General features: G+C 55.2%; 5 protein-coding genes across 11 annotated transcripts; 2 read left to right on the top strand and 3 right to left on the bottom strand.

Moving 5' to 3' along the window:
* Window positions 1-1,784: 1,784 nt before the first annotated feature.
* Window positions 1,785-27,216, bottom strand: RAB15 (RAB15, member RAS oncogene family). Its single transcript, XM_067550648.1, has 7 exons — window positions 27,027-27,216; window positions 12,597-12,657; window positions 10,980-11,040; window positions 10,107-10,184; window positions 8,880-8,969; window positions 8,529-8,594; window positions 1,785-5,497 (listed from the first exon to the last, which is right to left on the bottom strand). The coding sequence occupies exons 1-7, from the start codon at window positions 27,148-27,150 to the stop codon at window positions 5,339-5,341; spliced, it is 639 nt and encodes a 212-aa protein (XP_067406749.1). The 5' UTR covers window positions 27,151-27,216; the 3' UTR covers window positions 1,785-5,338.
* A 13,149-nt stretch (window positions 27,217-40,365) lies between these two features.
* FNTB (farnesyltransferase, CAAX box, subunit beta) lies at window positions 40,366-70,644 on the top strand. The gene is made up of 12 exons (XM_067550649.1): window positions 40,366-40,502; window positions 48,641-48,705; window positions 51,600-51,672; window positions 52,555-52,646; window positions 62,418-62,564; window positions 63,382-63,465; window positions 64,853-64,939; window positions 65,192-65,321; window positions 66,209-66,341; window positions 68,372-68,483; window positions 68,708-68,822; window positions 69,749-70,644. Exons 1-12 carry the CDS (start codon window positions 40,410-40,412, stop codon window positions 69,872-69,874), a joined length of 1,257 nt encoding a protein of 418 aa, XP_067406750.1. The 5' UTR covers window positions 40,366-40,409; the 3' UTR covers window positions 69,875-70,644.
* A 2,410-nt stretch (window positions 70,645-73,054) lies between these two features.
* MAX (MYC associated factor X) lies at window positions 73,055-89,775 on the bottom strand. Of its 6 annotated transcripts, none has more exons than XM_067550643.1 (5): window positions 88,212-88,635; window positions 88,042-88,068; window positions 80,850-80,957; window positions 74,882-75,005; window positions 73,055-74,224 (listed from the first exon to the last, which is right to left on the bottom strand). In XM_067550643.1, the coding sequence occupies exons 1-5, from the start codon at window positions 88,245-88,247 to the stop codon at window positions 74,037-74,039; spliced, it is 483 nt and encodes a 160-aa protein (XP_067406744.1). In that variant the 5' UTR covers window positions 88,248-88,635; the 3' UTR covers window positions 73,055-74,036. The 6 variants fall into 6 exon arrangements, with proteins under 6 accessions (XP_067406744.1, XP_067406743.1, XP_067406748.1 ...); XM_067550642.1 differs by having other exon boundaries at window positions 74,882-75,012; window positions 80,851-80,957; window positions 88,212-88,633; XM_067550647.1 differs by lacking the exons at window positions 88,042-88,068; window positions 88,212-88,635 and adding an exon at window positions 89,362-89,775.
* A 16,129-nt stretch (window positions 89,776-105,904) lies between these two features.
* On the bottom strand, window positions 105,905-116,362 carry UNC93B1 (unc-93 homolog B1, TLR signaling regulator). Of its 2 annotated transcripts, none has more exons than XM_067550751.1 (12): window positions 116,301-116,362; window positions 113,378-113,508; window positions 112,894-113,035; window positions 111,343-111,496; window positions 110,336-110,497; window positions 109,983-110,112; window positions 109,429-109,522; window positions 109,033-109,157; window positions 108,148-108,330; window positions 107,457-107,730; window positions 106,666-106,784; window positions 105,905-106,207 (listed from the first exon to the last, which is right to left on the bottom strand). In XM_067550751.1, the coding sequence occupies exons 1-12, from the start codon at window positions 116,350-116,352 to the stop codon at window positions 105,905-105,907; spliced, it is 1,869 nt and encodes a 622-aa protein (XP_067406852.1). In that variant the 5' UTR covers window positions 116,353-116,362. The 2 variants fall into 2 exon arrangements, with proteins under 2 accessions (XP_067406852.1, XP_067406854.1); XM_067550753.1 differs by lacking the exon at window positions 116,301-116,362 and adding an exon at window positions 113,987-114,113.
* Window positions 116,363-124,368: 8,006 nt separating this feature from the next.
* Window positions 124,369-134,287, top strand: LOC137154901 (aldehyde dehydrogenase family 3 member B1-like). The gene is made up of 11 exons (XM_067550750.1): window positions 124,369-124,410; window positions 128,096-128,221; window positions 129,419-129,581; window positions 130,736-130,846; window positions 131,044-131,164; window positions 131,418-131,503; window positions 131,796-131,877; window positions 132,281-132,667; window positions 132,902-133,068; window positions 133,364-133,463; window positions 133,971-134,287. Exons 2-11 carry the CDS (start codon window positions 128,145-128,147, stop codon window positions 134,162-134,164), a joined length of 1,488 nt encoding a protein of 495 aa, XP_067406851.1. The 5' UTR covers window positions 124,369-124,410; window positions 128,096-128,144; the 3' UTR covers window positions 134,165-134,287.
* Window positions 134,288-136,561: the final 2,274 nt, after the last annotated feature.

Below are 136,561 nucleotides of genomic sequence, written 5' to 3'. Positions count from 1 at the left end.
CCTCCTAGGCAGAGTAGGTGGGTCTATGCAAATGTGAAGTCTTATCCCCCCCCCTTCCCCAAAGCTGCTGGCTGTCAGGGGAGAATTCATTCAGACCCAGAGCAATTAACTAGTGAATGGTAGAGACGTGAAATCATCATGGCGCTGGGTGGGTGAAGTTTGCCCCTCCCAGGGGCCAAATGGGGCAGCTCACACCTCTCCAAGCATCACAGCTGAGGCCTGTGCCCGGAGGGAGGTTTCTTTTGCAACCATCTCAGCTGTAGCCTGACTTTAAACAAACCCACTGAGATGCTGGAGCCCGAGACAGCAGCTTGGGAGAGGTGTGGGCTGGGACTGACTGTGCCTGAGCCTGGCCCAGCCCAGGTCCTTCCATCATCCCTGTACCTCACCTGCCCCACTGCTGTCATGCCAGGCTTGCTTCCTGCCTCACTCAGCTGCTGCTGCATGGCTGGCACCCCTCAACCCTTCCCTCTCCCCACCCCCACACACACTGCCTGGAACGGACTCTGCTCCTGCTGCCATGGCAGATGGTCCAGCAAAAGGATTTTCTTTGCCTAACAGCCAGAATAGCCTGGGCCAGAGCTGCGGGCAGGGGAGCAGCGGCTTGCAGGCCATTGGGAAAGGACAGGTGGGTGAGCCAAGGTTCCAGCAGGCTGCCCCAGTTGATGCCCGGGGCTCTCCCCATGTGCCCAAGCAGCTGAATGAGGAGCTGGGATCATTTCCTGCAATCGATGTCTCTTGGCGTGGCCAGTGCCGGGAGTCCCATGGGAAGGGCCAGCTGTTGCGTCCGGTCCCAGGGAGCCACAGTCCTTTCTGCAGCAGCTGCAAGGGGTGCCCAAGCCTGGCTCCCTGGGGCACCCGCGCACACACACCCCTTGCGGGAGACTCTGGTTCAAGGCCCCGGGGCCTCAGCGGTCATTTGAAGCTGGTTGCACTCAAGCAGAAATTCCATCCTGGCCCTGAGTTTCAGCCCAAGTGACAGGGTTGCTCTGGGTGGGTTTCCCATGTGCCAGGCCAATGCCCTGCCCGCTGAACTGGGCCTCACCCGACTCCTCCTTTCTTGTCCCCGCAATCATTAAGGAATCGGTCCAGCCTCCTGGCCCTGCTCTTAACATGCTGCTGTCACTAACCATTTAGGGGTGGCTCAGATCCTAGCCTGTGTCTGATGTGAGGCCGGGGGGGAGAGCTTTACCTTTCAGCCCCTGGGGAACTCCCTCACCTCTGGATTCCCTCTGTCCTCCACCCAGAGGAAGCCATCTCTTCTGCCCAACCTGTGCCAGCCCCAGGCTTCTCATTAGAGCTTGGCAATGGAATTAAAATAAAGCAGACACCTCCCCCACCAGCTGCGAGGAGCCCCCCGCCCCCTCCCAGGCACTCAGTCCCCCGCCCCCTGAGGAAAGGAACACCCATCCATCCTGGGTGTTCTGCCCCTCCGACACCCACCCCCCAAGGAAAGGGAACGTCACCCCCACCAGGCGCCCTTTACCTCCAGCCCCAGGCAGAAGCAGCTGGAATTACGGCCAGTGGGATCTGATTGCTGACCCACTGGGGCCTGCAGGCAGCTTGCTGGAACTAGAACCACCCCTGGGGAAGCAGAGAAACCAGAGCCCCCCGCTGACGAGGGTTTGACGTCCAGCTTTACCTTTTCCTGGCTGCTGCTGCCCCAGGTCAGGCAGAGGGGACACAGACCGGTGCCAGGACTGGGGTCGCCTTCTACAGCATCCAGGCCCGGGATCAGTCCCAGCTTCACACAGGCTAGGGGAGTGTGGGAGGTGGGCGATGGCTCTCAGCCTGCATCCCACAGGGTGTCCCAGCGGGTAGCTGGTCCACAGGTCCAGGAAAGACATGGCTCTACCCTACTTATCGAGGCCTGCATTGCCCAGCCAGCCCCAGAGAGCAGGGCGCTCTGGCCAGAGGCAGCTTTCGCCAGGGCAGCAGCAGCTGACAATCCCTGCAGCCACCTGGGCCAGGTGCTCAAAGTGCAGACCTGTCCCCTCCTCCCAGATCCCTGGCTCCTATCTCCGGCTGCTGAGATTCCCACAGAGCCGCAGCAGGAACAAGGCAGCCCCCTCACCGGTTTGAAATCACCTTTATTTTGTAAACGTGTGTGTAAAATAATGAACTCCAGGAGCAGGTCACACGAGGCCCCCCCTCCGGGCAGGCAGAGGGCACCGCGGGCACAATGGACACACACAGCCGAGGACTCAAAGGGGCGGCTTTATGTTTTCTAACGGGATCTCAGGACAGGATGTGCAGACAGTTGCTGCTGCAGATGAAGAGGCAAGTGGCAAAGATCCATGACTAACAAGACATGGGGCAGGCAGGATGCCCGGCTCAGAGGGGCCTGTTTGTCTCCAGGTAGAGGCTCAAGGCCGAGAGCTGAGATCAAGGAGAACTTCAAGGGGGGCTTGCTCCTTAGTGCTACCTCCCTAGTGCAACGAAGGAAGCCTTGTCCGCTAGCCATGGAGGTGGAGGATCAAGGAGCTGGGAGCATTTCTCTAGGAACCTGACCACCCACAATGCAATCGTACAGCCACGTGGCATCAGGGTAACTTACGCGGCGCTGCACCCAGCCTGTTAAGCAACACAGCAGCTGCAGGGAGGTTTAGACCATCGTCTCTCGCTCCAGTGCCAGCAACAGGACTACCCGTGCAGTGCTTCAGAGAAGCAGCCCCGCTACTCCACAGAGCCAAGGCTCCCTGCGTGGGGCAGTCAGGGCTGCCGCCTTCGCTGACACATGGAGCCCCACAGAAGCCATCCAGTGAGGGGAGAGTTGGAGTCTAATGACCCCCAGCGGCAGCCGTTACTGGCTCGGTTCGGAGCGTGGGAGCTGCGTCCTTGGGGACGAACGCAGAAATACCCGGGTGGATTCCTGCAGTGCCGAGGATAGGACAGCACAAGCAGGAAGAATCTGATGGGCACAGTCTGCCTCCTGCAACAGCACGCTCCGCCCGCATCCGCTGCCCGTTGGCAGGGTGCCAAGACATCCTTTGCCCGCCGCATTCTTGTCTTTGCAACACGCCACGAGTCCCCGCTTCCCCCTTGTTCTGTATGAGGGCTCCTGGGTGTCTCGCCAGCAGCTCTCCAGAGAGCGTTCCAGGGAGAGGTGGGAAAGCTGAGCGGATCCCATCACAGCCCTCTGTTTTCAGCAGCCGGGACCCAAAGTCCTGCTTTCCTGCAGGGTTGCTGAACCTCTGCTGTTGTCCACTGCCCCTGCAGGGGCAGGACATCTGCCCCACGTCCCTGCTGCGTTTTAAGGTGAGTGTCACCTTGCGGTGGGACAACAGGATGGACTCTAACAGGCAGCGTGCTCCCAGACCTGGCAGCCAGGCTTGCCCTGCCCCCCAGATGACCAGGGACAGTGGGGGAGGGCCATCGTCAATTACCCTGATTAGCATAGCAGCCCCCCTCTGGCAGGGGGTGTGGCAGACCCTCCACCCTGCACATGCATCTCACGCCAACTTCAGCACAGTGTGGAACTGCCAGCACCGGCACAGGAAGGGTTAATACTTGCAACATGAGACACTCCCTCCAACCCCATCCCTCCCCAGTCTCCCACAATCCTTGGACAACACCAGAAGGGGAAAGGGGTGGAAAACAAACAGCACGATTTAACACATTCCTGGGTAGGAACAAACCCATTTCCCGGCTGGTTAAGTGGTGTCTGTCAGCTCCAAAGAGTCTCCTAAGAAATCAGCTGCAAGAGGGGCTCAGCGCAAAGCCAGGAGGGTCCCTCTCCCACCCAGGCACTGGCTGGCAAGGAGCCGCTCCAGCAGGGATAGGCCTTACAGATCAGTGCCCAGTGGCATGGACAGGGCAGCCCCACTTTCCGCCCACATTCAGGCTGGGAACCGGACTCAGAGCCATGCAGTGCAGAGAGCCAGCCTGGCATGGTCCAGAGATGCTCTAACAACCCCACGCTGGGCCGGGCCAGGGCGCAGTCCCACAGGGGAAGATGGCAGGTGAGCCCCAAGATCCTGGAACGTACCGAATGCGCCAGGCCTCAGGCCAGCCAAGCAGGAGCCGGGAACAGGATGGGTCAACCCAGCACTGGCTGTAGTTCTCTGCTACGTCCCCCAATGGCCGGTGGGGTGAGTGATAAACAGGTGGGAGAGATCTCCTCCAGGATCCAGCCAAATGGATATGTGGCTTGAGCAACTCCTGATGTGATGTCCTCGGCCAGTCTGGAGCGGAGGAAGGCCTCGGCATACATCCGCCCAAGGGGTTCCCCTTTACCCCAGGCAGTGGGGGGACCCAGCCAAACAAAGTATCCAGAGATCATTCAGCCCCTGGCTAGGCATCACAGGGTCGAGCATCTGGTGCCCGCCAGCCCAGGCCAGACCCGGGCAGCCCCAGACAAGCCAAGAGATGTCTTCCACCAGCTACCAGGGCTCTCGGGGGGGTCTCCAGGCAGTGACACCAGTCAGGTCCAAGACGGCATCAGAGCCCTTGCTGGCACTGAGAAGCTGGGGACAGGCCCATGGGGTTACGTGCCATGCCTCCTCCGCCCGCCTCACTCACCAGCCTTGGGGGCGGCACGGCCCAACTGTGGGAGCCCAGCAGCCAGCCGCAAGGCCCCTGCCCCTAGAGGACTGGCCCCATTCACAGAGGCACTGGCCGGCCACAGCGCTTACCGCGGTCAGCGAGAGCTAGGAGGGATCAGCCTTGCGAGACCAGTCCCTTCCCTGGGGCTCCTGGGTTCCTGCTTGGGCCCCAGACTCCAGGCAGCCGAGTGGGTGGGGGGAGTTTAGCAGAGGTTATTGCTCCCCAGGCAGCCCCAGAACCCACCACCACCCACTGCATGCGCGGGCGTCTGCTGCAGCGCTGCACCCAGCCAGGCACCTGCAGGGCAGGCAGCCCAGAAGACGCTGGGAGGAGGAGGCAGAGTGTTTGAGACAGAGCCATGTATCCAGAAAGCCCCTCTATAAAGCTGCAGCCTGGTGCTGGGAGCCCCATGGCCTCACTCTGCGCGATGAAGAGGAGTCCTTGTTAGCACAAGGAAGCAATCACAGCTGTGCTGGATCGCGCAGGCACAGCCGAAGTCCAAGCGGCGCCTGTGGGTGCCTCCTAAGAAGGCCACAAGGCTTATCCTGCTCCGGCTTGGGGCGAAGGGGGGCACAAATCCACCGGGATGGGCAGAGTGACACTGGGACGTCTGGCGCACACAGCATGTTGGGAGGAACCTATGCAGCATGGCAGACCCGGGGGATGGCAAAGGAGACAGGCCAGGGAGCCCGAGGAGAGTCCAGCAGTGCAGGGAGCAGGCGGAGGCCGGAACGGAGCAGGCCAGCCAGAGCTGGGGATGCACCTGGGGGGGCCCAGGCAGTAGAGAGGCCCTTCAGCACCAGCAGGCTTTGGGAGAGTTCTCCGCCCCCGCTGGTTTGCACTCCTCCTCCTCCAGTTCCGCCAAGTTCAGTTCATCCGCCGTATACGTGCGAAGCCCGTCCAGCTCCTTCCTGTGAGCCTGCAGGACCAGCTCCGTCAGCCGGGTGAAGGACTGTGGGAGAGAGCACGGCATTAGACAGCCTACCAGCGCCTCCTCCAATTCATAAATGCTGTAAGATGCCAGCCAACAAGGCGGGAAATGGGGGGGGTTTCAGATGCTGATCTGCCCCCTTCCACTAGGCTCCCCTCCCTCCCCATTAGTTGTCAGGCCCTCAGCTATCTCTTGGTGCCATCGTGATGCAAACAAAGGAGAGATCCTGATATTCTGCCTTGTGTTCTCCTTTCCTAGTTATACTTTCCTCCCCTGCCGCCCATCCTGGCTCTGACCAGGGAACAGGAACTCGCTCAATGCTATCGACAATGGGATTCATAAAGCAGCGTAGGGGATTGGCAAAACGCTGCCTTATCAACGGATCCCATCAGCCATTGGTGTACGCAGCAGCGAGGTCGCTGACCACCCGGCCAAAGCTGAAAGATCAGAAACTCAGATTGGAATGACAGTTGAGGATATTGACACCCTGTCAAGGTAAATGTTAGCTGAAATCAACGGTCAAAAGATGACAGATCCTCTGAGCGATAGCAAAGCGTCTCGGAAAAATCACATCCACCACCGTGAGATTGTGGATAGGGCATGCAGCAGGACTGAAAATCAATAGAGATGGGACCAAGATATAGCCACTCTGGAGGAGGGATCAGGAGCAGGCTTTAACACCTGCCCATGCTTTTGAACGTTGCATAAACACATGCCTTGCCAGAGTTTAACGGTATAATAAAAAGGAGGCCAAAAAAGAATTTGAAGGGCAATTAGCAAAAGACACAAAAACTAACAGCAAATTAAGTACATCAGAAGCAAGAAGCCTGAAAAAACGGTCAGTGAGGCCACTGGACAATCAAGGTGCTAAAGGAGCACTCAAGGAAGACAAGGCCATTGCGGAGAAGCTCAATGAATTTTTTGCATTGGTCTTCACTGCAGAGGATGAGAGAGAGAGTCCCACACCCGAGCCCTTCTTTTTAGATGACAAATCAGAGAAATTGACCCAGATTGAGGTGTTAATAGTGGAACAAATTGATAAGTTAAATGGTAATGAGTCTTCAGGACCAGATGGTATTCACCCAAGAGTTCTGAAGAAACTCAAATATGAAATTGCAGAACTACTACCTGTGGAATGTAATCTATCACTTAAAGCAGCCTCTGTACCAGGTGACTGGATAATAGCTAATGTAACACTGATTTTTAAAAAAGCCTCCAGAGGTGATCCTGGCAATTACCGATTGGTAAAGCTAACTTCAGTACCAGGCAAATAGGTTGAAACTATAGTAAAGAACAGAATTATCAGACACACACATGAACAAGATTTGTTGGGGAAGAGTCAACATGGCTTTTGTAAAGAAGAATCATGCCTCACCAATCTACTAGAATTATTTCATGGTGTAAATAAGCATGTGGATAAGGGTGATCTAGAGTGCATATATTGTGTACTTGGACTGTCAGAAAGCCTTTGACAAGGTCCTCCACCAAAGGCTCTTAAGCAAAGTAAGCAGCCATGGTATAAGGGGGAAGGTCCTTTGCTGGATCAGTAACTGGTTAAAAGATAAGGAAACAAAGGATAGAAATAAATGGTCATTTTCAGAATAGAGTGAGATCAATAACAGGGTCCCTCAAGGATCCATACCAGGACCAGTGCTGTTCAACGTTCATAAATGATCTAGTGAGGGGGGGTAAACAGGGAGATGGCAAAGTTTGCAGAGGATACAAAATTACTCAAGATAATTAAGTTCAAATCAGATTGCAAAGAGTTACAAAGGGATCTCACAAAACTGCGTGACTGGGCAAAAAAATGGCAGATAAAATACAATGTTGATAAATGCAAAGTAATGCGTATTGGAAAACATAATCCCAACTATACATATAAAATGATGGGGTCTAATTTAGCAGTTACCACTCAAGGAGGACCTTGGAGTCATCATGGACAGTTCTCTGAAAACACCTGCTCAACGTGCAGCGGCAGCCAAAAAAGCTAACAATGCTGGAACCCATTAGGAAAGGGATAGATGATAAAACAGTACATATCATAATGCCACTTTATAAATCCATGGTACGCTCACACCTTGAATACTGCGTGCAGTTCTGGTTGCTCCCATCTCAAAAAAGATATATGAAAAGTGGAAAAGGTACAGAGAAGGGCAACAGAAATTATTAGGGGTATAACAGCTTCCATGCAAGGAAAGATTAAAAAGACTGGAACTGTTCATCTTAGAAAAGAGATGACTAAGGGGGAATATGATAGAAGTCTATACAATCATGAATTTTGTGGAGAAAGTGCATAGGGCAGTGTTATTTACCCTTTCACATGACACAAGAACCAGGGGTCACCCAATGAAATGAATAGGCAGCAGGTTTAAAACAAACAAAAGGAAGTACTTCACACAATGCACAGTCAGCCTGGGGAACTCCTTGCCAGGGGATGTTGTGAAGGCCAGAAGTATAATTGGCTTAAAAAAAGAATGAGATACGCTCATGGGGGTAGGTCCATCAATGGCTATTAGCCAAGATGGTCAGGGATGCAACCCCATGTTCTGGGTGTCCCTAGCCTTTGACTGCCAGACACTGGGAGTGGATAACGGATCAGTAGATAATTGCCCTGGTCTGTTCATTCCCTCTGAAGCACCTGGCACTTGCCACTGTCGCAAGAGAAGATACTGGGCTAGCTAAACCATTGGTCTGACCCAGGATGGCCATTCTGATGTTCTTATTGTAAGGAAAGTGAGGCTTATAAGGTGGGACACCTTGGATCAAGCCTTTGCAAAGGAGCTTGTACACGTTCCCAAATTCAGTCTCAAATTCATGGCCTGAGATAATTATCGTGAGACCAGACAACAACTACTCTGGTAGAACAGCAGGTTTCTGACCCGGGCCAAAGCAGAACTCCTGGTGGGACCCGCTGAGGGATCAGCTCAAAATTCAGTCTGGAGAGAGCTGGGGAAACCACCGGCTCTGGGCTCTTTTCCAAGGTTTGCCCATCCGATGGCCAGGAGAAGAGCCCGCACTGCACCCCCATCTCAGAACATCTCGGGTCGCTCACCTCCTTAATGTTGAAGTTGGTGCAGGCACTTGTTTCGTAGAAGTCCATGCCGTACTCCTTCGCCAGCTGGAAGGCAAGAGAGTCCCTTAGACAGTCACAGCATGCAGAGAGGACACAGAGATCGCCAGCCTCAGCCCCGTGGAGACAAGTCCACCTGCCCCCTCCAGACACACTCTCTCACTCCTCAATGCTGGGAGCATGCGGGCGGCTGGAGGCAGCCTGCCGGGGGTGGGCAGGTAGGGAGGAAGACAGAGTGTGCGGGGTGTGGCCCCCACAAGGAGCAAGGGCCTGGGCACCTGTTGAGGGGGGCAAGACATGCTCCACGGTGCAAGGCCAGACCCCGGCGCTTACCTGCAGGCCTTGTTCCCTGCCCACTTGTCTCTTCTGCTCCTCGTCCGCTTTGTTGCCGATGAGGATCTTCTGGACCCCATCAGGTGCGTACTGGGGGGGAAGGGAAGAATCATTAGCCCATCCCAGCATCCACTGGGGCACCACCCAATACACCCCCTGCTCCGCCGATCGCGGGGGTCCCAGCATGCACTGGGGCACCACCCAACCCAACCTAGCTCCACTGATCTTGGAGGTCCCAGCATGCACTAGGGCACCATCTAGCCCACCCCCAGCTCTGCCGTTCCGCAGGGAACGACCCCGGGGCTGCCAGCAGCAACAAGCCAAGACGCCCCGGAGCAAGGGGAGACCCCAGGGCTCAGCTTAGACCGCACCCAGAGGCAGCGTTCAGCCCCATCTGACCGCCGAGCCCTTTCAAGGAGGTCTCCACTGGGCACCCAGGATCACCAGTCGCTCACCGCAGCCTTGGCCGCAGTGTGTCAACCCCCAGCAGCCTTTGCTAGGAGTGACAGCCACATGGCAGGGGCGCAGGCCAGGCAGCAGGCCTACCCCGAACCCCTCCCACACTGAGGCCCAAGCGACCCCGGACACTGGCCTGCGGCAGAGAGGGCAATTCAAAGGTTCCAGTCTCCAAGCAACGGCCCTGGCTGCTAAGGCCCGTCCTGGATGCACCATGGCATCCAGCCACTCAGTGTGACCCATTGCCACAAGCCCCACAGTTCCCACATGGCTGAGCAGTACCCGGCGCCAATGCCCCCTCTCAGCTCTCCTGACACATGCGGCTGCCTGGTGCCACACGTGCTCTGCTGCTCACTGCTCCCACAAGCCTGCACTGCGCGTTGTCTGCAACCCTCTGCACGGGCCACGGGCCATCACCGATCTGTGCTTGCGTGCAGCCCACTCTCCACCACTGGCGGTGCCCCACACTCCCAGCTGCCCACTCCCTCACACCGCAGGCGTGGTCATTCCCCCAGAGCCGTCCCTTCCAGCACAGCCTGCTTGGCACCCAGACACCAGCTGTTGGTTTCCCAGGGGCTTGTCTGTCACTGACGGGAACCTTGCCACATCTCGCTGCTCGGGGCTCAGCTCCAGCACCAGCTGCCTGCTCAGGCCTCTGCCTTAGGCCGGGGGACACCCCCTTTCCCCCCCCCCCAATCTCCTGCATAAGCTCAAGAGTGAGAGGCCACCGAGCCAGCCAGGGAAGACAAGTGGCCCCACACAGACTCCCACCTCGTCCACGTCGCTGGCCCATTTCATGATGTGCTGGTAGGAGCGCTCGCTGCTGATGTCGTAGACCAAGAATATCCCCTGCAAAGAGACCCAGCGCACAAGGGATGGGGTGGGGGAGCAGTGGACAGTCTGACCCACAATGCACTGGGGCAGAGAAGAGGCCACCCTCCTCCTACTGTTTGCACCAGCTCTCCGGGGAACCCCGGTCATCTGAGCATGCCCACCTAACCTGCAGTCATGCCATCATCCCAGCGACAAACCTCCTAGGCCGGGCCACAATTATCCTTAAGGGACCCAGCATGGCCTAGTGGGTAAGGACTGGGACTCTGGATGCCTGGGTTCCATCCCCAGCTCTGCCAGCCCCCTGCTGGGTGACCTTGGGTGGATCCCCTCCCGATCCCTGTGCCTTGGTGTCTCCTCCCACCCTTAGTCTATCGAGCTCTTTGGGGCGGGGCTGGCTCGGGGTGAGGGGAAGGGGGATCCTGGAGGCAGAAGTTAGCATCACTGCCCTTCAAGGTAAGCCTGCTCTCTGTGGCACCATCAGACCCCCACACCCACAGTGCCATTTGCCCACGCAACTACCCAGCCCCTCTCTCAGTCTCTAGCAGAGCACCTCTTGCCCCTGGCTCCTGGGGCAGTGAACGCCAGGGGGCCCCCAACACTGGTTTGGAACGGTGCCAGAGGGACACCATGAATCTACAGGGGTCGCGTGACCCACTGGCCAGCAGGTTTTATGGGTCCCACTTCATGCCAGGCCCACTGGGGATGGGGGCCGATCCCGCCCCAGCTATGGGGCCTACAGAGATGTGTGCCGCCCTGCCCTGCCGTCACAGCCAGCGCGCTAGTGCCCCCTTCCCAGGGCAGCAGCTTTACCTGGGCTCGTCTGTAGTACTGCTTCGTTATGGTCTGGTACCGCTCCTGGCCCGCCGTGTCCCTGCAGCAGAGCAGAGATCGTGTCAGTTGCGGGCGTTCCCTGGGTGTCCTCACCCCCGCTGGGTACCCAGCTCCTCCTCCTGGCCATAGGCGGGAGCAAGAGCCACAGAACAAACAGTGCCACGGGGCGGGGGGGCAGCTGCAGACCCAGGGTGGCCACAAACCATGGGGCAAATGACTCATGGGGCATCAGTGGGGGCTGGTAATTGGTGCCAAGGGAGCCACGCCCCACACACTAAGGGCACGTGGACGCTTGCAGCCGGAGATGTGAATTCCAGCTCAAGGAGACAGACCCACGTTAGCTCTGATCTCACAAGCCTGCCAACAACAGCGCGCGGCCGTGGCGGCACGAGGGGCTAGCTGGCTGAACACGTGCCCGGCTGAAGCCCTAGCGCCAGACTTGGTGGTGGCCAGCGGAGGGGAAGCAGCCCCAAGTACGTACCAGGGTCTCAGATGGGCACACACATCCCTGCCATCAAGAATGACAACGACACCCCCCCCCACACACACACACACACACATACTACCTTCGATCTGAGAGGATGTCCCTATCTGATCTCTGTGTCCTGGGGTCGTTAGCTGCTGCGTCACCTGGCTACCAGGCGGGCGAGTAGGCAGTGCCACGATGGACAAGGGACAGCTGTGCCCATTGCCCCCTCTGCCGGGGAGCGCAGCAGCCAGCAGCTCCCCTCTCGGGCTCTGCTCTTCCCCAGCCCCTCTCCGTGAGCTGGCAGGCGGTAGCTGGGCGCATCAGCAGGAGGGTGGGCAGGCCTGCCACCCCCAGGGCCCTACAAAGATAGCACAGAGAGCACCGGGACCAAATCTCTGCTTTCCTCCAGCTGCTTTGAGCCAGGCCCTTTAAGCCAGCCACATGGGCACTGCAGGCTGAGGCCAGCAGCCCATCCAGTCCTGTAGCCTGTCTCCAGCCCCAGCCAGCAGCGAGGGAAGGGAGGGAGCCCTGCATCCCATGGGCAAGCATGCAGCAGCCAGCCTGTGGTGGCGGAGTTTACCTAGCCCCAGCTGCAGTGATCCGTCTACGGCACACACTTGCCCACAGCCCCAAATGAGAGATTTCTGTCTACGGCGGCCCCTCCAGTCCCAGAGCTGTTCACACGCTACATACACAACATCCATCACCACTGAAAGGCAGCCACCTCTGCAGAGGGACATGGCAGCTGAAGAACTAAGCACAGCAACACCACAGGACAAGCTAGGGCAGGAAGCGAACGGGCACGCTGCTTCTGATGGAGACTGAGCAGGTGGATTCAGGGAAACACACCTGAGATGGAATTTGGCCAGGAAATGCAGACCAACGCTTCTGCTCTCGCAGAGGCTGCCATGGTATCTTGAACAACCACAGAAGCACTGGGAGAGAAGAGTGCCTCCTACTGACTGCCACAGTGCCACCACTCCCTGCAGAGGCCACATGGTCTGTAGAGGTCTTTACACCAAGTACTGGCCCAGCTGGGTCTCAGCCGGTGATCTTCAGCAGCATCCCTGCACTGGACCACGGCACCCTTGGCCAACACCCCTCCCACCTCCAACTGTGGCACTCACCAGATCTGTATTCGCACTTTGATACCATCCACTTCTATGGTCTTCATCTTGAAGTCGACCCCTAGGCGGGCGAGAAGAGAGGCGTTATGGGAAGCAGTACTGGAGAGCTCAACTCAGATGCCAGGCTGCTACCTAGCATGTTGCAGTGTTGGCCCAATCCTGTGTTTATGAAATACATGAAAGAACAGAGCCACAAACACTCTCCCCCTCTTCCTACCAAGAGGCACTTCAGCCTGATACACTGTACCTTTAATCAAAAGCTAAAACCTCAACTGACTCTTATTGTTCTACCCTTTGAAATGTTCACTTCAGTCCTTTAAAATATTCATTTACTGCATATCATTGGAACAAGAGAGCCCAGATTTTTGTCTAAGCTATTCTCTGTCAGTCCTACATTCCAGTTTGACATGGTTCCAAATCATATTATTTAGTAATAATTCAAGGCTGTCTTTACTTTGAATAATTCTATGTTTTAAGATTATTAGTAAAACCGCTCCAATTTTATCTGTTGATTTTACCCACTTTCCAAATATTTGTAAAAACCCTCTTAAGTAAAAGAAGCCACACTGTGAAATGTAATATACCTGGCAAAAATGAAATAATGTTTGCTTTAAAAAAATATGTAAGTTCTTCAGCTAGGAGTTGGCACTGAGTGATTGAAGTGTGAATGGCTGAGCAATTGAGGTGGGTGTAGACAGGGAGAGTGATTGAACAATTGGTCTAAATAAGGGATATTGAAACATGATGAAGAAAACACCAGCCTCACCTCAAACATTTGAGGAAGGAAAAAAGAAGCAAAGATAATAATTTTTACCACTGAACTGGTGGAAGAGGAGTCCATCCTGATAACTTTGGAGTCATCCCACTTCAAAGGATAAAATCTGATCAGGCTTGCAACAATGTGGGTGATTAAGGATCACACCAAATGCAGATGCAGCATGATAGAGCAAAAACCCATAGACTTACATGGGGTCTTTTTCCTATAAAATGGGACAGAAAGATGAAGGCTGGAGGTTCGGGTCTACATCACCACACCACCCAGGAGTACTGGTGCACATCAGCAGAACCTTGCTCCTCACCCTCATGCTACAGTCACCTGGCCAGTGACTACCATGAGCACCAAGAGGCTGGTAACTATAACATCTGTGAGATCCCTATGTATGTTTGTCTGTCTCCCTGTCTGTGTGTATGAGTGTAAATGAAAGTACCAGTCGAACCATGTGTCAATGAAGTTTACTTTATTAAAAAGTCTCTGTATTTGTAATCACGAGGTAAAGCACAATATTGATATTGATACAATGTTGATACTGTTTTCCTGGTATTTACATTATTGATACTATTTCACTAAGTAAAGCTCAATATTGATATTGTTACAGTGTTGATCCTGTTTCCCTGGTATTTGCATTATTGATACTATTTACCAAATTCCTGTATTCACAATAAATGTGGCTTGTTGCCTTATCCCCTGAAAAAGATCCTGTGATATCTGTTATTTGAATAACAGCAGGAGGCATGGCATGGGGTGTGCATGGCCCCGGGAGGTGTCGAGGCGATCAGCAGCCATGCCCTCTCGGCACAGGGGTGAAACGGAGAGCAGAGGTTTCCACTGGCTTGTGCTTCTCACGCCACCCAGGGTGTGCTAGACTAGAGACGACCCACAGAGCAACTGAGCTGGGAAGCTCTGTCCAGGATATAAGCACCTCTCACCCCATGCATTCACCCCCATCCGTCCAGGGCCCTAAGGGCTAGAACAGTGCCTTGGTATAACTGGAGTCAGCAGGAGCCACGCCTGCTGAACGCAGCCCTGTATCTCCACCCAGTGCCTCCCCTCCGGCTCACCATGCTCTGCCCACAGACAATCCGGGATACTGGGGTGAGGGTCCTGTAGGAACCGGGTTTTGTTCCGCTCCAGCAGCACATTCCCTCTGGGGGCAGCGTGAGCAGTGGGTAGTGGAGGGCAGGGGGATACAGGACTGTGACCCCTGGATTTCAGCTTACTCCTTGCCCAGCCGCCTCCCCATTTCCCACAGGTCCCCATGCCCCCAGGCCACACAATCCCAGAATCCTCTCCGGCATCTGTGCGTGGAGCCACGTCGCCAGGACTCCAGTGCCAAGCACCCGCAGCCCCCCAGGATCTGTTGGATTTCAGTGAGGAGTCCACAAACCGCCCCACACAATTGGGATACACGGATGGACCCATGTGGGGCAGGCTCCAGTGTACTGCATGCTGAGGGGCAGCGGTCTGGGTAAGCCAGGGCAGTAGCCCCAGCCTCACTACTTTCTACACTGGGCGACAGCACCATCTTCAACATCCTGCGGGCTAGGAACAGGCCAGCATTCTGGAGACGCTGGCACAGACAGGCTTAGGGCACCGCTTCACAGGCTCCACCAACCCCATGGAAAATTCTCTGGGTCACCCGTTGACATGACAGCCAGGAGACTTGGTGCTTGCAGCTCTCCGTAAATGGGCTTCAGTAATGCAATGATAGAGATGAGCATGGCTTGTTCAACTCGGCCAGCCCACTGCTCTGGCCAGTCGGCGGTAAGCTTCCAAGCACAGCTCGTGTGTCTCATCAGCGCTTCCTAGGCCACTTATTCAGAGAGGCTAAGGTCTGTCTTTTTGCTCCAGAGTTGTACAGCACCTAGTGCAATGGGGTGCAACCATAATAACCACCTATGATCTTTTGCTGAAAGCATCCTGTCTACATTGGTTGTGTGAAGGGGGACACGCCCAGCTCAGAAATAAGCGACCTGCTGCCAGTGGCAGCTCTCCACAAAGCCTGTTGTGAAGAATCATCTCTGTGCTCAGGGTGCTGTCCATCAGGACTCCCCCTCCTTCCCCAGCCAGATCCACTTAGGTTTCCCAGAAATCCTTCTAGCTCAGCTCCAGATCTGACCTGCTGATTACAAAGCAGAGAGAACCTTTGGGATTTTAAAGTGGATGCAACATTAGGCTTATAACCAGCTCCACTGCAGATTTTGCAGGCGATAGCGTCGCTCCACCATCCATTTAAAACCAGAACACTCCAAAAGACATTACAGTTGCAGAGTGAAGCTCTCGAGAGCCAGGAATTGCCTAGACAACCTCAGTTGCGCCCCCTTCTCCCTAAGCATCAACACACATACACTCACACACTTTGTTTCCATCAGAGTTTGAACCCAAAACTTTCACCTTCACAGCACAAGAGGTTAACATCTGTGCTAAACAAGTAGCAGATTTCACCCACCTGTGCTAACTGGTGGCTATATAGACTTATCTCTGTGGACCAGCCGCCAGCAAGACACACAACAACCTCTTTGCCAGTGGACTACACACAGCAGTGGTATATTGGGACTCAGAATTCCTTTCTTCTGGGCCAGCAGTGGGGCCTAGCGATCAAAGCAGCGGTTACGAAGAGCATAGCCAAGCACATAGGTTTGGGCAGGTGCACTCTGAGAGGCAATGCAGCTGAGTGGATGAGACTCTGGTCCTATTCCCAATTCTGCCCGACATGACCTTATGCAAACTTAAGTCACCTGGAAGACATGGGGATATGATATTTGCCTGCCTCTGAGAGTTGGGATATGAGGCCTACTAATAAGGGCTGTGAAATGCACTTCAGTATTAGCAACAGACAGCAGGAGAGGAAAGGGGCTCAAAGCAAAACATCCTGGCCCAGAGTCCAGTGCAACTTCTCTAGGCTGGAGAGTATTTGGTGCAGGAGACAGACAGGCTGGCTGGCCCAGGCAGCTTGTACAGGCTTGGGAACACGTGCCAGGCAACTGGAATAGACAGAGTGTTAAGAGCAAGCACAAGTCCTCCTGTGTGTGTGCACGTGGCAGTTTCCTGTGGCTCAGCACCATGGCCACATCTGGATGGATTGTCACAGAGACGGTGACCCTGTAAGATTTTGAGTCCCGGATCCAAACCCGGGAAGTGCTAAAACCAGAAACAGCTGGGAAATCATTTGGACACCGGCGACGCTACCTATTCCATCCTAGCTTTGTTCTCAGGTACAGTTACACTCTTTGTGCTGAAACTTTCCAGTGAAACCCAGCCTGCAAGAGAGACCACGCTTCAGCCAGAATGGGAACAGTTTCCCAAAGCGATAAGCAACTCATTACCCTCTGTTTTCATGGGAAGCACCGGGCAGCCTCCCAGGCACCCCTGCCTGTGCCCCTAGAAAACGGGGCCCAAGTCAGTGTCCAGGAGTGCTATGTTCACGGCACACACAGAAGTTAGATTGAAAAAAAACCCATAATCCTCTGCAGAATGTAACACGAGCTTACTGCTAAGATGCACAAGAATCCCAAATCAGCTGTTCAGGACGCAGGCAGCTCCCTAGCTCAGTGATCTTCACTGTTTTTCAAGCGGGGGCCCCTTTGGCAAAAAACCTTCAATGTGAGAGCCACATCAACTCCTAAATTAACACATTGCTCTGTACTCCTTAATGATGTCATGTTACAGAGCGACTTGTGTAACTAAAACTTTTGTTTGTCCGTTTCATTAATATCCACAGTTACGACCTTATCTGCTTTTGCTCCTGTTTCACTTTCCGATTTGCTCTTTGACAGAATTAAGAATCTATCCGTTCTTTCGAGTCACCCACTGGGGCCGAAAAATAATCTATGACACAAACGGGTGAACACGCCGAGTTCTACGTTGGTTGCTATGGTAATATTACGGTTATTATACAACGATATACTTCGATGTACTTATTGGCGCACATCGTACCAGGTGGTCAATGTGCCGTGTAAAGAAGGCGGACTTTGATAGGCTCGGTACATATTCTAATGTTAAAAATAAAATAAATTGGAATATAAACAATTAGTCAGTGAGCCGCACTTAGGGTCGATGGGAGCTGCCAATGGCTCCTGGGCCTTGCAATGAAGAACAGTGCCCTAGGCAGAGTGGCCCATTCGCCCTGCCCTGGACTAGGCTAGCTTCTTCCAGACAGATCAGAGGCTTCTCCACAGATCCTCCTAGCCTGCAAGCATGACCAGGGAAAGCCCTGACTCTTAAAGTGATAGCTTGCCCTTCTAACCCAGTCCTCGATACCCCACAGTTTGGGGACATAAAATAAACCGAACAAGAGGTTGTTCATTCTCTTGGAAACTCAGTGTCTTTGGTCCCCTTTGCGGCTGTTTCCCTCCACACATGCCTTAAATGCAACCACATTTGCAAATGCACATATCCTTGGCTTTTTGCTACAAGATGCCATAGCTGCTGAGCCTGGCTGCCTCTCCCACAAACCACAGCTCAACATCCCAAGAGCTCCTCCGGAAGCCAAAAATAGCCCTGCATTGTGTCTGATCACTGCAGCTTCATTGTGATTGTCTCATCTGTCACCAGCCAAAGACGTGCAGATAATGGTCCTGCAATAGCCAGCCTGCGTTATGTGCTTGTAGATCAGGGAACCCGTGCTCGGCGCAGTCATCTGGGACGGTGTGCAGGGAGCCTCCCATGCAGAGCCGTCCCTAGGGTATGGCGAATTGGGGTGATCGCCCCAGGCCTTGCGCTTTGGGGGGCCCCACATCAGAACGGGTGTGAGGCGGGTGGTGGGTGGCTGCAGCCCGCCTCCCAGCTGGGAGCAGACAGGAGGCTGCTGCCAGGGACCTGGCTTCCTGCCAGGACCGGGTGGGAGATGGGCAGCTGTAGCCTGCCTCCCGGCTATGTGCCAGGACTAGGCAGGAGGCCCACGCAGTGTGGTTTGCCCTGGGCCCCGCACCCACCTAGGGATGGCCCTGCTCCCAGGGCCGGTACGAAGACACTGGCCCCGCTGAATTGTCTGATTGCTTTCTGGAGAGCAAGGCCAGAAAAGTCCATTCTGATCATCCAGTCTGACCTGCCGCAGAACTGGCGAGAGATGCCCACCCAGGGATCCCAGAACCCCTGGCCGATCCAGACCCTAAAGATCAATGCAGCACAGCCGTCTCTGAGTGGGACACTGCCAGGTACTTAGGCCCAACATTGAGCATCTTAAAGGGATTTTTACAAAACCTTTGATTTCTTTGAGTTCAGCAAAGGTGGAAACCCAAGCCAAGGCCTTATCGACACACAGATTGTAACCGTCTAACTTAAAGCTGCTGTAGTTCAGTCAACATTAACCCATGGGTTGACACTTAACATCAGCTTACTTCCATCTAGCGTCCTTTGGAATTTACCCAGTGAAGCTAGAACAATACAGACCAATGTAAGTGTTGGGCAGGGAAACCCTGGTCCAGCCACTTCGATGCCTTACAAATCCGCAGCACGCAGATGCACGCAGATGAGGATTGTGCGAGCGACATCCTGTTTGCTGCAGCCCAGCAGAGGCGCGTCCCCTCCTGAGCCCATTGCCAGCACCTGCCCATGCCACAGACAGGGCTGCATCTGGCCCCCTCTCCTCCTGCTGCCTGGGGCGGTGGCAGGGCGGCCAGATACAGCTGTGCTGTGCAGTATAGCTAGAGACCACAGCAGCTGTTTTTTCCAGCTTGGGTTTCAAGTAAGCCCCTATGATTCATGCTTGCTGCTGTGGCAGAACTGCCATCCTCCACCCCTCCCACCACACACATACACAGAGGCCTGGGACCCTTCCAAAGCCTGGCAGGAAGTGAAAAGCCCCTCCAGTCACTCATAGGGTACATGATGGCTGTCCGAGTGGAGATCCATACTTATCTCTCTGAAGGGCTGAGTCAGATCCTGCTGGTCACCTCACCCCACCCCCATTCCTCCCAGGGAGCGAAGATATTCAAGGGGAAGCCACCACAGATCTGCCCCTGTCTCAGCTGGCAGCATTAAAGCAGGCCAGTGCTTCTCATTATGCTTCCTGGGCTTGCAGGCGCTTCACCCCTTGCTGGAAAAGGCATGCACCACATTAAATGAGCCGTAGGGGCTCACTCATTGGCACTGCCCTGCAATGGCTTTTGGGGCAGTGGGAATTCTCTGCATCCCCTCCACCTGCACACACAGGACAGCACGAAACGTGGTCCTATGCCGGCAAGAGGCCCCTCCAGCACTGCCTGGCATGCAGAGAATGATGGCCGAGGGGGATTGCCCCTCAAATCAGAGAAAAGGGCCAAAGACTCTCAGCCAGGCAGGCACCATGGTTTCCATGCAACAGCAGATCGCCTACGAGCACGGCCTCTAGCAAGGCAGCTGGGGAGTTCAGAGGCTCAGTTGCTGTCACAGGCCGTTATAACCCAGGGCTGGGCTGTGCTGAGCATTTTACACACACAAGCCCAGTGGTTCCCAACCTGTGGCCTTTGGGGTCTTTCAGAGTGGCCCGCCGCTCCCCTCCCGCTGGCTGCAGAAGGGAGCTGCTGCCTAAGGACCCAGGTGGAGCGTGTTGCTGCGGGGCTACAAGACCGGTGCAGGCTTCTTGCTGCAGCCAAGGGGATGGGAGATCAGCGCTCCCCTCCCCCTGGCTGTAGCAGGAAGCACGGCAAAGCACTGTGCCTGGGTTCACAGGTACTGGGGTCCCTGCTGGAGCCAGATGGAAGGGAGTAGTGATCTTCTGTCCCTCTGGCTGCAGAAGGGAGCCACTACCTAGGGATCCAGGTATAATGCACAGGGCTACAGGACCCGTGGGGTTTCCTTGCTGCAGCCAGGGGGATGCGAGATCAGCAATGAGACAGCCTCCTCGCTGAACTCCTTCCGTCTGGCTGCAGTGGGGTACTGGGGGGCTGCTGGCGGAGACTGGTGGCCCTTCAGGGTTGTAAAAATTATATCTGTGGCCCTCGAGCTGAATAGGTTGGGAACCGCTGCTCTAGTGGGTAGAGACAGGAGAAGCAACGCCCCTATGTTTGGCACATTCTATCTGAGTGACAATGTGACTAAGGGGATAAGACTCAGGTCTCCCATAATATGGACTTGGATCCCTACCACACCAGATCTCTCGCGGCCTGTCTAAGGTGAAACCAGCCAATCGCTCTCACTGAAGTCCGTGATAAATTCACGATATAGTAGATACTCATTAGTAGCAACGTATCGGTGCCCTATTGCTACGTTGCTCCTAAGCACCTGTTGCTGTTATGGGGAGTGTCGACAATTCACAGTAGGGAAAGTGTTCCCAGGGAAATGTCCCTTGTAAGTGGCGGTTATTCTTCCAAGGTGTTGCTGCAAACAAGAGTCTACTGTATATCAACGAGAGCAAGCCAAGGCCCCTAGAGTCCACAATAACCTGACTTAATTAGAATATATTCTCTTCAAAAATAGCCCGTTAAACCTACCTGGAGACCTATGCACGCTCTAGAAAAGTTGCAGGATAAGCTGTGTTTGGAGCAGAGGTACCTAAGGAAACATTAGACCAGTCTCATCATCAAACAGAGCAACTTAAGTGAGCTGTAACTCAAAAACGAGGGGTGTGGATGCTTTAAAAGTTGGCCAAAAACCCCTAGATGCTCACATTTCCCCTCTGTCTTCAGAATAAATCTGGCAAGTCAAACTTACAGTGGTAGAGAGGCAGTATGGTCCAATAAACTGAGCATTGACCTGGGCTCCCAGTTCTGCCGCTGACCTGCTGAGTGACCAGTGACATCCTTTGTCTCATCTACTGAGACTGTAAGCTCTTTGGGGCAGGGACTGTCATTTTTTATATATCTGTACAGTACCCAGCACAATGGAATGTGACCTGGCTGTGGCCACTTGGCAGTACTACAACATAAATGGTCAATACACACCAAAAGTGACATTAAGCTTGCGCCAGCAACCAGGGTTAGATCGGTGGTTCTCAACCAGGGATACACGTACCCCTGGGGGTACTCAGAGGTCCTCTGGGGGATACATCAACTCATCTAGATAGCTGCCTAGTTTTACAAGAGGCTACATGAAAAGCACTAGCGAAGTCAGCACAAACTAAAATTTCATACAGCCAGTGACTTGTTTGTACTGTTCTATATACTGTACTATGCACTGAAATGTAAGTACAATATTTATGCTCCAATTGATTTATTTTATAATTATATGATAAAAATGAGAAAGTGAGCCGTGTCTCAGTAACAGCGTGCTGTGACGCTCTTATTTTTAGGTCTGATTTTGTAAACAAGGAGTTTGTAAATGAGGTGAAACTTGGGGATACGTAAGACAAATCAGACTCCTGAAAGGGGTCCAGTAGTCTGGAGAGGCTGAGAGCCGCTGGGTTAGATGATACCAGAATTCAGGGTGCCCCGGGCAATTGCAAGGAAAGCCCTGGTCAGCTCCTGAATGGGGCAGGTCAGGACAGAGGGAATCTTTGGAACATTGCCTCACATCTTTATTGAGCATGTGAAAAATGAGATTTTTTTCAAGGGCTTATAATTTGATCAAAAATAGACACATTTTCACAAGGACGGCAAAACGCTCCACACCATCCGGGCAAGCCCCCTCACAAGCCACTGCTCCAATGCAAGGAGACACTAGAGCTTTTCAATTAAACACATTTTTTATAAACATGGGCAAAACAATATTTTATTCCTAGCCTCAGTCTCAGAAACGGCTGAATTATTTTTGCTGAAACTTTCCAAAGAGATTCAGCCTGAGACAGACATCCAGTAAGGGAAGTTTCAGCACAAATAGTTAAAGGTTGGTAAGCAATTGAAAATAGGGTCTTATAATGGAAAATGTCAGGCAATCTTAACTATGGATGGAGCTGATAGACAGTGGATGCCACAATAATTATTTGATTTACAGAGCTCCTCAAATAGTTTGTGAAGCTTTCAAAGCCTCTTCTTAAGCTATGCGCGCTCAACCCTCCCACCCCCGTTTTTGCTCCAGGAAGCAGAAAGTTGACACCCTGCCTGGTGGATCTGGATTAGGGCATCTGTGCCCTGACAGAATGATAGTGTATCGGTGCCAGCAAACGTTAAACATCAGCTATGGAGTAAGAAATTAGAGGCATGTGGAAAACAAGCCGTATGACATCAACGGCCAAAAGTGTGGGAGGAGAGAAGTGTGGTTCGGTTAATTATTAGATGTATTGCAGTAGTGCCTTGAGCATCTAAACCCAGATCAGGTTCCCATAGTGCCAGGCACTGCACAGTTCACAGAAACAGTCCCTGCCCCAAAGAACTCACAGTCTACACAGACAAGACAGACACCAGGTGGGAAGGGAAACTAAGGCACAGAAATGGGAAGGTCTTTTCCCAGATCAGCCAACAGCACCATGGCAGAGCTGGAAATATATAGTCAAGCGTTCTGTTCCTGGGTTGTAGCTGCCCTATGCGTTAATCCAGCCGATGGGAGAATTTCTACAGCCTGTGCATGCGGGGGAGGGGTAGGCTGAATGGCCGCAGAGGGGCCCCATCCGTCTTCATGCTTCGGGTACCCTGGGGGGGAGGGGAGAAACAGGATTGTCTGCATTGCCCTCAGCATGCTCCTAACACTTGCAGCTCTGAAAAGACAATGACTATAATTCAACCTCATGCTTCAGGGCTTCAGCCGGTCAATCTGCAGAGGTCAGGAAGGAATTCCTCCTCTCCCTCCTCCTGCTCCTCCCCAATGCACAATTGGCCAGATGTATTGTGGGGTTCCCCCCCCCCACTTTCCTCTGAAGCATCAAGAACTGACCACAGCTGGAGACGGCATACTGGGCTGGTGCTCTGAGGTGGACAAGAGAACCCTTTTTCCTAGCTGGCTGGTTCTTGCTCACATGCTTAGGGTTATACTGATCACCAGATCTGGGGTCAGGAAGGAATGTTCCCCCTGAGCCGGCGGGGGAGACCTTCTCCTTCCTCTGCAGCACGGGGCAACAGGTATCTGCTGGAATCAGATGGGCTTCTCTCACCTAATCCATTCCCCGCCACTGCAGGGGCCTTGGGTGTTGGTGGCCCCTCGTTCCCACCTGGTCTCTGCATGGGGCTCACAACAGAAGGACTGAAATGCCTTAGTGTAATGAGTCTTTGGGCTCAATACAGGGGTGAAATTTAATCGCCTTGGCTATACAGGAGGTCAGACTAAATGATTAATTCCCTTCTCACCTTACGCTCTGAAATGAGCCATTAGATCATACTGCAGGAGAGCTGCCCATTCCCCCAGAAGGAAGGAGAAACTGCGGAAGGGAAGAAAGTAATTGGCACAACCCAATGCAGCTTTGCGTTTCTAAGCATTTAGTACGTCAGTTTGCTGGAACTCTCAATATTTCCAACTGCTCTGCCCTGAGTGTGCACAGAGAGAGGGGCAGAACCGCCACTTGGGGACGCTTGATTTGCCAGAGGCATCTGACCTCCCGTATGCAGCCAGTGTACCGCTCTTGGGCACAGCACCTCAATTTCCCTTTTCTTTGATGGAAGCTTTCCAAGGGAGAGAACGCCCACTGCAGAGGAATCAAGGGCTGTAGATGGAGGGAGCTGAATTTTGTAGAGCTGTGTTTTTAACAGTTACAGTTTCAGTCTGGTCAACTGATCACAGGACCGACCTATTTCTCTACTAGCGCGCATTCAGCATACTGGGGAGGCCAGCCACCTGGAAGGGAAAGTTAGTTGCTTTGCACCTTTTGTCAGGGAAGGCTCATAACCCTGGGTGAAGGAAAGCGTGCTGGGTTTTCACCTACCAATACCCTGGAATGACAGCACTGAATGCAAGTCACACTATGCAAGTAGAATAGCAGCTAGCAAATAATGCCACCTGGTTCTTGTAAAGCATTATATAAAGCAGGTCTGTATTATTATCCCCATTGCACAGATGGGGAAACAGAGGCACAGAGCAGGGACATGACTTGCCCATGCTCATCAAGCAGGCCAGTAGCAAGCCAGAAATAGAACCCCAATCTCCTGAGTCCCAGTCCAGGGCTCTATCCACTAGGCCACACTACCAGAGATGAGGTGCTGGAAGTGCTACTTGAGTCAGATGTTAGCAAAGAGAGATCAGACCAGACTCATGGGGAGTGGATTCTGAAGCAAACAAAGCAGAGACCCCTGCACACTGGGACAAGCTGTGCATCCACTCAGAGCTGGCAGAGTTTCCCCTCCACAGGAAACCAATTTATGAAGCCAGAAGCCTGCAGTGCACATCCAAGTTATCCTGGCTTGACCAAAGGGGCTGCCCCCGGTGTAGAGCACGCTCCCCTCTCCTCATTATCCCTTCCGAGGCTCACAAAAGGACACAGCAGAAGGCAGGCTCAGGGAGATGCCCCAGGGACCAGAGGGATTTTTTTTTAAGCCACTGCCCAGCACCTGCTCCCCATTCCTGACCAGGCCCAGAAAACGTCTGTCCCTTCATTGCAGGAGGGCAGGGAGTGCCGCAGCCCAGCGGGGGTCTCCGAATCGCACCCTGCACACCACCTGCAATGGCTCAGCATTCACCTGGGCTCACTCCAAGAGGCCAGCATGCTCTCAAACTCTGGCCTGGCCCCTTCCCAGCAGTTCACTGCCCTGAAGCCCGAGGATTGCTATTCCCTATACAAAATAGCCACGGAGGTTTCCATTAGGCACACTAACGGCCACCCCTTTGGGGTCCTGCTATGCTCCTGGCCTCAGTGGCAACAAGTTCCACAGGGCAACTGAAGCTCCCATCAGCTGTGCCGTCTTACCATTGCCTCGAGCATCCCCTTGTTCTTGTGCCCAGAAAGGCGAACGGGGGCACCCGCTTTCCTCTCTCGCTCAGCTGTTCTCTGTGCCTCTCTCAAGGGGGCATTTCGAGCTGTCCCAATCTCTTCCTACAGGAGCTTCTCTAAGACCCTGAGCATTTTCCTGGGGGAGGGAAGGTGTCAGAAGAGAGACCAGCAGTGACGCCCTGATCTCTCCTGAAGGAGCCCCAAAAGTTCCGTTGCTGAAGAACTCCTTTCAATGGAGCGGAGCGTTCAGGCACTGCCACATCTGTTGCCCTAGGGGCAGGATTCACACCTAACAGGAGGGGGACAGCGCAGAACCGGCACAGAAAGGCCAAAAACAACTCCTACACGGCTGTCCCTGGGAGCAAGCTCTCTGGCAAAAGATGGCAGCAGCCTGCATGGTGGATTTATAGAGTAATGGCCTTTAAATAGCGCCTTCCACCCAGTCAATACACACAGCGGTCAGGGACATGCAGCCGCACAGCAACACTACACCCGGGTGTGGAAAGGGAAGAAATGCCGGAAATGAACGGAACTGCAGGGGAGCATGGGTAATTACCTGGCATCCCTAATTTTGGGATCAGGCCCCGCCACCAAGACTGACAGCCCGAGCACAACGTGTCAGAGCATGGTGCAGCCAGGACCTCTGTATTACTCTTCTCCAGAGCCTACCAGGGGAGAAGGAAGGCTCAGGAGCAATGCAGAGAGACTAGCTACAGCAGCACATCCAGGATTTCCAGCACCAGGTCTTGCAGCACCCAGGCCCCCTTAGGAGTCACCAGATCAGGGAACAGAGAATCCCCCCTACACACACACATTAGGTCATGGGCCTGAAAGATTTTTGCCCCCCTGCCAGTGTCCAGGAGGGACCCAAAGCATTGACAGCACTGGAAGATTTTCTGGCCGATGTGAGGGGCCCCTTTTCGGGTAGAGAACCACCAGAAAACCCCTCGCTGTGGGTCTCCCAGTGCTGCACGGGGCCCAGTGGCTATTTTCTGTGGGCAAGGGGTGATAGGCAAGGAGTGACCCAAGAGCTGGGAGAGCTTCTCCAACCCAACTCAGCCCCAGCGGTTTCCCCCTCTGCCCTCCCTCGCCGGCTCCCAGCCTAGCCCCATGGATTCCTCACCTACCCCGCAGCTCCCAGCCCGGCTCCATCGATTTCCTCCTCCTCTCCCCCAGAGCTGCTCCCAATCGGCCCCATCATTTCCCCACTTCAAAGCCCAGCCCGGCCCTATCGATCCCCCCTCCCACGCTGCTTCCAGCCCGGCCCCATCGATTCCCCACCTCGGCGGCTCCCAGTCCGGCCCCAACCCGCACCCCAGGCAGCGACGCGCGGTGATGAACAAAGAGCCGCCCAGCTTCTGGCACTGGCTCCGCCCCCCGGCCGGGCGCCCCTCACCCCACCCGGCCCCAACTTGCTGCCGTCGCCCCTGCCCCAGCTCCCCGGCACCGTGACCAGCTGCTCCCCTAAACCGGGGGGGGGCTGGAGCAGCGTGTGCAGTGGGGGAGCTGAGAGCCACTAAACCCACCCAAACCCTGCATAGGATGGAAACCACTTTACCCCCCCCCATCCCTCGTTCCAGCACCTACGGCCAAAGCACCGCACCCCCCCCCCCCCAGCCGGGCACCGGTGCGCCCCTGCCCCCCAGCCCAGCCCCATCGGCATCAGTGCGCCCCCCTCCCTCAGGACCAGCCCCCGCCCCCAAGACCAGCCCCCCTGCCCCGGTGTGCCCTTCCCCCCCTCCAGAGCAGCCCCCTAGCCCAGGCCCCCCGGCACCCCAGAGCAGCTCCCCCATGCCCAGTCCGGCACCAGCGCGCCCCCCTGGGCCCAGGCGCACCGGCGATGGTGAAGATGAGCCAGGAGCCAGGTGCGTTGTGGCCGAAGCGTCCCCCCCGCCCCGAGGGGCCCAGCCGGGCCCGCCCGCCGCAGCGCAGCGCACCGTACCGATGGTGGAGATGTGCGAGGGGTGGAACTGGTTGTCGGTGAAGCGGCACAGCAGGCAGGTCTTGCCCACGCCCGAGTCCCCGAGCAGCAGCAGCCGGAACAGCACGTCGTACTGCTTGGCCATGGCGGGGATGCGGGGCGGGCTGCGGGCTCAGCCCCGCGCCGCGCCTTCTGCCATCGCCGCCCGCCCGCCCGCGTCCGGCTGGGCTCTGCAGCCCCAGCGCCCACCTGGGCGGGGAGAGCCGGGACCGCGCCGCCGCAGAGCCAGGGCCGGCCCCTTCCCCGCCGCCGCCGCCGGCCGCTCTCCGGACTGGGAAGGACGCGGGCCGCGGATAGGGGCGACCGACGTAGAAACGCCGCCCGAACCCGGAGAGCCTCCTCAGTCCGGCGCTGGGCGGGGGGAGCTGCCCCGGAGGTGACCAACGCGGGGAAGCTGCCTGAGTCTGCAGAGAGCCTGAGCCCATTGTGGGGTGGGGGCGCTGGCTAGAGGCAGGAGGGGGCAGGGGCTGGGGGCACTGTCTGGGGGTAGGAGGGGGCAGGTCATGGGTGATCTGGCTGTGGGCAGGAGGGGGCAGGGGTGACTGACTCAGAAACACCACCTGAGCCCACCGAGAACCTGAGTCCATCACTGGGCTGGGGGGAGCTATCCCAGGTGTGACCAACACAGTGACACTGCCTGAGTCTGCAGAGAGCCTGAGCCCATGGTGGGGCAGGGGTGGGGGGTGAGCTCGTCTGGGGGTGAGTGATGCACTGATGCTATCTGAGGCTGCAGATAGCCTGAGCCCATAGCTGGGGGAGGGCGAGGGGAGGTGGAGCTGCCCCTTTTATTAGCTCTGAAACCCACCACCACCATCTCAGCAGAGGACTCGTGGGGCAGGTCCGCTGCTGTCACCCCGGTATAATTGTGTGGGGACAGCAGGCGCTGCCACCTACAGCCCTGTTCTCTGATGGGCAGAGCCAAATCCCTCCCCCAACCCTCCAGGACAGACCCTTTCCCACAGGCAGCCAAAGAAGCAGTGACCCAGGGAGGGGGGCACGCCCCACCAGATGGCTTTTGTGAGGTGGCCCCAGCCATTACCATCCCAAGAAAGGGCGGGGCCACAGCATGAGGGTGGAGCTATGTTGGAGTACGCAAACAGCCCTGGACCGTGTCAGTCGTGCCCTACCAGCAGTTCCATCTCCCAGCCCCAGAGCGCCTCTGTTGGCCCATGTCACACCCTGGGCAGCTGCAGAGCTAAGCTCCGGGGCATTGCTGTGGTCCATAGCGCAGAAAGGAAGGGTCCCAAGGCCAGCCCCTAGATATCCCTCTGCCTCTGGTGCCTGGCCTTGTGGAAGTTGCAAGGCAAAGTGCACCCCTGGTGGGCGTCGGACCGTGCTGGCCTGGAGGAGAAAGCTCAGGGGCTAGAGCAATCAAGCTTTCAAATACCACCGTGCCCTGGAGACTGAGGTGCGAAGGCAGAGAGCAGGGACTCAGCCCCTTTGCCCTGGTGCCGTCCTATGTTCCGTAGGGTCTGAGCGCAGGGCAGCTGAGCTGTGTGAGCAGCCCCGGGATGTGCTGGGCGAGGAGGACGTTGCAGAATGACATTTACTACCCACATGTCTCTGATGAGACCAGATTACCCCAGAGAGTCCCAGGAGGACGGGGAGCACCCAGCGCAGGGAAATATTGACCTTTCAGGTGATCTCAGGCAAGTGCTTTCCCCTCTCATCCCTTGTCTGTTTAGACTGTGCACTGTTCAGGGCAGGGACTGGCAGCACCTGGCACCACAGGGTCTCTCACTGCTCCCATAACACACCTGTTCCCTGGTTTCATTTCTCTGCCTTCAGCCACAGGCACAGAACCGGCCATTCAGACAAACTGCCTTCAGTTCTGGCTGCTTTGAGCATTGCCGGCTGCAATTCCTATGGCTCAAACCGTGGCTAATATTCCTGTCTCTTTATTGGTACCTTCACTGTTCTCCCTGCCTCTCTTGCCATCGTGCAGGCCCAGCAGAGCACCCTCAGCAAGCCAAGACACACAACTTCCCATCCCCGAGAGACACCAACTCTGCCAGTGGCTCCCAGATCTACAGGCAGTGAAATTCTGCCTCACCGCGCTCCCTTAGAGGAACCGCGCTACACCATGCACGGCCATCCCCATGGCAGTAACAACGATAAGAATAATTGCGGGGAAGAAAGCCCTGCCTTCAAAGAACATTCAGGTTGCAAAGTGGAGCCCTTGAAAATTAGGAGATGCCCATGCAGCTTTACCTCCGCCCCCTTGCACATGTGAATTATGTGACAGTCTTTAAGGGCGTGATCACATGCTGTTGTTTCCACAGGACCCTGCCTCGCTCAGTGCCTGGGCAGTTGTTCAAAACTGCCTTTTAGCCTCCTGAGTCAGTGCATGGCCCCTGCATTATTTACTGTGCCACCCAAACACAGAACTGTCTGTTTCCACCTGGCCGTTCCTGCGGCACTCTCAGCATTGTGTCTGAGCACGTCTCAAATATTAATGAATTATCTTCACAGCCCCCGTGATGGAAGATATTATCCCCATTACACACACGGGGGACTGAGGCACAGAGTGATTATGGCCACCATTGCCAAGTGCCCACTAATTTTGGATGCCCACTTTGAGACACCTAGGGCCTGATCTTCCATCCTACTTAGCATTATACAGCACTTTATATGTTCAAAACACAGCTTCCAGTGACTGCAGTTACCGCTGTGAGCACTCGGTCTCACAGATTTACAGGGTGCTCGGTGCCCCTGCCTCTATACAAGGTCCTCTGGCAGTGCCCCCCTTATTGTGCTGTGCCTAGCGCAATATTTGCACCTGCCACTAAAGGGGGATGGAGACATAGTGGCTTTAACAGCTATTTGTTGACAGTGGAGGCATGTGGAGACTCAGGGATCCTGGGATCCAATCCAAAGTCTGTAGAGGAGTGTCTAGTGGTTACAGACTCTTCTGTCTCTGCTCCTCTCCACCCCTTTCTGTTCTAATCCCTCCCCAGCTCCTGCTATTGTCTCCCCATTCCTCTCCTATCCTCTCCCCTCTACAACTCCTTCCCTTCTGCCCCCATCTTATATCCTCTCCCCCATTCCTGGCTTCTGTCCCTCTCTGCTCCTGCCTTTGGCCCCCCATCCCCTGTGGTCTGCAATTCTTCTCCCCTGTTCACACAGGAGCAGCAATTGTAGGGACAGTCCTGCATCCCTGGGCTGGAGCATGCCCAGTGGACAGACTCTGCTGAGATTTTAGCTGCATAACTCTAACAAGTCTCTACTGGACATGTGCAAACAGATTTTTTTAAAGGTTGGTAATTTTGCCAGATTTAGGTGGATTTGCTCTGAAACAGTAAGGCCATCAGGGCCACCCTTTTGCCAGATTTCAAGTCCTTGCTGCAAAACATGGAAGGGCTCCTTTGACTCTTCATAGGTCTACATCTCCACTTTCTGGTCCTCCAGATCCCAATTTTGCAAACAATAATATAATCACATGTAATGTTCTCTGTGCTGACACAGCTTTGCCTGCCCCAGAATTTTTCTGAAACGATGCCCTGGAGGCAAAAGAAGATATTTTCTCCTAATTGTATTCTTTGAAGCCGCTGAAGCATTTTCTCTGAAATAAAAAACAAACAAACAAACAAACAAAGGTCTGCTTGTGCATTGAATTATGCAGCGGGCCTGTGGGAAAGAGAAATCTGTGATCATGTCATTATAGACTGTTTCATAATGCAGACAGCTCAGGTTGCAAAAGCAACCCCCATTACTCCAACATTTCCTAACTTTTGAGTGCTGGGCTTTGCAACCTGAACATTCTTTTAACACATTTATTTGTACAGAATTTCCTTGGTTTAGTTTTTAAAAAATTCTATGAAATGATGGGTGACTCTTAAACCTCCATCCCTAGCATCAGCATGGTTTGAATGCCGGGCTTTCAGCACAGGCCTCTACTACCTGAACCAAAGAATCACCTACAGTAGGTGATAGCAGACATGGGCTGCTATCCGCAGAGCAGCCACTAGAGGAGAATGCGTAACACACTGAAATGGTGGGTTATAGATGCATGAATAGCTTCATTTTCCAGATAACATAGCCAAGGGCTTAGATTTGGCAGCTTCTTTCTGACAGTGGCTGAGACTTGGGTCAGCCCACATTACAGAGCAGGCTTCTGTTCCAACCCTGCACAACCTCTCGGTGGGGTAGGTAGCCAGGCTCAGTTATAAGGGTTGTGGAGGGTGCAGAACTACTGTCAGCAGTCAGGAGACATAAGGCTGAAACTCATGGTCTGCTGGTTCCCAACCTAGTGCACTTTCCTTTCAGCCAAAAAGGTTCTTGATGCAGGAAGCATTTGCCCAGTCACGTGCAGCACACTGAAGGGAGCCACCGGGGCAGCGCATGAAGGTGCTGATGGGACACTGGTGGATTTTAGTAGCAACCTCTACTGAGTGAAGCAGAGACAGGAAATGAGGATTTTCAACAGGTTGCAAACCAGAACAGCTTGCTATGGGGCCCCCAAAAGGCACCCGTGAGCTCACTGACCCTAAGACTATCCAACCCCTGCTAACTTTCCAAATCCGCACTGTACGCCATGGTGACATTAGAGCTCTTCATCAAAACACTCAGAAGAATGTAACAGAAAATGTTAGGCCACTTAGATGTAGGGGGGCTCTTCGTTTGCCCCTTTCATAATAACCCTTTGTATGTACAGAGCGTCTCTCAGCCCAGGGTCTCAGGTCGCGTTACGAAGGTGTGTTACCCCACTTCTCAAAGGGGATACCTGAAGCACAGGCAGGTGCACACTTGGAGCTACTCACTCCAGGTCACACGGAGCTGACAGACTCTGGAAAGGACCCAGGAGTCCCAGCCACACATGCTGCAGTAACGGCATGGTGAATTGCTGTGTCAGGCAGCTGCTGCAGGGCACTGCTATGAAGGTGAGGGAGGTGAGCATTTTGTCTCCTCTAACTCTAGGTTGGCAGGGCCTGTCCCTATTTTGTGGGTATACAGCACCTGGCACAATGAGTCCCAATACAGATCGGGTGCTGTTGTAATATATGGAATAAATAGTCACTCATCTTCACAGGAGCATAGGAATTGCCAGACTGGATCAGATCCCAGACCAGCCAACCCAGAATCCCATCTCTGATGTTGGCCAGAACCAGGTGCTTTAGGATCCTTCAGTAGCTCCCCACACAGGTCTCATGCTGCTCTCTCACAGAGATGGGCTCAAATCTTTAAGCAAGAGGGCTCATATCCCTACCAGAATGTGTGTCAGCATCAGCTATTCCAACTCTGGATATTTTTGTTCTCTATAGAAATGTCCAGTCCTTTTTTGAACCATGCTCTGCTGTTGGCCCTCACACCTTCCTGTGGCAGTGAGTTCCGCAGGACAATCACCCGCTGGGTGAGAAGGGATTTCCTTGTATCGGTTTTCAGTTTGCCCCTTTTTTCTTTCATTGATCACCCTCTTATCCTTGTGCTAGGAGACAACAATCATTTTGTTCCCTCCCCTGCTGGAAGCGCCTGTGACTGACTGCAATGAGGTGGCAGGAGGCACAATCAAATGACAGTATCGCCCTCACTGTGGATTGGAGCAAAGTCCATGCTGTGTGTTAGCTCAGGCCTGGAAAATAGGCAGCTGCCTCTGTATATCTAGCAGGCTCCCCGTTCCCACAGAACGTGAGGGCACAGCCATGGAGATCTGCCATAGCAACCAACGAGAGGCAGAGAGAGCACACACAGAAATGCCATATGATCTCCCAGCGCTGGGGCTGTGTGCTAGGAAAAGGAGATCTGGGCTTTCCATGCAGTTATCAACACCTTTTACTTCCTGGACGATGTTGCCTTTGCCAACTGCATATGGATTTAGCCAAAGTTCACCTGCAAAAAGACACCTTTTTGTGGCTATGGGAGGAAATTTGCAGCTGCAATGACAGCACCTCTTTCCAGCAGGTCCCCCCTGTGAATGACAGCTTCTCGCCTGCAGGGCTACCCCCATTCCACAGGCGCCCAAACTGCCAGGGTCCCAGTGGTCACCCGCTCCGGTCACATGCTCTGCCCTCGCGGCCGGGCTCCCGGCACACGGACCCTCACGGTCCAGCTTCCTCAGCAAATCTCCTCTTCACCCAGTGCTGTCTCTTGGCTTCCTTCTTCTCTAGCTGCCTTCCCCCCCTCCCCTTCGGGCAGATTCCCAGCCCCTCTCCATGTGTGTCTCTCTCCCCAGGATAGCATTCTGTGCTGCTGCATGCCAGCTGCAGGGGGGGCCAGCGCCAGGGTTCCCACTTGACTCTTGTGGCACAAGTAAACCACTCTCATTGCACTGGGACAGCTCCCCATGCGGGTTTGTGGAATAAGAGGCTCATGTAACCCCTGCTTGCTGTGAGTGACACTCTGTCCCCCTCTAGTGCTGGCTAGGCCCCTTAGAGATCAATGAGCCTGCTACAGCCTCAACTCAGAGAGATGCATCTTTTAGCTCATACAGTAGAAGCTCATGCATTAAGCTCCAAGAAGTCCCAGGTTTGATCCCCACTTCCTATGTCCGTGTGTGGGTGGGTGTTACACTCATATTGCTTCCGACGTGGCACAAGTGCAATAGAAAAAGGCCTTGTCTGCATGGAGGGGGGCCACTGAGCGGCATAGCTAGAGGGGGATTGGGATTCTGGAATAAGATGTGGCCCCAGCCCCGCTGCCGGAGTGCAGGGAAGCACAGGCCAGGAGCCAGCAGAGGGAGAAGGCAGGCAGACTGGGGTGGCAGGGGTTGTTCTGAGAGCCCCCTCGCATGCCCGGCCCAATCTAAGCTCCAATCACAGCTGCCTTGCTTTAAACTCCAGGCACAATCAGCCACACAGGAGGGAGTGAACCAGGAAGGGGAGGAGCGAGAGCTAGGGATTCTGCCCTTCTGTCCTCAATAGGACCAGCCAGTGCCCACAGTGTGCGGGCTCTGCCCCCAGCCAGTGTGGACTGCTCCAGCGAGGGGGCAGGTAGCCCCGGCATCCTGGGACCCAGCAGGAGCTCCGCGGCTGTCGCTCTTACTCACACGAGCCATCTCACTGATGCGTGAGTAAGTGCTCCCCGATGTGGAGGAAGGTTGCCTGATCTTACCCATAAGGTAAGAAACTCAGAGCATCAGCAATCATTGGGGACATCTCCTATGATTTGGGCTGCCTGCTTCTTCCTCCAGGACAGGCACTGGCATGGAGCTGGACTAGATGAGCGTCTAGGTCAATGGCAAGAATACAGCTCGCTGCGCCAAGGGGGAAGTCAGCAACAGCATCCAATTCCCACCCACACACAGAATGGGAAGGTGCACTGAGCTGGGATCCCGTACACCAGTCTCCCCTCTCCTGCTGTTGGGTTAATTCTGTATATTTCACAGCTGTGGCTTAGGAATTGGCAAACAGTTTTCAGCCATCTTACAGAAAAAGGTAACTGAAGATCTGAGAGGCTGCGCAAGGTCACATCTGCCAGAGCTAGGAATAAAATCATAGCAACGTACAGCTGGAAGGGACCTCGACAGGCCATCAAGTCCAGCCCCCTGCTCTCAGGCAGGACCAAGTGCACTGGTCCTAGACCATCCTGGCTGGTGTCTGTCCAGCCTGTTCTTAAAAACTTCCAAAGACGGGGATTCCACAACCTCCCTTGGAAGCCTATTCCAGAGCTGAACTATTCTTATAGATAGAAAATTTTCCCTAATATCTAACCAAAATCTCCCTTGCTGCAGATTAAACCCATTACTTCTTGTCCTATCTTCATGGAGAACAATTGATTACAATCCTCTTTACAACAGCCCCTGATATATCTGAAGACTGTTACCCAGGCCCCCCTCAGTTTTCTTTTCTCAAGACTAAACACATCCAGTTTTTTAGAACCCTAATCTCTTACATGGCAGATTCCATTCACTTAAACACACTGCCTTTCAGAATGAATTTGCCAGAACTATGTGCTTGGCTATGCTTTGTATAAAATGAATACCCATCTTCACAGGTGAATGAGCAATATGGAAATACAAGAAATCACTAGCTGGAAGTTCAAACTTTAACCATAGCCCCCACTCCTCTTCCAGTGTTGGGGAGAGAACCCAGGAATCTTGACTTCCTTTAACCCAATAGACTCTAAGAGCCTCCGAGAGCTAGGAATAGAACCCAGGAAGCCTGAGTTCTAGCATTCTATTGTGATCTAACAAATAGTTGTGTAACTCATTGGCAAAGTATGTGTTTTGTCCCCGTCTAGTGCTAATGAACATATAGGGTAACAGCCTTCTACCATTATCAGTAAATAGAGTTACTCCTTTAGCTCAAGAGTCTTTGGTCATGGGTTCCAGCCTTATTGATGACAGTTGCTGGAGTGGCAAATTATGACATTTCTTTGTTTTTTCAGGGTTTGTTGGGTTTTTTTAAATCTAAGAAATTCCAGTTTAAAAATAGTTACCCCCGCATTTGGTGCAAGAAGTTAGCTGATTTTCAGGGTTGTGTGGGTTGTTTTCATGAGGAGGAGAAACTAATAATAGTCAAATATTTCTTTGATGAATTCCTTTTTACTGAGAAGGAATACACATACAGCCCTGGTTCCTTGAACATGGGAGGAATCAAACAGCAGGAGACAGTTTCTTTGCTTACAGTCCCAAGTCTCTTTCCAGCTAGTACTCCGACCAAAAACTCTTTAAGCCTTTTCTCAGGGTCATGCTGCCAGTGCTTCTTTGGCTGTCTCTAGGACTTCCTTGCAGACTTTTCCATGTGTCTCTCTCACACACATTGACACACAGTTGCAATCAGATTGGCCCCCTGCGCCTGCATTTGTTGTCAGAACCCCAGGAAATGCATTTGAACCACATGGCCCAGTCACTGCCCAGGCTTGCATGCAGTCTAGTCCTTGGGTGGTGGTTTTTCAATTTTGCAGCTATCACTAAACAATGGGGTATTTAATTGTTCCCTTGTTTAGTCTGAGTAGCAGACAGCTGCCATGTCCAAGAGCTTCAACAATTGCCCAGCTCCCCACATAAAACTATGGTAAAGGAAAGTCACAGCCCCACGGTCAAACGTCAGGAGCTGCCAGGTACCCTTAGCTCTCCCCCCTTGTGTATCTGCATTACAATGCAGTCTGTAATGACCGTTACTTTTTGTTTGTTTGTTTTTGCACAAACTGCAGTTCATGAAAGTGATCTTTGAATAATCAAATCTTGCAACCACTCCCACCCCTGTGTGTGAGGGTCTTGCCTCTCTCCCCCTTTGATAACTCTCAGCTGTTTTCCCTGCTCCCTGGACTCCTGAAGCCAGAGCAGCAAGGGTAGAGTGGGGAAAGATGTGTGGTCTTTGCTAAATACCAATAGCAGTCAAAAACTGGAGTGTCTGAACCAGGTGGAGAACCCACCCTGAGTTTCCTCTCTAGGAGATTCATAGAGTCATAGCAATGATCATCTGGTCTGACCTCCTGTATAGCACAGGCCAGAGAAATTCATCCCATTCCCTTGGGCTGGGCCCAGTCACTTGGGTTGGCTAAAGCAGATCCTCCAGAAAGGCATCCAATCTGGATTTGAAGATCCCAGAAGGTGCCAGCTGGGAATCTTTCATATTTGGCATATGCCATCTGGTCAAGCCAAGCCACAGCATTCTTATCAACAATGTTCAAGGCACGAAGTTGAGTCATTTTGCAGTCCTCAACAACGTGGGTCATGGTTTGTGGCTGCCCATATAGACAGAGTGGACTGTCTCTAAAACGCCACTGAAATTTCACTGCAGCACAAATTCCAGGTCTGGTATGAAACCGGTTCAGAAGGCTCCATTGCCTTCACGGTAAATCAAATTCAGATTGATATTGAGTGGGGTCCAAGACAAAATAATTATTTATCACTTTCTCTGAGGACCATGAAGCTCGCCACAAGTCCTCTACTGTAAATCCCTCACCCAATAAACTTATCCACCACAGGCGCCATGAGCGCAGATGACCATGCGGTGGATTCAACAAGTCTTTAATTAACAGTAGATGTGGCATATCACGCTATTTCGTCGTGAGCTTTGCTGCGCTTTCCTTTCTGCGAACACTGGGCAGAGCAATATTGCAGAGAGCCGGTAATCGTGGTGGAGACGGAGGAGTAGATTTAAGTGTGCCTGAAATAATATGCAGGGAGGAATTCAGCTGTACCTCGATCATCTTTGTGTGAGATGAGTGAGCCTATCCCGGAGCACAATGCTCCACTGCTGAATAATAGCATGCCAAGGCTGAAGTGTGTAACGTTCGGGCACTGGCGCCCCATGTTGTTCCATCCAGTTTCCAAGCAGCTTGTTGCACATTTTGATCAGCCACAAAAATACTATCTGCAGCATCCCAGCTGCTCACCCCACAGGGCAAACACATAGGCAGGCTTTTGGGAGACACACAGCTCTACATCTCCTCCTCGTGGGAGGTAAACCTTGCAGTATTTGCTGTCCCAGGACCTGGCCTAGAGCGGGATTTGCATGGCAGCCAGCTGCCAAGGCTGCAATAGAGGTGATACTGGCTAGAGGGAGTGGATGGGGGTTGATGTCTCTCCCTGCTACTAAGGGATTGGCTCAGGGAGGAACCCCAGAATTGTCAGGAATTTTTCACCCAAACGGTTTTTTGTTGGAAAGCACCAAGTCACCGAAACCAAAACTTTTTGTGGGAAATCATAGAATCATAGAATCAATTGGGTGAGGGAAATACTCAGTTTTGATTAATTTCTTGACTCAGAAGGAAAAAAATGGTTTTGGAATGGTCTATACATTTTATTTCAACATTTTGGAAGTGAAAAATTCCAGTTTTCCAGTTCAAAATGACTTTGTGGTTTGACCTTTAAGCTAATTAGAGATAAATTAAATATTTATAAATGGTTGAGACAAAATGTTCAGATTGACCCAGACTGACTTTTTCTAATGACCATTATGTTCAGTTTGTGAAAATGTTCAAGATTTTGATTTTTGACTCTTCATCCCATTTGGGGCAGGAACATATTTCAAAATCGGAGACTATTTCACAGGGAGGGAAAGCCATTCTCTGCCCAGCTCTCATCACCAGCTGTTCCTGGAGCCGCAGTGAGCTTCAGTGGCCACTCTGCATTCGGCGGGAGAATGGCAAGCACCCCTGTCTAACATGCCTTTTGTGGCTAACTGATGTGTGGGTCAGGAGGACCACATGGATGCTTTAGCCGGTGCAGTGGCTCAGAGGGAGGGTTCAGCAGGAAGACACCACTCCCGTGCACCACAGATTTTGAGAGGCGCTCAGGGCGAGCCAGGGTGAGATTTCTAAGGGTGTGGCTCCCATTGGGACTCTGGGCCCAAACAAGCTTTTGGGGAAGTTCTGTCCCCTCCCCTCTGGCCCGGCTCCAGTACGCTTCCTGATGTGAGTCATCGCAACGGAACCTTGATCTCAGCTGGGGCGGGGACTGTCTCTCTCCTTCTCTGTGTCTGTCTGTGCAGTGTCTGGTACAACATGGCCCTGATCTCAGCTGGGGTCTGCACAGCACAATGGAGGGGGCTGATATTAGTTTTGGGGGGTCTGCACCAGTGCCCAGCATATAGGCTATGAGCTGTAGGGAAGGAGGCAGCCTTGGGGACAATACTAGGGATGTGATGGTTCTCAGGATACCCAGGACTGTGAATCACTGTGTTACCCCCCTTGCCTCCAGCATGAGAGAGACTTGCTTGTGCTTAACTGGGTGTCATTTCCCTGACCTCACCAGCCTGTTAGCCACCCAAACTCTCCTCTGGGCTGTGCCAGCCCTTACTCTGCCTTGCAGGGTAACAATAGGGGCACCCCAAGCCCCTGTGAAGCGTTCCCCTGTAGTGTCAAACTCCTTATCCACTGACTACTCACAGGAACAGTGGCTCGGCTGTCCCCAAGGAAGCAGCGCACACACCAGCTTGTCTGCTTCAACTCAGGATAAGCACCTTGCTAAATATCACAGCACTGAGATGTATTTATAGTGAAAACAAGGGGATGTTTATTACAAAGATTCAAGAGGAGGTGGGTAAAGATAATGGAAACAAAAGGTTACATAGAAACCAAAATCCTAACATGCTTTCTAGAGACTAAGATGGCCTATTGGGCTAACCTCCTGTCTAATGACATTTGTCTCACCCAAAGCCACTAGCAGCATCTTCCGCCAAGGGCGGTTGTGATCCCATTTTCACAGATGTAATCTCACTGCCCGTTTACGTCCTAGGTGCAGGATAAGAGGACATCTTTCTTGCCTTCTGCTTGTATCCCCAAAGTTCATTGCCTGAGCTCGGAGACAGTATAACCCCCTGTGGCTTATTTCTCCTCTGTGCTCTTCCCTGTTCATGTCACATCTCTCTGTTGACTCCATGTGCAAGTGGGGCTATAGTGTTAGCTTGCAGCATGTCGTCTACACCCCGACACAGAGAGAGGTCAATAAACAGCTGGTGTCTGACAGGAAACCCCCCTGCTGTGATACACACTCAAGGAATGTGTTTCCAGAATATACACGTGCCTTCTGACATGGTAGCTGTAGGTACATTTCACAGTGGTAATCAGTGGGACCCTGGCTTTCTTTAAGACCTCCCATCCCATGACACTCTTTGGTGACTCAGGATGTACACATCAGAGTCAGGACTCAGGACATTCCTGGAATCCCCCGCCCCTGCCATTGGCATTGAGGGGTTCTTGGGGAACCACAGGCACATGGAGGCATGCTAGAGCCACAGGGGAGCAGGATGCACCAGGGCTATGCAGAGAAAACACTGGGGCACATAGGAGGGGCATGCATGGTAGCAGCACACATGGGACTGGGCATAGTATGGCCATGCAGCAGACATGCTAAGGGCACATGAGGCACAGGGCATGATAGGGGAACATGTGGAGGGGGACACACTTGGGGCATGCAGGGGACACACTAGGGGCACACATGGGACATGCTAGGAGGCACACTTGGGAGTGGGGCATGCTAGGGGAATGCAGAGGACATGCTCAGGGCACGTGGGAAGAGGATATGCTGGGGGTACATAGAGGATATGCTAGAGGCACACGTGGGAGAGGACACACAGGGGCACATGCGCCAGGGCCACATGTAGGGGACACGCATGGGTCACACAAGCCACACACTAGGGGCATACGTGGCAGGGGGACACGCTAGGGCCATGCAGGCCACACCCTAAGGGCATGTGCCCACCACGCGCGTGCCAGCGGCCCGGCAGCACTGCAGTCCCGGCAGGAACCGGTAGGGGGAGCCCAGCCGGCGCCGCGCAGGCCGGCAGCGGGGAGTGCCCCGGCCCCGCCCTAGGCGCTGCGCTCGGCCTCCTGGATTGGCGTCCCGCGGCCACGCGGGGGAGCCGCTGAACGGATCGCGCCCGAGCCCTTCTGTCCCCGCTGAGCCGCCGTCGGGCTCCCCCGTCCCGCTCCCGCCGGCCCCTCCCTCCGCTGCGGAGCATGGCGGCCGCCGCGTGCCCCGAGCCCGGCCCCGAGCCCGGCCGGGAGCGTCTGCGGGACGACGGCGTGCGGACCCTCACCTCGGCCGAGCAGGTGGGGGCGGGACTACAGCTCCCGGCGTGCACCGCGGGGGCGGGGTTGTCATGGGGGGATGGGCTGGGAGATGGGGGGGGCAGCGGGGTTATAGTGATGGAGGCCCCCAGACTGGGGGGGGGTTATAGTGTGGGTGTGTGTGGGGGGTAGGTGTGTGAGTGTGGAAGCTGGACAGGCCCAAACTGGGCTGGCCCTGACTGGGGGGCAGCGGGTTATAGTAGGGGAGGGGGCTGGGCTCCTTCTGGCTTGGAGGAAGGGGGGCCGGGTTTATGAAAAGGAAGATACCTGCCCTGGCACTGGCAGGGATGGGGAGTTTATAACGAGAGTCAGGCTAGGGACCTGAGTGGCCTGCGTTCTATTCCCGGCCCTGCCACTGCCCTGCTGGGTGATCTTGGGCAAATCCCTTCTTTTCCCTGTGCCTCAGTTTCTTCTCCCAGCCTGTGTCTGTGTGGATTGTGAGTGGTCTCCCTCCTGCAGCGCACGAGGGGTGCCCAGCGGCCAGTGGCGTTCATCATGAATGGACCCTACGGACAGCAAACACGTGTTTGTGGAGTTAGTTTAAATGTCACTGGAAACAGGTTGCTCTTGTGTGGTGCTTGAATTTCTCTATGCAGGCATGAGAGCTAGAAAGGGCAATGTGGCTGTAGACATCTGAGAGACGGGCTTGTCTAGTTCAGTTGCCCAAAGTGAGAGGAATGAAGCAGGCAAGGTCTATACATGGTGGAAAGGAAGGAGGCTATTAAAACAGACAGCACAAACATCCAGGCTGGTGCTAGTAACCCAGGTAATAGAATCAGGGGGCGTTCTAATGAGAGTCTTTATCACCTCCATGCCCAGTGACAATTTCAGCAGGCAACTATAAGCATGTGGGCTCTAGTATTGGGTCTGTACGGAGGAAAATTATCAAAAAAAAATCCGTCCATTTGAGGGTTTTAGACTGGTGCCCATCACCATAGTGTTTGGGCCCCTCCCACCTCAATTAGATTGGCCTCCCTAGTGGACTTTGTCTTCTAGCTCTTCTCCCTTCTCTGGCCATGGGAAGCTGGCCTTGGGGTAGGTTTGTTGTACTAAATGTTATTCTGTTTCTTGTGGAAAAGCTGCATTAAGAAGATGTGGTGGCATTTCCTAAAGCTGTCCAGGTTTTGGATTAGTTTAATCTCTTCTTGAAGTTTGTTCTGCAGCCAGATCCCCTCAAGTGCCTTATCTCAGTCTTCTATAGGCTCTCACACACTTCCTCCTGGGCTTTAGGCTCTGTGTTGCCACAGAGGTAAAGAAGCAATCTCTAATGTAGCCAGGCTTTGATCCATTAATAGCTTTCAGGTTCAGGACCAGCTGTCTTTAAATAATGCGGTAGGGTTCCTCACACTGAACATAGCTAATTAGGCTTTGGAGAAATTCGGGTGCCTACGCTGGCTGGCTCTATGGTGAATGTGTGTGCCCCTAGTTGCAGAGACAGTATTTGTTGAGATCTTTACATTAATTGCCTGGCTCAACCCTAGCGCCTCTGTGCTGGAAACAGAAAGTTCTCTCTGGTAATGGCAAAGATGAGCATGTTTCTTCCCTCTCCCTTTTTGTCCATGTCACTCAGCACAGCTGTCAGGTCAGAGGCCTGATGTGGTGGGAGAAATAGCCATGTTGGTGTGTTCAACAGGAAAAAGATCCTGACAAATGGAGATGTGTGCTGAGCCCTGGTAGGCCGGTGTTGCCCTAGTATTCTGAAGTGTCAAATACAAAACCACTGCTTAATCCATCCAGAATTTTGCCCACTGATTGCTTTCTCTGGACATCTCTCTCACTTGATGGCCCCCTGGCTTGATGATCGATTAGAACGCTTCCGCTTTGCTGTTAGAGGACTTTGCTTTTGTCAGCGTAACCCTGTGTAGTCTTTCTTCCGTCTGAAGGAAACGTTTCCCAGCTCCACCAAGTACTGGTGCCCTGTAGTTTTCAGCAGCGAGTCTCGTTGGAGGCTTCCTCTCTGCGATGAATGGCTGGGCATCTGGTGGCCTGTTGCTGCACAGTCCGAGTTGTTTCAAGTAGCCACTACAAAGAAAAGTATGCTGTGGATGCAGGCTGGATGGCCAGACTCCCTGTCTGTGGTATCTGGGCTGATCAGCGAGAAGCTGATGAAATTCCCTTATTTGTGCATGCAAACAGGAACGATTCCAGTCTCCGCACTTCCCGGGGCACCCCTTAAACTAGGTGAAGGGGAGGATTTTGGAAATTGGCAGGGCCCTTAGGGACTCCCTGTTATAGCTCAGACTGGTGGCAGGGACTGTTGATACCTCGGCATCTGAAATGGCTTCCTAGGTGGGGGGCATCAGTGCTGATCCAGATTTTCCTAGATTCCAAGGCCAGAAGGGACCACTATGATCATCTAGTCTGGTCTCCTGGAAACACAGGCCGGAGACCTGCCCCCAAATAATTCCTAGAGCAGAGCTTTGAGAAAAACATCCAGTCTTGATTTACACATTGTGAGTAATGGAGAATCCACCACTACCCTTGGTAAATTGTTCCAGTCATTAATTACCCTCACTGTTAAAAATTTACACCTTATTTCCAGCCTGGATTTATCTAGCTTTAACTTCCAGCCATTGGATCCTGCTGTACCTTGAACTTCTGGAGTTCATCCCCCAGGTCAGGGCCAGCTTGCATGAAAATGCTTTCGGATCCTGGATTCTTATCTGTGAGGCACTTGTTGATGGTTTTCATTGTGGCTGGCAGTTCAGTTAATGCTACATCCCCTTTCCACAATATAATTTTTTTGACTAGTTATTGGAGGGCTGCTTGTTTCTTCCTAGTGGCCAGATTGCATATAATGGACGTGCTCCATATTGGTTCCTGTGCATTTATTTCCTGGGCCGGATCACAGCAGGGTGTACCTGTGAACACCCTACTCACGCTGCAGCTTTTCACTGAGTTTGTAGTCAGGCATTGGCATGCATGGCCTCCCTGTGGCTTGTGACCACACATGATCCGTGCAAGCCTCAGGCCACCTTTGGTGCGGTCTAACCCTGCTCGGGGCACCTCTACAAAATGTAGTGTTTAAATATCAGCAGCCCCCAGTGCCTTGTTTAAACTATTGCTCCTACTGGTGCTACCCCTAGTGGAGGGTGCTAAAGATCCAGGGATTTCTTTGCAAGGGCAGGTCATTGGCTCAGATTTCCCCTTCTGTCTCAGCTGTGCAGCATGCCATGTATTGATGGGTGGCTGCTGTCCCGTCCCAAAGTGGCTGCGTTGGAGGGATATTCTGTGTGTGTATATAGTGCCCAAAGTGCTCTGGGATCCTTCAGAATGAAAGGTGCTATAGAAACATAAGGCAGCCATTATAAATAGTACTAGTGAAAGGTCAGTAAGAACTGGATTGTCTGATGGTGGAGAGGGACACCTGAGACGTTTACTAAAGCAAGGTTTTGGATATGTGGGGCTTTCCCCAGCTCTGCTATAGAGAACTCACCAGCTCCCTCAGACTTGCTGACTTAGTATTAGAGGAAAGGAGCGCCACTTCTGTAAGAGTTCCAAAGTCCTGCACGACTGAAGCTGTGCTCTTGCTTGTTATCTGTATTGCTGCGGAGTCAAGACCCCAGTCATAGGCCAGGACCCCACTGTGCCAGGTGCTGTGTGGAAGGAACATAAATGGTCCCTGCCCCCAAGAATCTGTGGTAACATGAAAGACAGCAGGTGGATACGACAGATAAACGGTGCAGCTCCCAGGATGGGCAGGAGCAAAGCTCCGTGGCTGGTGCAGCCCTGGGGAGCATAGTTAGCCAGTCATTTACCAGAATTTAGTAAATCAGGATTTCACCGCATAGTGTTTTCTGGAGAGTCTCCAATATTGAAGAGCAGGTAAATGTTGCACCCAATGTATTTGTGTTCCTGGTTTGGAGTAACTTAGTGCAAATTCCAGATCCTCCTACACCAGGCAAGGCCAGCACTCTTAGGAGGGAGCAGAGCTCCTGGTCATTTTCTCGTTATTCGTGAAGCGAGCAAGTGGCTCAAGAATGCGTTTGTTATAGCCCTTTTCTTTGAGCTCTCTGGTATCTGATTCAGTCAATATGTATTTCTTTCCCCTCTTTTGTTAGGAAGAGTTTAACAAATGCCTTGGCTGAAAGTGGTGGATTTTGAGACGTGTCCCTGTGTTAGTATTTTCCTAGAAACAGAGGATTGTTTTGTTGTTGTTGTTTTAATTAGAGCACATTAGCTGATTTTTCTGATCATCCCACACTGAGTGTGACTTGCTTTCTTTGAAGTGTGCAGGGTGGAAAGGGAGGGTCCACTGGGTCAGCAATGGTGGAACCAGTTGGACAGAGAGAGGGCGTGGAGGATACTTTAGGAGAAAAAAAAATCCCTTAACATCTTGCTTGTGATTATTACTTATTAGATATATTATGGGAGCACCTAGGAGCCCCAGTCGTGGCCCGGACGCCATGGTGGTAGGCACTGTACAGACACAGAACAAAAATACAGTCCCTCCCGCTCTATTTCTGTTTTATCTGGCTTGTGTATTTCTCATGGAAGCTCTTTGGGGCAAGGATTGGGACTTTCTTTGTTTCTGTACAGCCCCTGGTGCAGATAGGCCCTGATCTCAATTGTGGCCTTTAAGTCCCCCCATAAGAGAAACGCTAAATAATTTTAGTGCTGGTGAAAGGTGTTGGCCTGGCAACCCTCAGACTTGTAGCCCTATGTGATCACTATTGCTCTGTACGCTCTGATCTGCCTCACTCCTGACCTGGAGAGATTCCCTGCAGAAATGAGGGGGGGAGTTTGATGTTTCTGACTCATGCAATGCTTGGCCTCTCTAACTTGCATCTCCAGGGAGCAGCATCACTAGCTGGGTTTATAATTTCCCAGCTCTTCCAACAGAATTAAAAAAAAAAACCCTTTTGTCTCCTGTATAACTAGAAAAACCAGGATTGTTTCCAAATCCAGAAACTATATATGCCACAGCCAGATGATTATATTATGAAAAGATATTGCCATAGGCTTCTCCTAACACACAATTACTGTGCTTCAAAAACCAGACCTACAGGTTATACTAACAAATAGAGTGAATGTTTAAATTCAGATCTCTATGCTGTTTCTCAGCCAGGAGTTCTGGGCTGGATCAGTGGGTGAGATTTTTGGGGCCTGTGTCATACAGGATGTCATCCTAGATGATCAGAATGCTCCCATCTTGCTTTAGAATTTGTGGACCATCCCAAAGTACAAATGTCTCAATCTCTCATATTCCCAACCAAAAAATAACAGCTGAAGTTAAAATTGAAACTCTATCATTAATTTAAGAGTAAGAACTATCCCAGAGATGATGTGATTATCTCCCAACACGAGCATTATAAACCCAGGACATTGAGAATTAATTTAAAAGAAATCCAAGGTCTAACACAATCCAATGGCTGGAAATTGAAGCTAGAGAAATTCAGACTAGAAATGCGGCACAGCAAGAGCAATTAACCATTGGAACGACTTGCGTATGGTGGTGGTGGATTGATAGGATGTTTTTCTAGACGTTCTGTTTTAGTTCATCCAGGGGTTAATTCAGGGAAGTCCTATGACCTGTGCTGTACAGGAGGTCAGACTAGATACTTACCATGGTTCCTTCTGGCCTTGGAATACATGAATCTATGGCACGTTAAGATAGGGTACTCAAAGGGCCTTAACGCAGCCTCATAGTGATATCCCATAATAACAATCCAATTATAGTGTAATACATTTTGGAATATGAGATCCCAGAGTAAAGTAAACTGATTTTTAAAGACTTTTTTTCCCCTCATGGCCCATTGAACTGAGGCCTGAGTGGTGAGCTGTTTTCTTTTCAAGCTTCTTGATAAGCAGCTTCTCTGTTGGAGATGTGTGAATTCACCGTGAACGATTAAATATCATGTTGGGGGGGTGAGGGGGGGGCGGTTGATTGATGGCCTTGAAAAGGTGCCTCTGATAAGGCAAAGCTAATAATCTACTTAGCCAAATAAACCTTGTCTGATCAGGCAGGGGTTCAGATGGGAGAGAGGAAAAAGCCTGTGAGAGTTAATGGCGTCAGCTGATTCCTTTGGGGGAACAGTGGAATTAGCAAAACATGGGCCGGCCAGAAAGCCAACTAGCAGGCACATTGTAGCAAAGAGTCTGGCCACTGTGCTGCATCTACTGAGTGGTACTGTGACCAAGGCCCCGCTCCAGCAGGCTGCAAGGCACATGCCTGCCTCTGTTCCAGTGAGCAACCCCGTGTGAGTCAAGTGAGGCTTGTGCTTAAGAGTTGGCCAGATGTGGGGGGGCCTAAGAATTCATTGCTGCTGCAGAGAGAGATTTCGGAGTGGCCAGCCACCTAGGCAAGAGAGTTTGGGAATTCATGGCACGCACAAGACTGGTGTGTTTAAGCTACTCCTCGCCCCTTCCTGTGATTATTCTTCAAGGTCTGTCTGGAGTATAGAGTCATAGCAAAGTAGGCCTGGAAGGGCCTTGGGAACTCATCTAGTCCGGCCCTGCGCTGAGGCAGGACCAAGTAAACCTTGCCCAGTCCTGACAGGTGTTTGTCCAGCCTGTTCTTAAAAACCTTCCTCGGGGTGAGTTTGTGTTTCACAGCCAGGTGTTACTGTTGAGCCTTTCCCTTAAAAGGTCCATTGACTCATGGCTCTTTCTTGTTGACTGGAGAAGGTGGATCGTGTTGACTCGCTGCTCTCCTGTGGTAGTTGGTAGCAAAGTATGACTGTACATGTGACTTATATGCCTTGTAAGGCCTCGGCATGCTGTAGCAGTGCCCAGGTATGTGCGTTACCAAAGAGAACATCCCCCAGTGTTGCTTTCTTTCTCCTGTGACAATACATCTGTAGCTCCTTCCATCATCTGCACACGGTTTTGTACCGATGTAACTATTTCAGTTAGGGGTGTCGTTGTTTTACCCATATAGGTATACTGCTCCATCACCTGGTGTAGACGGTTACACTGGTAGAGTTTATTTCCTTTCCTACATGGGAACAGCTGTACTAGTACTGAGAGAACTGCATCCACACTGGGGAGAGGCTATATCGCTTTCACTAGCCTGGTACGGTTAAAGCTGTACAACTCATGTGGGTAGACCAGGCCTAAGCACTCCGCTAAACCTCCCGGAGTGATCGACCCCAAAGACCATTTTGTGCACAGGGAAAGTGAGGCAGAGTGGGTGAGTGACGTCCCAGAGAGGGTCGGAGACGGGATGAGAGCAGAAGAGTTCCCGACTTGCAGTCCTGGGATCAGACTACCACACACTCTACGCGGATTTGAAACACAAGTCGATATTGATCTCTGCTTGCCTCTCCCCATTATAACAAGAATTCTGTAGCATTTTAAAGACTAACAAATTTAATTTCAGCAGGCATAAGCTTTCATGGGCTCCAACCCACTTGCTCAGATGCAAGTAATAGAAATCATACAGGAGGCAACATATACATATCCAAGGGAGTGACAACAATGGGGGAGGTGGACAAAAGCCGGGTACTTGAGGCCTAATGACAACAATTGAGTAGGAGATGAGAATGGGTGATCAGAGGTAATTACTTCTTGTAATGAGATAACCATTCCAAGTCCTGATTCAGACCCAGTTTGATTGTGTCAAGTTTGCAGATGATTTCTAGCTCAGCAGTTTCTCTTTGAAGTCTGTTTTTGACGTTTTTTCTTGAGAGAATAGCAACTTTCGGGTCAGAGACAGAATGTCCTGGGAGGTTGAAATGTTCTCCGACTGGTTTATGGATGTTGTTATTTTTTATGTCTGATTTGTGTCCATTTATTCTTTTGCGTAGTGACAGTCCGGTTTGTTAGTGAGCGTGAACTCGTTCAGATGTGAGAAGCAGCCATGGATCCTCAGCTATTTCCATCCAGCATTACTACAGGCCTCTTTTCTGGCCTTGGGATGAGAATGATAGAATCTGGGTGCGGCTTTGACACAGCACGGTCCTTTGTCGTGTTGTAATCCCGTATCTCTGTCAAGGAGTCTGCTGTCTGGGCGAATCCTGGTTTTAGCTGAGCCGCGCCTATGTGGCTAGATGGGCTGTGTTCACAAATGCTGCTTGCTGGGGAAACATGGTGAGGTTGCTTTTCAAAACCAAAGATCTCTTTTTCTTCTTCTCCCCGCCCCCTCCTTTCTGCTGCTTCCCGACCGTCACTCACGGCAGACCAAGGTGGAAGACCTGGTACAAGAGGTCTTCAATGCTTACAAGACGAACCACCATGCCTCACAGTAAGTTACTGTAGCAGACAAAATGAAAGCCATTGGAGTGTTTGAACTGGGATTCTTGGGTGAAATTTGCAGGGTAGTGCGTTTGGAAGTCATGTCAGGTGGCCGTGTTTTAACCTAGGCCAAAACACGGCCTCAAACGCGCTACTCTGTCTTGATAGGGATTGTCAGGCCGCGTTAACTGGACTTGACTGAGCTAGCACGATGGGCAAACACCCTCCTTTTGCCCATCGAGAGAGCTCAGGGGTCAGACACCCCTGTCTCTGTTTTTCCATCTGAGATTGGTTTGCTCGTGTGTTCTGGCTGGCTGTACAGGAGATATGGCCGTAGAAGCTTTCAGGACAGCCTGTTGTTGCATTTAATAAGCATCCAGAAACAGTAGGTCCCATCATCCATTGCTCCACTTTGAACCAAGCTGCCTGGCTGCGCTTGGGAAGCAGGAGAATTAACCAAACGCCCCCTAAGAAAAGGGACATGTTTTGTCCTTGGCTAGGGTGGCTTGCTGGATCTTCAAACCCAACGGCTCTGCTGCTCTGCCCATCTGGTGCACCCATCCCATAACCTCCCCGCACGGAGCCAGCTTCCATCCGCATGCACAGTGCCGAATCACACCGCTGTGCAGATGCTGGAAGGGTGGGAACAGCAGGGGATGGGCCTAATGATGGCACCACTGCGCTATCTTGTTTCCTGGATGGACCAGACTGTGTTTTCCAGGTTGGATTCTGTTCTCCCCTTAGTCTCTGCTGAATAGCTCTCTGCCCCATCCTCCTCCTGCCCCCTTCTTCTTTTCAGCACTTCCCCCTCCTCTTCATCGCTCCCTACTCTCCTCCTGTTTTCTTTTCCCTCTTCCCCTTCCTCATATTTACTCCTCCAAATCCATTCCCCCTCCCTGCCCCCAATTTAAAAACTAGATCAAGTCAAGTCCGGCAGCAAAGTACGTACGGTACTAATGGAGCTGCACCAGTTATCACGCATGTGTGATCTAGTCCCTCCCCCATCCAAAATCTCCTCTGGCTAAAATCCAAGTCCTGGTGTTCCTGATCTAGGGTGACCTTCGTTTCCTCACATGGGAGGCCTCATACCCATGGCTGAGGAATCCCTGTCATTTCTGCCAATTGTTGCTCCTACCGTGCAGACGTGGGTGCTTGACTGAAGCAGGTGTCAGGTGGACACTTGAAATCAGGTGGACACAATTTCATGAATAGTATTTTCATTATGGTAGTGTCTACGGACCAACTGAGAGCAGGGCCATTGCGCTGGGTGCTGTACCCGCACAGAGCAGTCCTTGCCCCAAAGAATTCACTGTCTAAATAAGAACTGTTACCAGCCTTTGAGGGAAAGGTCCAGTTTAGGATTCTTTTCCATACTTGAAGCCAGATTTACAAAGCAATTTGGGTGAGATGGTGCAGATAGGAACCTAAGGAGATTCCTAGAAATTATCAAGCAGGTTAGATGGCTAACAGCCAGTGGAGCTTAGGTGCCTAGACCTTTTGTGGGTCACTTGGCACCTGTCTGCATCTTTAGGTACCTAAATCCCTGTGTCATTCTGGCCCTCAGTGGCCCAAAGGGAACGAGTGCCTCATGCTTCCGTTTTCTAGCTCTGTGAGAACATGGACATAATGTGGTTCAGTTAACAACCAGTTCCAAGCCTCTGTGTGTATTCGACTTAAAACCAATGAGAGCAGAGACTGGGTGGGAAGTCATGGATTAAAACCACAAAGGACTCGACAGAGAGTTGGGGACCGGACCCTGAAGATCTAGAGCAAGAAACTACAGCATGCAGAGAAGGGGCAGCTCTGCTGCAAATCTCCGTTTCTCCTGTTCTCTTCCTGCGGGGAGGTCAGATTTCCCACATCTATTCTAGTGGATAGCAATCACAGCTGGCGCTTCCCAACGTCACTGGGACTGCCTGGATTGGCCGCATGTGGTAACGCTGTCTGCACTTTGAAGTGAGGTCCCTGCCCCATCTCTCCATTGAAAGCTTTTGTGGAGGAATGTGAGACATCATATAGACAAGGAAATGGGTTTCTAAATGACATCGGAGGCAATGGTAATGCAAAGAGCCAAGTTAGCATTACACTTGGCTTCAAGAGGGGGAGATAGAGCTGCACAGAACAAGAGGTTGCTAGTGCTCTGATAAATACGGTAGTCCAAACCCTGTGATTGCGTTCCTAATCATTGCTCAGCCGATTGTAATTACGCTATTACAGGATTTTAATAGCAAAGAGCATTTGTACCCACAATAACAGTGTGCAACTGTAAACCACATGTAAGGGGCTAATAATTCTACAGGCTATTTTTCCTGTACTTAAAATCCCACCTGTGTGGTCTTTTCAATATCGTCTTCCTTTGCCCTGACTAACTGGTTGATATTCTACTGGAGAAGTGCTTCAGGAAAATCTAAAGGGGAAATTTGTAAATACTTTCAATTCATGGCAGCTGCAATATTTCTCTTCCTGAATCCACAAGGCTAAGGATGCCTGAACAGCATCCAGTGGAGGGCTGCATTAGCTTGCATGGAGCTAGTAGATTGCATTTAATTTGCATCAGACCTTTCTTACCTTGATCTTGGCTATGGAGATGTACCCCATGGAGGGACTAGAGATCCCAGCATGCATTGCAACCTAGCCACTCTGAACAAGATGGAGCGCTGCCTGCTGAGATTTGTCATGCCGTGCAGTGCGGTAAAGATGCAGGCTCTTGCTGTCTGCTCTTTTGAATGGAAATTCTACTCTCCCTTGGTGTGTATGCAGTGCTTGTGTGTGGCATCAGAATGGCCTAGAGGAGGCCATGTTAGGGCGTCCCCGATCTGAGCTGCTGGCATGTAAAAGACAAATACACTAGTAAATGCTGTGCAAAGCTTCCCAAAGCTCTCTCCCCTTCCGTTTGTCTTTCAGGTTTGTCCTGCAGCGTGAGAAGCATTTCCACTACTTGAAGAGAGGCCTGAGACAACTAACAGATGCCTACGAGGTAACTACGCAGTGCTAAAATCACAGCTGCCTTCTGCAGCCGTCCCGTCAGCCACTCTAGTCCCAGAGCTGGCAGCAGCAGACACCAGGGATCCTATCCAGCTTGTAAAACTTTCCACTTGTTCCCCCTGGCCTTCCTCGTCGGGTTAGTCTGCCAGTACAGAGTGTGCTCCTGGGACTTGCAGTTACTGTTCTGTCAAGGGGCACTTTCGCAGGCCACATAGTAGCCCTTGGAGCTCTGGTGCTCGCTCCATTATAGCCCTTGCCTTTAAAGGGCCAGTACCATTGATTGGTTATCACTGGGACGTTTTATGCTTATCTTTGTTTCGTTTTCCAGTTGGCGTGAAACCCAGCTTTCTAGGTGACTGGTTTAATTTCAGTTAGGCATCCTCCTTTGCTTCTGTACTGTTGCTGTGCGCCGTTAAATGGCTGCAGCATTGTGCCCCAGAGGTGGCTGCATTTCATCAATGGGCGATGTGATCTCTGTCCTGTGTATATGGTCTGTAAAGCACTCTGGGATCTTTCTGGATGAAAACCTTTATTACTGTTTTTTTTCCACATTGCTAGGGTCATTTCCTTCCTAGATTCTTTTTGGATCATCACTGTAATTTCCATGGCTTTGTAGGTGTTGGGAGTTCCATGCCTTCCTACCCCTCTGATCCACCTTGCTTCCAATGAAAAGCACCGTGACTTTCCTACCTCTCTTCCTTAGGATAATTTCAGTCACTCCCTAGCTCTCCCCAGAGCCCTACAAGTGAATAGCTTCATTGTGATTGTCCTCAGCATAGCCCTGTCTCCATCTCCCTGCTGCCGCGTAACAAACGCAGTATTGTCAGCAGTGCCAGTCCGGGATCTGACCGGTTTCTTCTTTCCCCTTTTGTAGTGTCTGGATGCCAGCCGCCCCTGGTTGTGCTACTGGATCCTGCACAGTTTGGAGCTGCTAGACGAGCCCATCCCAGAGTCTGTGGCTTCGGAGTAAGTCTTGTTTGACGTGCGCTTGGTGTAGCGAATGCTTAATGCAGCAGGAGCTTTGCAGTCAATAAGGCAGGATATTTGCCTGGAGATCTCCTCTTGGGCTCCATGCTGTACTGTAAAGGAGGAGCATGGTCTAGCGGGCAAAATGGGGATGCGACCTTCTCATCAGGCTGGCTTTTAAACCATTATGGCCACCTCCTAGTAAGATCTGCTTAGCATCAGCCAGGGAATCTCACCCAATGGGTCCTGCACTGAGCCCAGCAACTTGTGGCTGAACCGAGATGGTGTCTTTTAGAAAGACATCCAGTCTTGACTGAGAGGCTGCCTCCTGCCTGGGTGAGCAGTGTGAGCAGTGTGCAGCTCCTACCCTTGCCATCTGACCTCGGCTAGGTTCATGAGCTGCCCCCCAGGAAAGCCGGAGGCAGCCACCGGAAATTGGAGTCAGCATCTGGCTCCGACTTAAACGAGAGGCAATGAAACTGAATCGCTTTGGCGCGTCGGGACGGATTCATCCCTGGGGTAACTCCAGTGACTGCGTTGGACTCGCCCCTGGGAGGAATAAGGTGTCCCCATTACCTCCTGTTACCAGTGGAACGGTGCTGGTTTTGGACGCTATAGGAGAGAGCAGTTGCGCCAATAGGCATGGCTCCGGCCTTGGTATCACAGGGCCTGTCAGCTGCAGCCAGCCATCGTTTATAAATCAATCACACTCTTTATCTCTCATTATTTCTCCTTTTGGAGGTTACCTCTCACTTCTCCATGTAGCTGCTAGACAGAGAGCACTGACTTCACTGTTCCTGTGCTCTGGTTATCAGAGCAGGGCACTCAGCTCCATTCCCAGATCACAGACTGATGGATTTCAAGGCGAGCAGGATCCATTTCTGCCCAGCCAGTCTGACCTCCTGCAGAACAGTGAGCCTGGGATCCAGCCCATGATTCCAGCCAAGCTAGAACACGTCTCTTGTGCCCTGCCACTGATTCATTGTGTGACCATAGTCAAGTCCCATGGGGCCTGGTTTTTCAGAAAGCCAAGATCTGAGGCCTCTCTGTACCCATGTGCTTGCCTCATCCATGCAGCCCAGGGCCTCATGCACACAAATAAGGCCACATGCCATTGGAGCGGTCCAGTTCCCAATGCGGCTGTGTATGGACCTGGGGCCTTAACCTGCTGACAATCAGGCTGGCTGCCTCTTTGCGCCTGCGGTTTGTGTGTGCAATAGAAATAACTCTCCTGACCCACAGAGAGGGGTGTTTCATGGCTTAATCTCATGAGCGTTGATTTGGGCAGGATGGTTCCAGGTTTCCAGTGTCCCAGCCGACGTCCCAGGACTGTCAGCAGGTGTGGGAACCCTGCAGCCTTGCCCCCTGCGGAGGAAGAGCTGGCAAGTGTGTGGCAGATGGAGGAGCGTTCTTGGAATCTGTCAGCCAAGGGGACGTCACACAGACCTCCGAATCAGGCAGAGAAGGTGATGTACAGTCTCCAAGAACCGGAGAAAGAGGGGACATCCCCAATCCAAATGGTTACAGAAATGCTGTATCCGATTGCGACGGTGCTGATGGAGCTGTAGTAGAGAGAGGGTGCAGAGCTGCCAGCGTCTCACGATGGCCGTGCCAGAATGGGCCCCACATCCTGCAGGGAGAGGGCCTGGCTCAGCTGTGGAAGAGGGCGGGGAGCGACAGAGGATGGAACTGAAAGTCGAGCTGGTCTGTTGTCTGGATGGAAATTGGAGCTCTCCCTCCGGGTTGGAGAGCTTGCAGAGTGCTGTTGCAGACGTCAGGAAGAAGGAGCTTCTGTCAAGCGCAAGGCTGTGATGAGAGCTAGATATTCCATTGGCACATTGCGTGGGGACCTGCTGGTGCAGAAGGATCTGATCTGTTTGGTCCAACCAGGGGACTACAGAGCTCGAGAACAGGGCATCCCAGGGAAAGAGGCTGTGAAAAGAGAGACCCTGGATGAAGCCGAAGGGAAGGTAAAGGCTAAGCTTAGTGCCAGAGAGCGATGGAGGAGGAAAAGGGCATGCCTGAAATGAAAGGAGGAGCATAGTAGGTGACAAGAGAGCCAGCTGGACTTGGGACAGAATCTACCCTGTGCTCCAGTTTGGGTTTATAATTTGGTCTCCCTGGTCTTTCCAGTCTAAGTGTGTTTGAGCAGAGAGGGGAGCTGTACAGACGGGCACTGAGAGGGTTAGTGCTGATTAAAAGCGCCCCTCCCTATTGTAACCACACGATGGCCCCTGCACCATATTGCAGCAACATCCACAATGCAGCTGCGATGGGAGACCTGTCCAAGCCACCCATGTCCTTGTGTCTGGATTAACAGTACTCCTTAATCTGGGTGTCTGCATCTCCATCCTCCTCAGCAGGCGTTCCAACCTGCTGCCGTGCCTCGTTGTCCAGTCGATTGCATTGCGTAACCTCCTGTGGCTGATTGCACCTGCTGCTTCTTGTCCGAAACCCCCACCTGGCCCGACTAGGGTTCAGACCCAGACTCGGATGGGGATATGCACTTGCTTAATGCAGATGAACGGCAAGTCCCCTACTTTCTGGTGCCTTGACAACCAGCTTTGTCTGAGAGCTGTACAAACAGCTAACTGGCTAGCACCTGCTGTTCAAAGCAGCTCACTCCTTCCTAGCCACCTCTGGCAGCTGTGCCGATGCAGCCCGTGCTTTTCTAGACTGGAAATAAATATGCTAGCAGCAGCCATGGTATATCTGTTTAAACTCTATTTCAATTCCTGCCCCCCCCATCCCCCGGATCCCTCTGCCCCACGGATTGCAGCTTGCTGTCCTGGCAGTCTTCCAGGTATGGTGTGGAAGTGCGCATTGCCGAGGCCTGGCTTTGGCTCAGCGTCACCCATCCTGCACCTCGGAGTGATGCTGGAGAACGATCCCTGGAGGTGCTTGTTTCTGGGTGCTCAGCCGTCTCTGCACAGGATAATGCTGCTCCTGCAGCACAAAGGCACATTGTCCCATTCATCCCCCTCCGACAATAACCTCCCATTGTTGCCTTCCTGCATGGCGGGGGCATTTTGTGACAATGGTAGATGGTGATGATAAGGACTCCAGCCTTAACCTCCACCGGGACGCCACCCTCTTCTCTTGTGGGCAGGGAGCTGTGCTATAAGGGCTGGCTGAGCTGATCTACTCCATACAGCATGGGGGAGGCTGGCCGCACAGTCAGTGAGGCTGTGTGCACTGACGGGGAGGGAATGCGGATGATCCTTGCCATGCCGCCGTGGCATCATTGAGCCAGGGATGGGTGTACATGGGGGAGGGGAGCAGCTCTGATGCTTCAGGGCTGAGCTCCTTGGCTTTGCGTACAGGCAGGAGCTGCTGATTAAGGCGAGCGGTGCAGAAAGGGGAAGCAGCGTTGTCTAGCGGGTAGAGCGCAGGACTGGGACTCAGGAGACCTGGATTCTGTTCCCCGGTCTGCCACTGGCCTGCTGGGTGACTGGGGCAAGTCACTTCCCTTTCTGTGCCTCAGTTTCCCCATATGTAAAATGGGGACAGTGATACTAACCTGCTTGGGAAAGCGCTTTGAGATGGAGAGGTGGAAAGTGCTAGGGATTATTAATAATATTATTCACATTGCTGTTCTTATTTCCTCAGTGCCTTTATTCTTGTTTGCTTTGGACAGGAGAAAACTTTGTTGTTTTAAAGGGGACAAACAACCTAAAATCCACCCTTCTGACTGAAACCCTTTTCCTGCCATGTAATAATAAGAGCTCTTGAACATTATCAGCAGTGAGAGAGACCAGGGGGGAAAAGCACTTTTCTCTCATTTATTTTTCAGCTTGACTGCTCGGTTGATTTGCCAGTGGTTTACGTAGAGCTGTGCTGTTTCTCTGCACGCCTCCCCATGTGGGGCCAGCCCTGCTGTCGTCCGTTAAAGGAGAGAAACATTGTAAAGATCTGAGTGTAAAAATCCTCCGGACGCAGGGAGAGCACTCCGGGCAAGGTGGAGCGTGTATTGCAATCACCTAGCTATCAGGCTGACTGCAGAGACGCCATGGAAGAGGGAGCTAGAAAGGACTCGTCCCCGTGAACCATTGCCTGGCATGCCCCAGCTTCTCTTCTAGGTTGCTATTGTGCTGCCAGATACTCTGGATGATGTTGCTGACACTGGCTAGTGGCTAGTTTAGTGCTTGCTTGATTGTCCCCCTCCTCCCCACCCTCCTCTGCATTTTAACAGCAAGGTGGGATTGCTCTGGTGATCGCTCTCCCTCCACGCCTGCCAGGGAGTTCCTCTCCCTTTCTCAGACCCTGGCACCCCTCCCCATTCACTCCAGCGGGATCTTCAGAATCCGTGGGCCTCTGTTTCAGGGGCGAGAGTGCCAGCGAGCGCTGTTGCTCTGCTCCCACCCACATCGGTTCTGCTCTTGCCCCAGTCACGGCAACACCTACCTTGGTGTTGGAATCTTAGTGCTCGTCTTTGCTGGGAGGAAGCTGTGTCCTTAACTCAGCCGGGCTAAAACGACTGAACTAACGCCAGGTGAAATCCTGGTGCAGACAAGGCACTTTGGAGATTTCACACGTTGGCAGGTCAAGGTAAAGACTATGGGGGAGCCTGGGGTTCCCCCTGACAGGCTGAATCATGGGGAGACTCCAAACTGGGCTTGTGTGCATCTGCTCTTAACCAACAGGAGTTGAGAATCCAACTTCTTTCCTCAGGAAGACACAGGCATATCCTAAATTCCTAAGAGAACAGCTCAGAAATCAGTTCTGAAATCCCTTTCCGGATGTAATAACAATGATAACCCCTCGCTCTTCGACAGTACTTTCTAGCCATAGATCTCAAAGTCCTTCACAAAGCAGGCCGATATCACTATCCCCCATTTTACTAATGGGGAAACCGAGGCACAGGGCCAGGAAGTGACTTGCCCAAGGTCACCCAGCAGGCTGGTGTCGAGCCGGGAATGGAGCCCAGTCTTCCTGAGTCCCAGTCCAGCGCTCTATCCCCTGGAAAAGCTGAGGTTCAGTGAATTGTGGCGGGGACGTGGAAAGAGGAAGTTTTATCATTTAATCTAATCAGATTGTGCCCTTCAATATTCATCCTACAAGATTAATTTTTACCCCCAATGAAATCTGCCTAGGCTTGCAGCTTTATTTTATTTTGTAAACCCACCTAGTTACAGAGACGCTGCAGGGGGTTTTGCAGTGTCAGTGTTGGATTGTCCCTCGAGGTTCTGCCATTGACTCCAGACATCTAAGGAGATCTACGGAAGTCATGTGCGGGTAGGATCGGGTGAGAACCTGAAGCCATTAATGCCTCAAAAAACAAGTGATCGGGAGTCAGAGCCATTGCTTTTGATAAACCGACCACAATCCCAGCTTCTCCGCTGCGAAGAGAAGCAACCAACGACACCTCTTAGCAGCGGGATGTGCGTAAACCCCACAGTGACTGGGAGTGAAAGGAGCAAAGGGGAGGGAAATGCGGTGAGACACCACCAGGCATGTAACGATGGTGGCTGCTGAAGATCTCCATCGTGTCACCAACTGGATGGTGTCAGCGGAAAGGAATGAACTGCCATGTTTAGAGGAAGTTGGATGTGGGACTCCCCAGATCTGACACGCACAGTTCCAGGTTCTAGCTAGAAGTAAGGCCAGGAGGTGAGCTGAACCATCCAGGTGAGGCAAGCCACCAACACGGCCAGCTTTTTAGGAGGGATAAAAATAACTCCAGCAAATCGTTATATAAATACCTTCTTCCAGAAGCTGAAAGCAAAGAGACACTTATGAACGTGCAGCTAGAAGAAACTGTCCGCGCTTAGATATGCTGTGCAGAGAAGCAATGGAGACAGCTCAACCCCCGAAAGACTCGGGCTAGAAATTCAACCTGCCTTTTCCCTGCGAGTCGAGCAGAGAGGTGCTTTCCAGCAACTGCTTCAAATGTCTTGCCAGGCCTCTTCTTGAAACTGCTGTGCCCACGTCCCGCTCCCAGGGTCTGAGCAGCCTGCTAAATCCAGCCAGAGCAAAAGCAGACCCGGGTTGGCTGAATGCAATGGTGCACATACCACATAGACCTGTGTTATGCTTGCAAATAAACAAAGAACAGGGCATCAGAGCAAGTCACAGATCCATATCTAAGCAAACTCCTCTGATGTAACATGCCTGAATCGGGCAGGAAGGAATTGCGTTTCCAGACAGCGGCTAGAGTCAAGTGGGGCTCTGGTTGAATGAGAAGAGCACCACTCTCTTTGCCATCTGTTCAGACCTGCCCTGGATGGAGAACCTGGATTCTAACCCGGACTGTACCAAGCCCTAGAAATCTCTCTCCTTTGTGTATTGTTTGGTTCTGGCCTGATGATGCTAACGCCCTGTAAAACTGATCAGAGTGGAGAGCAGAGCCCAGCTGAAGGGAATCCTGCTGCTGGAGCAGCAAACGAAGTCTGAGTGACATACATTTTGCGTGCACTTTAGGGGAAAAGGCTTCATACTCCAAAGCCTTCTAACTTTTCTCTCTCCCCTTAACATTTTTGGCCCCTTAAATGGGGTAGAACAGTAATAGCTGCCTCCAGTGACTAAACATACCCCCTTTCACATTGCTGGAGCGTGGGTCTCGAACCCAGCTCCTCAGGCAGGCCACAGGCTCAGCCAGCAGCCTTGCTGGGAGGGGCAGGAAGTGTGGACTGGTGGGGACCCTAGCACAAAGTCGCCACCCTGGAAGCTCCTGATGGGAGGAAACATCCAGCCTCTCCAGTTGGCTCAAACTTGCTATTTAAGCCAGTAGGAGGTCCAGGAAGTTGTCCCAGTGACTAGGTGAGTTGCTGGCTGCTACACGGACTCTGTCTTCTTGCTTGACTCCTTCGTGAGCCCTGCCTTCCTGCCATGTCCCCGATTCTCTGCCTTCCTGTCTGGTTCCTGCCCTCCTGCCTTGTTCCAACTTCCTAACCCTGTGCCCCACCATTGGCAACTAACTCTGGCTCCGGCCCTTGGCTTGACTCCTGACTCTGTCTCCACCTCTGACCCTGGCTCCGGTTCCTGACTCCCGACCACTGCTCTGACCACTAGGTCTGACTGCCACGACAATTGCATGGGCTGTTAAGTGGGCTGCTCAGCTAGTGGAAGAAGCCTCCATCCTGCATTGCAAATGTGGCTAGCTCACGTTCCCGGTTGTGCTTTTTATTCAGGATGCCTCAACCCTGAGTTCCTTTCTGCACCCCTGGGTTTGTTGTGTTCTCAGCACTTACTTACTTCGTCACCTAAAGAGTCTTCAGGTTTTACAGAAATCCTTGGCTGATACCCGCCATTCCCCATGTCCATAAAAGCTGTGCTGCTGTGGGTTCTGGAAGAGCATGCTAGGCCCGGTGGGTTGGAATGGGTGCCTTGTTCAAAGTCATTTCAAGGTTGCCATTGCAGCCTGTCGAGCTTCCATTGCATTCCAAGAATTTTAAAGGCAGCCTGGTCTCTCTCCGAATCTCCTCTTCCCATGGCAAAGGCTGCTCAGTTTGCACGTCAGAGGGATGATTTTTCTAGTCGTTGGGGCTGATCCACCTGGGATCTGGGAATCCAGCCGCCTCTGAGGCCCTTGGCACTGGCAGTCCAGGGGCTACATTGAGTGCTAGCTGAGTGCTGTCTCGATGCATCAGGCACGCTAGATAGCGGCTCGCTGTGTGGTCCGTTCAGCTGTGCAGGGCTAAGAGCAGTCAAAAGGCATTGATGTCAGCGGCTGGGACTGTAAGACACAAGGTCAGTCTGCACAGCAGGGTTTAACTGGTGATCAGCAGCTGGGTGTGAACAGCCCCCTGCCTGCATCGACACACTTCAGGGGGCATGTGCGCTGCAGTAAGCCGAGCTGCTCCAGTTCTTTCCCAGTGAATTGTGGGAAAGCTTGTCTCTCCTGGACATTGTGGGCGGGGGGGCAGGCCACTGGAGGACTGTCGGCAGTTAAGAGGTGTAGCCTGTGTCCTCACTTCACAGTGGGTGGGTTACTATCCTGAGTGAAAGTGGGCCGGCTCCCCTGGGCTGAAAGCCCCACCGCGCTCGGATGAGGGGTTGTATGTGTGTGGATGGGAGTGGGTGGGGCAGCATCTGGGTCAGAGCTTGGGCTGACTGCAGTGAAGACCGACCCAGAGTGAGTCTAGCTGGGCAGTCAGAGAGGTGGTTTTACGTAGTCCATCGTAGCTGCTCTTAGACAGCGAGGCTGCTGCTTCTGCGATGCTCTCGTACCAGATGGATGCCGACAAACTAGAAACACGGCCACTAAACCGTCTCTCTGAACATGGCTTCCTAGCCAGCACCGTGGCAATGACCAATGACGTCCTTTAGTGGATTGGGGTGATTGTGTTCCAAGAAGCATCTGTTCTGGCCACTTGGTGGTGCTCCATCCTCGGCATCTGGCTAACCGCCTGCAATGGGAGGTGAGAGGGTCTGAAACAAGGGAATGGGGAGACCGTGATGGTGTGAGAAGCCTGAGTCCGGCTGCCAAGATGCCGGCCGTGCGTGGCAGGTTAAATAGCCAGTGGCGCATCGAAGGAGACTGTGCGGCAGCCGCAAAAGCAGGGCAAGGATGCTGGAGCTCTTCCGGAGGTGTCCCGCAGACACCGTTTCTTCATCTGCGTTTGTCTGTCTGTGTGTGTCACGGAGAGCAGACAGACGTCCAGAGGCGTGGTGCCCCTGCAAACTCCATCACAACCCATGAGAGCTGCAAGGGCTCAGCACCCTAGCCCGTTAGGCCGTTGCCCTGCCTCAGAGACATTATTAGATGCTCTTCTCTTTATCAAGCCCTGCCACAGAGGTGGGGAGTGTGATGTCATTAGTCATCATGGCACCTGTGCTACTGATTTTGGGGAACTCTGTCTACCCTGGTCAAATCACGCCCATTCTCTGTGCTTCAGTTTCCCTATCCATACAATGGGGATAATGATATTGACCTGCTTTGTAAAGTGCTTTGAGATCTATGGATAAAGAGTGGGTAGACCCAGCTTGACCTGAGGAATTGGACATAGAGGAGACCCCATTTCTTGGGAGGCAGTACAAGGGAGGTAAATAGATCAGCAGGCTGAGAACAGGATGTCTGTGCTGAGGTCAATAGTAAGTGGGTCAGCGAGCTGAGACAGTGTCTGTGAGCTGTGGTAATGGGAGGGAATACCCAGGGCCCCGTTTACAAAGAACAAGCAAGCAATGGCCAAGAGAAGCCGGGAATGTAAGATGTGGTAAAGAGGAAGCTGTGCGTAGCCGGAGCAAGGGAGTGAGCCAATCCCACGAGGAGTGATGCAACGCAGAGTCAATGCAACGAGATGTGGCAATGTGTAGAAAGGAAGAGGTTTGCTGGGTGGTTACGTGCTGGACCCATCCCCGCCCCCCGTGCTTGAGTCTGATCGACTCAGCATAGCTTTGCTGTAGGCCAAATAAAGGCACCTGAGTGGTGAGACTGGACTCAGCCTGAGTTCTCGAAGAACCACATGGAAAAGGTCTTGGGGGAGCCCCCGCGGAAGCTGTAGAAGAGCTACGCATTTTATCCTGCTGCCTGTCATCTTGGTATCTGGGCGCCTTCCATGTAGAATCAGTTGCGATGGTGAAGTCTCTCCTGGACCTCATGGAGTGTCCCCTTTCTGCTGCTCTCCTCAACAGATCCCCTTGGGCCAGAAAGCTTTGCCTTAGCTCTCACGCAGTCCTCTGCATCCTGCGCTGCCCAGGACGGATTGCTATGTCTTGCACTCAGCAGAGAGGCCAGGGCTCTGTGCTGGAGGTTTGAAGTGCTGGTTTGGGTGAACTATGCCCAGGAATTTTTGACCAACCCCATCTCTCCCTCCCCCCCTTTGCCTACAGCGTCTGCCAGTTCCTGAGCCGGTGCCAGAGCCCCAGTGGTGGGTTTGGAGGGGGGCCAGGACAGCACCCCCATCTCGCTCCCACGTATGCAGCTGTCAATGCTCTCTGCATCATCGGGACCGAAGAGGCCTTCAATGTCATCAACAGGTGAAACTGGCCCTGCTGTGGGGTTCCCGGCCTGCTCTGGGAGGGGCGGGAGGGAAGGGGGTGACTCAGTTGGCAGCCCTTCTTCCCCAGAGACCTTGGCCTTAGCACGCAGCGGGAGCCCTGCTTGCTTGGAGGGCTTAGTGTGGCTCTCGCTGGGGTGCAAGTGCTGGGTGTCGGCAGTGCAGGAGAGAGAGCAGCCGTCTGTCGCCTCCAGTGTACGGCTTATGACTTCGCCAGCAGGGCTTTGAGGTCTTTGCTGCACAAGGTGCTCCCGTGCTGGGCTCCCGTGCAAATTATTGGGGTTCTCCACCATCGAGGGGGACCAGCACCCCCCCGGCTTTGGCCCTGGGTGTCCAGGAAGTGAGGAGTGACCTTATGTAGAGACATCCACGCCCAACACGTAGGCCAGGACCAGGTCACTGCCAGAGCAAAAGCGCTCTTCCAGGAACCCTCTCTGAAAGCGATCCTGTCCCGCTGGCCCTCCTGCCTGGGGCGGGATGTGGCAGTTTGATTGGCCAGGTAGTGGTGCTTGCTTTAAAAACAAATTGCGAACCCCCGGGGTGATTCTGAAAGTGAGACACTAACGGGACTGGCTGGAGCTGACCTTGCAATGACAACATCCAGGGTCTTCTTACCTAGGGCACTTAAACCCTCATGCATCAGGGCATGAGCCAACCACTAACCCCCGGGATCAGGCAGGAATGGCCCCTCTGGCCAGTATTGCGTGTCCGATGCAGCTGGGCCAGTGGGCCCCTGGTCTGCCCGGCTCCTGCGTCTGATGGAGCAAGCCCCTAACAATGCTGTTGCTACTTTTCAGGGAGAAGCTCTTGGAGTATCTGTACTCGCTGAAGCAGCCCAATGGCTCCTTCCTCATGCACGTGGGGGGCGAAGTGGATGTCAGGTAGGTGGGAGCTTTCTTGCATGGGGCAACGTTGATGCGTTCTCACAGCGCTGGCGGCTGTTGCTTCTCGAGCGTCTCCGCACCAGATAGAGCAAGAGCCGTGTGTGATGCAGCAGTGGGTGTGAGGCACCTTCCCCAGCTCCCCTCCTGTGTGCTCTGCAGAGGGAGCAGCTGAGCTGCCACCACCAGCACCCTCGACTTGCCACTCGAGCTTGGGGGAATCACCTTCGTCAGCTTTCCCTGTTGTAGGCTCATGAATTCCCTGGCCAGGAGGGACGGTTCTGATCATCGGGTCCGACTTCCTGCATTGCCCACCCTAAAGATCTGTGGCTGAGCTAGAACAGAGCTGTTGGGAAGTCACCCCATCCCCGTTTAAAGACTCTGAGTGATGGAGGTGTGGAGTGGCTGGTGTGTCACCTGCCTGGCAGGAGGCTTGATCAAAGTGTCCAAAGTGAAATCTTTCTCTGCCAGGCAACCCTGCAGCTGTGGACAGTATGGAAATGTAGGAAAAGGCAGTATGTAGCTACATGGGGCTTGTCTGTGGGGGCAACTTACTGCCAGTACCCTGCCAGTGTAGTTCTCTTGTTCAGTATAGTTCTCCCATGTAAGCTAAACCAGAAAAAGGACCTCTTGTGCTGGAGTAGGCGTGTGCGCACGGGGAGTTATCCTGGTATAAGCAGAGTGGTATAAATATCGTGGTAAATTTCCCCATGTGGACAAGCCCTTAATTTCATCACCAACCAAACCACTGATGAGATGATCTAGAGTTTCCATCTGGGAGGCGTCCAGTGTGGGACGTCTTCTGAATTTTTGCTGTAGGCCTTCAGTGTCACTTATCTGGAGCAGCACCGAAGGCCCATGCTGGGGAGCTGTCTCCTGGCTTGCCCTCACTCTGCAGATCAGGGTTATGTTAGGGAGACAGTGTAGCCTAATGGATAGAGCACTGAACTGGGACTTGGGAGAACTACATTCTATTTCCAGCCCTGCCACTGGCCTGCTGGGCAACCTTGGGCAAGTCCCGTCCCATCCCTGTGCCTCAGTTGCCCTGTCTGCAGAATGGGGATAGTGATACTGACCTGCTTTGTGAAGTGCTTTGAGATCTACAGCCAAACAGCGCTGGGTAAAAGCTAGGGGTTATTCTGATAATCTTGCAAGGTGCTGCTCGGTTGGGGCCCTGCGTGAATCTCTCTCCTGGCGTAAAGGGACTTGCACTGCAGCGAATCTCGTATTTATGCTACTAGAAACCAAACGCCGCAGAGCCCGGAGCACTGGGGGGATAGATGGAAGCTCATGGAGTAGGCAGTGCAGCAGCTGCCAACTTAGTGGCCCCAGGGCTGTCCAGGGTAAATGCTGGGGGTTGACTCTGTCATCCATCTTTCCATCACAGGAGTGCGTACTGTGCCGCCTCCGTGGCTTCACTGACCAACATCATCACGCCCACGCTCTTCACGGGGACCGCTGCCTGGATTGCCAGGTGAGCAGAGCACAGAGGGCAGCCGCCCTGTGCGGTGCTGCAGACCGGGGCCCCCTGGGAAAAAAGGAGGCTCCTCTCTGTTCGGGCAGGGCTGTGGGAGATCCCGTGGCCTCAGCAGGGCTGGACCCGGGGCAGTGGTCCATGCTAGGGGGTTGTATTGCAGTGGCAGGAGGGGCTGGGGGAAGAGAAGCATTCGACATCTGCACCAGTGACTGTTCCCACATCCTCCCTGTCCGCCTCTCTCTGAATTAGGTGCCAGAACTGGGAGGGCGGCATTGGCGGAGTCCCGGGCATGGAGGCCCATGGAGGATATACTTTCTGTGGGCTGGCAGCGTTGGTCATTCTGAAACAGGAGCACTCACTGAATCTGAAATGCTTGTTAGTAAGTGAACTGCGCCTGGGGCGCTCTCCTTGCCCGTGGTGGGTGCTAGAGCCACACAGCTGAGGAGAGCCCCGTTTGCTGACACCACCCCACTGCGACCCTTTCTTGATTCCAGCCAGCATGGTTTGGGGGGGTGCCACCTGGAAACCCCCTGCTGATGCTGCCGAGCGGCATGGTGAGTCCGTGCCAGTCCTGTGGGCAGCGTTCCTGCTCTGTTTCACTGATTGCAACACCCAAGCGCTGGCGCGGTGTGCCGGACGGCTGGCACGCTGACCCTTCCAGAGTCACTTTGCTCAGGCTGAGGGCTTCTCTCTGCAGTGCCAAAAGGAAGTGGTTTTCTGTACCTATTGGAGGGTTGGTTCCCGCCAGCGTCATCCTCGAGCATCACTTTGCAGAGCAAGATCACGCAGCGCTAGGAAGAGCGCAGCTGGGGCCTGCTCTGGTTTGCATGAATAATTGGGAGCTAAATCATGGTTTCACCAAAAATGCTTTCCATGGAAAACTCTGATTTCCCCCCCCCCCCCTCCAAAAATGGAACACCCCAAGCCCAATCTAATAATTGCATTTGGAAATGTGGCCGCAGGGCTTCCTGCTCTTCTCCTCTATAGACTGGGCTTCTGGCTTGGACTCTATCTCCCATGGTGCACCACACTTGGAGAGGGGATGCAGTACCTCCTCTGAGTCCCTGACCATGGAGGCTGGGGCAGGGAGGAGGGAGTTGGCAAGATGCTAACGGTTGCCCCTGTTGGGGAAGGAGGAGGAGGTGAAATCCCTAGCCAGGGTCACAGGGTGGGAAATGGAGCCAGGAGCTGGTGCCTCGAAGCAGGTCATCCTGTGGGGCTGTGACTGTCTGAGCCCTGACGTTTGTCCCTATCTGTCTCTTCCAGCACTGGGTCACGAGCCGGCAGATGCGCTTTGAGGGCGGTTTCCAGGGCCGCTGTAACAAGCTGGTGGATGGCTGCTACTCCTTCTGGCAGGCAGGCTTGCTGCCCCTCCTCCACCGAGCACTGCATGCCAAAGGTGGGTCTGGGGCTTGCATGGGGGAGGAGACGCATCAGGCGAGGTATTTCCAGTAGAGACAGGGAGGAGTTAGTACCATTACACAAGGCACAGGTGAGACCTCATCTGGAATAGTGTGTGCAGTTCTGGTCCCCCATGAATTCAAACTGGAACAGGTGCAGAGAAGAGCTGCTAGGATGATCCGAGGAATGGAAAACCTGCCTTACGAGAGGAGACGTGAGGAGCTGGGCTTGTTCAGCCTAACCAAAAGACGGCTGAAGGGAGATACGATTGCTCTGTATACATACATCAGAAGGATAAATACCAGGGAGGGAGAGGGAGTTATTGAAGTTAGGGGCCAATGTTGGCACAGGAACAAATGGATGCAAACTGGCCATCCACAAGTTTAGGCTTGAAATTAGATGAAGGTTTCTAACCATCAGAGGAGTGAAGTTCTGGAACAGCCTCCCAAGGGGAACCGGGGGCGGGGCAAAAACCTCGCTGATGTCAAGACTGAGCTTAATAAGTTTGTGGAGAGGATGGTATGATGAGACTGCCTACAATGGCATGTGGACCATCTGCCATATTGGCAAGCATCTCCAATGGCCAGAAATGGGACACTGGATGGGGCTAAGGCACCACAGAGGGTTCTTACCCAGGTCTCTGGCTGCTGGGTTTTGCCACATGCTCAGGGTCTACCTGGTGGCCATATTAAGTCAAGGCTGGAGGACTTCAGAAAGTCAGCCAGAGGAACTCAGCCTGTCGCAGGAGTGGGCAGGGGAGGTCATGTGTCTGCCGATGTGCAGGAGGTCAGACTAGATGATCACAATGGTCCCTTCTGGCCTTCAAGTCTGAGAAAACTTTGGATATTTGAGTTTCCACCAAACAATCAGAATTTTCAGTGGAAAACTGAGACAAAACCACATTTTATCTTACACTTCAATCAAAATTTCCCCCACCCGCCAGCTCTTCAGCCAGCTGTGCTAGGTTTGTGTCAACCTGGGTCCAAGTGGGGACTGAGAGCCCTGAGTCCCAGCCCTGACACTGCCTGGCATGAGGCCCTCCCCCTCTCAGCACCTGTGGTCTGTGGATGCCCGTCAACACCGCCGCCGCGCCCCCCGGCCCCCGGGTTGCCGTGGGCTCTATGGGGGTGGAGAGCTCGGGCATCCACCTGGGCTCACTGGGCACGTTGTCCCAGACTGTCTGATTCCAGGGAGGGCGGAGAGAGCTTTTTCTAGTCACAAATATTTCTGCTCAGCCGCAGCTTGCTGGTCGGAGCTGGGGAGCAGGACTCCTGGGCCGCAGCTTTGCCTCCGCCACTGATTTCCTGGGTGACACCGGGCAAGTTCTTTAACGGCTCTGTGCCCCTTCCGCCTACCCCCTCTGCAGGATCATTGGGGTGTTGTCAAAGAGGGGCAGCCGCATGAGGGGAGCATGAGGCTGGGACGCAGGATCTGCATTATGCTGCATCGGGCGCTTCCTCGCCTGGCAGAGACAGGAGGGATGCCCCTGTGTCAATGCAGATAAGCGTGCGAGATCACACCAAGTAGAGGAATGTGTGGGTGGGGAGTTAGTTAGGTGCCCATCTCCCTGTGACCGACCGCATCTCACTGCCTGCCAACAGGAGTGGGTGGTGGATTCGGAGCAGCCGTTATTCCTGCAAGCCCCCCTTTCCTTTTGGTGGTGGCGCCTCCCGTGATCGCTGCGTTAGGCCCTGCTTAGTCCACAAAGCCAAGGCGTTTCCCGGGGCTGAGAGGCCAGCAAAGGTCATTCTGGCCAACACCATCCCTGACACCGGTACAATGGTGCCCCCACTTTGGGTTCGGGACAGTCTCGCTCACCTCGTCCCGCGGCAGTGGGCGCTGGCCACACCCCGGCCTGCCCTAGGAGTCCCGGGCATGGGGGAGTCGGAGGGCATCTGCAAGCGGGCACTGCTCTTTATCCGCAGGCTGGGGGGCAGTGTTGTGGCCTGGAGCTAGAAACGGGAGGGACTTTGCCTCAGCTTTCATTAACAACTTCCCTTCTCCCCCCGGCCTGTGCTCCCTCCCCAGGCGACCCTGCCCTCAGCATGACGCACTGGATGTTCGACCAGCAGGCGCTGCAAGAGTACATCCTCCTGTGCTGCCAGTGCCCTGCCGGGGGACTGCTGGACAAGCCGGGCAAGTGAGTACCCTCCAGGCGGCCACCGTGCTGGCTGCCTGCTGCTCCATGGGCCTGAGAGCCATCCCCTGAGAGCCAGCGTGGCCCAGCACAGCGCTGAAGGGGTCCAGAGAAAGTGGCTCATCGGGACTCGCAGGGGCGGTGCTGGGGAGCTCCAGAGGGAGCGCTGAGGGCCGCTCTGCGCCAGGGGGAGACGTCTGACCAAGCGTGTCCCTGGTTGACTGCAGGTCGCGGGATTTCTACCACACTTGCTACTGCCTGAGCGGGCTGTCCATCGCCCAGCACTTCGGCAGCGGAGACCTGCTCCAGGAGGTGGTGTTGGGGGTCCCCGAGAATCGCCTGGTAAGGGGGCCGCGGCCAGGCACGGCACAGCGGGGGTCAGGGAGCTGCCCAGTGGGTGATAGCTGACTCCACAGTGCTGACCGGGATCATACAGATTGCTGTGCAGCTTTTCCCCGGGGCGGGATTAGAGCCGGATCCTGCGGGAATTACCTGCAAATAGCCCTTGTGCTGCAACCACAGTCCCCAGGGGATCAACCTTTGCCACTGGCCAGAGCGGGGACAGGCTGTGTCCACAGGCTGGGCCTGAGACGGCCCCTGAACATTTTGTGCTCCCAGGCAGTGTGTGACTGGGGCCAGCCGAGCCTCACCCAGCATCATGCCCCAGTGCACCCTGGTGCAGCAGTGGCAAGAGGCGTGCTGTGTCCCTGACCCACAGGGGGTGACAGGCGAGCAGGTTCCAGCGCTTGCGTTGGGATCTGTAGGCGGTGTGGGTGTGCATGTCAGCACCGGGCCTAAAGGGCACGAGGACTGGACGCCTGACTCCTTAGGAGTGGCCTGGGGACGGAGGCTGGGTCAGCGGGAGCCGCCAACACTCGTGACCCTTTCCCAGGCCCACCCCCAGCCACTTCGGAGCCCTGAGTCCGGGTCCCAGCCCTGCTGATTGCCATGATCTGTCTGGGCTGCAGGGGCAGCCTTCCTCCTCCTCATCTTAAAGGGTCGCAGCTGGTACAAAATTGATTCCAAGACGAGACGGGCCCTTCGTGATGTCTAGTCTGACCTCCCGGGTAATGCAGGCAGAGAACTGCCCCCAAATAATCCCTAGGGTGTGGGGTGCAAAACAGCAGCCCCTGTGCCTCTGCCCCACAGTTCCTCCCCCAGTTCTGGCAGCCACCCCCGCCTGGTTGCCCTACGTGCTTGGGCCATGTGAGCCGTTCACCCGGCCTCCTTCCCCCCCACTGTTAATTCGTGCATGTTTCCCCTTGCAGCAGCAGACGCATCCTGTGTACAATATCTCCCCTGACAAAGTGGTGCAGGCAGCCAGGTACTTCCTGCGGCAGCCAGTCCCCAGCGTGCCGGCGGCAGAAGCAGCGACAATGGATGCCGGAGACTAGGCGTGGCTGCTCCCTTCACGGACACTACAGATGGGCTCTCCCTGCAGTCGGAGAGCAGCAGAGAGCTGCCCCGGCACCTCGCCCCCACGGGGCGAACCTTGTGGTTTGAGAACGGGCATAGACCCCCCTCGGGTCGGTGTGAGCTCAGGATGCTAGCCAGACCAAAAATAACCCCAACGGCCACAGCTAGCGATGCTGGCCCCACCGCTGTGGGAATGCGAGTCCCAGGCCCCACTAACCTTCCCCCCAGGAGCACTTCTGTTCTAAAATAACCAGGGGTGAATGTTTTAGCATCAATAAACCAGAACTGATCCCCCTGTTGTTTTCTTGGCATCAAGCTGCTGCGATCCAGCCTGGCCCGCCTGGGCCCTACCCCAGGGTGCTACGTGGGGGAGGGCTTGGGGCATGTGAGGGAACAGAGGGAGGCTGTCATGGGGTCTGCTGCAGGAGCCTGGATGAGTCTTGGTTTGGCACTTAGGAGGAGGGGCAGATCAGAGGCAGTCCCTCCAGCAGGGGCAGAGGTGCTGCTTTGACCTGCAGTGGGCAGCCGTGCCCCTGCTGCTGGGTGCCTTGAGTGGAACTGGAAACCCAGCAGGAGGCTAGATAAGGGGACAGGATTGAAAAGGGTGGGAACCACCTTCCCCCTGCTGGGAAGTCCCCACTGGTCCTGGGCCCTGCGGGGCCATTCTGCCAAGGTGGTTATTAAACTATACTTTTGCTGGTTCGCTGTCGTCTCCAGTCCAGGACTCAGCAAGCTGGCCCAGGGCTCCGCCAGCCTCCCCACAGCACCCTGGCCATGTGTGCGGAGGGGCCTGGTCCTGGCACTGCTGCAGGTGAGGGGCGTATTGAGGGGAGCAGGAGTCAGCCTGGCCTCAGTTCATGGGACCCAGTGCCAGCCGGCCGCTGGGCCGGTCCTGCGTCTGGAGCACCATGTTCTCCTTCACTGACTGACCTTTGTGCTGCCCTGGCAGGCGCTGTGCTACGCCAGCTGCCCTCCGGCCAGCCAGGTCTGCCCTTGCCAGCTAGCGGCTGCCAGCCCCGGCCTCTGTTCTTACCTTGCCTGGCACATCACTCGGGGGGGAGGGGGAGTTTTCTTACCACACTGTGCAAGTAAAACCTCAAGGGCCAGCCCCCCTTGAGAGGCCAACAGGGAGGCACCATTCTGCCAGCCTTGTGGTGCTGCTGCCTGGCTGGGACCAGGCTGTGGGCCGGGGCAGAAGGGGCGACGGCCCTGAAACTACTGTGCTTTGCGGGGCAGCAGGCACATAATGTTCATTCACAGCCCCTGCCCTTGCCAGTGCTGGATGGGCTCTGCAGCCCCTTCCTGGGCACTGAGCTTTCTCCAGCAGCACAGCTGCCCCCCAGGCTGCCATCATCCTGCTGGTGGGACCAGTGGAGCCAGAACAGCAGTTGGGGGTGTAGCCCAGGGGGGGGATCATGGGCCTAACACCCCCTCCCCTCCCAAACCTGACACAAGCATGTCCAGACAGTTCACCCCTCTCCAGGGTGAGCTTTGCTTCTGTTGGTAACAGGGCAGGGGCCTGCAGCCCTCCCCGACTCTGCTGTGTAGCATCTTGTAATCCAGGCAGGGGGAAGCTAGGGGCTAGATGCACACGGGGATTGATGTGTTGGGTGGCCAGGCCTGAACTGGTGATCTTAGGACAGCTTCTCCCTTCACCTCCCCTCCCCATAGGAATAGCCCAGTGCTGTGACAGGCAGGGAAACTGAGGCACAGAGCAGGGAGGTGAGGGAGCCAGAATGAGCTAGATGGAGGATAATTAGGGGGGGGGGCCCTGCCCTGAGCTGTGGGGGTGGGATACGCCTTCTGCTTGGCCAACTGCTTCACTGCCTGGCCTTCTCCACAGGCAGAGCAACCAATCGGCACCCAGTTCCTGGCTGCTGTTGCCCGCACCCTGAGCTGCCCCCTGCAGTACCCACAGAGGCTCCCACTGGCCAGACCCAGCCGCCCAACCCATACCAGTCGCTGCCCATGCAGACACAGCTGCAGGGACCCAGACCATTGCCACCCTTCTGTGGTTCCACCTCTGAGCCACTTGCGCCTGCAGCTCCCTTCTCGGAGGCTCTCAGCCAAGCCCCACAGCCCTGCCTGGGGGGTGCACACGAGGGCTGAGCATGTGCCCTGGAATCCCCTTTGCGGGCACAAGGCAGAGCTCGAGGTAGCTGCGGACAGGTCCTGGCAGCTCAGTGGCAACCCACGTGCCAGGCACCAGGGCACCCTTGTTGGGGCAACAGCTCCCTGCTGCTCAGCCCGGGACTCCACGGGGCATCGTGGGCTTGCCTTAGCCGGGCCCACCCAGAAGCACAACAGGTATTGGCCCCTGGGCCAGCCCCTCATCAGTCTCTCACCCTTCCCATCCCTGAAGGCCCCCTACACCCAGCTGGTTGCACCTCCTAGCAGTCAGGGGACACTGGGGGCCCCGGTGGCAAGGAGACAGCCCAGCTTCTCTTGTGGCAGGCCTGCAGGCACCAGGCCCAGGGGAGAAAGAGCAGTGACAGATGAACTAAGGCCCCAGCCACCCAATCCTGGGACCCCCCTTTCCCCAAGAAAGCAGGCGGGTGCTGATGCCAGGCAGCTCCCCGCACACTCGCTTCCTTGGCGCCAGCCTGCACAAGACTGAGCCCCCTCCCACCAGCCGTGCTCCATGCCCACAACACAGCTACTCACTCCCCTGACCCTGCAGACAGGGCCCGATTCCTACAGCCCCTGCCTTTCTCCCTCTGTGTCCAGCAGTGAAACCGACCAGCTTGTGGCCTATTGGGCAGGGCACTGGGCCAGGCCCTCAGGAGACCTGGAGCTCTGGCTGGCCCACCTCCCCTCCCTGTGCCTGTTTTCCCAGTGGTGAAATGGGGGGACGGTGACACTGACCTGCTGTGAAGTGGCTGGAGGAAGAGCTGGGTGTTAATTGTTCTGGAGTTCTCCCCATGTGTCTCAGGAACCGCCCCATGCCCAATTCACTACATCCCAATGGGCCAAAACGTGGTCCCCCCGCCACACCTCTGGCACTGGGTTAGCTGGGCATCCCAGCACGAACAGGTGTTTTCAGGGCCCCCAGATCTGCCACAAAAGGGCGGGGGAGCCTCTCAGCTCTGGGGGTGTTTCCTGCTACAAGTGTCGTCCCCTTGCAGGGATGCCGGCAAGAAAACGCTGCCACCCGCAGGAAGGATAAAATAAGATTTTTATTTATAGTCTCATAGTAAAGGGGAAGCCTTAACTTGCAAGACACTTCATGGGCAGTATGTACAACATACTTCGGCTCCGCAGGAGGGAGCCAGACCCTGGCCAGGGAGCCTGCTACACGGTGTGCACTAGAAATCAGAGAACGCCACAAACTGGGGATGGGGAGAGCGGGGAGAAGACAGGACGGACAGAGAGGGACAGACACACACACACACACACGTGCCGGCCTTCGCCAGGCAGAGACCTGGAGCCCCCTTCACATCACGCTGGGACTGAGCCCGGCTGCCCTGTGACGAGGCCGGCATGACGCTGCCGTTATTAGTACCAGCTCTAATGCTTGGGGTGTATTTACATCCAAAAAGCGGCCGGGCGACTCAGGGACGCCCACGCACAAGGAATTTGATAGTTACTTTATGAATCTGTCGCCTGGGCTCCTGGGGGCAGCGGCAGTCTGGCCAGATTGAACCGGGAGCAGGAAATAAATAGCAATTCATCACCACTCACCCTAAATTAAAAAACTCCTCCCCTCCCCCCCGTGCATCACAGCGGGAGCCCAGACGCCTGGCTTCCGTCAGGGTAGTGCGGGGCCCTTCCCGGATGGCAAGGAGAGGCCAGCCCTGGCACATATGATGGGCACCGCTGTTCTCTGCCCCCCTCTATCCCCCAGGGGAACAGATTCACTGGTCACGTTAGTATAAATAGAAAGACTCGTATAAAACGTGGGGGCGTCTCCTCGGAGCCAAGCGCTTCCCAGAGTCTATCCGAGGGCCAGGCACTCCATCCACCTGTGCGTTGGGCTGGCCCCCGGAAGAAACACTGCCGAGTCAGGACCGTTGGGGTGGGGAGGGTCAGAAAGCTGCAGTCCGAGAGCCTCTACGAGAGAAGGGAGAGTCCTTACAGAGCAGGCGGGCAGGGGGCTAACGGCGCCGGGGCGGCCGGGGCCAGTCCGTCGCTGCCAAGCGTCTAGCTGGCCTCCATGCGCAGCTTCTTTCGGCTCTGAGGCTCGTCCGGCTCCGACTCAGAGCTGGAGTCGGAGCCGCCGTCGAAGGCGGAGATGGCGCTGCCCTTGGGGTTGGTGTAGAGGCTGCTGTCCGATGATGAGTAGTTGGCCTGCAGCTGGGCACTCGACCGTGCCTTCTCCAGTGCACGGACTGCGGGGAGAGGAGTGTGTCAGGGGGGCCCAGTGGGCCCAAGTGACTCTCCCAGAACACGGCAGAGCCCCAGCACAGGGCTCTGACTGCCACCACCCGAGGTGTTCACCTGCACCCCCCTCCCAGCAGGCACTACCGCAGAGACCCAGGGGCCAAGACGTGGGGCAGATCTCCCTACCCAAATGCCAGCAGAGAGCCAGGTGGCCCAGGGCCAAGACGTGGGGCAGATCCCTCCCTTCCCCCTAATGCCAGCAGGGAGCCAGACACATAGGGCAGAGAAATGGGACAGACCTCGCCCCCGCAACAATCTCCACCACACAGGCCCCTCAGCCCAAACCTGACAACTCATCAACTCCACACCCAATCCCGAGTCCCCAGCTCCTGGGCACCCCAGAGGCCAGCTGCCTTGGCTGGTGCTTGGGGCACCCCAGTGCCAGGGCAACAAGCATCACCAACCACTTCCCAGAAGCTGTGCTTTGCAGATCTGGCAGGAGCAAAGGCAGGACGGGCAGCCCAGGGCACTCACAATGACTGGCTCGGCTGGGGGGGGGAAGTGCCCTAGAGATGCCAAGGGGTGTCACTCATGGGAGTAGGCAAGAGACAATACCCAGGGTCCAGGCGTACCCAACACCCCCCAGCCTGGCCCTGCCCACTCACCTTGCTGCTCCAGCAGCGCGTTCTGGCGCTTGAGGTCGTCGATGTCCTGCTGGTGTGTGTGGTTTTTCCGACGCATGTACTGGATGTACTCTGTGGCTTTGTCCAGGATTTGGGCCCGGGATGCCTGTTGCAATAGTAGGAAAAAACACAACAAAATAAAGACCTAGTTCACGGAGGGAGCTCCCGGGCCCCTCCTCTCCGCCAGGGGGACAAGGCCACGCAGATGGGCAGGCCTAGGCACGGAGCGGGCGGCGCGAGCAGCAAAGCCAGGCCCTGCGGCAAGACTGAGCCCGTCGCTGGGGTGGAGGGAGCTGCCCTGGGTGTGAGCACCGCAGCGACACTGCCTGAGTCTGCAGAGAGCCTGAGCCCGTTGCTAGAGCGACCAAAGTGCTGACTGGAACCTAAAGCAGGGTCCCATGCCCAGCGCTGCTCAACAAGGCTGGGCAGGGAGGGCTCTCGGGGCGGGTGAAGAGGACAATGCAGCACTAGAAACCAGCCAGGCCGAGGGGGGAAGCGACACTCCGCAGACTTGGGGCAGCTCCCCACTGCTGCCTGAGCAGCGGGTCCAGGCCCCCTCCATGCCCAGGGCTTGTCTACACTTGAACCGCTGCACCTGTTAGCACCTCAGTGTGGACACCCCCCACGCCAACAGCAGGGGCCGCCTGTCACTGTCGCTAGTTCACTTCTCTGAGAGGCAGGAGCTAGATTGAGGGAAGAATTCTTCCGCCAACCTAGCGCCGTCCGTGCAGGGGCTTAGGTCAACTTAAGTACATCGCTCGGGTGCGTGGACTTTTCTAGATCTAATTTTCTAGAGTAGCCTGGTCCTCGGGTAGCATCACTGTGTCACTCGTGCCCCGGGGCAGCTCCCCCTCTCCCCACAGCCACGGGCTCGCTGCAGACTCAGGCAGCGTCGCTCAACGCTCACAGCCGCTCTCCCTTCTCAGAGCAATTCCTGGCACCGACTGGGGCTGGCTCTGCTGAGCAGGTCGGGCAGCGCTCAGACCCGCCTGACACTGGTTTGAATTCCACCAACCTCACAGGCCCCGGGCCGCAGCCAGTCCCATGGACCTGCCGGGCGGGAGCGCAGGCCCGGGGCAGGGAGCGTGAGGCTGGCATCAACAGTGGGTACTAAGGGGCTCTTAGATCTAACAGAGAAGGGTGGGGCAGGACCGGCTGGGGCTGGGAGCTGAAGCCTGGGTACATCCCAGCTAGAAGGAGGCACCAACGTCTAACAGAGCAAGGGAGGAACCCCTGGAGCAAAACTGCCGAGGGACAGGGCGGAGGCTCCATCTCTGCTGTCTTCAGAGCCAGATGGAGCCTTTCAGGAAGATGTTTTAGTCAAACCCCAGTGTGTGAGCTCAGGATGGGGTAAGCGCATGAAATTCTCTGCCCTGTGCACTATGCGGGTCACACTGGGTGAGCAAACGGGCCCTTCGGCTTTCAGCTCTCCGAGTCTGAACCCAAAGCCGATCCGGCTGCGTCTCGGCTGGCAAATCCCCCAGGCTCCTCCCTGGGCCAGGAACGAAGCGCTCTGGCTTTGAGAAGGTCACAAAACGGAGCTAAGGAACGTAACCCAAGGTGGGGCAAGCTGATCCCTGCAGCTGCAAGCCTTGGCCGCAGCCCAGCTGAGTTCCCAGCCATGGACAGGGGTGGGGATCATTTGGTTTGCTTACAAAAAAACACCCAGCAGATTTTATCAAACAGCTCCAGGGCCTCAGCTCACCCTTGGTGCGCCTGCCCTGGTGTGCCTATTGGCTGGCACTACTCAGGAAGCCTGCCAAACACTGGACGAGAGGGCACGTGCAATGGTCCTGACAGGGGCCCCCCACTATGGGAATACAGGTTGGACCGAGGGCCCAGTACAGAGCGCTGTGCTGCAGCCCCGGTGCACTGGGGGAAGTGAAGGGAGTGGGCAATACTTGTTTCCTCCTTTTTCTTTCCAAAAACCCTAGAGCGCTCCCCCCGCAAAGAGCGCCGTTAGAGAAATGGGACAACCGGGATAGGGTTAAGGCTGCCAGCATCACCTTAACTTTGCCCTTCTGGTGCCCACTGCAATAGAGTCATTCATCACACGATCAACCTCACTTGGTGCCCAGGAGGGACAGTGCCCAGGGAGAGAGGCAATAATCTCCGCCCAAGGGGCAGCCCGCTGGCCCTAGTCGCCATCAAAGCTGTGCCAAACAGAGTCGCTGGCACATCACAGGTGTGGCAGAGTGCCTGACAACACTGAGCCACATCCCTGGGAGTCATTGCCCATCTGGGAAACTGAGGCACAGATTAGGCAGCCTCAGGCTACAGCCAGCTTTTTTGGGTTCCACCCACTGCCCGAAGCCCAGACCCATCCTGGGTTGCCCAGCAGAACCCTGTTCCATTCACGGCTGCTGCAGGGAGGGAAGGCCAAGCCCAGGATAACCTCCTCCGCTGTCCAGCGTGCAGGCTGCAGGAGCTCACAGCTGCAGATTAACGGCCTGGAGAACAAGGGACTGCACTGAGCAGTTCCCAGCTGCACGGGGGGCGTTCCAGCAGCTCACTCCCACACAGCGGTCTGAGCTCAGCACCGCTCAGAAGCGAAGCAGGATCTGGCCAAGTCAGCCCTCAGACAGGAGACCTGAAAGGCTATCCCTAGCCTGCAGGAAGAGGAGCCCAGAACTGGTGCCTCACTGGTGGGGCTTGCAGAGAGAGCCCGTACTGGACAGAGGTCTCCTCCCCACCGAGGGGATCCGCACAAATGTCCGCGGCATTTTGCACCTGAGCTGGGGGCACTCGTGCACCCTGGCCTGGGTCATTCCAGCCTGCTCCCCAGGCGTTGTGGGCAGGACGCAGCATGCCACGCTTCCTGACAAACATGCAGCATCGCTGGGCCCCCAACGGTTGCAGCATGGGAAGGGATTACCCGGCTTACAGAGGGAGCAGTAGAGACACCTGCATTCAGGCTGCCGAGCCCTTCCCGTTAAAACCTCCTGTTTTCAGTTGCTTGTAACTCTGACCCATTTTAAGTGTTCGGGCTGAAATTTGCCAGGTTTGGTCTCTGGTTTCAATTGAATTTTTCTGGAAAGTCAGAGTAAACCCACTCGGCCACATCCGTGACCACAGTTAAGAAAAAACAGCAAGTTTTGACTTAATTTATTTTCTTATTGTGGGCATTTCCCCAGTCTAGCACAGAACCAGAGATTTGGGCCGGCTGCTGTCTCTAGGAAAGCGTGTTCAATTCAGCCAAGTTGTTCAACTCTCCCAGGTTATCAGCCACAAAAAAAAATCTCCCCTTGCTCGCAATCGGGAGAACATGTTGGCTGCTCACTCTGGCTCCTGAGCGTCCCAGCTGCCTGCACCCAGCCCCTGCTGTACTGCAGCCACCTGACATACAGAGCAAACGCAAAACAAATCCTGATCCTCCAGCATCTCTTCAGTACCCTTGGACTTACAGAGGAAGGTGCACTGGGTTGGGGGCCAGGAATCCCAGTCCCTCCTTTATCTGACTGGTGTGAATTCTGCATCCTTACTGAGTAAGGCCCTTGCTTTAGGGGATAGTCAAACGTGGGTCCTCCGCATTCAAAGGGAGAAGCAGAGGATCTGAGAGTGCACAGTCACTTCTGGCACCGGTGGGCATAGAAACCAGGTCTCTAACATGGCAGAGAGCCCACTGGCAGAGTGCATCACATCCCCCTCTACGGGCTGGTGTCAGGATAACAGTCTCCTACCGCTAGCAGCGAACTGAGTTACTCCTCTGTGCTGTGGACTGGATGGTTCAAGCCCACCCGATGACCCATGTGCAGATGTTACGGTGACACGTGATGGGATTCTTTTGTCAGATCTTTTTAAAACGCAGTAAGGAATTCCACAGCAAAAGCTCCACATGGGGGAGAAGTGCTCAGAGCCTCTCTCTGCCGAGAGAGCATCACCCTGGCAACTCACGAGCTGAGATTTCCTAAAAAGGGGGGCCTCGCGGGAGGCTTCTACCTGCAGAGTTCAGCAGCTAACCGAGCAGCCTGGCTTGCAGCTGTATAACGGCGCCAGCAGCTGCTGCAGGCTTTGAGGAGTGCTCAGCAGCACTGAAAAACAGGGCCAAAGCAAGGACCAGGAGCCAACTGCAGACCCCTGTTCCCAGCCACAGAGTCTAAGGAAGGGCGGGCCTGTCAACGGCTGCGGTACAGCGTCATCCATAGGACTGCACCCAGGAATGCTGCCTAGCAGGACGCGTGCCGGCCATGAGCCTCCAAACCACTCCCTCTGGGCTTTTCACAGAGCAGCCCCAGCCCAGATGGGTGGCAGGGAAGCCTGCGCTTCCTCATTCTTGCCATAAAGCTCTGACCAGCCAGCTAGCTCCACCCGCGGACTGAAGGGACCAACGGCCTCCTTTCCACAAGAATGCAGATAGCTCAGAGCCGATGCCAGCGCCAACTCCCTTTGAAACAACACAGGACGGAAGGTAGGTCCGGAGTCAGAGCACGGCTTTCCAACCCACAGGGCCATCTCCCGGGAGCCACCAGCCCTCCCCTGCCAGCTGACCCAGAGCAATCGAAGGCCAGAACTGGGTGCCCGCCTGCAGAAGAGAAGCCACAGCTGCGGCTCTGAGTCACAGAACAGCACGGGGTACAGGTGGTATCCTCGGCAGACCTGGGGGAATGGGATGGCACCGTAGTAATAGAGCAGGATCCTGCATGGCAGGTCCAAACCCAAAGTGGCTCTGTGCCTGCGTCATTCTTGGGGCGGCATGACGCTGCCAGCTCCAACACAAGTGCTGCCCCCATTTCACCGGCTGGAGGCAGCACAGCTGGCCTTTAGGAAGCCCCGTTACGACGGGTACAGCACTAAGAAGTCTCAAGAGAGACGGGCCTTGCCCAGACAGCCTCTGCCCTGGGGCACAAGGCTTGCCCGCCACAGGCCAGGAGACGCCTGTCTATATCAATGCTCCAGGTGCCTTTGTTGCGATCTCCTGGGCCGGGCAGGCCAGACACGGCTGCTGTGTGCCAGGCTCCCCGTGGGCAGGCTGCAGCCCAGCACCGGGTCACTGCGAGGGGAAGGTGGGCTGACTTGCAAACAAGCTGGGCGACCTGACGGGTTTGGCCATCAAGCTGTGCCAGGAAAGTCCCGGGGCCAGCCCACGTCTCCACGCTGCGGGGAGACCACGCGTGGAGGAGGAGGAGAGCTATTTTCCTTCCACTGCGAGCCCTGCCCGCAGCCTGCCCCTGCAAAGTGCTGGACGAGTTTCAGCCTAGCATGGCACATCCCCAGCTGCGGGCGTGAGGAGGGAGTTCTGGGCCCAAAAGGGATGCACCAGCTGCTCTGGAAGATGTCAGGGTGCTTTGCCGATGGTCACCAAGGAGACATCATTGCCTGCCGGGATTCCTGCTGGAGCCACCGCTATTTGGGAGGGCATGGCAGGACAGTCAGCCCCGATCTCTCCGCCACCCACACCATGGGATCCAGGCAACCATGCAGCTGGAGCGGGTGACACCCTCATGCCAGTTCCTCCTTCAGATCAACCTACCTCGTCCGACTGCACGCCTTTCCTCAGGAGTCCAGCTCCACTCTCCTACCTCGCCTGGGACACCCACTGGTGTGTTGGGGGAGCCACTCTGCACCGATCCACAGAGGATACCAGTGGATCGCCAATTCCACCAGCCGCCAACTCCGGTGCCTTGGTCTTTTATCTCAAGTGTTAGCAGCTCAGGCTTCTAGCACTGGAGGGCCCCGGTTCGATCCCCGGCATGTCAGTGGCTGTCACATCTACACTTCCTCAGATGCCCCCTCATCCCTGGTACTGAAGCGTCCAGCACAGACAATACCCCGGGTGCCTCCAAGCACCACTCTGTTCTCCGCATCGAACGCAGACCCTGGATCTCAGCCGCACTCGCCCAGGGTGGGTCTCCCTGGGTAGCTCTTGGCCTGTGTCTCTAAACCAGGGCTGCAGAGCACGTGTGGGAAGAAGCCAAGCTAGGCCGGGCATTAGCTTTCTCAATAAACTCACCTTCTCTCCCTGGAGGGACGGGACAGAGTCCCGCAGGCTGTGGAAGCTGTCTTTGATATGGTCCCTGCGCTTGCGCTCCAGCGCGTTGTGATGCGCCCTCTTGTCGGCCTGCAAGAAAGGGACAGAGAGAAGGGGGTTAGAGACCTGCGGCCTCACATGGCTGGGAGGGCACCAGGCGCAGCAGGATGGGCGCAGCGCTTGGGGCACAGTGGTCTCTGGAGTACGGCTCTCCTGAATGCAAAGAAAGAGAGGGAAGAATAAGAGCAGCAAGGCAGCTTGAGTCAGGCACGCAGAGGAAGAGTTGTCATCCAGGCCGGAGGAGGCTCCGCCCCACGCTCACACCGGCCCCACCCCATGCGCCCAGCCAACAAGGATCATTTGGTGACTGAAGTGAATGCCACGGCCAGCGCAGATCAGCTACCTGGGCAACAGCCCCTGGAATGATCCAGGTGCCAATGTGCCCCTATCAAACGGCTGATGGAGATGTCAGCCCCAGCAACGGGTTCCTCCCACACAAAGAGCTTCACCACCAGCCGCAGAGACCCAAGGGGGAGGAATCAGACTCAGCTGGGTACCTCCGGGGCTGGAGGCAGAGTCCCACTGTGTCCTCCTACTTCTGCCCACGCTGGATGGGCTGCGGGAGGATCTAGGGCCACCAAACTTCCTCCTCCGTCGCCTCAAACCCCAATCACTGCTCCCAGCCTGCACACATGAGACTTCTCAGAGCCCAGCAGGTCCCCTATATTCCAGGGCCTGATGGGACCATGTGGTCATCTCGTCTGGCGTCTGATTGGGAAGGAGGTGCCAGGCTGGCAAAGGCACCAGTTTCTGACTGGTACAGGGCCGAGAGCAGGTGGGCAGCGCTGGCTTGGGGGAGGCACTCCCTGGAGGTGAGCTGACGCGGGCTCTGCCAGCACTCGTTTTGGCAGGTGCTTGCAGACAAACTTGCAGCATTTGTACCTGGCGCAAATGCCGCCTAGCCACAAATGCCGCCTAGCTGGCTACTGACCCACAAGCATCCTACCCACTCATTGGCACGACCGCGCCGGCTGATATCGGCAGGGTTTCAGGGACACAGCCCTGCCAAAACCACCAGGCCGGGCAATGCCATCTATCTTTGTCCCGGCTGTGTGTCGGATCCACTTGGCAAAGATCTGAGCTCTCAGGACGGGGAGTCCTGAACACCACATTCCCGCAACACTTCCCGTCACAGCCCTGCCATCAACTCCCCGGGAACGCTTCTGGCCAGCAGCCAATTTCTGCTCTTCATGAAGCCTTGGATTAGCACGGTGCTAGGGCTCTCTGTGCCAGCTGTCAGCGGCAGACACGCAGGGCCAGACCTACCCTGGGCTGTTCCTAGGCAGGGTGAATGCAGGTGCCAGCCGCGCCCTTCCCTCCCCCCTGGGGCTGATTGGACCCAAGTGGTCCACTGCCAGGGGTTTCAGTACGGCCACGGGCTCTCTTAGCCTTACAAAAAGCCAGCCCAAAAGCAGCCTAACGCTCTCCACTTCTAGTGAACCCCTCCTGCCTTCCCGGGGCCAACCACGAGAGCAGCTTTGGAGACCAAGGCCGAGCTGGCCCCTCGACTGGCACCGAAACCAGCTCTATACCGGTGCCGCGTGCGGTAGCGCCATGTGCTCCCCGGAGCTAGACTATTTGTATGCAAATCACTTCCCCCAGCCTCTATTCCACTGGCATGCAGCAGCAGCCCACCATGAGCCAAATTGAGTCGTCCTGAGCTCCCCCATTCCCCGGGCACCCGCCCAGCCCAGCCCTGGCAGCAGCACAAAGGGGCAGCTGTGCTGGGAGCTGCTCCCCAAGGCTGAACCGCTGCCCTGCCTCCCCGGGGCCTCACAAAGGCAGTGCCGGGAGAGCTCAGCCGGCACAAAGCCACCAGCAGCGACTGCCGCGCAGTCAGTCCCAGAGGCCGAGCAGCATCGGGAGTGAATGGCTGTAGAAGAATACGGCCATTGACCATTCAGCAGAGGCATTGGTTTTCCATCTGGCTCGGTTCCCAGTCAGCCCAGGAAGCTGGCTCGACAATGCAGGCAGCGGCCGTGGTTGACGGGTGCAGACCCCGAGCTAGAAGCCCACTGTGCTTGCAGCAGGGAAGCTGGCTGGGGTACCAGCAGAACAAAAATCCCCCAGTACCAGGGCTGCCCACCACGCCAAGTGCTGCCACCTGCAGCCTGGAAGCCACCTGCAACAACTGAGACATGGGACGGCCCAGCACCCCCCACGCCCCGTCGCCCCACGGCCCTGGATAATCACAGCGTGGGAGCCGCGAACCCTAAGCCCAGACAAGAGCGAAATGAAAGCTGCATCAGGTTCTCCCACGTCCTACTAATGGAGAGGATGCAAGAGCAGGACGGCTGCCCCTGGCTCTTACCCGTATCACTCCACTTGGCACCAGCATGACAACACTGCCCCATTCATTGGCCGGCATGGTCTGCCGCCACGTTACTCTCCATTAGTGCCTCCCTAGCGCCCTTCCCGGGGCTGGCAGGTGTTGCAGGCCATCTCAGCACTGGCCAGCCTTGTGGTGCCGTGGCAGGGGTTACCAGCATCTGTCCAGACAGACCCCCTAGGCAGGTGCAGGAGCGTACACATGGGCCTCGGGGCACACGCTCACGAGAGGAAGGAAAATACCAAACCCTGGTGCCTGGCACCCACCAGCCAAACCCCGGCTCAGACATTTGGCTGGGCAGCCTTGGGCTCTGTTCTCTCTTTAAGTCACAATAACCAGAAAAAGCAGGGCTCTCCGTAGACTTCCTTGGGCAGCGAGGATAGCAAATGCAGACCCCCCCCCCCAGAGCAGCCAGCACCCCAGCAGAGAGGGCGGGCAGCACCACCTCTGACACAGTAGTCCGTGGAATCTTTGCACTGCCCACCTGGTCTCTGCCACCACCTGCTTTCCACCCCCTCCGTCAGGAACAGCTGAAGCATTCCAAGCTCCAATCACCCCGGCCGGCAGCAGAAGTGCTGCCCAGCACAGCCCAGGACGGGGGAGCCAGCTTGCCTGCGAAGCAGCTGAACGGTTAACAGAGGAGAGGAGGAAACCCAGGTCAAGTCATCTCATGACACCTGCTGGAAATAAAATCCAAGCTGCCCCCTTCCAGGTCACCCAAGGGCATGAGCCAGACCAGACACTTAGTCAACATTCTGGACGAGCCAGCAATGCAACCGCATGACCTCAGGATGCTGGCCCCAGAGGAACGGCGCTGCCCACCGGGCACAGGCGCCAAGGAGCCTCCTGCTTGCAACGCAGAGAAAAGCTTCCAGCTTGGCCCTCTGGAAGCTGCTACTCTGCAAACCGACCAGAGACGTGGGGGAGCAGATGACAGGAGACTCTCTGCACAAGTCTGAACTGGGCAAGCTAGGGCTCTGATTCTGAGCTTTACCCAGCTGGAGCAGATGCTACATGGCGGCATTCTGAAGGAAGGTTTTTAAAAGCAGCCCCTAAATTGTCCTGTTCCATAGCAAGCCCCAAGAGCCAGGAACCAGATGGGTGCTTTTCAGGAACGATCTCTCAGTGACTATGACGCTAGGCACAGTGCATCGTGGGTCATTTGGGCTATGCCATCAATGCCAACAGGTGCAGCTGTTTGCTACAGAGGCTTGAATCTCAGTGGATCCTGCTTCCCGTCCCCTCCCCAGTAAGTTACACTGTCTACAAAAAAAAGATCATTTTGCAAGGCTCAAGAACTGCCAGAAAGGGAGTTGAAAGGACCATGCACAGCTCAACAGGAGATCATGCTTCTTCAGGCCAATAACCCAAGCTCACACTCACAGGGGTTTCCACCAGCTGGCAAGGGAAGACAAAGGGCTTTCCAAAGTTATTTGCTTCAAGACTTATTTAAGGAAGACTTTAAAAAAAAAAAAAAAAAAAAAAAAGCTACCACCCACTTCTCACACTAGCAACTCACAGCAAGTTGTCCAGAGCCAGCCCTGAGTTGAAAGGAGCAGTTATAAGCTACAAACTGGGCTCCAAGTGGTAAAAGTTAATTTACTGTGAGCGTGTTTGCTGCTTACTGTCCACGTCACTCAGTTTGGACAGCGCAAACGGACGGGAGCATTTCACAGCCTGCTTCTCCCACACTGGCAGGAGGCTAGCGAGAGGTTTACATTAAAAGTTTTCACCGCAGTTCTGAGAGATTCACAAACATGGCCACGCAAATCATAGCTTCAACTTTGAGGCCTATGTAGCCTGAAAAAGCCTGCTGGTAATAGCTCCCTCCACATTGCCACCCTCTGGCTGAGAGCTGAAATCCTTCCAGAATTTCAATAAAGTAGTGGCCACTTCCGTCTGAAATGTGTTTACTTAGAGCTGTTACCAGAAAACACCTAAGATTACAGAAACTGAAAGGCTACAGGAAAGCGTCCTGGACTTTCAGTTTCTTTTCTTCGTGCCTTTGACAGCTGTGTGCACCTAGCCACTTTCACGGCTTCCCCCGTTCACACAGCAAGAGGTCGTTCACACAGCAAGAGGGGAGAGAAATAATTTTTTAAACCAGGAAAATTTGATTGTGAAACCATATCCATTGGCAAGGCCAAAAACACAGTTAGAAGTTGCCTAGATTTGAAGGAGTGGCCATTTTCCTCCTGAAGAGGAGAGAACACAAACCTGGGATTTCAAGCCAGACAGCAAGGTTCAATTTGATAATCCAGGAGTGAGCCAAGATATATGGCCCAGACCTATCCCAACAGCAGTCTAGGAGGGTCTTTCTACACAGTCAAGGGACACATGCACCATTCCCCAAAGGATTCAGGAACAACTGATTTATTGCAATCTTACAGGTCTATGTAAGGCCTGGTACAGGGATAAATGTCCTTAAGAGTCCCATTGCAGGGACACGAGAACAGTATGAGATCTCGAACTATAAAATACCAGCATCTGGCACAGTCTAAGCAGACAACAAATTTCAAGACAAACCAAAGATTCGGACGGATAACCTCTTGGCACTACAGATGCTACGCTAACCAAAGACGAGGCCCTTTGCGAAAGGCAACTTCTAGATGGCAATCAAGGATCCATTTGGCTTAGTAATCTGCTAGGCCGAGCTAAATCCCCACGATGTACATCTTGCAATCCAGATTTTAAAGACTAGAGGCTGCGGAAACGCAAACCTTGCCTCCCGACCAGAGAAATGCTGCTATTCCATTCAGAGGCTGCCCCTCAGACAGCAACGCAGCTGGGAATGCGAAGGGCCACCCCAGCCAAATGCGAGCTGAAAATACTCAGGCGAGCCAGGACCCAAGACATTTCCAGTGTCGCCCATTCACATTAGCCACCCCAAAGAGAAAAACTGCCCACTCTGTACTCATTCAACCCTCTGGAGGCAGTGCGGGTGCCACAACGCCCCCCTTGGCTGGACTCAGACCATTAACACAGAACTAACTCCAGTCCAAGGAGCCATTCCCAAGTCCCGGGGGAACAAGACAATGGGCTTATGGAATGTGTCAGACCCACAGCGGTTACACCTTCAACCCCTGACCTGAGTCCTGAGCAGGCTGCAGGGCCCTCAGCTGCCCCACACCAAGGAAGAGTGGACCCCAAAATGGGTTCTCTCCCCTGGGCTCAGTACACTAGCACCTGCCAGGCCTAGGATTCTGCACGCTCAGAGTTACTCCTCCATAGATACAAACCAACACAGCTTATGGTGTGTGTGTGTGTTCCCCATCTCTCCCCCTGACCCAGCCTACACTACCCACCCTTCCCATGCATGGCTAAGATCCCCCTGCACCTACCCCCCACTTCCCATCTTAGAGCACAACTGCGTACACGACTTACAGTACACCCAAACACAGAGCCTAGAGCACAACCCGACACCCAATGAGCCCACAGCACAACCCTCCCCACACACATGCACACACCCAGCCTAGGTCCCCCTCCACACATGCCAGGCCTAGGTCCCCCCTTCAATTCCTCACACCTTGGCATAGATCCCACATACCCCAATCTAGAACCCCTCCGCATGCACACCCTGGCCTAGATCCTCCCCAATGCCCCACGTTCACACACCAGCCTAGATCTCCCTCACACGTGCACACTCAGCCAGCCTAGATCCCCCACATACGTGCCTGGCCTAGATCCTCCCAACTTCCAGCCTAAATCCCCTCCACACACACCTACACCCCAAGCCTGGCCTAGATTTTCTTCACCACCACCCCTATGTCTCACCAAGATCTCCTCCACATACACACACATGTAGATTCCCCTCCAACACGCACATGCCTGACCAGATCCTACCCCCATCATAGGGGCTCAGTTTAGATTCCCCTCCAAATTCTCCTTCATGCATGCCTGGTCTAGATTCCCCTCCACACACATTCCAACCTAATATGCCAGGTCTAGATCTCTCTCCACAACTCCCCTCCCCCCGACTTATGGTTGAACTTGATCCCACCTAGATCACACACACACACAAGATGCCCCTATCCACCCCTACTCATGCTCACACTATAGATCCTCCTTCACACCACCGATCTAAATCACCACCCCACACACCCATCTCCCCCTCAAACACACCAGGCCTAAATCCTCCTTCTCACCCCATCCTAGATCCCCACCGCACTTACACCTGCTACAGATGCCCCTTCCCACCTCCTCCGCTTGCCACCACTCCACACACCCCTGATCTAGATCCCCCTTTCCCAAGCCCATGGCCAACATTCCCTATCTAGATTCCCCCCCACCACATATGCTCCGCAGCCCCAGATCTCCTGGACACCCCCCCCAACCTGGATCGCCAGAACCTAGCTCACCCTCCCCCAGCCCCAGATCCCCTAGACACCTCCTCTACCCACCCCCCGCCCGGATCACCTGAGCCTGGCCTGCCCTCCCCCGGCCTAGATCCCACCCCCCCAGCTCCAGATCCCCTAGACACCCCGCAGCTCGCATCACCGGAGCCTAGCTCGCCCTCGCCCTCCCGCGGCCTGGATCCCAGCCCCAGGTCGCACACACCCGTCCGTCTCGGATCACATGAGCTGAGAGCGACCGCCAGCCGGGTCCCCGCCCCATCCACGGCCCTAGATCGACTCCCCACACACCCGGCCTGGCCCCCCACCCCCAAAGCTCACACCGGACCGGACCGGACCGGCCCGGCCCGGCGCGGCCTGGCTGCCCCGGCCGGGCCGAGCCGAGCCGAGCCGGGCCGGGCCGGGCGGTAAGCAAGGAAAGGCAGGCACGTACCGCAGACTGAAACCTCGGCTGCTCTTCCTGCAATAAGAGAGAGATAGAGAAACACACGCGTTACTGTCAGCGCCGCTGCCCGCGCCGGGCCGGGCCGGGCCGGGCCGGGCCTGACACGGGCCTGACACGGGCCGGGCCGGGCCGCAGGGGGGGCAGGGGGCGCCACTCACGTCGCTCTCCACCTCGATGTCATCGTTGTCGCTCATGCTGCCGGGCCAGGCCTCCGGGCGCTGCGAGCCGAGCCGAGCCGAGCCGAGCCGAGCCGAACCGGGCGGGGCGGGGGAGGGGAGCCGCGGGCAGCGCAACAACAACAGCCCGAGCCCGCACCGCGCAGCCGCCTCCCTCCCGCAGCCCCCAGCGCCGCCGCCGCCGCCGCCGCTGCTGCATCCACGGCGCAGCACCGCCCTCGGCCACGTGACCGCCAGCGCCGCCGCCGCCGCGGGGCCTGCTGGGGGGTGGAGTCCGTCAGGGCGCAGGCCGCAGCCAGCGCCCTCGCTCCTCGCACTACAACTCCCGGCCGGCCCCGCGCGGCCCCGCAGCCCCGCGCGCCGGCGCAGAAGCGGTGGCGCGCTGCCCGCCGGGGGTTGTAGTCTCCAGTAAGGAGGAAGGACTCCTCCGCGGAGAACAGGACACGTGGATGAGAGGCGGAGAGAACCCGGGGCTCCACCCCACACCACCACCAGTGGGGGCCCCTGTCTGCAGGCCCCATACCGGAGTGGCTTTGCCCACACACCCTGACCTGGGAGACTCCCACCCATGTCATGCCAGTGCTTAAAAAGGATAAACTAGGGATAACAGCATCACTGCCAGGCAAATTTTAGAAAAGCTTATATGGGACCAATCAGAAAAGAATTAAGAGATAGTAGCATAATTATTGTAAATCAACAGGGTTGTATGGAAAATGGGTCTTGTCAATCACAGCTGCTGCTTTTTTCTTTTTCTTTTTTTTTAAATGAGATAAAAGTAGTGCTGTTTACATCATTTACTTAGAGAAGCAAGGCATTATCTTTTATTGGCCCAAATGGTGTTGGTGAAAGAGACAAGCTTCTGAGCTTCCACAAAGCTGTTCTTCAGATCTTCAAGAGCTCTGTGGAAGCTCAGAAGCTTGTCTTTTTCACCAACAGCAGGTGCAATAAAAGACACTACCTCGTCCATCTCGTCTCTCTAATACCTTGTGCCCAACATGGCTATAACACTGCAGACGATGATATACATAGTCCCACGTGACGTTTTGATAAAGAAAATAGGTATTATGCAATATTAATGTAGCCCACATTAAATGGATTAAAAACTGGCTAACTGATAGATCACAGAGAGTACCTGTAAATGGAAGCAAGTCATCCACGGAGGCAGCGGGGGAGTTCCTTTAGGGTCCTTAACAGCCAGTGGACTGACTTCCTGGCCCCTACACCAAAATACACCCTCCAGCCCCCATTCCACACCTTTGGGTTACGTCTGCAAAATAAAACTGTTTTAACACAAGTTCAGCCTCTCACTCATGTTCTTTCCCCTGACTCAGAATCTTCTGCCAGAGCCTCAGTTCTTCTCCCTACAGGATTACACTCTGCAAGCCAGCTGCCTGAAGGTCAAGGCAAGCCTCTGTGCTTTCATCTCCTAGCCTGCTCGCTGCAGGATTGTACTTCTCAGCCACCCTCTTAGGAGTCGCATGAGAACTGGGTTCTTTCCCTTGACTTGGGGATTCCCACAGGAGCCTTACTGCTCCTTACAGCTCTCCCACTACCTGAGCTCTTGCAGGCTTTTATGAGGAACAGGTGATCTTCTAGCTCTCACCTTATCACTGGCCTCACAGCAGCAGTTGGTTAGTCACAGATAGCACTAGGCCTAACTCTCTTAAAGAGCCAGTGTCCCTGGGACAATCCCACAGAGGTCTGTTCTCAGCCCAATGCTATTCAGTATTTTTATCAATGATCCGGAAGAAAATATAAAATCATCGCTGGCAAAACTTGCAGATGATGCACAACTTGGCAGAGTTCTAGACAATGATGGGAATGGGACAGTTATAGAGGCAATCTAGTTTGCTTGGTAGCATGGGCTCATTTGAACATGTGTTTTAACACAGCCAAATGCAAGGCAGTGCAGCTAAGAACAAAATATAGGTCAAACTTGAAGGAAGGGGAACTGTATCCAGGAAAGCAGTGCCTCTGAAAAGGACTTAGGGGGTCAAATAACCGACTAAACATGAGCCGCGGCTAAGAGGGTGAATGTGATGCCTGTCTGTACAAGCAGGGAAATACTGAATAGGAGCAGGCAGGTGATACTGAGTCTCTATATGGTGTTAGTAAGACCATCATGAGACTGTGTCTAGTTCCGGTGCCCACCCTACACAAAGGATGTTGACAAATGAGAAAGGAATCCCAAAAGGGCCATAAGGAAGATTCACAGTCTGGAAAATCTGCCTTATTAGTGAGATACTAAAGGAGCTCAATCTGTTTAGTTTATCCAGGAGAAGGTTGAGAGGTGACTTGATCCTGCTCTATCAGTAGCTACATGGGGAGGAGATTTCTGCTTGCAGGAGGATCTTTAATCTACCAGACACCAGCCAGTGAGATACCATGGCTAAGAGCTGAAGTGAGATGAGATGTTCATACTAGAGATAAGGTGCCAGTGTTTAACAGGGATTGAAAATAACCATCAGAACAACTGACTCAGGGCCAGGACCGAGTCTAGTCTGTAAACTAGATTGTTTCTCTAAAAGCTGTGCTCTGGCTCAGCGGAGTACTGGTTTGGACATAGAGATCCCTGGGGGAGATTTTCCCACCCGTGCTTTATAGGCTGTTAGACTGAATGGTCAGAACGGTCCCTGCTGGCCTTGAAATCTAAGCATCTATGTTGTGTAGGAAGAAAGAACGTCTACCACACTTACAACAACTCTAGCCTGGGAAGCAGTGACTCTGAGAAATGACTCTGAAAAGTGACTCTGAAAAAAGAGTTGTGAAAAGGAGTTGTGGTGGATAATCAGCTGAACATGAGCTGCCAGTGCAACGCTGTGGCCAAAAGGGCTAATGCGATCCTGGGATGCATAAACGGGATTCTTGAGTAAGAAGAGGGAGATTGCAGTACCTTTATATTTGGCAATGGTGCAACTGCTGCTGGATATACCGTGTCCGGTTCTGGGGCCCACAATTCAAGAAGGATGTTGATAAAATGGAGAGGGATCACATCAGAGAAGAACCACAAGTATGATTAAAGAGTTAGAAAATCTGACTTGTAGTGAGAGACTCAAAGAGTTCAATCTGTTTTGTTGAACAAAGAGAAGATTAAGGGGTGACTTGATCACAGTTTATAAGTTCTCATATGGGGAATAAATATTTAATAATAGGCTCTTCAGTCTAACAGAGAAAGGTCTAACAGGATCCAATGGCTGGAAGTTGAAGCTAGACAAATTCAGACAGGAAATAAGGTGTGTTAGAAATAATCAAATAGGTTGTCCCGGGGGTGGATTGGGGAGACGGAACCCTTTATTGCCTGCTCGTTCCACCTCGACGCCGTGAGTGAGCAACGAGGGGGTTACTTTGCAATTCTTTTATCCATAACACTATGTAACTGTATACATTTCCAGCAACTCTGCATAGACCCTTATTTGGTTACATTGACACCTATAAAATGAATATTAACAACTACATAACGAATATAATTATACCCGCCCTTGTTTGTTGTTTACAGGATTACCATACAGAGGTCAGGCACATCACCTTAAAACCTATAAATTTTATGCTAACATTCTTTGAAATAAAGGCATGCCAGGGGGAGAAGGAAGATAATACTTTTTTCCCACCAAAAGCCTTGCACAGAAATAGCGATAGACTCATCCCCTGTGCAGATGGCCAAGAAGGGAGGAGAAGAAGATAACAGGCTCTAACTAAAATTCACACCAATTAACAGAAACAAGGTTTGTCCTTGCCTTGACCCTGTTCCCTGTAATTTAGGCCTGACCACTTGTCCAGCTTTTAACTCTTTACTCTCCTACAAGGTGTACATTTTTAACAGTGAGAGTAATTAACCCTTGGTACAGTTTACCACGGATCGTGGTTGATTCTTCATCACTGACAATGTTTAAATCAAGATTGGATGTTTTTCTCAAAGCTCTGTTTGAGGAATTTTTTTGTGGAAGTTCTCTAGCCTGTGGTAGGAGGTCAAACTAGATGATCACAATGGTCCCTTCTATCCTTGGAATCTATGAATTTATGAAATGGTAAGATTTAGACAGAGCCTGAATACATGGGCCTACTCGAGAGAGGCCAAGCCACAGATGCTGCCTGGAGTGGGAGGACGGTGGTGCTGTGTCCAGAGTGAACGAAGAAGGAGGTGTTGGTTTGAGGGGAAAGATCAAGAGCTCAGTTTGGGCCATGTTGTTGGCTGGATGTCCACGTGAAGACATCAGAAAGATGGGCCGAGGTGCTGGACTGGACACAGAGAGATTGCTCATAGGCAGAGTGGGATAGTTACATATCCGGGACTTCACTCTTTAGGGCTGCAGGTCATAGGCCCAGTGCTGTGGGTGGGTCTGATAGGCAGGAGATGAATAAGGACACCAAAAGGGGGATCATTCTTCCCCCCTAATCCATTTGCATTGGGATCGGGTGTGGGGGGAGTCCTTTGAGAGGAATAGGGGCCCCTCCCTATCTGAATGGTGAATTCAGGGCCCCGCCACTTGTTCTGAGTATGGGAGTGGGACCATTCCTAGAATTCACAGCAAGTGGCTTTGCTAGGCCAGCCCACCAGACTGTGACCCAGTGGCAGTACTTGGGGAGAGGGGAAGCATGGGGGGGAGGCACACAAATGAGGTAGGGGGGAGGCAGGCTCTAAGGGGAAGGAAGTTCATGGAGACTCAAAGATTGAGGTCATGAGCGAATACCCCCAAGCAGTGTGCTGGATTTCAGCACCCTCAACCAATGGCTCCCCCTGCCCGCTGCCTCCTGCATAGGATGAGGAAAGGGGCTGTGTTCAGTGTCCTGTAGGGTGGCGGTTTTCAAACTTTTTTTCTTGCAACCCAGTGGAAGAAAAACAGTTATCCCCGCGGGCCAGAATAATATCTTCTGACCAGAGTTTTCATAAAAATCACAACAAAGGGCTCACTGTAACCACTTCATGTTATAACTAAAATTAGACAGTGACATTACTTGTAAAACGTTTTAAAATATAGTCTAAATACAGTAAAAAAATACCCAATAAGGTTGCGTTTCACTTACTTAATGTGTTGGGTGGGCCTGCCTGTTGCTCATGATATCATTCCAGTTGGGATCACAAGAGGAAAGGGCTGCCCACATATCAGGTGCACTGTTGAGTCGGTTTCTTTCTTTTGTATTTAACCTTGTCAAAGTTGAAAATCCCAGTTTGCACAAGTAGGTTGCTGTGAACCGCAGCAACAACAGAACGCTAATCTTATTTAACGGTTGATATTCTTTGAAAACACTTATCCGAAACAATGACAAATGTAATGACTTGTGGCGTGTTTTGAGTGTGCTATCACAGGGGAGTTACAGCAGCTCTTTTTCTTGCTCGCATCAAGTTTAGTTCCGTTATTGATTCACAGTTTTCAAAGGCAAAAGGATCTTTCGCCCAACACTTTTCCTTCACATTTTCAAACCCCTCTGCATGGAAGTAGTGACTAAAATTGTCAGACAGAGCAGCAAGATGTAACTGTATGACACTTTTCATTTCATTCACTTTTTCTTCACTGATGCTGTTCTCCTCAGCATGTTGTAACAGTGTTGGGAACATGTAGTAGCTCGGACGATTACTTTTCAGTTGTGCTTACCACCGTGCTAATGACTTTTGGAATGCTTGGATCTGTTCACAACGTTGAAACAAATCATTTGCCTTTTCTTTGTAACTTCAAATTCAGTTTGTTTAAAATTGAGAAAATGTCAGCTAGATATGACAAATTTATTAATCAACTGTCATTGTCAAACAAATTTGCCAAGTTAGACTGTTTCTCTGCCAGAAAAATGTGAATATAATTCCTGAGTTTGTCCAGCCTGGTAAGCACAGTGCCCCATGTAGACTATGAAATTGAAGCTAGGCTGGGCCTACTTGGTGGCTGGAAATCCTTTTTGAAAATAAATTGCTTATTATTCTCCAAGCTCTTGGAGAAGCTGTCAAGAATTGAAACCACCGCCTCTTGCCTGCATTGGTGAGGAAAATTGATTTTGCAGCTGATATATACTGGACTTTTGATTTGGGGGCTTATTTTATAAGTGTAATAATTAAAGCCGTTCAGTCATTATTGAACGAGTGTCATGTCAATTCCTGAACACATTACTATCAGATCCCAGTTAGTCAGGTAATACCCCGTGACAGCCACCGTACTTCAGCGTGAAACTGTAAATGAGCCTCTCCCAGTTCTGAGTATAAGGCTTCAGAAAGCCTGCTGTTCAGAGAGCTTCCTGTAATGAAATTAACAATTTTCACTGCTTCCCTAGTGCTGCCATAAGATCAGGGGAAATAGCCTTGGATGCCAAAGTTTCGTGGTGAATGAAACAGTGATTCCAAACATCATAATTACTAGCTGCCTCAGATCTTTTTTCACAACTCCATTATTTCTACCTGTCACATTTGCTGCACCATCACTTGTAATTCCTTTGCAATTAGCCCAGACTAATTTGTATTTTCCAACTACACAGTCATGCAGTGTTTCGAATATCTGTGCTCCTGTTGTATTTGAAGGGAAAGTCAGATAGCACAGCAAAACTGCCATAAAGTCATCTTGCCATACATACCTCACATAAATTAACAACGTTGCACAATTTGAAATATCAGTCCGGTCATCAGTTGGATAGCAAAATCCCAGCTGACTATAACTGAGTAATAAGCTGGGCTTCCAAATGCTCTGCAATGTCACATATTCATCGATACGTTTTATCATTGAGAAGAATGCTTCTCAATTTTTCAGCAAACTTCTCATCGAAAATTGTATGCAACATATCCAGAGAAGCTGGAAGAATACGTTTTTTGGCAACTGTAGGGCCACTTTCTCTTTTGCCACATGGTATACAACCAAATATGATGCCAGTTGTGCCTTATAATTCAAAGTAGTTGACCGACTAAGACTTTGCACGGATATCTTTAATTCCTGTTGCTTCCTTTGAAAATATTCAAGAGGCTTATCAACAAGTTCCCCAAGTTTTGTTTCTAAATGTCTTTTTAACTTTGAGGTTTTGAACTCTCATTTGCAAGTACCTCGCTGCAAATAACACACTGGGGCTTTGGATTTTGGTTTGCGTTAGCACAGTCGATAAAACCATATTTCAAAAGAAGCAATATTATACTGCCTTGTCAATTATTTAGTTTTCTTTTTAGTTGGGGCTTGGCTACATTTACAGCGCTTAGTGAAGGTGCCACTTATGCCGACTGGAGAGATTCTCCTATCTGCGTAGGTACTCCACCTTCCTGAGAGGTGGTAGCTATCTTGACAGGAGAAACGCTGTCCTGACAAGGGGTTAGGTTAGTATAACTGATTTCCCACAACGCTGACCGACGTAATTATACTGACATAAATTGGTAGTGTAGACCAAGCCTTGGTGGTTCAGGCGAGGTCGACATTGCAAAGGTCTGTCCATTATAACTAGAACTTTCTGTTGCAGATGACACTTGTATTTAATACACTTGTATTTTCATTTTCAGATGGAGATGGATTTGATGATGACTGTGTTTCCGAACTTCTTTTTCTTATTACAAAACGATCCATTTTTCAGGATGAAGGTTTGTTGATTAAGCCTCGCAACTTGAGTCTCCACTGCACTAACAAAACTGACAGCGTGTGGAAAGCAGTCGCCTTAGGTGATTATTCAAAATGGCCACATTGTGTATACATGTAGTGTGGAAGAAACTTTCTGCAAACAAATAAGTCTTACCAGAAATAAGTAAAACATCCAACATTTAAATGATTGTAATGTTATTTTAAAACTGTAATGAAAGACATTCTAAGAGATTATGACATTCTAAAGTTTGCAAGCGACCCAGTGCCTAATATTTCAACTGTATTCTACCTAGCTCCAGGCTTCCGAGGACATCAGCTTACCCTAGCGCTTGTTTCAATTCCACAGGGGATGGTGCATACTTCAGGGGCAGGAGCTGGGGATGGCCAGAGCTCCATCCCCTGCAGTCCCAGCACAGGCAGGTTTGGAGGTGAAATGCTGGCCCAGGGACACTATCTTGAAGGGAGTGGCTGGCAGCTCTTTCCCCTGTGGGTAGTGCTGTCTGTGAAGAGAAACTGACTCTGTTCCACAGGGAAGGAGCCTCACAAGGAAAGTGGCTCAAATCCTAACAGCCTTCCCTCTGGAGGGATTGGCCTTTTCTGCTGTGGATCAGGGAGATGGAACAGGCAGAGGGAAGATAAGGAGAGACCAGCATCAGAGACCACAAAGGGGATGTTCTAGATAACATAGAGAAAGGAGCAGGAGCCCAGGGCAAGGAGAGACACAGACAGGGTGAATCCACTATAGATGGTGCAAAGGGTTCTGGGGAGTTATTTTTTCATGGATTCATAGATTCCAAGGCCAGAAGAGACCATTGTGATAATCTAGTCTGATTTCCTGTCTAACACAGGCCAGAGACCTGCCCCCAAATATTTCCTAGAGCAGAGCTTTGAGAAAAACATCCAGTCTTGCTTTAAAATTTGTCAGTGATGATGAATCTACCACGACCCTTGGTAAATTGTTCCATTGATTAATTACTCTCACTGGTAAAAGTGTACACTTTATTTCCAGTCTTTATCTTCAGTGCCCAGCTGTTGGATCCTATTATACCTTTCTCTTCTAAATTGAAGAGCCCATTATTAAATATTTGTTAAATATATTAAATTATATAAAATATATATTATATATTAAAAATATATATTGTTAAATATATTAAATATTGTTAAATATTTGTGGGTACATATAGTCTGTAATCAAGTCACCCCCCAACCATCTCTTTGTTAAGCTAAATAGATTGAACGCCTTGAGACTATTACTATCAGGCAGGTTTTCTAATCCTTGCATCATTCTTGTGGCTCTTCTCTGAGCCCTCTCCAATTTATCTACATGCTTCTTGAATTGTGTGCACCAGAACGGCCACAGTATTCCAGCAGCAGCTGCACCAGAGCCTAATACAGAGGTAAAATAACTTCTGTACTTCTACTTGAGATTCCCTTGTTTGTGTATCCAAGGGCTGTATTAGCCCTTTTGGCCAGAGCATTATACTGAGAGTTCGTGTTCAGCTGATAATCCACAACTCCCAAATCTTTTTCTGAGTCCCTGCTTCCCAGGATAGAGTCTCCCATCATGTAGGTATGGCCTACATTCTTTGTTCCTAAATACATACATTTAGCCATATTAAAACATATATTGTCCACATATTATCCAGGTCGCTTGGTGTCAGTAAATCCAGGTTGATTGGCATTAATTATGTTACCTTCCTTTAATTCTTTATTAATAAGTCCCATACCAGCCATTCCATTTTCTTTCTTGGGACTGATGTCAGACTGACAGACCTATAATATCTCGGATCATCACATTTACCCTTTTAAAATATTGACACAACGTTAGCTTTCTTCAAGTTTCTGGAAGTTCCCCAGTGTTCCAAGACTTATTGAAAAGCGACATTAATGGTCCAGCGAGCTCATCAGCCCGCTCTTTTAAAACTCTTGGATGCAAGTTATCCAGATTTCTGATTTTAAAATATCCAACTTTAATAGTTGCAGTTTAACATCTTCCTAATGGATACTAGTGAAGTAGAAAGAGTGTTAAAATATGATATGACTACACCAACTGTTTTTTCCCCAAATACAGAACAGAAATATTTATTGAACATTTCTGCCTTTTCTGCATATTATTGATGATTCTACCATTTCCATCTAGAAATGGACCAATACCATTGTTAGGATTCTTTTTGTTCCTAATATACTTTTAAAAAGTCCTTGTTATTGCCCCTAACTCTTGGACATAGATTTATCTTTGTGTCCCTTGACTTCCTTTATCTATTTCCTAGCTTCTGATTTATATTCATCATTATCAACTTTCCCTTTCTTCCATTTATTATATATAGTTTTTTATGGTTGCCTTCACTTCTCCTCTCAACCAAGTCATTTAAAAACTAATGTGGAATTCTTTCTTAATTATGGCTTTTTGGGCATAATTCTCATTCAGATTTTTCTGATTAAATTCTTCCAGCTGATTTCATTTGTAATTGTTTTCTGCTTTGTGAAACAAGCCCTTTTAAAGAAACAAGAGTATGTTCTGTGTATATCAATGGTTCTGGATTTTATTCTATTTGTGCATTATAAATGTTATCAGGTCATGATCACTTGTACTTAAGTTATCATTTATTTTTAGTTCTTTTGTCAGTTCCTCCATGTCTGTCAAGATGAGGTGTAGTATAGAATTCCCTGTGTTGGATGCAATACTTTTTGGATTAGGAAACTGTTACCTATAATATTTAGAAATTCCAGGGATATTTTAGTACTGGCAGCATGAGACCTCCAGCATATGGCATTCAAATTGAAGTCACCCATGATCATGCAGCCTTTCTTCTTACACATTATAGATAGGTGTGTAAGGACCTGGTATGTTCCCTAGTGTGATTTGGTGGGCTGTAGCAGACACTATCTAATACCCCATCTTGTGCTTTATCTGTTAGGATCCATAAACATTCAAGGTCATTTTCTTCTAAGTTATCAGTGACTTGGAAACAGGTAATGCCATTTTTGACATAGAGCACCACGCCTCCTCTCCTTTTGCTCACTTGATCCTTCCTAAATAGGTTATAACCATTGAATTTAACATCCAGTTGTGGGAATCATCCCACTGGATTTCAGTAATATCAACTAGATCAAATTTATGCTCATAAATGAGCAATTCCAGTTCCTCAGGTTTGTTACTCAGGTTCCTAGCATTGGTGTTTAGGCAATTAATTACATTCTTCTCTTCATGTCCTTTGATTTCTTGATTAATCAGGGATGACAAATCCCTGGGACATTTAGTTGTGTAGGTTCCCCCACCGCAAAGCAGAGGGATGTGGAAAAGAGATTTAGCCTCCCATGGAGCTCTGATCCAGCCATGGGGCAGCACCAGCCCATCTGGGTAAGGGATCTGCTGGGGGTGGGTGCAGGCCGACTTGGAGCTGAGATGCAGGTTGGCTTAAAGTAGGAGCTGGAGGTGCCAAGTGAGAGGAGAGGGACCTGCAAGCCCAAAACACTTGTGGAAGGATGCAGTCCAATTGGGGAAAGGGGCTAGTGTGGGGTCCAGTTGGGTGGGGAGAGAGGGCTGGTGGGGGACCTGGCCAGGTGGAGGAGGGGACCCAGATCAGCGGGGGGAGAAGACTGGTGCAGGACCCCATTGAGTGTGGGGCGTTGGGGGAGGAGCTGGGGCCAGCGCAGGGCTCAGTCCAGGTATGGGAAAGAGGTGTATGTTGGGGTCACTGCATGATGTGTGGGAGTGTTCTGGAAGCCATGAGTTGTGATGCCATCTGTACCCCTGTCGGGTTGGGGCTGGGGGCAGTGCTGGGCCCAGGCATAATAGGGTGACCAGATGGCAAGTATGAAAAATCAGGATGAGGGTGGGGGTAATAGGTGCTTATATAAGACAAAGTCCCGAATATCAGGGATGTCCCTATCAATTTGGGATATCTGGTCATGACCCCCTTTACTCCACCTCTTCCCCTTCACCCTAATAGCTGCCCTGGGTCTCTCCCCCTTCTCTGACCCCATTATAACTGTCATGCTTGTTGCCGCTATCTCCTCCCCCCTCCCGGAGGGCTCCAGCTCCACCCACTCAGCCCCAGCTGCCCTGTTGCATCAACTGTTGCCCTCAACCACTCTACTACTTTCCACGTTGCTCCAACTGCACCAGAACCTTCCCTGTCACCCCAACTGATGCTCCCCCAACCACTCCAGGGGGGCATGAGAAGCGTTAGCCCAGCCAAAAGCCTAGCATTAGGAAAAAAACAAAACCTGACTGCTCACATTTTACCCACAGCAATGAATAACTAGCACATCTGATTCCTGCAGATGTATCAGGTCCTCAGATGGCTCTGTGCATTTTGATGGATTTCTGTTAGACTTGCATAGCATTGATTATACGACGTCATTGCCATCTGGACATTAACCTGTTTGCTATGACGCGATGTGCCCATTTAATTGTAAGCATAGACCACAATCGCAGAGTTGCTTTTGCTCTTATTCCAATGGATAGTTGGCTCTGTTTCCATCAATGCCTTACTGTTTTTAATATTTAGTGAGAGTTGCATGTTTTTAAAAAAAATCAGTACATGTACTTGTGTGCTAGAAGGGGGAGAGTAAACTACTTCGGACACAAAAAAGGGGAGGCATGATCAAACAACTTTGCGAACCAATGCGATAAAGGAATCCTGATTGGCAGGATGCTGCGGGATCCTCATTGGTCCACAACTCCTATATAAACCCAGTACAGGAACAGGAAGTTGTCCATGCAGCTGGGCTCCAATCCACCCTGCTCTGAACTGTCTGCCTTGTACTTCCTGTTCCCCTGGCTCAATATCCTGGTATCCTAAACCAGGCTGACTCGAGTTATTGTTACCAATCCATGGTTCTGCTCTGAAGTTTGTCTCCTGCCTCTGATCTCCTGGTGACCTGATCCTAACTGCCTCCTGACGCTTGACTATCAGTTTGCCCTCTGGTCTGTCTGGGACTCTGACCTCTGGGTATCTGACCTGGCCGGGTTCCCGACTCCTGCTTTGACCACTAAGTCAGGTTGCCCATGTCCTGTTCGTGACACTGCTATCCTCAGCCACGCTGGAACCTGCCACCCACTGCCCAGGAACCTTACACATCGCTCCAATTGCTGCCCCCCTTCTCCCCCCGCAACCAGTCCAAAACCTTCCGCTACCTTCCACCACCGAACCTTCCCAGCCATTCCAACTGCCACCCCTGACCACGCCAGAACCTTCCATGTTGCTCCAACTGCTGTCTCCCCCAGCATTCTGGAACCTTCCCCGCATCACTCCATCTGCCACAGACACTTCCGCATAGCTCCAACTGCCCTTCCCCCCACTGCTCCGGAACCTTTTGTGTCATGCCATCTGCTGTCCCCTAGCCACTCCAGAACCTTCCACATCACTCCAACTGCTCTGGAACCTTCTTCATAACTTCCACTCCTGTCCCCCCCCAACTACTTTGGAACCTTCTGCCATGCTCTAACAGCAGCCCCTCAACTGCTCCGGAAACTTCCTTGTCGCTCCAACTGCTGCCCTGCACCCAACCACTCAGGAACCTTCCACATCACTCCAACTGCTGCCCCCCCAACTGCTCCAGAACTTTCCATGAAACTACAGCTGCCATTGAACCTTCCATTTTGTGCCAAATGCTCCCACCCCACTGCTCCAGAACCTTCCGCATCACTCCAACTGCCACACTCCCACCCCACCGCTCCGGAATCTTCTGCATTGCTCCAACTGTCACACTCCCACCCCACCGCTCTGGAACCTTCCGCATCACTCCAACTGCCACACTCCCACCCCACCGCTCCGGAATCTTCTGCATTGCGCCAACTGCCACACTCCCACCCCACCGCTCTGGAACCTTCCGCATCACTCCAACTGCCACACTCCCACCCCACCGCTCCAGAACCTTCCGCATGTCTCCAACTGCTGCCTTCAAACATTCCAGAACCTTGTGTGGCCCTCCAGCTGCCACCCCACCCCTACCCCAACCACTCCAGAACCTTTCTTCTCTCACCAACCACCTCGGCTCTTTCCCTGTCATGCCCAACCAGAGCTGGGTGAATAACTGATCTTCCTCACCCCCCAGGTTGATGGCAATTCTGAAAAATGAAGACATAAAAAATCGGCGCATGGTGAACCAAATCCAAAAACTGCACACACACACACACACACAAAAAATTCACCAAATTTAAAAAAAAAAAGATCCATTTTTTTAGTCATACCAAACGTGTCGTTCAACCCAGACTGCTTTGTTTTCAGCCTTTTTAAAGGGGAGTGAGTCATAAAACAGTGAGAGGAAGTGAGAGTGGCGCATGGTCAGATGAGTTGTAGCACAGTAGTCAGGGCACTCAGCTGGGATGTGGGAGACCCAGGTTCAGTCCCCCCACCCATGGGGAGAGTAGATTTGAACGTGGGTATCCCCTATTGCAAGGGAGTGTTCCAGTCCCTGGACTATGGGCACTCCCTGAGGGGTGGGGCATCAGGCACTTCCCAAAGGAAGAGTTGGGGCATTGGACACACTCTTGGACAGGACATGGGGGGACAGGGCACTGGGTGCTCCCTGGGGTAAGGGGAGCTGAGGTTTGGGGTGTTGGGCACTCCCCATGGGGGGTTAGGGAGGGGAAGGCTATTGATTCCTCCTGTGGGTCTCCCATAGGCTGTGTCCCTTGCAGTGTGGGGCTGTGGCGAGCCTGCCTGGGGAGGCTGTCCCCCAACCCCTTCATTGAGGGCCCACCTGACCAGCACCATCATGCCCCCTTGCTGATAGAAGCACCTACAGGGGGGGTCTGCCAGGATAGAGGAGGAGGAGGAGGCGAGGGAGAAGCTGCAGCCCAGTGTCCGAGGCCCAGCCTCCAGCCGTAGCTCCCTTAGAGAGGATGGATGTGGGGGAGTGAGCCCAGGGCAGCAGTGAGAAGGAGTGAGAGTGCAGACAGGCTGCTCAGCAGCTTCGCTCCCCACCCAGCGCCTGACCCCTCTCCTCCAGCGCTTGCCTCTGTCACTCTGACTCCAGCCAAGTGCCTCCACTGCGCCATGCCCCCGCTTGGCCTACACCGTGTACGCACAGGGCCTGCCTCCAGGCTGTGGCTGCACCTGGGCCAGATGTGGGTGGAGGTCTGTCAGGGGGTTGGCCCTGCCTCCATGCAGGGTGGAGGCACAGCTGCCCGGGCAGTGGGGCAAGAGGTCTTGGGCCCATGGCACGGGGGCTGTTCATAAAGCATGAGGGGGTGGGTGGGTCAGGAAAACCACCAGTGTCTTCTGTAATTGATAGACTGCCCCCTGGGGGTCTAGGCTCTGTCCCCGGTCTGCTCTTTCAGGTGCCCATCAGGGTGGCTGGAGCAGGTGCAGTTCAAGTTTGGGTTGGCAACGGGAATTGAAAATAGTCTATAGGGGCCCGTGAAAATTAATCCCTCACAGTGGGTGCTAAGCAGCTGCTCTGGGGAGCACAGGCTGCGGGGGTCACTCCCACAGCCCCACGCCGAGTCAACACATGGGCCACCAACTCCACGCCAAGACAAGTCTGTGGGCAGCAGCAGTCCCCTGAAAGCCTGGCCCTGACCCAGTGCCCTCTCCCTTTAATCTCCCCCCTGTTCCACCATCATTATGGGTTCAGGCTGCTTCACCCTCCTCTGGAGGAAGATCAGAGTCGAGCTTCCTCTCCTGCCAGCTCCTACCCTTCGCAAAGTGCCCCTGTGATACTGAGCCAGCGAGGGCTAAACAGCCAGCAGTGATCCAAAATCAACCTATAAGGACATATTTGGGAAGTATTGAGGTGGTAAACAGGGCCATTCTTCGTCGGGTTATCAAAGCCATGTTAAATGAACGAGAGTTCAGTATTAGAAAATAAGAGGTAAAGACTAATTGTATTTATTTGTCTACCTATAGCTTGTTAGATGTTAACAGTGTAACCAGATTAGTGTGTGGATGCTAATTCCCTTTCATGTCTTAATTACATTATATTATGCATGTGGATGATTCAGTCAAACCTTAAGTTCAAAGTCATAAGATATTGCAGGAAATGACATCAGTTACATTGTCTTCTGCTTAAGTTGACTGTGCCATAATGGAATGCCTTGGTAGTTTGAATGGATAATTGTCCTATGTTAATTAATACTACTAGTTTATTTATGTATACATAGGAAATAGAAGGTTTACTTCAAAGCAACAATGTACGTTACTATTCTTCATCCAAAGAATGCCTGCTGCGTTATCTGCTGTCAAGAGGCTGCCAGAGATCTATAAAAGAACTCTAGGGCCAGGTCTTGGCCTCTCTGATTTGCTTAAACTTTGTCAGGGGAAGTTTAAATTGCAAGACTGAGGTCTCCAGCTCCATTCTGGATTACCCTGCTAATTCTCACGGAAGAATTGGAACAAACTCCACACATGGACTGGAAGAACATTTTACAAATCAGCAGCTCACTATCTCTGCTATGAAACTGACCTAAGAACTTTACTCATCTCTGTATCTTTAACCACAATCACTCTTTCTTTGTAAATAAATCTTAGATTCGTTAGTAAGACGTGGCTGGAAGCGTGTATTTAGGTAACATCTGAAATATTCATTGACCTGGTGGGTCATATGTCCGCGCTCTTGGTAGAACTTTCTGCATGGTGAATAAAATTTTAAATAATCCTCATCATATTTGACTTGGCTGGCTGGGTGGGAGCCCAGGGCTGGATTGCTTTAGGGGAGCTGTATGTTAGCTTCTTGATAACCAGTAAGGTGTCGTAGAAGCTGTTTTGTTGCTGGCTTGATTAATTTAATTATTAGAATAAACCACCAGTTTTGGGGATTATCTGCCCCATTCTTTGCAAGTTTGGCCATATTGAGCAATCTCAGTAAGGCCCCTCCAGGCACCACTGTCACAGCCCCACTCTCCTCTGGGTTCCTCACCGGGAGGCCAGGGAACCAGTCTGGCAAGGCAGCTATGAGCCCTAGCTGGCACTAGCTGGTCTGGGCCTGGGTGCCAGCCCCAGGGAGGCAATGTGCAGGGGCATCTGGCCTGTGAGTGACCCCCCCCAACCCAGAACACATCCCAGCAGCCCCCACAGCCTGGATACACAGAGTGCCAGTGGCTCAGGGGGGGCGAGGGATCTTTATTGAGAAAAGGCCTTTACAAAGCACAGCAGGACACAGAGGGTGGGGGGTGGGGGGGGGGGCAGACGGTCTGTCCAGTTCCCGCCTCCAGCACCCAGAACTCAGCCTGCAGGCCAAGCGTGCTCTGCTTCTTGCTGGGGCTAGAGCCAGTGAGACAGGGAAGGGGAAAAGCTGTTCTAGCAGCAGGAATCACAGCTCCTCTACTGCAGGACAGGGTTTTGCAGCACCAGTGCCAGGCTGGCCTGTCCCCCTAGGCTTCCCGGCTCACACAGTAGCCAGGCCTCTGTACCCGCTAGAGTGGGTGTAGGCTGTGGAGCATGGAGCTGGGCCCTGGCAGGTCTTCCCCTCATGGAAGGGGGCACTGGCAGAGGGCTCTCCATGCTCCTCCCTTGCTTTGCCAGGAGAAGGCAACTGTGGAGGCTGGCATAATCCCTTTCCGTGGGCACCGTCTGTGCTGGAAAAAGCGACAGCTGCCCTTTGCAGATGGGCACATCTCCAGAGCCCATGCACGCCAGGCAATGAGCAATGCCAGCCCCCCCAAGCTCCAGAATTCCAGCATTGTAACTGCACTACCCCACATTGCATCAGCCTCTCCTCCCACCAATGGCCAGGCGTAGGCGGGGCTCCCTACGAACAGCACCATGCGCAATCCGCAGCAGATATGAGCCAGTGCCTGCCCCTGGAGACCAGGTTGATTCCTGACCAGCTCCGGCAGCACAAAGGCCCCTGGAAACCCCAGCCTGTGCAGGGGCCGCTCTGGGCGATAGCTCATAGCAAACAGCTCCATAGCAAACCTGCCCCGTGGAGCAGACTGGGAGTCCCAGCAGACCAGGTCTTCTGTGTCCTCTGTAGCAGTCACTGGGTTGCGTTGGTGTGTGGGGTCCCCTCTCTGCCTCCTGTCCCCACCCACCATGCCTGGAAGAGGGTGGGGAATACTGCCAGGCTAGTACCCAGTCCCCGGCTAGTAGAGAGCTGTGGGGACAATTCAGCACCACAGCCAGCCAGCGAGATGCAGGGGGGAAGCTGCATGAGTTACTGATGGCTGTGGGTGTGGGGTGCGTGGGCAACCCCCTACCCCACGTTCTCCTCCCCCTCCTCCCCCAGCCCCTGCTCGTAGGTGCCCTTCTGCTGGCGCCGCTGCTTGCCGAGCCCCGCCTGCTCGCCCTGGGAGCTGTCGCCGTCCTGCTCCGACTCCCCCTCCGAGCCCGTCTCGTCCGAGTTCTCAGCCTCCAGGTAGCGGTAGCCCCGCACCTTGTGCCGCGGCTTGGGAATCTTGGGCATGCGGTAGACCACGTGCTGCGCCAGCTTGTGCTCCATCCACAGGTACGAGAGCACCGAGGCCAGCAGGGTGAGCAGCATGATGGATAGCTTGGCCTGGGGGAGGGGAGAGAGCACGCTGAGCAGGGGCAAGGATGGGGACCTGCCCCTCACCAGCTGGGCCTAGGGGAGGGGCAGGCTGGGATCACTCCTCCCACCCCCAACCATCCAAACCAGGCTGCCTGGCTCACCCAGAGGGGGAAATGATGGGAAGGGAGCTGTGTACAGCCCCCAGGAGTCCCAGGCCCATGACTAACCCATTTGATCCAGAACCAAAGGAAAGTCTCAGCCCATCTGCCCGAGCCTCCGAGTCCCAGCAGCCCTGCTGGGTAGCAGGGCACTTGCCCCTATGGCTGGGGAAAATGGCTCCTGTCCCACACCAGTCCCGCACCCCCTACCAGTCCCCTTGTGATCCTGCCTCCATGGGGATCGTGGCCTCAGGCCTGTGCCTCCCAAGGAACCAACCCTCCGTGCCCTGCCCCACTGGAGAGCAGGCTGGGAGCAACCCCACCCACCTTCATGGGCAGCTCCGACCACAAGTACACCACAAAGATAGCCAGCGCCTGCCACCAGTGGTAGATGGTGAAAACGAAGTCCTGGCGCTCCTTGTCCTGGTACAGCATCCCCAGAAGTGCTGCGGGGGGACAGACAGACAGACGAAGGACATCATACAGCAGTTCCTCTCCCACGCTGGACAGTGTCACAGCTCCTGGGTCCACTGGGGCTAGGACCGGGGGCGGGGGGCTCCCTGCTGCACAGACGGACCCACAGCCCCATTCCAGAGCCACTGGGCTGTCTGCCCCCATGTGTGCTGGAATCCATCCCCATTCCAGCCGTCTGAACCAGGACAGTCACCTGGGCTGCAACTGGGACAAGGCTGCGTCACCAGCACCTCACATACCAGACGGGCAAACCACAGCTCTCGCTGCCCCCACCCATTCCCAGGGGCCGTGGGGGGCACAGCATTGCAGGTACCGGAGGTGGGGGGGAACGGGGCAGGACTCAGCTAGTTACAAGGGTAGCGGCCATAGCAGCCCAAGCCACCTGGATCATGTTTAACCCACCCAATAAAAAAGGCACAATGAGATTTATAGGACTATTTTCCCTCTTATTGCTGTGCTGAGCTGAAGAGCTGAGGCTGCCATCTGGGCTGCCATCCGGGATGTGGGAGGCTCTGGGGGCAGGTACCCAGCTGGTGCTGCCATCCAGGCTGGGAGGGGTGGGGTGAAGTGTATCACGGGGAGCGATGGGCAGGGTCCTGCTTGCCCGGGGCTCCAGTTCCGCCTCCCCTCACCCCACTACTCACTGCTGAGGCTGGTCTTGTTCAGTGCGCTGCCAAGCCCCCAGAGCACGGCCACCAGGTAGAGCAGGGGGGCCTGGGCCGGGCCACGTGGCTGGGGCGCCCAGCAGAACAGGCCGATGAGCAGGACGGCATGGGCGGCCGCCCCCGTCAGCAGCGGGGCCTGGCGGGGCAGGCGCAGCATGGACAGCGCCAGGCTGGAGAAGGCCGCGGCTGAGAAGCCGTAGGCCATGATGATGTAGGCCAGCTTCTCCAGGCCGATGGCACAGACGCCGTAGTTCTGGGGGGAGGGATGTGACACCGGTTAGTGTGGCGTGGCCGCTCGTCCAAGAGAGCACGGCCCCCCGACCCTGCAACCTTCCTGCTCCCCCAGCCCTCACTTCCCAACCCCTCTCACTCACCCAGCCCTGAGGGACATGCAGCCCTCCTCCCCCACCCCCTGGAAGTGCACAGCTCCCCCCCCCCCCCACCCAGCTCTCACCAGAGCACACCCACTCTCCCCTTTCCCCCTGCACTCTCCCTTCATCCAAACCCCCACCCCTCCTGCTACATGCAGCCCCACCCCCACAGTGCAGCCATCCCATCCCTGCGCCCGTGCCCAGTTCCCCACCAGAGCATTGTGCCCCACCCCTTCCACTGCGGCTGGGCCCTCCCAAGCACCCCGCGCTGGGGTCCCTGGAGGGTGGCGCGGCCATACCAGGGAGAAGCCGGTGCAGACGAAGAGGACCTCAAAGCCGCTGTAGATGAAGAAGGGGAAGAGGTGGCGCAGGCGATAGTCCCGCATGTGCTTGAAGGGCAGCTGGAAGATGTTGCCCCAGCCGATGCTGCGCAGGTCGATTTCCTCCGTGGGGCGGTAAGCCGAGCCGCATAGGATCAGGACCTGGGGGGGGGATGTCAGTTTGGGAGTCCCTGAGGAACAGGGGCCCCATGCCAAGGGGGGGCACTGTCACTCCTTCTGCGCTGTGAGCAAGGGAGTGATGGGAGAAGCTGGCCAGGGCTGTGGGTCGGGCTGATGTGTGGGGGGGAAAGCTGGGGGGGGGTGTAGCCCTGAGAAACCAATCCCTCTCTCCAGCAAACTGACCCGCTCCCCAGCTCCGGCCCAGCCCCCACCATGGGCTCCCTGACCCCACTGCACCCACCTGGTGAGCATGGAGAGATGTGGCACCCAAGGGCCCCCCGCCCGCCAGTCCCTACCATGAGCATAGAGAGGAAGGCTCCGCCCCTGCTCCCCTCCCCCACCAGTCCATACTATGAGCATGGAGAGGAAGACTCCACCCCTGCTCTCCCCCCACCGGTCCGTACTATGAGCATGGAGAGGAAGGCTCCGTCCCTGCTCCCCCCACCGCCAGTCCCTACCATGAGCATGGAGAGGAAGGCTCTGCCCCTGCTCTCCCCCCACCGGTCCGTACCATGAGCATGGAGAGGAAGGCTCCGTCCCTGCTCCCCCCGCCGCCAGTTCCTACCATGAGCATGGAGAGGAAGGCTCTGCCCCTGCTCTCCCCCCCACCGGTCCGTACCATGAGCATGGAGAGGAAGGCTCCGCCCCTGCTCCCCTCCCCACCCACTTCCCGCCGGTCCATACCATGAGCATGGAGAGGAAGGCTGCACCCATGAGCACGCTCTCCACGATGATGAGGCTGATGCTGCGCGGCAGCCTCTGCAACACAGTGGCGTTGAAGCCAGGGAGCATGCCTTTGCTCAGCGTGCCTGAGGAGCAAATGTCGAGTCACCACCCAGACTGCCTGCGGGGGGCGCTCAGAGCCCTGCCTGCAGGGGAACGTGGGGCTCAGGGCGGGCAAGGAGGGGGCCGGGGCAGTGACTGCCGGGAGCCAGGCACAGGGGACACGACAGGGAGCAACAGGAGTGGAAGGGGCAGAGATAAGGAGGGGGTGGGCGGGCTGGTGTGGGAGCCAGTCTGCACCAGCTGGGTAACGCTGCCCCTCCGCCAGTGAGAGGCGCCACCCCCGCAGACACTCACCACAGTACTTCACATTGCAGAGCGTGTGGTTCAGGTCATACAGGTAGGAATTCAGGAAGAAAATCATGGGCATCTGGGCGCAGACGAAGCTCAGCTGAAACCAGGAACGGGGAGGGGGCGAGGCCGGGCCTGTCAAGCTGAGGGAGGTTGTTTCCTTCCCCAGGCCAGCACTGCCCAGGCCAGCTCCTGTGCCAGCGCAGCCAGCTGCCTTTCCTGGACTTGGTGCAGCCTCGCCTCCAGCTTCTCAGCCTTCTCAGCAAGTGAGAGTCAACTTGCACCCAGTCTGCCCCCTCCCAGCACCCAGCCCTCATCCCTGCCCCCTCCAGTGCCCCCTCCTGCACCCGGCCCAGCTCCCTGCTTCCTCCAGTGCTCCCCCACCCCCAGCTCACCTCCACTGCCTCCCCATACCCCTTCCATCCCCTCCTGTGCCCAGCCCATCTCCCTGCCCCTCCAGTGCCCCCCATGCCCAGCTTCCCTCCCTGCCCCTCCAGTGCCCCTGTGCCCAGCCCCACTCCCAGCCCCCTCCGCAGTACCCCCCAGAGCCCTGCCCTCACGTGGAAGCAGCTGTAGAAGAGGCTCTGGAAGGCGATGATGTAGGCATTGCAGGCGCCGCGTGGGACACGCTGCTGCTCCTGCACATGCTCCTCCTTGTAGTTCACGTACTCGTAGTACTTCTGCGCCATCCTGCGGGGGGCGATCGTGAGTGGGCAACTGGGGGGAGCCGCAGCCCCATAAGCCACCTAGTGCCCACCAGGGGGACACTCCCCAGCACCCTCCTCCGGAACGCCAATGCCAAAGCACCCATCCCCTTGCCACTCCCTGCAGCAACGCCCGCCCCCTGTTACGCCGTCCCCTTGTCCCCGGCCCCCAGCTCCAGCCGGGGGGTCCCTGCTCCATGGCAGCTCACCGGGTGATGTAGTTGCCCATGGAGGCCCAGAGTGGCACAATGGCCACGCCGATGGCCACGGCCGAGGGCACCAGCGTGTAGTAGCGCTCCCAGTAGTTGGTGGAGACAAAGAGGGCGTAGATCCCCACAGCAAGAAACATCGTCCACTTGGTGCCGAAGAACCTGGGCAGTCACATGGGGAGCCAGGTCAGCAACAGGACCCCACATCCCCACCCCCTGATGGGAAGCCATGAGGCTCTGTCTGCCTCTGGGGATGGGAAATGGTTCTGGTCACCCCAGGAGGCGCTAGCTGGGGCGGGGGGCCAGAGAATGGGACACGGGGCCTTTCTCCTCTAGGGGGCACCAGCTCTGATCTGGCCCCACGGCAGGGGACTGGCTGGCTCAGAGGGGTAGGGAATGGGGCAGGGCCTTTCCCCTCTAGGGGGCACCAGCTCTGATCCGGTGGGGGGACTGGCTGGCTCAGGGGTGTGGGGGACGGATAGGGTGACCATACATCCTGTTTTGGCCAGGACAGTCCCTTTTTTAAGCTCTGTCCCGGCCGTCCTGACTTTTTGGTAAAAAAAATGGGGTGTGGAGGAACGTGCGGGGGGGGGGGGGGGGGGGTGAGCAGCAATGCCAGCCCCAGCCGGGGGGAGGCAGGGCTCAGGCAAGCAGCGACGCTGGGGGCAGGCAGGGCTTCAGCGATGCCAGCCCCACGCGGAGAGGGGGGCAGAGCTGAGGCGAGTAGCTCGGGTCAGCTCTAAGGGGCGGGACCCTCAGGCAAGGGGCTCGGCCAGCCCCATGCTGAGGGGTGGGGGAGAGAGCTCAGGCTAGCCCCACACTGTGTCCCATTTTCCCTTTGGGAAATGTGGTCACCCTAGGGATGGGACACAGGGCTTCCCCTCTAGGGGGTGCCAGCTCTGATCTGGCCACAGGGCGGGGGCTGGCTCAGGGAGATGGGATCTCTCGGGCTCTGGAAGGCATGGTGGTGCGACGTTGAGGACTGGGCCAGTGGACAGGGCCAGTACCTGATGAGGACGGGCGTGTAGAGCAGTGCCACGATGGGAGTGACGTTGATGCCCATCAGCATCTTGCTGTCGATGTTCTGCAGCCCCATGTTGCTGTATTTCACCTCCCGGTATGTCTCGTCGTAGTGCAGGATCAGCTGCATCTGCAACAGACCTGGGGGGCCCGGACGCATCAGGGTTAGTCCCGTCCTGCACCCCACGAACCCAGCCCAGTACGTGAGGGAGCTGAACCCAGAGGGACAGGGCCCCTTCCCCAGCCCCTTGCAGGGGGAAAGGAAAGGGAAAGGACAGGGGAAGTGGGTTGAAGGGTGGAGGGTGACACCCAGGGGCCCCAGATGCTTGGAATCAGGCTGAGATCTGACCCATCTCCATTCCTCCCCACATTCCCCTGGGGTCCAAGGGGCAGCAAGGCAGGTCCTGGTGGGACTGAGTGAAGAGGCAGGGACAGGGACCCACCCCTTAGCCCCACAGGTATCTTCAAGGGGAGGAGAGGAGACTGTGATAAAATAGAGAATTTTCTTAATGTTTTGTGTGAATACTATGTGTACCTCAGTTTCCCCTATGTGCTGCATGTTTAACCAGGTGGTGGGGAAGGGTGTTTACTGTTGCAAAGGACCAGGTGTGACCCCGCCTAGTAGCCTGGACCCCAGACAACAGCCTGGACCCTTTGTAACTTAGCAACTGGTGACCTGAAGGCCCTCATCAACTTGGAAGCAAGCTGGTTCTGGCCAGTAAGAGAACCATGGGCTACAGAGAAAGAGTCACCAGGTGATCTGTTTGCTGGGGAAAGCATAGGGTGGTCGGCTGGAAAAAGGAACTGCTTCTGACTGGGGACAAACGGGGGGTTTGAGCCCACCTGGACTGGGGACAGAGCCCGTTGGATTATCCTGTAACTTTCTACGTTGTGTTCCAGACTTCCAAGTAAACCTTTCCATTTTTCAGCACTGGCTGAGAGTCACTCCAGTCTAAAGGGGCTGGGGGTGCATTGCTCCTACCAGGTGTGCAAGACTCCCCCTGGGGTCCCGTTCGAGTGCACTCGCTGAGCAGAGCTCACGCAGTGTGGCAGGCGTGCTGAAGGCTCAGAGGGGCGGTCCCAGGAGGCAGAGGAGTCAAAGGGCTTAACCCCAGCGAGAGAGTGTGACCCTAGGGAGGGTCTGCCCAGGTCCGTTACAGAGCCGTGGGAGAGCACCAGACCTGGGGTGCCCTGACCGGGACCCCGAGGAAAAGCTGTGGGGGCACCGGGAAACATCCAGCCGCGAGAGTTTGGGGGAGGGGGTTCCCAGAACAGTGGTCTGTGCACAGGTAGATGCCGGATCCCAGCGTAATGCCGTGGCGGGGGGCAGAAGATGGGACCAGGAGGGAGGGGCAGTGGGCAGGCCATACTCAGGTAGCCGCTGTAGGTCAGCATCCTGCCTAGGCTGGGGGACAGTGGGCAGGGCTGGGGGACAGTGGGCGGGCCATATTCAGGTAGCCCCGGTAAGCCATCATCCAGCCCAGGCTGGGGAGCAGTGAGCAGGGCCAGGAGGGGGTGAGGCAGGGGGTAGGCCATACCCAGGTAGACGCCGTAAGTCAGCATCCCACCCAGGCTGGCGGCCAGCACGTTTTTGACGACGGCGAGACGCTTGCGGCGGAAGTACTTGCGCTCCTCCTCCTCCTCGTTATAGTCAGGGTGGGCGCTCACAAAGTCATCCAGCTGAGGAGAACCGGGGAGCCATGAGGGGGGCAGGTCAGGGGTCAGCCCCTAACCCGGCCCTGCTGGCACTCTGCTCCCCATGCTGCTCCGTGGCGGGGCACTTCTGGAAATGCCAGCCAGCTGCACTCCTTGCCCACCTATCCCCATCCTTACTCCCACCCAATTCCTGGCGTGACCCCCTCAGGCTGGGAGCATCCCAGAGCCTGGCCTGGGAACCGTGCAACTGCCCGGCGGCACTGACGGGCTGGCCCTTCCCCAGCCAGGCCCTGACCCTCCTCAGCCTACAGCCCGCCAGGACATGGCACACAGCCAGACCGGCTCAGCAGGGAATTGGGGTCTCACCTGAGCCTCCCCGACATCCAGTCCAGGCATGGCGCCAGCTCCCACCACCAGCCCATCTGCCGCCATCCCGTTGCCCATGGCCTCCTGGTAGACATCAGAGTCCTTCTCCATCGCTGCGTTGACACTGCCGCCTGCATGGACACAGGCACGGGCCAGAGAGAGACGGGAATGGGGTCAAGTGCCACTCCCTAGCCACAGCACTGCCAGCACCCCTCACTCCTGGCAGCCCCCTGCTATGTTATCCTGGGTCCCGCGCTGCTCCGCCAGTGCCCTTCAGCCCTAACCCACAACCCCCGCTAGCCCAGCCCTGGGCTCCCCCCTATCCCCCAGCTCTGCTGGGGCCCCTCAGTCCCGACCGACAGCCCCACTAGTGTGGGTGAAAGGCGGGCGGGGGGGGGGGGGGTTTCAGGAAGTTCCCTCTTACGCAGAAAGACCAGATTCAACTTCTGCCCCAACAAGAAGCACCAACTACGGAGTCGGGAGTGGGAAGGGGGAGCACATGGGGCAGGAGCTGGAGGGGAGGGAAGGGGAGCAGCGGCGGGGGAGACGGAGCAGAGGAAGTAGGATGGGGGGCGGAGCGGGGATCGAACGCAGGGGCAGCGCTGCTACCTGGCTCCATGGTGCTGCCGAGTCCCGCAGGCTCGGGTCCAGGCCGGGAGTGGAGGGAGCTAGGCGAGGCGGGCCGGGCAGCGCTTACTTACTTACTTACTTACTTACTTCCCCTTTCGGCCGGGAGCGGCGGCGTGGGCATGAGGGGGGGCCGTCTCTTAAAGTGGCAGGACATGCCCGACCAGGCTCTGGGCTGCTGCCTCCGTCAAGGCTACGCCTTGGACTGGAGATAGGGCTACGATCCGCGCCCCCCCGCTTCCCGCGGCCCCCGTGCGCCCCAGGACCTGATTGTCGAGGGACGCCCAGTTACAGCCCCTGCCCTGGAATATTATGGTGACATGAGGGCACCTGCTACTTGGGCGGGGACTCGGCGCTGGCGCTGCCTCTCCATCACCTTAACTCTGCCCGCATCTCCTTAACTCTGCCCCCTGCAGAGACAGCAGTGGGGACTCGCCCAGCAAATGCCCCATGGCCATTGTCCCATGCAAGAAGTTGTTCCGGCACAGGGCGCTGCCAGTTCCCAAGGGCATTGGGGTCAGTTTGGTGTCAGTGCTAGGAGCAAATTGTCTCTGATCTCCTGGCAGCAAGATGGGGCTGACCCTCCCTCTGCCCAGGGGCAAACAGGAAGGCTCCTCACACACACACAATCACTGGAGTGCCCCATGTCAGGGGAGGGGACCAGTCTCAGTCACTAGCTGCAGCAGGAGGCAAACATGGGCTTAGATCTTGGCCCAGTGGTGGCTAACACTGAAGGCAGCCCCAGGTGGCAGTGGGACCAGCTCCCTGCACCGGGATGGGAGGAAATCACAGGAACTGACCCCACACCTCCCCAGTCTCACATGGAGAGTCCCAGCCATTGACAGGCAGCAGCCAACCAGTAACCCTGGTTGGCTGGAGAATATGCCAGTGCCCATCTCTAGGCCAGTGGGACCTCGCCTGAGGGTGGGGGCTGGGCTCTGGCCTGCTTCTGCTGCCTGTTAAAGGCACCTACAGAAATACAGCAGCGAGGCCTGGGGAAGTAGAAGCCATCTGGCCTGGTGGGCTGGGCCCAGGAGATCTGGATTCAGTTCCTGGATTTGCCACAGCCTCCTTCTGCACCCCCACCACGGTGAGTCACTGAATGTCCCTGGGCCCCAGGTCCTGTCTGTAATATGGGGATGTCATTCAGGCCAAGAGCCCCTTGGGGCAGAGCTGTGGCCGTGCAGCCCAAGCCCTAGAGGGCTCTGATCTCTATGGTGGTCTCTAGGTGCTGGGTAAAATACCCAATACCAGGAAATCTCAGAGGGAAAGAGCTGGAGCAGCCAATATTTGGGGGTGGGGACAGGGCAGCGTGGTTTCCTGCACCCCTTTTCGTAACCACGGACACAGCAAGCTCGGATCTTATCGCCGCCTCTTGATATTTGGAGCTTTTCTGCAAGCCCCAGCTCCTGGAGTCCCCAGAGGATCTCAGCAGAACGCCCCTAGCGCTGCCCTGGGGCAATGGGGGCAGCCCCGACTAGCAGGGGAGAGCACCCCATACTGAGCCCCATGCTCCTTGCATCACAGCAACCCCTAGTGCTGGCCTGGGGCAATGGGACCAGCCCTGACTGCCAGAGGAGAGCGTCCCTTATACGCTTGCGTCCATATGGGCTGCGGTCCTGACGCTGAGCCTGATTCAAGGTGCTGCTGTCCAGCCAGAACCCATCAGAGGGACCCTTTTTATAGACCGAAGAGGACGACCAGAGCAGGCGGCACAAGAGCAAGTCTACAGGAAAGTGCGCTGAGCAGGGTCTCTGAGGCAGCAGGCTTAGAAATCCACAGCCGACAGAGTGCCCCAGGCCCCACACAGCTCCCCCAAACCCAGTTGCCCAGGGGGGAGCTCCATCATGGGGCAAGGGACCTGTCAGGACAGGCCCTCCTCTGCTTGGTACATTCACCATCTGCCATAGCATGGCCATCCCCGCCCGTCGGGTCCCTGCAGCGGGTCCCTAACCCCAGCACGGGCCCTGTCCTGGGCTGAATCTCCCCTTCTACTTGCTGGTCAATGTCTCTTGCCCCAATCTCCCACCCTTTCTTCCTGTTCTGACACCCCAGCCCCCGCCTCCTCTCTGCCCCTGCCCTGCTCTAGCCTGACCCCAGGAGCCTTTTCTGGGGCTGAGACTTGAAGCTAAAACTAGTGGCAGGGCCTTGGCGCCTCCCCAGGCACAGCCCAGCCGGGCAGCTTTATCTGCTGACAAAGAACGGGCAGCCCTTGCTTGCCACTTGAACGGTCTCTCCTGCCCCATGGCATGCTGGGGGGGCAGGGGGAGCAGCTCCGGAGGAATGTGGAAAATACCTGCCAAGTTGGGCCCGGGGTTTGCCCCCAGAGTGCCACGTGCCACGAACATCAGCCCTGGCTCCGGCAAGGAGCTTGCAGCTCAAAGGCCAGCCTCTTGCAGTGGGCGGGAGCTGCTCCCCCAGCTGACACCGTGCGGCTTTGAGAAAGTTTCACTTGCCCCAACTTCCCTTTCTGCAGCGTGTCACATGTTATTAAATTCCCTTTCTGGGGCTGCGTCTGATCCCCAAAGGAACAGCCACCATCAGCTTTCATTCTCAGTTCCCCATCCCAGGCAGGCTCTGACTGGTGCAATGAACGAGGCAGGGGCTGTGCATGCAAGGGATGTTGACCAGATTCACAGATGTTTAAGCCCGGAACTAGGCTGATCTCCTGCATCACACAGGCCAGAGAACCCACCCAGGAGTCTCTGCATCCAGCCCGCAATACCTGGCTGAGCCAGCACATCGTACCAGCTGCTCTGTTCCCGGAGCACTGTCCTTCATTTGCGCTGAATGGAGGTGAGGGCCCAGACAATCGGGCACATGACCCTGTCATTGCAAACTAGCCTGGTGAAATTGCACAAGGTTCAGAGGAAGGTGGCCCACGCGGCTGGCCTGCTGCCATCTCCTAGCACCCGAGTGCAGCCCGTAGCCAACTCTGGCACATCCTGTTCATGTGGAATTCCTAAAATTAAAACTCAGGTGAGAAATTACACCACATCCCCCATGTGCAGCTCCACAACTGGATGTAACCCAGAGCTTGCAGCAACACCCCCTGCCCCACACCACGTGGCCCTGCAGCCAGGCGTGAGCCCAGAGCCTTCAGCACTGCAGCATGGACCCCTGGCACCTGCACTCGAGGAGGTGCATTAGCTGACAGCAGTCGTTGGTTGTTATCCTCTGTGACCCAGCCACTAGCAGGAAGCCACATAACAGCCTGGAAGATTCATATATTCCAAGGCCAGAAAGGAATCATTGTGATCATCTAGCCCAGGGGTCCTCAAACTTTTTTTGCTGGGGATCCACTTTGAAAATATTTGAGGCTGGGACAACTTCCCCCCCCACGCCACCCCCCCCCAAAAGTGAGGATCGCCTCATGCCTTGCCACTCTTACTTCTGTGCTGTTGTTGGGGGTGACGCTGCTTTCATAGCTGGGCACCTGGCCAGCAGCTCTTTGGCCACCCAGCTCTGAAGGGTTTGGGCTGTCAGCCCCATGCGTTTCTGAGAGACAGAACCCTGACATGCATGGGGGGGCTAACAGTTCCCTCTATAATAACCTGGCAAACCCCAGTTTGAGAACTCCTGATCTAGTGTGACCTCCTGTTAATACAGGCCAGAGACCTTCCCCCAAATAATCCCGAGAGCAGAGCTTTGAGACAAACACCCAGTCTTGATTTAAACATGGCCAGTGACGGGGAATCCATCATGATCCGCGGTAAACTGTTCCAGTGGTTAATGACTCTCAGTGTTAAAAATGTACGCCTTATTCCCAGCCTGCATTTGTCTAACTTCAACTTCCAGCCGTTGGATCGTGTTAGATTTTTCTCTGCTAGACTGAAGAGCCCCTTATTAAATATTTGTTTCCCCTGTAGATACTTATAGACTGTGATCAAGTCGCCCCTTAACCTTTCTTTGTTATGCTCCTGGAGTCTGTCACTACAGGGCAGGTTTTCTAATCCTTTAATCATTCGCATGGCTCTTCTCTGACCCCGCTCCAATTTATCACCATCCTTCTTGTATTGTGGGCACCAGAATTGGGCACAGGATTACAGCAGCGGGTGCACCAGTGCCAGCTAGAGAGGGGGGCTTATATCTGCATTCACAGACTCCACAACCGAGCCCGAAGTCCACCCTGCCCCACTGCGGCTGGGGGAGGCGTGGGGCACACTCCCCTCCGCTCTGGCTGGCTGGTGCTCCATGGGCTAAGGGGGCGCTCTGTGCTCTCCAAGCTATCAGTGTGGGGCTCTCATTGATGCTCACATACCAGGTCACGGAGGGGGATTTACTAGGGCCACCAGAAACTGAGTGCCCCAGGGCCCAGGACTGTGACAGCCACAGCACAGAGCAGCCCTGCAGTCCCCAGTCCAGCCCCTTGAGGCAGCGCAGTACGGGCAGGGAGCATCTCAGTGCAACGCCTCCCTTGCCCACTTTCTGAAGGCCACTGCTCAGAATTTTCCCGCCTGCTGCCAGCCAGCTCCCTGCTCCCAACTGCCCCAGCTGCCAGGTTCCTGCCGCCAGCTCCTTCCCCAGCCTGCTTTCCTCCTCTAGCCTCCAGATGTCACTACCCTGCCTTGCTCTCTGGGGGCATAGAGTCCTCTGCAAGCTGCATGGCGAACTGGGTAATACAGCAGCTTTCCCTGCCAGTGCAGATGTGTGTGGGGGGCCAGGTAGCCCCCAGAAGTGGCCAGCCTTCAGCGCCTGCTCTCCTGGATCCCAATACAGTGCACTTTCCCCTAGGGAAAGACAGAGAAGGCACATCCATTTCCCTCGGTTCGGTTCCATAGGGCTGTTTCAGGGTGATGATGGCAGCTCTACATGGGTGGGGGAGTGTGCCCAGCATGGTGCCAGAGGCGATGAGGCAGCACACTTGGTGTGCCACCAGCAAATGGGCATGGGTGGGGGGTGCTTTTGGTGTGACACCAACAAGTGGGTGTGGCTGGGGGGTACTCTTGGTCTGACACCGGCAAATGGGTGCTGGGCCATTCTCAGTGTGCCAGTGATGGGTCATCATGACTGAAGAGGGTGGGGGGACGCGCGGTGTCACACATGCAGGTGGGCATGACTAGGAGTTCTTGGTGTGGCGGTGACAGGTGGAAGTGGTTGGGGACACTCCCAATGGCACACGGGTGGGTGGGCACGGCTGAGGAGTGCGCTGGGGGTGATGCTGGCAGGTGTATGTGGTGGGGGAGCGCTAGAGGATTAGTATGGGGTGTGTTTAGATAACTTAATTGTTGGGTCAGCCACCAGCACCAGCACCAGTCACATAAGGACAAGGGGCATTCAAAGTAGGGGCAGGAAATTCATCATTATTTTACACCTGGGAGGGACTGACCTATGGAACTCCCTGCCACTAGATGGCACCGAGGACAGGAGCTTAACCAGGGTGGAGGCTGCTGCTATCCAGTGCAGCTGGCTGGAGCTGGGACACTGGGCTAGCTGGACCCCTGGGCTGACTGTATGGAATAACCCAGGCGAGATTAAAGGGCCACTTCCCGCCCCCTGCCCTGGCACAACCAATCAGCTCCTTGGATTTCAGGCAGCCATCCAACCAGCAGCGAGGCTGGCAGGTGAAGCTGGTGGCTGGGTCCTGTTCCCACTCAGCAAGGCCTTCGCTGTGGGCTCAGTGGTGAGGAGGTAAGGGGGGGCAGAGGGTGTCGGGGCAGGGGCCCCACAGGCACACGTGCGGAGACTGGCACAGCACGGGAGCTGCGGGCGGAGTCTCCGCTCCCCCTGGCAGGAGGGGAGGGCTGGGAGCTCACTGCTGGGGATGATGCCAAGGAGGAGGCGGGTGGGCGCCACGATTGGGGGAACCCCACCGGAAAGGCAGGGAGAGCCTTCCCAGCGGGGGGCCTCAGCTGGGTCAGGTGGGTTGACCGGGGCAGCGCCACAGTTGCAGTGCGGCCGGGTTGGGCACCGTGCCCAGGTGATGAGTGGCAGGGGGATGGGATGCACCAGTGGCCCCTCGGTAACTCGATCGCCTGCCTTTGTTCTTGCTGTCAGGGATGCACCTGCTGGTTCCCCACAGTTTCCTACCAAGCAGCTTTACAGGTGGGAGCTGCTCCGGCTCCCGCCCTCGCTCCTGAAGCCCAGACAGAATGGCCAGCCAGCTGAGCAGAGGGGCTGGGAATGAGGAGGGGGCAGGGCCCCGCTACCCTGCCTGATGACCCCAGCAGAGGGGCTGGCTGGGCAGCCCCAGAGAGTGAGGCACATGGGTTCCCTGAATGGCTGGCTGGCTTCCCCAGTGTGCTTAGAGAGCTACAAAAGGGCCGAGTGCCCATGGTGCGGTGAGAACTTGTGGGTGCAGGTGTGGGGGTGTGTGCCTGGGGGGGGGTGTGTGTGGGTACAGGTGTGCCTGGGGGTGTGGGGGTGTGTGGGGGGGAGTGTCTGAGCATGCATATGTGGGTGCAGGTGTGTGTCAGGGTGCCTGGGAGTGTATGTCTGGGTACAGGTGTGTCTGGGTGTATGGGGGTGCTAGGGTGTGCATGTGTCAGTACAGGCATATGGGTGTGTGGGGTGGTACAGGTGTGTGGTGTGCCTGGGTGTGTGTGTGTGTGGATACAGGTGTGTGGTGTGCCTGGGTGTGCGTGTGTTGGTACAGATATGTGTGTGTGCGCCTGGAGTGCCTGTATGGGCACGTGTGCATGGGCCTGTGTGAACCCATCTGCCAGGTGCCTGTGGGAGCAACAAGAGCGGGGCTCAGCCTGTAAAGGAAGTTGGACGATAGCTCCCTCCCATGTGCCTATTTCTGTCTTTGGGACATTAACGACCCCCCTGCTGCCCCTTTGCCGACAGTTCTCCCCCCTCGCAGGCGCTCAGCGCCCTGGGGAACACAGACTCCCACGGATCTCTCGATTGTGGAAGACAGGAAAACCCAGATCCCCTCTGGATATTTCCAAACAAGAAAACAAGCAAAGCCCAGCTCCGTGCTTCCGGAGCCTGCTCCCCTCTGGAGCCTGTCCCCCTCCTTTCCCCCCCAGATTTAGGGAGCCTCTGTCTGCCTTAGCCAAGTCCAGATCTCTTAGTCCGACTGCAAACGCCGCACACCCAAACCCCACTCACTGGTTCAGTTACACTCTGCAGGAGCTGAGGGCTGGCTCCTCTCTGCCCGTTGGCTTCAGCGCCGAGCCAGGCACCACCAGGAGCTCTGCCTCTGCCAGGCCTGGTGGAGGGGCATGAAGATACTTTGGCCCCAAGGGTATTGTGTCAGGGACAACTCAGCCTGGTGCCAGAGCTGCTCCAGCCAGGCTCCACGCCAAGGCCAGCTCTGCACTGCTGTGCTGGGGCTACTCCTGGCACAGGATGGGCCTTTTCCATGACATGCTCATCGCCTCCAGAGCACTGGTCTCTCAGCTTCTCCAGCCGGGGCCACCCTCCCCCAAGACCCATCCTGCACAAGGCTGCTGCCTATTCGGGAGTGCCGTCTCGGTGACTCTCCGGCAGCGCGTGGCGTGCGCTTGAAGGCGCCAGCCTCGAGGCGGAGCGCAGCATTGCGTTCCTGTGATTTTCAAGTGCTCTGCCGCTTCCTGGATCCCACTAGAAATTCAGGGATGGGTTTGAGCTCTCTGCAATTACCTGCGCCTGGCCATGGGACGAGAGCTTCTATTTTAGGAGGGTCTAGACTCACCCCTTCTTGGGGTGTCACGCGCCCCACCTACGTGTGGGCCAGTCGTGCAGAACATCCGCATTAATTGCTGGCTTCACTCCCTAGGCGGCTACCCAGCCTAGGACTGACAGGAGGCTTTCTTCACTTCATGCTCCTCTAGGTGCACAATCAGCGTGTCAAAAATCAAATTAAATTCACTCCCACACACCCGCTTTCTCCAAAGGCTGTCGGACTGAGCTGGTGCCTTCAGGGCGCCGCACACTCAGACTTACTCATGGATTCCGCCCTCAGCTCTGCACCACTTCCCTGGGTCCGATTAAACTCAGATCCATTGGTTCCCCAGGCCTTGCTGCAAAGCGGGTTAGCCTGGCGCACATTCACGGATGACACCTGCTTTTACACAGAGGGGAAAAGCCCTGCTGCTCCCCAAAACACAACCTTTCTCTCTTGTGCCCAGCTAGGATTTCCTTACCCAACCAAAGTCCACTAGCAACAGGCACTGCACATCCTCTGCACAGTCCCTCTGTCCTCCTATGAGCAAGTACAGGCCCGGTCCTTTTTTAGACAATTGAAACAGAAACAAAAGCCGACCAAACCCCACCACACACAGGCCGTGGAGTTGTGGATCATTTGGGAATTTGATGATGGAAATAAAGGTGACCCAAGCTGGTTTTTCCCCTTCTTCCATAGGGGCAGCAGAGGGCTCCATCCCTCGAATTTCTAGGGGGCAGGTGGGGGTGTATTTGTGGGTGCGCTGGGGGTATCTGTGGTGCCTTAGCTCCAGACCAAGCTGCAGAGCACTGTGGGGAGAGCCCCTCGAGGATCCTGCTAGGAGGCAGGTGCAGCTTGTCTAACCACCAGCCAGCTCCAGGCTGCATTCACAACCCGCCTGTTGAGTGTTGACTGTTCAGTGACCCTGAGGCCTCCATTGTCTCTCGGGACCCTCTGCTGATCTGGGTCGGTTTCCGCCGGTTCTTTAATGACTCATTCATTGCAGCCCAGACAGCCAGGTGACACCCACACCTCCTGCCTGCACTGCCCCCCAAGAGCTGACCTACCCATTTTCCCTCCAGCGGGGAGCAATGCAAAGCACAGGGGAAACTGAGGCACATGTAGGGGTCATAAAACTGTTACAGAAAATTCCCACTTTGTCACACGCCATCCCATGCCTGATGCCCGGGGAGGGGGTGATCTGGGGTGGGGGCCCTGTAGTCTGTCACAGCTCCTGCGCCCTGGTGATGACTGTAGCTGCACACCTAGAGCACCTCCTGGTGGCTGTTTTTTGCCGCTGTGCAGAGAGCTCCATCCTAGCTCTGCCCTCTGGACCTTCCCTTCCTCCCCCCTTCGTTTCAGCACCCCCCAAGCAGGGACTGTCGGGCCCCCTGGCAGCAGGCAGGGGTCAGTGTCAGGCCTCCCCAGGGCAGCCCCACAGGCGCTGATGGCCCCAGGCCATTTACAACCATTAAGAGCAAATGAAAAAAATTCCAAGGCAAAGAACTTGAGCCCAGCTCCTCAAAGGGATGGAGGGATTTGATTTCAGTGGATCTGAAAGACCTTTCAGGAGCTGGGCCTTGGTCCTGGGGGGCCAGGGATCAGGGGCCTGGGCAGAGGCAGCGACCGGATCCCGTCCACACTGGAAAGGCAGGGGATTCGGGTTACAGTGAATCAACAACCAGTGGGAAAGGCTGGGAATGGCCAGGCCAGGGTGCCTTAAGTCTGCCCCCAACCTGGGGATGCAGCCTATGTCCCGCCCACAGTGAGTTGCAGGCGATGCGCTGGGCAATTCACACAGATGCAGACCCTGTAGAGCTCCCCACCCCTCCAGGCAGGCGGGCAGCCTTGTGAACCCTTTAGTGACTGGCAACCCAGGGTCTCCCCAGGCAGAGCACTGAGGGGGAGCAAGGCAAAACTGTCTGGTGCCTGGAGCCCTTTTGCCTTGACATTAGCTCCTGGTGGTGACTTTGGCCCTGTCTTGGTGCCTCAGTTTCCCTTCTATACCTGTGGCGCCGCTGCCTCTACTCCTCGCTTACAAGGAGCAGTAATTAGCAGGGCAAGGAGCTGGCAGGCGTGCTGGAGGCGGGTTACTTACTGCCGGGTGTGCCGGTGGCAAGGGCTGACATGCTGGCACAGAGGCCTGGCTGTGCCACTTCCCACACAGGATTCTGTGGGATTATTAGGGTGTGAGGTTTTCAGGTCACAACTAATTCCAGCAAAGCTAATGCAGGGAAATCTGCCTGAGCCCCAGAGAGTCAATCTCGGGGGCAGAGTCCCGTGGGGGGAAGTGTGAGGGGAAGGGGGCTCCCAGGGCAGTGTTCCATTGGTGCGGTGTGACCCGTCCATGCCTAGGGCAGCCACCTGAAAATGCCAAGGGCAGGGCAGGCTGTAAAAGGAGAGCAGATTCTCCCAGCACTGGTGGGTGACACTGAAGTCAGACTTCCCAACCAGCCACAAACTGTGCTTCTGATTCCCCACACTGGTTATCAAGAAGCCAGGTCTCTGCGATGCTCACAATACCACCCCCTGGCAGTCATCCCCTTCTGTCTCTGAGGTGCTGCCCCTCTGTATGCTTCTCACCCAACTCCCTGTTTCCACAGAGGCGGGGAGCTGTCCGTCCCTCCCTGCTGTGCCCTTATTGGCTGCCATCCACCTTGGCAGCCGCCCCACGAGGATTGCCAGGGTGAAACACGGAGCAAACACCACCACCGCGGCGAGGGCTGAGTCGGAGGCAAGCCCTAAAAAGCCTGTGCGGTGCTGAGCTCCCACCTCTGCAGCCCCCAACCCCGGAGCCGCATGGGCAGCACCTCAGGTACCATCCCCTTGCTGAGCTGCTGCGATGGGGAGCCTGGCCTGGAACAGCCTTTCCCCTTTAGGGGGTGCTGGCTCCTCTCTGGTCCCTGGAGAGGGTGGCTGGCTGGCTCAGGGGAGCAGGGGTGGGGAATGGGGCAGGGGCCTTCCCCTCTAAGGGAGGTCAGCTCTGATCAGCCAAGGGCAGGGGAGCTGGCTGGCTTGGAGGGGGGCAAGGAATGGGACATGGGGCCTTCTCCCCTAGGGATGCCAGCTCAGCTCCAGCCCAGGGCAGGAATGAATTGGAGTCGGTGCTGTCTGGTGGCCCCATGTGGACGGTGTTGGGGCCTGTAGACTGGGACCAGCTCTTCTGGCAGCTGATGTAATAGGTGCCAATAGCTCCGGGGGGGGCAGATGCCAGCAGGGAGAGCCCAGCGTGGCTGGGCCTTGGGCAGCCTCCTGCCCCCTCATCCCAGGACGGTCCCAGCCTTTCTGTTGCCCAGTGAGCGAGCGGAGCCAAGAGGGGCTTGTAGTAAGGCCCTGGACGCTGTGCCTGGGCTGGGGCCTGAGGACCAGCTATGGTCCTGTCCCTGGGTGGGGCTGTGCCCACTCACCATAGCATCAGGAACGCGTGGGGCAGAGCTGCCATCCCCACTGTACTGATGGGAAGCGGTGCCCTGAGAGATCTAGGACAGGCAGGGGTCCCAGAAGGCAGCCTAGGTTCCCTGAGTCCTACCCCTGTGCCTGAACAACAGGGCCAGCCCCTTCCTGGCTCTGTGCCTCAGTTTCCCCCACAGAAGGGGACAATACTGCCCTGCTGCTCCCCCGCCCCCAGGGTGGCTGTAAGGCTAGATCCACCCAAGACACAAGGGCCAGAGACCCATGGAGGGAAGAGGAGGCAGAACTGGGCTCTGGGCAGACCCTGCTGGACTGTGCCACCCAGACCCCCCTGACTCTCATGGGTTTGGGTCTCCCTCCTAGGAGAGGCAGCCACTGGAAACCCGTCCAGAGTCACGAGAGGGGCAACGGGGCCTCCCAGCCCTGGCAGGCCCTGCCCTGCTCCGCAGGAGCCTCGCTACGCTGCAGGCGACACCCCTCCCTGATTCCTTGGAGAGGCGCAGCGGAGGACACGGAGAACGGGAAAGGCCCAGGAGAGAGTCAGACTCGGGCAGGAGGGCTGGGGAGGCCAGGACTGTCAGGCAGAGCCACGGTGCCCCAGAAGGAGCCAGCGACAGACGGGTGTGGCCCTGCTGCAGTGGGGCCCTGTTCCACTCTGCTCAGCTCTGGGTCTCAGCCCTGGTTCGTGGAGTGGGGCTGGCTGCAGGTGCTGCAGAGCGAGGGGGAGCTGCAAAGCCTGCGGGCCAGAGCCGGACCAAATTGGACCAGGAGAGGCCAGGGGACCCGGAGGCTGCAGGTGACCAGGGGGGTCAGGGCCTGGATCTCTGCTGCCATTTGTTTACAGGAAGGATAGACCTGAGGTGTGGGTGCTAGGCTGGAGCTCGGGGTCCCCAAAGACTGAGGTAAATGGTGCGGCACCTACTCCTCTGCAAATCCCCTCAGACGGTGCCGTGAGGCCCAGCCCTGGGGCAGGGGAGAGGCCCAGCACAGGGAGGGGAGCTGGCAGACAGAGGGCTGGCCGTGGCTCCCAGTCCAGTCCCAGCTACTCTCCTGGGGTCAGTTCTTCCTGCTGCTGGATCCACTCATACCCTGGGAACCCCCTGGGGGTGCATAGCTCCTGCCCCCCTCCTTGGAGCAGCTGTTGGGCTCATGTCTTCCCTGGGGAGGAGTGTGGCCCAGAGGCCGTCCTGCCCCTGTAAGAGGCTGCACACACCCCTGGCACCGGTGGGCGGCTCTGACAGGCTTGGCTAGTTCCAAGTGCCTGGGAACTTGAGTCGGGGGCCGGGGGCAACAGGCTCCTGCACCCAGCCCTGGCCTCTGCCCGAGCATAATTTTTTCAGGCCCAGTACAAACATGTAACACAGGCCCCCACACGCACACACCCATGGGGGTTGGAGCCTGGGTGGGGCCCCCCCAGGGCCTGCGGGCCCTGGTAAAGTGTACCTTCACCCCCCCATGTGGGGGCCCACCACGCCCAGCAAGGGGCCGGGGTTACTGTGCACCCCAGGTGAAGTTAGCCCCTTGGGGCTCTCCCCTGCCCCCCCCCTCTGCTGGCTGCATGCCTGCACCCTCTCACAGATCCTCTGCTCCTGCATGCTTCAGCCCGCCAGGGGAGCTGGTCCTGGCAGGTGCTCGGGTAACAGCACCTCCTACTGTCGGAGCCGGAGGCTGCAGGTTCAAGCTTCTATTTACAATAGCTCCCATAGGCTAATCCTGAGACCCAATCTCTGCTCCCCGGGGCTGTTACCGCACCCCCCGTAACACCTTCCTGAGCTGGGTGGGGTCCACAGGCCGAGTGTTGCTCCGTGCTCCTCTGCCCCCCTCCGCAGGGGGCAGGCAGCGACCCCCTGTGAGCGGGGCATTGCTGAGCACTGTGCCAGCGACCTCCTTCCCTGCCAGCTGCAGGCTCCTCAGGCCTGGGTAACACCTCCTAGTCCTGCCGGATGCCGGCGCGATGGACAGAGGCGCTGCCGGAGCCAGCTGTTCACAGCGGCTCTCCTGCTGGCAGGCAAACGCAGGGGAGGAAGGGTGGGGTGGGGTGCTGGGTGGGTGTCATGTCACCTGTCTTGGCTGCAGCCTGGGGTTCCCTTCCCCTTGGAGTGGGGTAGGAAGCGACCCCTTGAACAGTGGGGGAAATCAGGATAGGCCTGGGTCCCTGCAAAGCTGCTTCTAACCCAGCAATCGCTTCCAGGGGCTGGTGAGGCAGGGATGCAGGGTATTCCCCACAGTTGGCCGGCCCCTTCGCGGGCTGCCTTTGTACCCCTGGGCTGTGCACATAGAAGGAACCGGTTTCTCCTGGGGATAACCCATGGCCCTAGCCCCCTGCTTCTCAACCTGTGAGCCCATCAGCGCACAGCTGAGGGAACATTCTCAGGGCCATACAGGTAGTGTGTGTGTATATATTGCGTGGATGTGGCCCCCATAACACAGAGCCGCATAGGCGGACCACATGGCCCCCCTCTAAGTGCAGCGGCCTCCTGGCTGCTGTACCTGGGGTTTTCCACACCCCTTCGACAGTTCACCCTTCACACCCTCCACCTCAGCAGGGTTGTGGGGCATTTGTGGGGCATTTTCTCTTCCCTTTGCATCTGAAAGCAGTTGCCTCTTTGCTCTGAGCAGGTCATTCAGGGCCATTCAAAGCTAAAACGGATGCTACGTCGGGGTTGTTCTTTGGGGCAATCCCATTTATCCCCAAAGAATGCAGGCAGAGTCCCCCGAATCCAGCAGAGACAAACAAGAGGCAGTTCCCTTGCTTCTAAATCCAAGTTTGCCCCTCCAATGATCTCTCTGTCCAAAGGAATGCCGGTCTCCGCTGCCTCTCCTGCTATCTGGCTGGTCTCTTTGCTCTCACACAGACACAACCGATCAATTCCCTCTCTTGCCCCACCCCCTGCATTCACAATCAATCCCAGGGATACCCCTTAGTTTGTACTGAGCTTTGCCATGAGCCTCGTTGCCTTGGACAGTGGCTTCCTATTGTTTCCAGCTCTCAGTAGACAAAGGGATATTTAATTGCTCCATTCCTTTAGCCTGAATGACAGGTGCTTAGCACAGCCATTGGCTTTAACCAGGTCTATGATTGTCTGTAGATCAAAGACACGGTTGACTGAAGCCACCAACGCCTTCAAGAATAACAACATGGCTCAAAACAGAGAAACCCCAGGGGAGGCATCCAAGGGCAGCGACACAGGCAAGATGGACTCCAAAGCTGCTGGGTGAGGGGCTGACTGCCTATGGACATGAGGAGACCAAGCTCTGCGGGGCACCGCCACAGATGACAGGGAGGTGTGGTACAGAGCCGAGTGGGTGGGCTAGCAGGGTTAAGGCTTGGGCAGCCTGACCCCCACGCCCCAAAGGGGGTCCAGGCCAAGCCCTCTTGGCTGCCTCAGGGTCCCCAGCAGGATTAGGGCCTAGGAGGGGAGTGGCAGCGCAGGGGTCTTGGGCTGAGCCACCAGTCCCAGCCCCTCAGAACATCTCTCTGGGGAGGGCACCCAATGGCAGAGTCTCCTCCCAACCCACAGCACAGGCGGGGCAGCCCAGCCTCGGTGAGATGCGGGTCCTCCACCAACAGCGGGGAGTCTGGGGCCACAGGCCAGGCGGGTCAGAGCTGCTGGGGAGATAAATCAGCGCTCCCGACAACTGCAGAGCAGAGCCAAATAAAACCCATGCATCCTGGCTCCCAGCTGCCCCTGCTCTAACCACCAGATCCCACTCCCCCCCCAGGGCAGGGAGAGAACCCAGGAGTCCAGGGTTGCTGCTCTAAGCAGGGCCGGGTGCTGGTGTGTCTCTGCCCTGGCAGCGATGGGGGGCCGCAGAAACCAGCACGAAATTGCAGCGAGTGGAAAAGGGCCACTTCCCTCCTTCCCCTGGCTCCGCCCAGCCCCAGCCAATCACTGTCCTCCAGCCGAGGGCCGCTGCCCAATCATCATCAGTGCAGTTGGAAGGGGGTGGGGCTATGCCAATCGTGACACAGCGGTGACCAGTGCCTGGCACCCAGGGGATTAGGTACTGGGGGTGGGGCCTGCTGAAGGGGGCGGGGTGATCAGGCAGTGAGGGCGGGGCTTGTTCCATGGGGCTATTCATATGGGGCAGAAGGTCAGGACTTCAAGACAGGGCTGCCCCTCCTCCCCAGTCCCTGATTTCCCTGTAATCTCCACCCCTTTGGGCCCCTCTGGTGCTGGACCACCCCCCACCCCATCTGCACACCACCAAGGGTTAATGGGGAAGAACCCCCTCCCCACTGCCTATCCCCCCTCAAAGGGGGCAGGGTTGGGGGCTGTGGAGATGGGCAGAGGGAAAGATTGGTGGCTGTGGAGATGGGTGGAGGTCACTGGCTGTGTGGATGGAGAGCTGGGGATGGGGCGGGGACTTCAGGTCTCCCAGCACAGGCTGACCCGCCCCCTTTCTCCCAGCATGAACCCCTACGTGGGTTTGGTGAGCAGCCTGCGTGATGTCTGGCTCGCGGGGAAGATGCGCTCCATTGAGCAGCGGGTTTCCCAGCTGGAGGCGCTGGGCCGCTTCCTGGACGACAAGAAGCAGCCCATCCTGGATGCCGTGGCCTCGGACATGCGCAAGGTGAGCCAGGCTGGGCAAGGTTATGCTCGGAGCCCAGTGTAGGGCAGGGCAGCAGGTCTCCCTGTAGGGCAGGGCCAGGGGGCTCTGGGGTCTCCCTGGGGACCCCCCCCCAGCACAGAGTTTAGTGGGGCACTGGGATCTCATCTGCCCAGGTTCCTGGCCCACCCTCATCCCCACACGAGCCGAATGCTGTCGGTCGTGCACTAAGCGAGGTGACTGAGGCGTGTGGTCCCGTCTCTCTCCTCTCCTGCGGTGGGATTGTGTGCGCAGGGCAGGGCTGTTTTGGTAGGGTCTTGTTAATGTCCTGGCTGCTCTGGGTTTCTGTCAGCGAAGGCTGGTGGGAGCAGCGCCTGGACCCTGGAGGGAGAAGAGTTGGGAAGACCCTTAGTTCGCGGGGCAGTTCATTCCCCGGGCTGTGACCGACCCCCACTGATGCTCTGTCTCTGGCACAGACGAGCTTTGTCCTGGTGGCAGAGAGTCCCCCAGGCCCGAGGACGAGGAGCGGAGCTGTTGATCCCAGCCCCCATCCCAGGGCTTTAGGCTCTGTTAGATACCCTGGGCCCAGGCCATGGAGCACCGTGAAGCTATGGACACAACCTGTGCCTCTCTAGTCCATGGGGCGCTAGTGCAGGGTGGGAGGACAGGATGAGGGGCTCCTGGCAGCCCATGGCACTGAGGGGAGGGGCTGTGGTGACTTGCCCCAGCTGGAGTTTCTTGCGGGCGGGTGCTCTGTGCCTGGGTCTCTCGCGTTACTGGGTTCCAGCCAGATGGTGACAAAGGTGAGGAGAACCGAGGCCAGGGATGGCCCACCGGAATGGGATGGTGCCCCGCGGCTGCCTGGTGATGGCAGAAGGCCTCGCTCACCCGTGTGGCTGTGTGAGAGCCTGGCGTCGGTGAGGAGTCCAGGCCCCTCTAGCCCAGGGACCGCACTGACCCGTGAGGGGACCCTTAGATGCAAGGGGTGGAAAATGGCACCACATCTGCCCTCACCTTAGTGAGCTGCAACCAGTTGGTCCCATCCCCAGGATGGCTGTGTCTCCGCCCCACACCTCCCTTGGAGTCTGTGGTGGTGGATGGGCAGAGCTGTGTGTCCGGGGCAGGGGGAGGTCCCGTCGTGGGCAGGGGATGAAGCTATCGCTTCTCTGTGCCCCCAGCCCCCTTTCGAGGCGGAGCTCTCTGAGATTATCCTGGTCAGGAACGAGGTCAACCACGTGCTCAACAACCTGTCCAGCTGGATGAAGGACGAGTTTGTGGACAAGAACCTGGTAACGGGGGGACGTGCCCCTGGGGCTGAGCTGTGCGGGGGGGAAGCAAACACATGCCCAGGCCTAGGTCTGGGGTGGGTGGGAACAAGCACCCAGGTTTGAGCTGGGACATGCCCCCCAGAGCCCACTTCACTCCCCATCTCCCCAGGGCCTGTGACCCGCTGCACCCAGCTCCTGATGCTCAGCCTCTCCTGCAGGTAACTCAGCTGGACACGGCCTTCATCCGGAAGGAGCCCTACGGGGTGGTGCTGATCATCGGGCCCTGGAACTACCCCTTGCACCTCATCCTGATACCCCTGGTCGGGGCCATCGCTGCCGGTGAGTCCGGGGCCTCCCCAGCACGGATCCCACCCCCCAACCCGGAACCTGCCCTAGGGAGAGCCCCATCTGCAGCACGTCCCCACGTTCTCTGGAACAGGGCTCCCGACCCAGCCCCAAACGAGGCTCCTGGTTTGTTCCCTGGGGACACCTCCCTGCGGGGCCCCCCCGGTGGTGGGTGGGGATGCTACGGCAAGGCCCTGGGTCGCGGGGGTGTCTGCACTGTGCAGTGACGTCCTGCCCGCCCCCCCAGGGAACTGTGTCGTCATCAAGCCCTCCGAGATCAGCCGCAGCACTGAGAGGCTCATGGCTGAGGTGCTGCCCACCTACCTGGATAGGGTAAGGAGCTGTCCCCTCCCTTGGCACCACACTCACCTCCTGTGCCCCCTTACAGTGAGACACTTCCTCACACCTTGCACCACGCCCGGCCCTACCTTGAGCCCCTGTGCTCCCCCCCACTGAGCTGGCCCCAGGGCCCCTTTCCCCATGACGCTCAGTCAGCCCCAGCAGCCGGCGTGACGGGGATAAAGCCCCAAGGAGCAGAGGGGGCACAGAGTGGGGATGGGCTAGGGTGTGGCAGAGTAAAGGGGATGGGACAGGTTCGCCCCACACTCTCCCTCTCCCATTGCAGGACTGCTTTGCCGTGGTGACCGGGGGCCTCGAGGAGACCAGCCAGCTGCTGGAGAACAAGTTTGACTACATCTTCTTCACTGGTAAGTCCCGACTGACCCAGCCCCCCACAATAGACCCCCTTCCACTCCATGGGGCACAATCCAGCCGCCCCCCCCCCCCCCACACACACACACACATAGTCCCTGGCCCTTCCCTCTCCCAGGGGGATGCCCCAGAGACCATTGTGAGGGCGTACAGCTGGTTACCACGTGTTGTCCTGATTGCGTCAGGAGCGGGCTCCCAGGGGTGGGATCCCAGCTGAGTGACACTGAGCCCTGAGGTCCCTGAAGACAGGGGCTGAGGGGCACTGGGCCCCAGCCAGATGCAAGGTCCTTCTCCCTCCTGGGTGAGGCCGTGGCTGCCTGCACCCCGAGCCCCTGGTACCCCAGGCGGGGTCAAGGAGCAGCAGGTCTCTGCCCTGATGCGTCTCCCCCACTCCCGCAGGCAGCCTCCGAGTGGGCAAGATCGTGATGGCAGCTGCGGCCAAGCACCTGACGCCGCTGACGCTGGAGCTGGGGGGCAAGAACCCCTGTTACGTGGCCGACGATTGCGACCTGCAGAACGTGGCCAACCGGCTGGTCTGGGGGCGCTGCTTCAACGCAGGGCAGACCTGCATCGCCCCTGACTACGTGCTCTGCAGCGTGGAGATGCAGGAGAAGCTGCTGCCCGCCCTGCGCTGCGCCATCACCGACTTCTTCGGCCCCAACCCCCAGGAGTCGCCCGACTTCGCCCGCATCATCAGCGACCGGGAGTTCCAGCGCATCCGGGCCCTGCTGGGCAGCGGGCGCGTGGCCATCGGGGGGCAGACGGACGAGAGGGAGCGCTACGTCGGTGAGGGCCCCGGTGCCAGGGCGCTGGGCTCTGGGGCGCCCATGTCAGGGAGCTGGGCTCTGTGCTGAAGTGCCAGGCCGGGCCGTGGCAGCCCCGATGTTGGAGATACACGTGCGGGGCACTCCTGTGCCAGGGCTGGGCTGGGGGTGGGGCTGGATGGAGGCAGACCCATGGCGGGTGAGGGGTTCCGTGTGTCCCTGTGCCGTGAGTGATGCCCCTTCCCTCTCCCCGCAGCCCCCACGGTGCTGGCGGACGTGCAGCCGTCGGAGCCTGCCATGCAGGAGGAGATCTTCGGGCCCATCCTCCCCATCGTCACTGTGGGCAACGTGGACGACGCCATCGCCTTCATCAACAGCCGGGAGCGGCCGCTGGCCGTGTACGTCTTCGCCTCCAACAACAAGGTGCGGGGCAGGGATCTAGGGCCAGTTCTGGCCAAGGACTCGTGCCCGGGCCCAGGACTCCACGCTGGAACCGGCCTTTCACCAGTTCATTGCTGGGCCGGGAGGGGGCAGTGTCTCTGCAGAAGAACGGTTCTGCTTTAACTCCCAGCTCCCCTTGTCCAGCCCAGGCCTGGTCATCCCTCTAGGTGGGACACAGCTGGGTTGGAGGGGTTCCAGGCCAGCTGGTGGGGTGAGCTGTGGGTGGGTATCAGCCGGGAATGGGGCTCCCTCACTGCCCATCTCTGCTTCCCCCCAGCTGGTGCACCGGGTGCTGGAGCGGACGAGCAGCGGCGGTTTTGGCGGGAACGACTCCATGATGCAAATGATGCTGGTCTCGCTGCCCTTTGGTGGGATTGGTACGTCTGGGCCCTCAGCCCGCCCCCCGTTCTCTGCCCCCCATCCTGGGGCTCAGCCCCTGGGAGGCGCTAGTGCGCACGGCTGGAGGAAGGGGCCTGTCTGTGCTGGAGCTCCTGCAAAGGGCTGTGGCTCATCCGGGCCTGGCTCTACCAGCTCCAGCCGTCGCTGCCCTGAGCCTCGCAAAGACCCAGCCCTAGAAGAGCGTGCGGCCTCCCCCCACTGAACCAGCCGCCTGCAGAGACACCAGCTGGCACAGGGCCCAGCATCTCAGCCCAGGGGACGCTGCATACGCGCAGCCTCAGCTGAGGGCATTGGGTCTGCACGGCGCGGTTCAGGACCCTGTTGCCTGGCTGGGTCTCCTCCAGTGTGACTCAGGCCAGCGCCTGCGCCGTGTCTGAGCCAGGCTGTGTGGGGCAAGGTACAGGGGGCTGGGCTTGTACCGTGGGGGTGGGCGTGGCTGGGCCGTGCCCTGCGCTGCCGGGATCTCAGCTGTGCTCTGTTTTCAGGGAACAGTGGGCTGGGCTTTTACCACGGCAAGTTCAGCTTCGACACCTTCTCCCACCACCGCGCCTGCCTCCTGCGCAACATGGGCCTGGAGGCCATGAACGCCCTGCGCTACCCACCCTACACCGAGCGCAAAATGGGGCTGCTGACTTCTGTCTCCGAGATCAAGCGCAAGGGCACCTGCACCCTGCTGTGAGGGGAGGGTTGGCCCGACCGGGCCCCATACAACCCCCAGGCTGCCTGACAGCTGTGGCCATGGGGTGAGAAAATCTGGCTGACCTTAGAAATCTGGCCCCTTCCAAAGGGGTTATATACTTTGCCTGTCTGCTGGGGGATTCATGGCTTCCTCCGTCCCATCCCTGTGAGCTCCTGCCCCAGCTCCTAGCCCCGCCTGCTGCTGCCCCATCTCCAGCTGCGTGAGGAGGGAGGAGGGAACTTCCCCCATGTCTCCAAGCTGCCCCCCCACCACAACCCTCTGGGCTCCTATTCAAATAAGAGCTGGAAGGAGAGAAATGCCCAGCGGGCTGCTCAGGAATGATTCCCCTGATGCCAGGAATCTGCCAGGGAGACGTGGGCCCTGTCACAAGCAGTGCCATCCCATTTTGGTGCCCCCACAGGCTGCTGCAGTGTTGCCCAGGAAGGGCAGTGCCCTCCTCCCACTGCGTGTTGGAGGAGCGGGGGGCAGGTGTCCCTGAGCCAAAGGGTCCTGCTCTGAGGAGGGGGGGAGGCCCAAGGGGTGGTAAGAGCAGCTAGCAACCCCACCTGCCCTCAGGGAATCACTCTTGCCCCAGCCCTGGTTAGCCACAGCTGTGCTCAGACACGCCCCCTGTGCCGCATGAGCCTCCTTCTCCCAGCACTTTTCTTTGCCCCCTGCTCTGGCCTGGGTCAATTTTTTGCTTCAGTAAATGGCTTCAATGACTCTGCGTTGAACTCGCCTGCCTGGCCTGATCCTGTGGCTCCTTCGCCTTCCCAGGCTCAACGGCCGGGGCTGAGGTGAGGGGGGCCTGGCACAGTAGCCGGCATGGCCGGGATCTGGCCTTCATCTTCTCCCTGCTGCCCAAGAGCAGCCTGTGGGAGAATGACAGACAAGGGAGCCACAGCCTGCGGGGGGGGGGCTGTTGAGGGGCTCCGGCGCACTAGGGTGAGTTGGGGGGCAGGGCTGAGATAGCAGGAGTCTGGGGGTTAGGATTGAGGGGCACAGGGACAGCTGGGAGGTAGGGGGAACCCAGGGCTGGGATAGCAGGGGCCTGTGGGTTGGGAGTGGGGGACAGGGCTGGGATAGTAGGGGTTGTAGGTTGGGCTTGAGGGCTATTGGAAGAGCTCTGGGGGGAGCCCAGGGCTGGGATAGCAGGGGCCTTTTGGTGGCCAGAGTGGGCTAAATTCAAGATCTGTGTTAATTTTATAGTCCCTCACTGCTAGTGACGCAAGTCAGCTTCAAGAGCCCCCCCTCCCCATTCTTCCCCAAGCCCACACCTCAGTGCCCCGGGGAGCAGGCACTTGGGGGAGCAGCCCCTGAGAGCTGGCTCTGGGCTCTCTGGGCAGTGGGGGGGTCTGGCACTCATTAGCAGAGCCAGCCCCAAGCCAAGGTTCACCCAACATACCTCGGGGCAGAGCTGGGAGTAGCCCCAAGGGACAACCTAGGCGCAGACTGAACGTGTCCCATCACTGTCTGCATAAGCCCTGACGTAGCCCCTCAGCCGTACGACCCTCCAGGGGGCCAAAAGAAAACCCAGTGCCCCGAGCCCTGGCAAATAACATCCCACGGGCCAAGTGTGGGTCCCTTCCTCCTCTTACTGCTCCCTGCAGCATTTATGCTCCTAGCTCAAGGGTGGAGGTGTGAGCTGGGGCTCAGGGTCCCAGGTTCAAAGCCTGCTGAGGACATCCCCTCCCTTTTTACTGCACATGAAGGAGTTTGTGGGGTTACAATTTCCTTTTCATCTCACTTGTGGAATTGGCCCAGTGAGAAGAAGAGGGACTGAACCACGAGTCATGGGGCCAGAGTTTTCCACTTGGGATGGGCACGTGCCAAATGTGCAGTGGTGGTAGCCAGTGGGGCCACAACTGTGCTTCATAGATGAGGCTATAAAGTACCTCACCCATCCCCCCCACCCAGCCAAAAACAGGCCCTCCCACTTCACCCATCCCCCTACCCAGTCACAAATGCCCCCATTACCTCACCTACTCTGCCATGCCTAGCCACAACCGCACCCTGGTCCTTGTCCCACAATTAGAAACCATTTTGAATGAGATTTAAGAATTATTTAAGAACATTTCACTAGATAGCCAAAGAAGTCACTATCAAGCAGGACCACACTAACTTAGAGGGAAGTGAAGTCAGTAATAGAAAATATATATATTAGAAATGAAAGAAAAGGGAGGTTGATAGTAATGAATGGAAATCAGAAGCTAGGAATAGTAGAAAATTGATAAGGGAAGCAAGAGGACACAAGGATAACTCTATTGCCAGCAGAGTTAAGGACAATAAGAAGTTTTTAAAATATAGTAAGAACAAAAAGGATCATAACATAGTATTGGTCCATGACTAGCTGGAAATAGAATTGTCAATAATAATGTCAGAAATGACAAAAGTGTT

This window comes from Emydura macquarii, unplaced genomic scaffold (genome assembly GCF_026122565.2).
Source record: "Emydura macquarii macquarii isolate MOO-44397 ecotype Brisbane River unplaced genomic scaffold, CSIRO-AGI_Emac_v2 contig_1305, whole genome shotgun sequence".
In the NCBI taxonomy this organism is placed as follows: Eukaryota; Metazoa; Chordata; order Testudines; family Chelidae; genus Emydura; species Emydura macquarii.
Note: the sequence above shows the minus strand (reverse complement) of the source record. Positions and strands in the feature narration are given on the sequence as shown.

What these genes read in the sequence shown, in the direction of transcription:
- LOC137154901 (XM_067550750.1), top strand. Translation starts at nt 128,145, where the DNA reads ATGGCTCAAAACAGAGAAACCCCAGGGGAGGCATCCAAGGGCAGCGAC. An exon ending in GGTCGGGGCCATCGCTGCCG is followed by an intron (nt 131,165 to 131,417) that starts GTGAGTCCGGGG and finishes CCGCCCCCCCAG; the next exon opens with GGAACTGTGTCGTCATCAAG. An exon ending in TCTTCGCCTCCAACAACAAG is followed by an intron (nt 133,069 to 133,363) that starts GTGCGGGGCAGG and finishes GCTTCCCCCCAG; the next exon opens with CTGGTGCACCGGGTGCTGGA.
- UNC93B1 (XM_067550751.1), bottom strand. Translation starts at nt 116,352, where the DNA reads ATGTTCGTGGCACGTGGCACTCTGGGGGCAAACCCCGGGCCCAACTTG. An exon ending in ATGGGCAACTACATCACCCG is followed by an intron (nt 110,113 to 110,335) that starts GTGAGCTGCCAT and finishes CGCCCCCCGCAG; the next exon opens with GATGGCGCAGAAGTACTACG. An exon ending in CCTTCCTCTCCATGCTCATG is followed by an intron (nt 108,331 to 109,032) that starts GTATGGACCGGC and finishes TCCCCCCCCCAG; the next exon opens with GTCCTGATCCTATGCGGCTC.
- FNTB (XM_067550649.1), top strand. Translation starts at nt 40,410, where the DNA reads ATGGCGGCCGCCGCGTGCCCCGAGCCCGGCCCCGAGCCCGGCCGGGAG. An exon ending in AACTAACAGATGCCTACGAG is followed by an intron (nt 51,673 to 52,554) that starts GTAACTACGCAG and finishes CCCCTTTTGTAG; the next exon opens with TGTCTGGATGCCAGCCGCCC. An exon ending in GGGGGCGAAGTGGATGTCAG is followed by an intron (nt 63,466 to 64,852) that starts GTAGGTGGGAGC and finishes TTTCCATCACAG; the next exon opens with GAGTGCGTACTGTGCCGCCT.
- RAB15 (XM_067550648.1), bottom strand. Translation starts at nt 27,150, where the DNA reads ATGGCCAAGCAGTACGACGTGCTGTTCCGGCTGCTGCTGCTCGGGGAC. An exon ending in AAAGTGCGAATACAGATCTG is followed by an intron (nt 11,041 to 12,596) that starts GTGAGTGCCACA and finishes GCTCTGCTGCAG; the next exon opens with GGACACGGCGGGCCAGGAGC. An exon ending in AGTACTACAGACGAGCCCAG is followed by an intron (nt 10,185 to 10,979) that starts GTAAAGCTGCTG and finishes GTCTCTTTGCAG; the next exon opens with GGGATATTCTTGGTCTACGA.
- MAX (XM_067550642.1), bottom strand. Translation starts at nt 88,247, where the DNA reads ATGAGCGACAACGATGACATCGAGGTGGAGAGCGAC. An exon ending in ACATCGAGGTGGAGAGCGAC is followed by an intron (nt 88,069 to 88,211) that starts GTGAGTGGCGCC and finishes CTCTTATTGCAG; the next exon opens with GAAGAGCAGCCGAGGTTTCA. An exon ending in CGCGCTGCTGGAGCAGCAAG is followed by an intron (nt 74,225 to 74,881) that starts GTGAGTGGGCAG and finishes CTCTCCCCGCAG; the next exon opens with TCCGTGCACTGGAGAAGGCA.